Here is a 144,179-nt window from a genome sequence, read left to right as displayed (position 1 = left end):
GTACATAAGACTTCAGACTTTTAAAAATGTAGTTGGAAATCAGCAAAGTCTCCATAGTCATTTGAGGGGTCTTTTACCAAGGCGCACGCTGAAAATAGGTTCATGCTAAATAAGTACATAAGTAATGCCACACTGGGAAAAGACCAAAGGCCCATCAAGCCCAGCATCCTGTCCATGACAGCGGCCAATCCAGGCCAAGGGCACCTGACCAGCTTCTCAAATGTACAAACATTCTATACATGTTATTCCTGGAATTGTGGATTTTTCCCAAGTCCATTTAGTAGCGGTTTATGGACTTGTTCTTTAGGAAACCGTCTAACCTCTTTTTAAACTCTGCTAAGCTAACCGCCTTCACCACGTTCTCCGGCAACAAATTCCAGAGTTTAATTACATGTTGGGCAAAGAAAAATTTCTCCGATTTGTTTTAAATTTACTACACTGTAGTTTCATCGCATGCCCCCTAGTCCTAGTATTTTTGGAAAGCGTGAACAGACGCTTCCCATCCACCTGTTCCACTCCACTCATTATTTTATATAACTCTATCATGTCTCCCCTCAGCCGTCTCTTCTCCAAGCTGAAAAGCCCTAGCCTCCTTAGTCTTTCTTCATAGGGAAGTCGTCCCATCCCTGCTATCATTTTAGTCGCCCTTTGCTGCCCATAGGAATACATTTTGTTTCAGTATAAGGATGAGAGAGGAGACGTAAGAGAGAACCTCCGCCCTGAAGACGTTTCGAAACCTGGCCAATTCGGCTGAGGTTCCTAGTGGGTGAAAGTTGCGGTTGCGTTCAGTGTTCTGCTGCCAGTTAAGTAATGAAGAAGTTACATACATATATACATTATATTGGGTTAAGATGGACATTTGATAAGAAAATGAGAAAAAGAAGACTGAAGTTAATGGGAAATTAAAACAAAAAAAAATTGTTCAAAAAGAATGCTTTATATAAAAAATACACAGAATTAGCGATTAGATCAATGAGGATCAATGAGGATGTGCATCTGACTGCATAAAATATCACAGATATAGCAGCCTAGATGCAATAGGTCTGAAGATCTTCTATAGCATACCTGATATGATAATTTGTTGAAGATTAAGAATTGTTGTATGCTTGGGAACTACTTAAACATAGGACATAGGAATACATTGGCATCTCTAGCATTTAGTGCAGACCTATTTTTAGCTAGTGCGTCTTAATAAAAGTGGACCCACATGGATTAAATTATCTGCAAAAGCAATCATTTTGAATATGTGGGTTCCCATTTGTGCACTTTCATTTTCCGGGCTGGCCTGAATTTCCCAGAGAAGTCTAGAGTCAAGATAAAAAGGAGCAGAGATACCAGGGACATTCCTGTCTCATGCCCCTATAAAGAGAAAAAAATATTAGAAAGCATTCCATTCACCCATATTTTAGCTCTTGGTCGATGTTACAGTGTACAAAACTCATATGCCAAATGGCTCAGAAACCCATATTTGGATAAGACTGCATACATGAAGTCCTATCATACACAATCAGAAGCCTTCTTTGCATCAAAACTTCTAACAAAGCCAGAATTTGATGAATATTTGTATTCCCACCTGGGATTCGAGTATTAATGTGGGAAGAACTCAGGCCAATCAGTTGGCCATAACTTTAGCAGGGAGATTGGTCTGTGTGATCCCAGGAGCATGGAATCCTTCCCTGGTTTCAGATGCACAATTATTGGCGCTAAGCCCAAGTTCCCTGGAAATTGTTTTAGATCTAAAAGTGATTAAGCATAGCTGTGTGCTTTTTTCTTTTTTTTTTAGATTCTTGCCAAGAAATTAGTTTCCTGTAAATTCATTCTTTATAGGGAGCCCTGGTGACGTCACAGGAAAACCACAACAGCTAAGCATGACATCAGTCTTGTGATACTTGCATATTGCAATTTTTGGGAGCTCCCAATACGTCCCTTTCTGATGGAACATGTGTTTCCTTCTTTGTGTGAAGCAATATGTAGAAGAAGATTAAAGCACCACGTGGTAACAACAGAGTGAATCAGTGAGGCAATAAGATAGATGGAACTAAACCAAGAAAGCAGTGAAGCCTTTATCGTTCAATTCATCAACCAGCATTCGTGGCACAGATAAAAGGAATCAAAGACATGCCAAGGTCATGTTTCGGCACATGATGCCTGTGGCATAAGTCATACAGCTCTATGGACAAAAGTACATTGATTAATAAATGTGCTTATTTGAAAAAAACTTATACATGGAAAAAGTGGTGTGCTGGAGCAGGCTCTCACAGGCTCACAAGAGCCGGTTGTTAAGTGTTTAAGAATTTTGGAAGCCGGTTGTTAAAGTAGGGCCCTCCATAGCTACTTTAACAAGTGGCTCCCAAAATGTGGGCTTGGGCCCCCTGCTGAATTATCTTTTACTTTGCTGGTGGGGATGCTGAGCCCTGCCAGCCAAGTCAATAGACTACTGCTGCTCCCCGCTCCTTGTTTCCAGCTCTGGGCAGCAGGCTGGGACTTCTCGAGCATGTGAGAGAAGTTCCAGCATGCTGCTCAAAGCAAGACCTTGGGAGTGGTGGCAGTCCATTTATTGGCTGCCAGCAAAGGTATGCCTAGCGTGCCTGCACGAAGGGAGGGAGGAGAGAGAGAGGCAAGTGTTGCTCCCCCCGCCCCCCCCCCCAGCCACCCCCGGCCCTTCCAACTGCAGCGCTGGCTATGTCCGGAGAAAGAGCCTGTTGTTAAAAAATTACCAGCACACCCCTGCATGGAACTTAAAACTTAGAAAAACAGCATAAAAACTGATAAACAAACCATTAAGGGCTCCTTTTACAAAGTGGTGCTTCTGATTAGTGTGTGTCTTGTGTGCTGAATGCAGAGAAGCTCATGGGAATTGAATGGGCTTCTTCGCATTGAGCAGTAGCGCTGTTTTGTAAAAGGAGCCCTAAATGAAATCAATAAATTCAATAAACACAGATAATCAAAACATGTAATAAAAAAATATATGTAGTAAAAAATGTGTAATAAAAAATGTAGGGTCCTGTTTACTAAGGTGTGCTAGCGTTTTTAGTGCATGCTAAAAATTAATGTACGCTAACCGTGTAGATGCCCATAAGAATATTATGGGCATCTACATAGCTCGCGCTAATGCTTAGCATGCACTAAAAATGCTAACGCGCCTCTAGCGTGGCTTAGTAAACAGGGCCCATACTGTAATAAATTGGCAGCCAAAAACAATTTAATGGAAAATAATACCTAGGAAAGGCTACTTAATATTAAAAGATATAAACTCTATAGAATAAAAACAAACGATATTGTTTCTTTTCCCCTTCTCTCTTTTTCTCCTCCTCCCCTTCCTCCCCTCTTCCCCTCCTTTCTTTTCCCTCTTCTCTCTCTTACCCTTCCCTCTTCCCCCCTCTTTTCCCTCTCCCACTCTTTCTCTCTCTTCTTTTTTTTTCCTTTCCTCTCCTTTTTCTCTCCTCTCCTTAGTGTTTCTGGTTTTTCATTTTTTCTTCTTTTTATATCTCAAAGTTATTGCTTCTTTTCTTTCTTTTATCTTTCCTTTTCTTCACTTCCAAAAATTTTGACACTGTTCTCCCTCACATCACCTTTTTGGACAATAAGAAATACCTTTTTTCCCTTTCAGTTGGATTCCCTTGTGGCATTTTGCAGCCAAGTTTGGATGCTCACGATTGATCACCACAAAATATTGTTTGTGTCATATCATAGGTATGTCTTTTCAATATAAGTTTAATGTTGTTGTTTGCATATATATTGGGTTTTTTTTCCATGGAGTTTATATCTTTTAATATTAAGTCACCTTTTCTTTGTATTATTTTCCATCAAATTGTTTTTGGCTGCTAAATTATTATAGTACATTTTTATTACCCATTTATACTATATATAGGGGTCCTTTTACCAAAAGGTGTCCCACAGTGGCATCGGCACTTGGACGAACCTGGCAGTAGGGCTGATTTGGCCGGGCACAAACCCGGCAGTAGTCTTACTTCCGGGTGATAAAAGAGCCTCATAGCTTTTATTACATGTTCTGATTATCTAACTTTATTGTTTTTATTGGTTTCATTTAATGATTTTTTGATTATTTATTAGTTTTTACACTGTTTGATGATTCAATAGTTTTTATGTTGTTTGTCTTTTAAGTTCCATGTATAATGTTTTTCAAATAAGCATATTTATTTATCAATGTACTTTTGTCCATAGAGCTGTATGACTCCTGATGCAAGCATCGTTTGCTGAAACATGCTGTGCCAAGTCTTTGAGTCCTTATATCTGTGCCACAAATGCTGGCTGATGAATTCAACAATAAAAGCTTTACTGATTTCTTGGTTTGTTTACTTTATGTGATAAATATTTGTAAATGAAAATTACTTTTAAATATTTCACACTCCTTCTTCAGTGAAGACCATTTAGAAATCTAGGTTAAATAAGAACAAAGCACCATTGGAAGGTAACAGAAGTCTAACACGGTTATGAAATAGGATTGTCTGTAGACTAGAACTGCACCTAAAGCATATTTTACTCTTCGGCTGAATACGTATAATGAAAAACATGATTTGGTCAAATACAAATACCGAATATGAATAATGGGCACTGAATTTTAACATAAAAAAATAATAAAAGAAGCAACGTGAAATCAGAGATCAAGTTTTTATTTCAGAAGGATTTAGCACAGTAGAATGCTGAATTATTCATATTCGAATTTAAATCACTATTCAGCTGAATACAAATAATGTATTTGAGGTACTATTAGGGGCTGAATCAAATTGAATATAAATATTTGGTAGAGCCCTACTATAGACTGGTGTGTGTGTGTGTATATATATATATGTACCAGAGCCGGTAGGGGAGGCGGGGCTAGTGGTTGGAAGGCGGGGCTAGTGCTGGGCAAGACTTCTACAGTCTGTGCCTTGAAAATGGCAGATACAAATCAAGGTAAGATATACACAAAAAGTAGCATATTGTTTATATGAGTTTATATTGTTGGGCAGACTGGATGGACCGTGCAGGTCTTTTTCTGCCGTCATCTACTATGTCATGTTACTGTTTACTAGTAATGGGTCTGCAATTTTGTATTTGATTTCTTTCAGAACACCATTCAGTTCTGGTGAGTTGCTACTCTTTAGTCTTGTCAGTTTGCTCTAATACATCTTCCAATTTCACAATAATTTGCTTCGTTTTTTCTGAATCATCACCATCTTCAGTGAAGACCAATGCAAAGAACTAATTTCATTTTTCTGCTTTATCCTCCCTGAGCATCCTTGTACCTCTTGCTCATCAAGTGGTTCTTCCCTCAGGGGTTTCTTGCTTTGAATGTACAATAGTTTTTAGCTATGTTTCACCCAAGCAATAGCGTCTATTGGAGAAGTGCAACACCATTACTGAGAGGGACCAAAGATGCATCAAGCCCAGTATCCTGTTTCCAGCAGGGCTAATCCAGGTCACAAATACCTGGCAAGATCCCAAAACAGTAAAACAGATTGTATGCTGCTTATCCTAGAAATAAGCAGTGGATTTTCCCAAGTCCATCTTAATAATGGCTTATGGACTTTTCTTTTAGGAAATGATCCAAACCTTTTTTAAACCCTGCTAAGGTAACTGATTTTACCATATTCTCTGACAACAAATTCCAAAGTTTAATCACACATTAAAAGAAGAAATATTTTCTCTGGTTTGTTTAAAATTTACTACTTTGTAACTTTATTGCATGCCCCCCAGTCCTAGTATTTTTGGAAAGAGTAAACAAGCAATTCATGTCTACCCATTTCACTCCCACTCAGTATTTTATAGACAATATCCCTTCAGCTGTCTCTTCTCCAAGTTGAAGCCTTTCCTCATAGGGATGTCATCCCATCTCCTTTATCATTTTTGTTGCCATTCTCTATACCTTTTTGAGATGCGGTGACCAGAACCGCACAAAGTATTTGAGGTGTGGTCGCACCATGGAGCGATATGAAGACATTATAATATTCTCATTTTTGTTTTCTATTCCTTTCCTAATAATTTCTAACATTCTATTTGCTTTCTTAGCCGCCACTGCACACTGAGCAGAGGGTTTCAACGTATCATCGGTGATGACACCTAGATCTTTTTCCTGAGTGGTGACTCCTAATGTGGAACCCTACATCACGTAACTATAATTTGGGTTCCTCTTTCCCACATGCATCACTTTGCACTTGCTCACTTTGCTGCCGTTTGGATGCCCAGTATCGTAAGGTCCTCTTAACAATCCTCTTGTTGTTTAACAACTTTGAATAACTTTGTGTCATCAGCAAATTTAGTTACCCCAGTAGTTATTCCCATCTCTAGATCATTTATAAATATGTTAAAAAGCAGCGGTCCCAGCACAGACCCCTGAGGAACCCCACCATCTCCTCTTCTCCATTGAGAATACTGACCATTTAAACCTACTCTCTGTTTTCTATCTTTTACCATTTTTAGTCCACAATAGGACATTACCTCCCATCCCATGACTTTCTAATTTCCTTAGGAGTCTTTCATGAGGCACTTTGTCAAATACCTTTTGAAAAATGTTCACCGATTGATTTTTGCATGTTTTCAGCAAAACATCCAAAATCAGATTAAGACATCATATCAAAAATGTCCCTTCACATCTCTCCCTATGGCCTTGTCTTCCCTGAGTGCCCCTTTTACTCAGTCATCTAGCAGTCCAACTGATTCTTTTACCAGCTTCTTGCTTCTAATATACCTAAAAAAGTTTTTTACTATGAGTTTTTGACTCCAACACAATCTTCTTTTCAAAGTTTCTCTTTGCCTTCCTTTATTGACGCTCTGCATTTGACTTGACATTCTTTATGCTGTTTCTTATTATTTTCAGTTGGATCCTTCTTCCATTTTCTTAAGGATTTTCTTTGAGCTCTAATAGCTTCCTTCACCTCACTTTTTAACCATGCCGGCTGTTGTTTGGTCTTCCTTCTTCCTTTTCTAATACAGAAATATATCTGGTCTGGGCTTCCAGGATGGTATTTTTGAACAGCATCCACGCCTGATGTAAATTTTTGTCTTTTGCAGCTGCTCATCTAAGGGATTTTTTTAAACCATTCTTCTCATTTTATCATAGTCTCCTTTTTTGAAAGTTAAATGCTAATATATTGGATTATATCAAATCTGATCATGTTATGATCACTGTTATCAAGTGGCCCCAGCACCATTACCTCCTGCACCAGATCATGTGCTCCACTAAGGACTAGGTCTAGAATTGTTTCCCCTCTTGTTGGTTCCTGAACCAGATTCACAGGACAGGGTTGATCCAGTCCTGGGTTTACCCCAGTGCATCTGGGACTTGTAGTCTTGCTTTTCTTAGGGAATCCAACAGGGAAATCAGAACTACAAGTCCTTGCATACAATGAGATAAACCCAGGATTAAGTCAATCCTGTCCTGCGAATCTGGATCCAGTTGGCAGCCTTACGGTAAGGGCTCCCGCCTTAACCCTGTGCTAACCAGTTAGTGTGCAGTAATGTAGATCAAGTTAGTGTGCAGTAACGCAGATGCACTAAATAGTTAACACAGGAATACCTACTCTTCGGCCCTGATACGCCTCCTGATACACCTCCCCAATGAATATGCAGCTTTCTTTCTTAATGAGTAAATTAATTTCACTTTAGTTACATAAATTAATACTTCCCTCAAAAAATAACTACATAAACTATTTTCTTATTCAACTTTATTTACTCCAGCGTTCGAAGAGCAGAGCGCCATTGTTCCTGGTATCGGTTTGCAGCCCGCTTTGTTTATGAAAGATTGCTAGGCTGTATAGAGAGAGGTGTGACCAGCAGAAGAAAAGAGGTTTTAATACCCCGTATAAGACGTTGGTGAGGCCCCACCTGGAGTATTGTGTTCAATTTTGGAGGCCGTACCTTGCGAAGGATGTTAAAAAAATGGAAGCGGTGCAAAGAAAAGCTACGAGAATGGTATGGGATTTGCGTTCCAAGACGTATGAGGAGAGACTTGCTGACCTGAACATGTATACCCTGGAGGAAAGGAGAAACAGGGGTGATATGATACAGACGTTCAAATATTTGAAAGGTATTAATCCGCAAATGAATCTTTTCCGTAGATGGGAAGGCGGTAGAACTAGAGGACATGAAATGAGATTGAAGGGGGGCAGACTCAAGAAAAATGTCAGGAAGTATTTTTTCACGGAGAGTGGTGGATGCTTGGAATGCCCTCCCGCGGGAGGTGGTGGAGAGGAAAACGGTAATGGAATTCAAACATGCGTGGAATAAATAGGTGGGAAAATGTGGGATACAAATGCAATAAATAAATAAATAAATAAACATAAAGGAATCCTGCTCAGAAGGAAGGGATCCCCAGAAGCTTAGCCGGTGGTGGGAGGCAGGGCTGGAGGTTGGGAGGTGGGGATAGTGCTGGGCAGACTTATACGGTCTGTGCCAGAGCCGGTGGTGGGAGGCGGGGTGGGTGGTTGGGGGGGGCGGGGATAGTGCTGGGCAGACTTATACGGTCTGTGCCCTGAAAAAGACAGGTACAAATCAAGGTAAGGTATACAGAAAAAATGGCACATGTGAGTTTATCTTGTTGGGCAGACTGGATGGACCGTGCAGGTCTTTTTCTGCCATCATCTACTATGTTACTATGAAGCCAAAATAATGTTAGAGTCTTCAATACGTTAAACCCCCGATGATGCACTTGGTGAAATGCAGCAACTGCGTTGGGTTTGACACCAGCTTTAATCGATGATAGACTCAAAACGGAAGCCAAAAAGAGTGCTTTAACGTCGTATTATGACAGCAATGGACACAAGGTTATGGATATAAGTTTATCACTTGACTATTGAAGGAACTGACGATTAGTGGATTCTTATATGGACAAGCACATTATCAAGAGCTGAGTATTTGGACAAGCCAGTCACCATCGACGTTTGCTGCTACAGCTAGTAATTTATGTTTATGCCAGTTGTGGATGGTTTATAAATGGTGTTCAAATATGAAAAGTAGGTGTGAAGTTACAGAAGAAAATCTTTCAGTGGTATACGGAGTGCAGATTGCATTTGTGTACACATCTTCACTTCAGTAGAACAAGTGACATAGCATTTTAGTATCAGTATGGTGTATGAGTGTATATGGTATAATTAGCAAGAGGAAGTATAACTTGATCTATCACTTAGAGGATTTTTCAAAAATGTTTTGTAACTAAATAAAGTTGAATAAGAAAATAGCTTATGTAGTTACTTTTGGGGGGGGAACATTGAATATGCAGGATATCTATTTCCATACATGCATTTTTATTGGGAAAACCTGAAAACCTGACCGGGTTGTGGCCCTCAAGGACCGAGGTTGCCCACCCCTGATCTAGATACATTATGGACTGCCTCAGCACTATCCAGTTAGCTTAGCGGGGTTTAAAAAAAGGTTTGGATAGCTTCCTAAAAGCAAAGTCCATAAGCCATTATTAAAATGGACTTGGAAAAATCCACTGCTTCTTCCTGGGATAAGCAGCATAAAATGTATTGTACTGTTTTGGGATCTTGCCAGGTATTTGTGACCTGGATTGGCCACTGTTGGAAACAGGATACTGGGCTTGATGGACCTTTGGTCTGTCTCAGTACAGCAACACTTATGTACTTATACATGTTCTGGGATGGAGCATGGTCCGAGCCAGGTCAGTCTCAGAACATATCCAGATATTGCCGGGATGGAGCATGGGCGGAGCCAGAGCAGTCTGAGAACATATGCAGATAGTGCTGGGGTGGAGCATGGGCGGAGCTAGGGCAGTCATAGCATATATGCAGATAGTGGTGATATTCACCTGCTATCCATTTCTACCTTAGAAGCTCCCTCACTGAAAGCCACTGTCAGCTCTCCTCCTGTTCTCTTTTCAATTGTTAGCAGCAGCAGGTTTCCACCCTGATTAAGGTAGAATGCATCCTGCCAGAATAAGCCCCCTCTTTCCCAATTCCTACAAAATCTAAAGCCCTCTTCCCTATACCAGCATCTTATCTATGCAGGCAGACTCCAGAATTCAGCCTGCCTCTGGAATCCTCTTTGTGGAACTGAGAACATTTCTGAAGGGTCTGGATTTCACTTTATTTGCAGAAATCACCTTTAATAAATTGTCTGGGGTACTCATGCATACATGCCTTCTATAGACCCATTTGTCCAACTTGGTTCTAAGTGTTCCTGGAGGATGAGGTTTCAGCAGGGTTTGCACTTGTACACACAAGTGTGTAAAATGTAGGCACCATGATCATGGAGTGCCAATGGGGAAGCAGGATTTGAACCCTGCTTTCCCTGATCTCTACCCATTACTCTAATGAACAGAGCTGGCAGGGGAGTGGGGTAGGATTTGAGCCCCAGTTTCCTTGGGTTTCCACTCATTTCTCTAGGGACTAAGGCTTGCAGTGGAGGAAATATGATTTGAACCATAGGAGCCAACTTTTCAGAACGACTGGGGGTGCTAAACTAATCTCAAATTGCCCCTCCTTGGACAAAGTGAAAACATTTGCTCAGTAAGTACCCACAGAACTCATATCTATGATTTAAACCATTATGTTTCCCTGGGTCTCTACTTTTTGTGCTAATGATTAGGGCTGGATGTCTCTCACTTTATCTCCGTTTACCGCCAAAAAATTCTGTTTCCTTCCAGCTGAGTCTTCTGCCAAGGTTCTTCTACCACCTAGCACCCCCTGCATTCCTGAGATCACACCCTTCCACCTAATCTACAGAACACATTTCAAATCTATTTAAATTCTTCTTGATTTTTAATAACAGGGCTGAGGGCACCTATTTTTTGAAAAGCAGCTATTTCACAAAGGCATCATAAGCAATGATGTGTATTTATGCTCTGAAGGTACAAGTGTGTGCATATTTTATAAAATAATAGAGGCGAACCCAAATCTGCAACCAAAACCTGTCACCCAGTTTGGCTGAAAATGGGTGTGACAGTCCCTAATCCGGGCTCTGCCCCCTTCCTCACTCTGAGCAGGAATAGACCCCTCCTAGACCCCCCCCCCAGTGCTTCCTCCCATTCTGGGCCTACCTTACCATGGTGGTCAAGTGGTGTACTTGAGGCAGGAGTGATCCCTAGTCGCTTCTGCCCCTACACGCTTCACTGTCAAAATGGCTGCTGTGACCTCTAGTAGCTGTCTCACACAAGTCAGATCCAAACAGCAGCGGCATAATCTTTCACTGCACAAACATTTTACACTTGTATATCCTTGCATAAATTTAGTCAAATTCCATCTATAAAGCGTGCTTTACATTTGGAAGAAGCATTATAAAGCTACCCAAGTCCATGTTTTACATGTGGATCCTTGCACTGGCAATGTTTGATTTAACTCTAAAGGAGATTGGCGGGTGCAAAGTTTCTCCCAATCAATGCTTTCTAGTCCCCCAAATCATTTTTAGCATCTTCAATTCTTCTCTTCTATTTCAGTTAAACATTTTCTGGATTTTGATTACTTGCCTTCTGTGATCCAGCTATCAATACATTTATTCCAGTTTCATTCCTTCAGCAAATATTTATATAGTCTCTGTATTCTTTGTTGATTAAATTCTTTGGTGCTCCAGCTCATTCCTTACAGGTTAATTATAACTAGGATTACCGTATGGCTCCAGTAAAAGGACAGATTGAGCCAATGCTGAAATCAGTTGAAAGCAATGGAAGTAAAACCTGGACTGTTCACTATTTCTCACATCCTTCTCCACTCTGCAGACTTTGAATCTACTATAGTGTAACACATGCTATGGCTGCGGGTCTGTTTTTCAGGCTTTCTAGGACAGTTCACTGCCTCCCTTTACATGTTTAGCTGGCAACACTCAAACTGTGGGTGCAGCAGCTGAGATGAAACAGAAAGGCTAGAGCCAGGCAGTAGAAAGCAAATCTTCAATTGTCCCTACCAGAACAGAGACACTCCACATCTCTGTCCACAAAGTGACATCCACAGAGCAGGGGCCCCATCTGCTGGCCATGAGAGGTTAAACAGTATCTCAACACCAGCTTCTCTTGAGGATGACTTTTAAATCTGTCCACTTACTACGATGATTGAGGAAATGACCTAAGATTACTCAGGATTTTTTTTTTTTAAATGTGTGCTACACTTACGTGATTAAACTGTAAGGGGCAATTCTATAACCAGGCACCTTGATTTAAGCACCAGTTCTATAATGGCATCTGGGATCAACTAAGCCAGTATTGAATACTACCATAAAGCTGCTTTGATGCAACAAACCTTAGGCACAGCCACTTACACCAGGTCAATGGTTGGCATAAGTCGGCCATGCGACGTCACTGATAGCATTCTATAAGTTGTGTACTAATTTGACGACACACCCATACCCTGCCCATGCTCCACCCACAAGTACACTCCCTTGCAGTTACACATTACCTTAATAAAACAGTGCATAATACAGTTGAGCACTGTGCCAATTAAGGCACCATTTACACTCACAAGATGTATGCAACTGCACGTGCCCAGTTACTTACCTGTAATTGCCCTGTACATGTCAAGAGGACATAAAACTCCTTTAGAAGCTTGTGATTACCTTTAACATTGCTGAAACAGGGAATATTAAAAACCTGTTATGTGTTTTACATAAATAGAAGACAGTCTCTGTGAAATAAGTGAACCTCAAGTGTCTTCAGACATTAGAAGTTACAGGGGTCTGTATGTTTTTTGACTTTCCTTTTACTACTGTATAGATTCCTTTAGATTCATATAAACCTGTTATATAAAAAGGTAGGAAATCTTACCTGTAAAACTTATATATATATATATATATATATATAAATCAGAATTTTAGATTCATGCGAATGCCTAATTATATCAAATTCAGTGATTAAGGAAACATTTTCAAGTATCTTTGAAGCAAGAAGCCAGTGCAGGAGTCAGATGGATCACTAATGTGGTCTATTACAAAGGTGCATTAACCATGTACATGCCCATAATATTCCTATGGGCATCTACACAATTATGTTTCTTATATGCCTACTACTATATTGTGTATTTGTATTTTACTGAACCGGAGCCTGCCTCTACTGTATTGTGTAATCCACACTGAGCCTGCAACTAAGCGGGAAAATGTGGGATATAAATGTGTTAAATAAATAAATAAAAATACTAGTGCACCTTTGTAAAAGGAGCTCTAGATGAGCAAGAAGTAAAAGGCACTCAGGAAGGACAAGACCACAGCAGAAACACTAAATCAATTCTTTGCTTTGGTCTTTGCTGAAGAGGATGTCAGTGAGATGCTCATGTCTATGCCATACCAGAAAAATCAAAAACCAGGAAAAAGGTACAATGTGTAAAGCTCACTGGATCACTATATAAACAATTATACTAAAGTGAGAGGTGCTCCCTTAGACCATGGCCGCTGAGGGGGGGGGGGGGGCTAAATTCCCCAGGGCCCGGCATCCAAGAGGGGCCCACCCGGTGCTAGCATTAGTTTCCTGTTCCTGTGTGCGGCAGTGCCGCAGAGTACTTCCTTCCTGCCGCGTCCAAACAGCTTCTTTGGACACGGCAGGAAGGACTCTGCTCTGTGGTGCTGCTGCGCACAGGAACAGGAGAGCAGTGCTAGTGCCAGGCCCTGGGGAAGTTTGCTGTGCACACGAGGACAAGTAAGCGGGGTGGCAGCAGGGCAGGCCCGGGGTGCAGGCAGGCCTGGAGAGGGGTACAGGCCCGCACAGAGAGGGGGCAGGCCCGGGGGGTGTTCATGTAGGTTGTGGGTCTCTCTGCTCAGTTATGTCAATTTTAAAGTCTTACAAATATAATTACTAAAAAATTATGAAGTATAGGTTGTTGAACAAGACTGATGGCGATGCTGGTAAGCCATAAGACTTAGGAACCAGTGCCAAGAGAGGCCATGAAAGTTGTTATATCAAAATGGGTATTTAAGTTAAAGATGAGGTGGAGCAATACGAAGCAGGCTGAGCAGCAGTACGTTCAATAGGATTAGTGATATAAAAAGATGATGAGCAGATATTCACCCAGAGGAAAATGACAATTAATGTATGATTGGTTTTAGCAAAAAAAAAAAAAAAAAATCTTGTGACAGTCTGATGTAAGAACAACTTATCTTCACAAAAGAACAAGGAAGAATCGACATGGAGCAACCCCCAGGCACTGATGAACAAACAAAAAAAAGATAACAGGAGTTTCCAAGATCAAAAAGTCAATCTATGGATTAAAGCACTCACTTGTGCACAATGGATTGACACATGACCAAAAATACTGGGGTCCTTTTACTAAAAAGGGCCCTGCGGAAGTGGTGGGAGCCGTTTTTTCCTTGGGCCAGGGCACTTTTACCACAGCAGGTAAAAAAAAAAAACCCCGAGAGGAAGTGACGTCACGCTAGCAAATGGAGCGGTGAAAACAGAGCTCCCGTCTATCAGCATTAAAATAGCGATTTTATAGCGGTCCTACCCCTGTGGGACAAGCGAAATTCGCCGCGTTCGGTAGTGGAAAGTACAATGAGCCGAGAGATGTCGCAATCCAAAGTCAAAACGCTGGATTTAGCGGCCTTTTCCTACCAGCAAAAAGCTAAAGCGGATGGAATAGCGGCGGAAGAAAATGGCGCCCGTGCGTCGACGATGGCAGAGCAAGGTCTGGAATCTCCACGAGGCGAGCTATCGATCGACAGAGCGGCGGCAGAGCCTGAAGTATGGGAGAAATTGTGCACGTGGTTCCAAGAAATAAAAACGGAGCTGAAGGAAATGCGCAAAGACTTTGCCCAACTGAGTACTGAACTAAGAGGGGAAATATCAGAACTGGGCAGCCGAGTAATGGAGATCGAAAATGGCCAGGAAGAGCAAATAGAAGTGAACAAAGCAGTGGAACAACAGCTCGGGGAGCAAAAATCAGAAGCTCAATACCTTATGGATAAAATTGAGGATTTGGAGAACCGGAGCAGGCGCTCTAATATTCGAATACGGGGGGTGCCCGAACTGCCGGAATTCAATGACTGTGAGGAAATAGTGCAGTCTATAGCAGTGCAAGTTCTATCCACTGAAGACCAGCCTTATGATAAAGCAAGCATTCACCTTGAGCGCGCGCACCGTGCATTGGGGGCCAGGAGACCAAACCAGCCAAAAGATATAGTGGCCTGCTTCACGGACTTTAAAATAAAAGAAGCAGTGATGAAGAAGGCGCGATTAGAGAGCCCCGTGCACTGGGAAAGCTACCCGATTGAGCTGTATCAAGATATATCAGCCATAACCTTAAAACGTCGGGGGGAGCTGCGCCCGCTAACAGCACAACTTCGAGAGGAAGGAATACCTTATAAGTGGCAATACCCCTTTGCATTAACCTTTTTCTGTGAAGGGAAACAGAGGAAAGTGATGTCACTGGAGGAAGCACAAGAATATATGAAGCAAAAGGAGGCAACGACTGACCCTCGACCAAGTGCGCAAGGAGAAGCAGCATGCGATAAGAAACCCAGGTGGCAAAGAGTATCGCAAGGACGAGGTCGCCTAAGGAGACAGATGTCTGGGAAGCAACTCAGCTCGTCACAAGGAAAATGAAAGGAGCGACAGGGCAACGTGATAGCAGACTGAGCGGCTTAATGGACAAATGGTGAGCAAGCCAATCCACGGGGGTGGAATTTTGGAATAAGCTGAGGGACAAAAGGGAGACGTGACTCCTCTCAGCAATAGACATGACTCAAGGGAGATGTGGGCCATGTCTTTTTTGGCAAGGGGGGGGAGGGGAAGGGGTTATTATCTAAGTATCTGGTGGTTGCTGATTAAGATAGCGCATAGGGGAGGCCAAAATAGTGAATGTTTAATTGTGTAACTTGGAATATTAAGGGCCTTAATTCCCCAATAAAGCGCAAACGAGTGTTTACCGAAGTGTTAAGAATGAAGAGTGATGTACTTATGCTGCAGGAAACACATTTAAAGCATTGTTATAAGAAATTGCTGGTCCATAGGAGGTATCCCATAATAATACACTCTGTAAGTAGTCAAAATCATAAAAAGGGAGGTGTGCTTATGGCATTTATGGACACGCTCCCCTGGGAGATTATCAAAACAATAACAGATAGGGACGGCAGGTTTCTGTTGGTGGTGGCCTCATTGTATAATACACTGTATACATTTGTTACACTATATGCACCTAATGAAGGACAGGGTGAGTTTCTGGAGGGAACTGAACAAAACCTTCAACAGCATGTCCAGGGACAACTGCTGATGGGAGAGGATTTTAATTTGACAATAGACCCTCTGGTGGACAACTCCTCTGGACAAGCGACATATGCCAGGAAAGACAGAGAGATTATGGGCAGCTTTATGAGAAGATGGGGTTTGATAGACCTATGGAGAACAACACATATGCAGGATAAAGATTTCACATATTACTCAGCAACACACAACTCCTACTCTAGGATAGATATGTGGCTGGGGGATGGGGTAGTGGCTAAAACCATGCAACAGACACAGATAGGAATACGTACGTGGTCCGATCATGCCCCAGTCCTCCTAAGGTTACAGACAGAGAGAGTAGTAGGGGGACAAAGATATTGGTGACTAGATGAGGCACTGCTAAATGACCCAGAGAATGTGGGGAACATTGAACAATATATAAAAGAATATTTAGAATTTAATGATGTAGATGATATCAGCCCAGTGAGCCTATGGGAGGGTATGAAGGTAGTGGTGAGAGGGCAGCTTATTGCTCTTAAAGCGCATCTGAGGAAAACCAAAGAGGCCAAAGAGTGCGAGCTGAGGGAGCAGATTCAACAGGCAGAGAGAAAGCATAAAGCTGACCCAGGAGATAGGGCAATAATGACAGAGCTCCATAAAACCAGATTACAGCTAAATGAGCTACAGATGGCAGAGGTGGCCCAACAATTGCAACTGGTGCAACAAGAATATTATGAGATGGGTGATAAAGCGAGTAGATTATTAGCAAACAAGTTGAAAAAGCAGATGTCTCATAATCAGATTCATAGTTTAACAACCAACCAAGGCCAGATTGTAACACAAACAAGTGACATTCAAGCTACTCTGCATGAATTCTACACGAGTTTATACAAGTCAGAAATGAAGGTGCCCCCTAACAATATTGAAGAGTTCTTGCAGGGGATAGAGATACCTCAGTTGTCACCAGGGGAAAGGGACACACTGTCGGCGCCTATAGGGTTAGAGGAGATTAAAGAAGCGATCAAAGCCCTACCACAGGCTAAGGCCCCTGGGCCAGATGGGTTCCCCGCTAAGATTTATAAAATGTATGCTAATATTTTGGCACCCCTTTTGTTGAGGCTCTTTCAAACCTTTGATCAAGCGACAGAATTGCCATACTCATGGAGACTGGCTGCGGTAACCCTCCTGCTTAAGCCCGGGAAAGGATCCGCAGCAGTGCGGGTCTTACAGACCTATATCCCTTCTAAATGTAGACTATAAAATATTCACAAAAATTCTAGCCACTAGGATGCAAAAAGTACTCCCTAAACTCATTCATTCGGACCAAGTAGGTTTTATAATGGGGCGCCAGACCTTTGATAACACTAGATGTTTGTTACACTTAATCCAACAAATGAGAGATGAGCGTGAGCCAGCTGTAGTGTTGTCAGTCGATGCGGAAAAAGCGTTTGACCGTGTAGAATGGCCATTTTTATTTGCAATGCTAGACAGAGTTGGGATAGGGGGTTGTTACCTGAAGTGGCTGCAATTGCTGTACCAGGCTCCATTGGCGGTATTAAAAGTCAATGGTTCCTATTCAAAGCTAATTGAACTTCAGAGAGGCACAAGGCAGGGCTGTGCAATCTCGCCATTATTGTTTGCCCTAACAATTGAACCACTAGCCTGTATTATAAGAGCGGATATAGGAGTAAAGGGAGTAGTCCGCGGAAGGAGGGAGCACAAGCTAATGCTGTTTGCGGATGATGTGCTGATGACATTGACTAACCCGGAGTCATCGGTGCAGCGGGCTATAGAACTAATTGCACAATATGGGGAAAGGTCGGGCTTTAAGGTGAATATTACTAAGACAGAGCTACTTAATATCACAGTACCTGACCAAGAGATGGGGCGGATGAAGGAGGCATTCCAGTTTGTGTGGGCCACAAAATCTATTAAATATCTGGGGATACAGATTACTCCTAAAGTAGAGGATCTCTATGAGGCAAATTTCCCGATGAAAATAACAGAGTTAGTAGCTGAACTGGATAGGTGGGAAGGCCTAAACATTTCATGGAAGGGTCGTATTAGCGCTGTTAAAATGATGATGCTGCCTAAACTGTTATATTTGTTTATGGTGCTCCCTATTCCTATCCCTCGCAGTTTCTTTGCAAGCCTCAATAGAAAGTTGTTTGCTTTTATCTGGAGGAAGCGGCCCCCACGGGTGAGGCGTGCTATACTATTTCAACCATTAGAGAGAGGGGGGATGGGAGTCCCCAATTTCTTGTCCCCAATTTCTTTATTATCAGGCGACACAATTAAGAATCCTGGCCGATTGGCATCCAGCAGTTAATAAAAAATGGCTACATTGGGAAAGGGCATGGCTGGGGATGAGGGAGGTGGGGGATCTCCTGTGGATATCAAGTAAAGAATTGGGGACTATAGGGCGCAGTATGCCCATTGGACTTAGCCACATTTTATCCACTTGGTGCCAAATTAGGAAACAGTGGTTCCCGGAACGTACATATTTTCATCAGACAGGGATATGCAGGGCACCAGGCTTTCCTTTAGGGATCACTGAGATAGCCTTTAAACACTGGGCACGGGCGGGTCTTCACAAGCTGGGCCAACTGTGGGATGAGGATAAGATAATAAGCTTTGCAGAGCTACAGGAGGAATATGGATTGCAGGCTAGAGATCAGGTGTTTTACTGTTGCATACGTAATTACCTCCAAACCAAGGCCCGAGAAGAACTGGAGTTGGGGGAAACATCTTTGGAATTAGCGATGGGGAAGGGGAAGCATCTCACGCATATACCTAGCATTACTCCACAGACCCCCAAGGAACATATATCAATAGATGGGAGGGAGTATTGCAGGGTACATTCTCAAAGGAGTGTTGGAAAAGGGGTTATCGCTATCTTTTTAAACCCTCTATGGCCCAAAATGCAATTGAAAATGGATTTAAAATTTTTTACTGGTGGTACTATACGCCAGATAGATTACAGCAAATATATCCAGAGACATCAGGAGACTGCTGGCGACAGTGTGGGGCTAGAGGCACGTTTATACATATATGGTGGGAATGCCCCAAGATAATAGACTATTGGAAGAGTGTGATAGCAATGATAACGACAGTACTTCAGAGCCCCATCCCCTGCAAGCCGGAGTACTGCCTCCTTCACTTCAAGCCAGCTTCAACGACAGGGCCCCAGCACAAACTAGCCATACAATACCTGGTGGCAGCTAAATTGGTCATAGCCAGAGAATGGAAAAATCCACAGCAGCCTGAAATGAGGATGGTTCTACAAAGAGTGGACTTCCTATACCAGATGGCAAAGCTGACAGCTATGAGAAGAGGGTGAATAGGAGCCTTTAGTAAAGTATGGCAACCATATGAACATTTACATGAACAGACAATAGCACCACCATGATACGGGGAGGGGGGGGGGGAAGGGAGGGATGGGAATACTAGCAATAATTGGCATAAAATTGTAGCGTATTGTTATGAGCGATAAGATGTAAAAATGGGAAATGTTTTGTATAACTGAAAACCAATAAAAACAGTTTAAAAAAAAAAAAAAACCTTAAAATGGCCAAATAGTAAAATTACTCTTACCACGTGACCATGCCGGGGGGGGGGGGGGGGGGAAAGCACTTACTGCCACCCACTGACGTGGCGGTAAGGGCTCCCATAGTAACCCAGTGGTTAGCACTGCACTATAAAATGGCGCACGCTTGAGGTGGAACTACCACCGGCAGCCGCATTGGGTTTACCGACACTTTGTAAAAGGGCCCCACTATGACACAGGGCTAGCCATCATCAATATGCTAGTAGTAACTAGAGAATGACATGGGGGCAAAGTTTGTCCCTATCACCTCCCTGTGGGTTCTATCTCTGTCTCCACCCCATCCCCGCAGGTTCTCTCTCAGTCCCCATCCAATCCCCACGGGCCCTGTCTCCATCCCCGTCCCCGTCCTGTCCCCATGTCCGCCCCATCCCCATGGACCCTGTCCTCATCTGCAGAAGCCTTCAACACTTATCATTTTATATTTAAATCTTTTTATTAAAGTATAAAAAGGAACAACATGCTGTGCAATTGTTGCTTATAAATCACAAACAGAAAACAATAACAACAAGCAACTATAATAACCCCCTCACCACCACCACCTTCTACCCTTCCAATCCCAACACTAGCTAACTTCTACTACCCCAAGGAATCCTAATTCACCCTGTTAAAATGTCCAGGGGTTCAAAATACAACTTGTTCGGTATGCTCCATGAAGCACTGTTATGATTTTTTAATCTGTGGACGAATAAGAGGTCATCGACAATCTCAGGATTCAGTCTAGCTCTCCTGTCTTCCACAGTCCCTCCTGCAATAGAAGATGTCTTCTTAGAAGATGTGCTGGTAGCAGGATGTACAGAATCCCCCATGCAAAATTTGCCAGCTGGGGCCAGCATGTTTGCTTGTTTTTCCAAAAAAATCAAAATATCGTCTGTAGCACTCAAACATAAATAACAGTCCAGTTCATTAACAGGCTTCAAAGTAGAAAATGACATTGAGACAAAGTTTGTCCCTGCCCCCACAGGCTCTGTCCCCATCCCAGTGTCATTCTCTAGTAGTAACAAGCAATACGCTTCTATAAAAAGTAAATATATTTTAGAGACCAAAATTGAACAATCTGGGAGACAAATCAAACCTGAGGCAATGAAGAAATCCTAAAATTATTTGGAATAAATGACTATAAATCAGTTTTAATATCCACTGAAGACAAATATTTTTCTCTGTTCTGTGTTCACAGATAAAGGGCTATGAGTAGAAGTGTGGTAGACCTTGAATGATTTTGAAAGGGCCGTGTTCATGAGGAGCTAGCTAAAGGTGGACAAAGCAACAATACTGGATGGGATACTGAAGGAACTTAGGAAGTTCTGATGGCTCCGCTGTCTGATCTTTTTAATAGTTCTCTAGAGTCGGGTGTGGTTCCGGAGGACTGGAGAAGAGTGGCAAGGCATCCAAGAGACAAAGCTGGGCCTGGTGCAGAACAAGACCACAGCGCCCATGCCTACTGCACAAGCCAGCATGTTTGAAAAGGTAAGTGGAATCAAATAAAAATGCTACCGAGCAATAAAGAACCACAACGTGGATGCAGCAGCTCATAGGTTTGTTTGTTTTGTTGTAGGATGACTGCTGTGCAGGGAAGGCAAAAGAGACTAACTAATTGGCTTCAATTTTTTTATGTCATCCCATCTCCTGTTTTCATCCAACCTCTTTGGTCTGTCCTTTCCTGCTTGTGCAGGGAGTCAGGACCTGGATTATTGCATCAACACGAGCTCACATTAATGCAACCATCCGGGTCCTAGGCAGCACTCATGCTTTTTTTACTTTTTTTGTAAGAAATATTGTGGTAGCGCTGTCTGCTATTAATGGAAAGAATCAGGGACTACAACTAGGATGTTAAGTTAAAACCAGGTCTGCCCAAAAAGTCTCCCTCCTGGAACTAGGTAACTTGGAAGCTCTAGGTTAGGCTACTTTTGCTGTAGGTTTGCCTCTCTGCAGGTGATAGCAAAATTGGGTAGACACTCCTGATGGTGTGGATAACAAAACACAGCTTGAAGAATGGTCCACAAATTGGCGGCTAGGATTTAATGCAAAAAAAAATACAGGGTCATGCATTTGAGCTACAAAACCCAAGGGAGTGGTACACTTAGGAGGTGAAGTACTCCTGTGCAAGAAAGAGGAGCAGGTCTTGGGTGGGATTATATTTGATGATCTCAAGGTGGCCACACACATAAAAAAAAGTGATAGCAAAAAGCCAGAAGGTTGCTTGGATGGAAAGGGAGAGGAATGGCTAGTAGGAAGAAGGAAGTGATAACGCCTCTTAAGAAGTCTCTCTCAAGACCTCATGTAGAGTACTGCATACAATTCTGGAGACTACACCTTCAAAAAGATATAAACAGGATGGAGTTGTGCAGTCAGTGGTCATCACAAAGAATATGGGGACAGGCTTAAAGATCTCAATATGTATACTTTGAAAGAAAGGCAAGAGAGGATATTGCAGAGGGGTTTAAATTCCGCTGTGGTGTAAATGCACAGGAGGTGAGTCTCTCTCAACTGAATTGAAGCTCTGGGATAAGGGGGCATAGGATGATGGTGAAAGGGACAGACTTGGGAGTAAACTAAAGAAATCCTGCTTCATGCAAAGGGTGGTGAATACATGAAACAGGCTCCTGGTGGAGGTGGTGGAGACAAAGACCGTATCTGAATTCAAGCAAGAGGAAGGGATAGAAGATGGTATGAATGGGAAGACTGGATAGGCCACATGGTCTTTATGTAGCTTCATTTTTTTTTTCTCTCTCTCTCTCTATAAATCCAACAGAAAAAAAAGATAGTTGCATTGACCAAGCTGTAAGAATCAATTCTGTACAAAAGGATTTGGACTCACTGGAGGAAATGACAATTTTAGAAATGTAGTGGTTGGGCTTCCATACTGCTGAACGTGATCTATGCTCATCTCCCGTTTGTATGTGGGCTAAGCTGCTTACTGCTATTACCTTGTTAATAAAAGGCAGTGCTGTTTTCCTGCTCCTATAAAAAGAAAACTCTTGGCTTGTTTTTCCCCCAGACTGTTAGACACCAAATCTCTTTCTATTCTTTATCATCACTGCTGCAGTGAACAGATGGTAAATCAACAAAGTATAAAAACATTTATATAAGTTCAGTGCTTGATATCTAACCTGGAGGTATTTGGGCAACATTTATAATATAGAAACTGCTCCAGAGGACCTACTGATAGATGACGACCAGAAGAGCACCAGACTCAACCCAAGCTTTCCAGTCTGATCATAAGAAGAGTAACACAGTGACCCGGCTACTGAGAACCCAAATATGGTTGACTGTTTGCATACAGCACTGTATCAAAAAGTGATCAAGGCCATCAGCCGGAGGCCAGGCAATAGTGAAGACGGGAGTCCTGCTCCAGGAAACCCCTCAGCAAGAAGGAAGTTCCACCTGTCGCTCAACAGTGGCTGCTACTGGCTGGCCACCATTTTGGCCCAAGGTCTTATGATATATATCAAATTCTTTATTTTCCACAATTGCTTGAAAAATTACTTAATTACTATGTATAAGGACTGTTGGCCTTATACAAATTAATTAAGTTGACTTCACAACGCAAGCTTAGCGAAAAAATCATTTTATATATACAATTTTTCAAGCAGTTGTGGAAAATAAAAAAATGTGTTATAAATCATAACATGCTGGGCCAATTGTTTTCATTACTGTTTTTTTGAAAACAGATGAAGGTAATCTATGCAACTATCAAGTTGAAAAATTGTGATTCTGGTTTTGTTGTAAAATAACAGTATTCTGCTTGTATAGAGTGAGTCCTACGTTTCCTCACATTTATAAGCAAGGCTGAACAGACACTGTCATCCTTTCCCCATCAGCACAACCAATGCATGGTGCAGCCAGTGCCGCTTCACACTTCCATCTGGGAAAAAAACACAGTAATGCAAAAACAAGCAAGATAACAGCATGACAGACTTTGTGCTGAACAACAGACAACCCAAAGAAAACCAGAAAAAGCATTTTATTTCGAATCTTCTTTTATACTGAAATATACTTTTTCAAATGTACTAAACTCTATCCCACCAAATAAGAATTTACAGAAGAAACATGCTTATTTTCTGCACAGTATCCAGGCCCCAAAACTGATGGTATAATTCAGCTTGAGTGGGCTATGTGGATTTGAGCGATGCAGACATGTGGACTTACAGGAAAAGGCACACCCAGGGGTTGCAGCTGACACAGTGCTGAAGTGCCCTGGGGAAAACCAAGCCAAAAACCAAAGGCATGAAGATACATCTGCCCCAGAAAGAAAATCACGGGAACCCATCGTCATCATCCTCTGCCATCTCCTTGGCGAATTCGAGGTCCTGTTGCTCCCGCTCCCGGCGCTCCTAGAGCAGAGAAGCACATTTGGTTACCCTGCTGCCACAAGACATTCTCCGCTGTATCCTCAGAAAAGGGCTCCTGCTACATGAATTGAGTGATGAGTGGGCAAGGAGACAGACACTGCAATGTGGGGCATTATAGCATGGTATTAGGCCACTCTCTCCTTTCCATGTGACCGAATCTTACCTCAGCCGACTCCAGATCCTTGTTGTAAGATTTGGGAGGGAATCGCATAGCCTGACAATACAAAGGAGGGGAAAGAATTAGATGATGCAACCATGAGTTCCACTACACCCAGTTCTGCTGTCTGTTACCTCATTCGGGAAGGGATTATAGTTTAAATGGGCCCTGTCCTCAAGTGACCCTCACCTACTCATTCTGTGAATGGATTAAGACAGCAGAGATATAGGTATTAAACTAGATTGAAATGCTGAAGAGTCTAGGCTTTATTTTCAGGTTTCCAGAGCAGCCTTGGGGTACACCCAGCCAAGTCAGGTTTTCAGGATATCCACAATGAATATTCAAAAGAGATTTGCATACTGAAGAGGCAGTGCATGCAAACCTCTCTCATGCATATTCATCATGGATATCCTGAAAACCTGACTGGCTGTGTTTGCCCCAAGGACTAGGCAGAGAAGCAGTGGTCCAGAGTACAGTTTTACTCAAAATCAAGCAGAAGAACTTAGCATCTTACCCACTCCCTTGGATCCCTGCACACACACTCATTCCTTGCATCGCCAGTCTAATCTAATCTAGTGCTTACTAACTGCCCAATTCCTAAAAAGTCCAAGGCAGTGTTCAAGACTGAAAAATACAAAATCATATAGGTCATACAGCTAGCAAAGTAAGGTAAAGCTGTCTCATCTTCAATTAATCCCATCTATTTTCCACTTGCTTTAGATCTTCCAAGTCATGGCATTGGTTTAACCCAAAGCCTCATATATCTTTGACTAGACTGTAAGCTCCACAAAGAAAGGACTCTCTCTATTTGCCTATACCCTTTAACACTTTAGTAGTACTATAGAAGTGTTACATTCTCCTGCAGATTAAAACCAAATGCCATCTCCTCAATAAAAACCCAAAAGTGTACTCTGGGATTTCTGGCCCATCTCAGGACAGATGCATTGACTACGCTTTGATACCTTGACAGACATGTTGTGGATGTCAAGACAGAAGGAGATCCTCTGATGGAATGCTAACTGCGGCTCCCGAGTGGAATAAATGTCGCTCATCTCTTTAGACTGGACATAACCCTTCTCGTGGTTGATGCTGGCTTCAATTACACCATCACGAATGGCCTTAAAGCAAAACAAACTCCAGTCAGATGGACTCCAGGATTACTCAACACTCTTTGCCAATGGACAGGGGAAAACCAATTCTAACACCACACACACCTCCCCCCCCCCCCCCCCCCCCCCACTTTTCCTCCAAGTTGTGCAATGTAGCTCTTGGTGTCCAACATCCCCATACCATGACTTGCAGAGGCACTGATCAGTGCAACTCTCTGCCTCTTATGTTTGAGGTGAAAGACAGCGAGAGACCTGAGAGCACAGACAGGTCAGGCTACTTTTTTATTGGACTTAATTATTTTAGCAGCTGTGAGAGATGTGTTTAAGCTACCTATCTTCAAAGGTTCTCCCACTAACTTTCTGGAATTCTAATTGTCTGTCAACAGAGTTTCCTGCTGCCAGGTCTTTACAGAGGAGCTGATGCAGAAAGGCTCCCGGTAGAACTGTATGCGGATGTCTGAGCAGCTGGCTTCTATCGTGAGCGTAATATTGAGCCATGCAGAAAGTGAAATGTATTCTAACTTGCAGCTAATGGGGGGAAGGGGAGGGGGGTTGTGCTGGATGCATGTGCAGAAGTGCCAGCACACATTGGCACCTGTTCTTCTATGTCTAAATATTAAGTCTCGCAGAAATTCATATACAAGCATTGAACAGGTGCCGATGTAAATTTAATTTTTGATTTTGTTCAGACGGGTGCATATGTCTATAACCTCCTGTCTGCCTTTGAACCTTTGCAGGGGTTTCCTTCAGGTTACAAAAGGAGACAAAGCTGGCAGTTAAATCTCAAAAACCAGCATAAAACTCTCCCTGCAAACTCAAATTCTCATGGTAACTGCACGTCAAAAGCCCCCATTTACCCCTCTGCATTGCTGCAAAATACTCTGGCCTCATTAGCATTCATTTTAATGCAATTTGCAGCCATGCATTCTGCACAGATTAGTACCTGAGCTCAATCCCTCTCTGCACAACCCACATTCAGCTCCTAGTAACTGCATGGTTTCTGCGTCGATCTCAGAGAGTAAGAGAGTGAAGCAGACAGAGCTGAGGGCAAAGAGGAGTAGACTAAGGGTTAAAGCAGCAGGCTGGGAACCAGGGAAGCCAGGCTTCAGTTACCACTGATGCTGCCTGTGCAAGTCAATCACTTAACCATTCATTGCCTGTGGTAGAAACTTAGGTGTAATCGTTCTGGGGACAGGGAAAATATCTACTGTACCCGAGTGTTAATTCACCTTGATCTATTACTGAAAAGATGCGAGCTAAGTCGAAATAAATAAATCAGACACTGAGAAGAGAACTCTGGATGCTCTCTCAGACATACGTGGCTTTTTCTCTTAAACCCTAATTTGCCACTTGCTCACTATGCAGAGGTGGCTAAGAAAACAAAATAGAATGTTAGGAATTATTAGGAAAGGAATGGGAAACAAAAATGAGAATGTTATAATGCCTTTGTATCGCTGCATGGTGAGACCCCACTTGAATTGTGTGTGTAATTCTGGTCACCGCATCTCAGAAAAAATATAGCAGAATTAGAAAAGGAACACAGAAGGGGGGGGGGGGGGGGGAGGGAAATGGAACTTGATATACCGCCTTTCTGAGGTTTTTGCAACTACATTCAAAGTGGTTTACATATATTCAGGTACTTATTTTGTACCAGGGGTAATGGAGGGTTAAGTGACTTGCCCAGAGTCACACGGAGCTGCTGTGGGAATCGAACTCAGTTCCCCAGGATCAAAATCCACTGCACTAACCACTAGGCTACTCCTCCACTCAAGGAAACGATAATGATAAACAGGATGAGACAACTTCCCTATGAGGGAAAACTAAAGTGGCTAGGGCTCTTCAGTTTGGAGAAGAGCTGGCTGAGGGGAGATATGACAAGCGGTCTATAAAATGCTGAGTGGAGTGTAACGGGTAGATATGAATCGCATGTTTACGTTTGCCAAAAATACTAGGATTAGGGGGTATGCAATGAAGCTAAGTAGTAGTAAATTTAAAAAAAAAACAGAGAAAATATTTCTTCACTTGTGTAATTAAACTCTGGAATTCGTTGCCAGAGAATGTGGTAAAAGCAGTTAGCTTAGCAGGGTTTAAAAAAGGTTTGGATAGTTTCCTAAAAGAAAAGTCCATAAGCCATTATTAAGATGGAAAATCCACTGCTTATTTCTAGGATAAGCAAGATAAAATCTGTTTTACTCTTCTGGAACCTGGATTGGCTACTGCTGGAAACAGGATACTGGGGCTTGATGGACCTTCGGTTTGTCCCAGTAAAGCATCACTTATGTTCTAATGGAATCCAGTTTAGAAGGAATGGATCTACAGAAGCTTAGCGGAGATTGGGCAACACTGGTGATTGAGAAGAAAAGTCAGTGCTGAGCAAACTTCTACGGTCTGTGTCCTGGAAATGGCAAGGACAAATCAAGGTCAGGTATACATATGAAGTATCACATACCATGTGTAATGAGTTTATCTTGTTGGGCAGACTGGATGGACCATACAGGTCTCCATCTGTTGTCAACTACTATGTTACCAAAGAGGGGAAGAGGTTCTCTTATGTTGTAATTTCTAATAATGAGCAGACACAAGGAAATTGCTGTTAACACAAGATGTACCACATCTGCTCCTCTAACCAAAGTAGGGAAAAGCCCAGTGTTGAAAGGCTTACATCATGGGCTCACCTTTGCCACAATGAACTCAGCATCCTCTGAACTGTCCAGCTGTAGCTTCTGTGCAATGTCAGCCAGGGAGATGCGGGAGTAGGACAAGCTGATCATACGCACTCCTACAAAGAGAAAACCCATTAAGTAAGGACACCCTACAGAGGCAGTAGTACACTTGGGGTCCAGTGTCTCCAACAACAAACTGGCCTCAGTAAAAAAAAAAAAAAAAATACCAAAGATGACCAAGCTCCAGCAGAACCTGTCCCAAGAATCTGTGCATGAAGGACATGATCGCTACACTACATGCACAATGTTATCTTTCTTAATATTACTTTTATATTAAGGACAAGATGTTGCATACCATTATTGCTCCTTAATGACCTGTATTTTATCACCTCTCCTGCAGGGCTGAGATGGGTCAGGGGGAGGGGGTGGCAAAACCTCTATCTTCAAGAGCTTCCCACCTGTCTTTATAACGTTGTGTCTAAGTCTTATGATTAGTGTGTAGGTTCCATCTGTCTGGAATTTCTCCCCAAACTGATCCAGGGCCTGATTAAACTTGGCCAAGTTTCCTGTACGCACAGCTGCAGAGAAAGGACAGAAGTTTCAAAATGATGAACAGAGAAGGCAGGGAGCGATTCCCCTCAGCACTGGGTTAACGGTATGATCATAACAGTGCCTCCTTACCCTGTGTCAGCAGGAAATATGGCATGAGTGACCTCTTCAGGAATGGCTGGCGGAACTGAAGGCGGTCTGGGATCTCTCCCAGTAATAACTCCACCACAATCAGCAGCTTATGAACCTGGGCAGATGAAGGAAGGACTTGGGTTAGTACTGTTCTCTAGTCACTGCACTGCCCCTGCACACACACTGCAAGACAGCCCCTGTGGTAGAACAGCAAGACCGATGTATCACAGCTACACTGGCATGGCTCATGTCACACAGTAAGCCAGTGGCAGAGCTAGGATTAGAACTCGGCCACAGGAATATAAAGTGGTCTGGATAGAATTGGATGAGAGTTGGCATTGCCAATCAGAATTCTATGATCTGTTGTTCCATGTCTTATCACTCCCCATCCCTTCTAGCAGAGGAGTAATGGGTTCCTCAAAGTGACTGGACAAGCTCATCAGGGCTGGTGTGAGGGGGTAGCAAACAAGGCAATTGTCCTTCAACCCCAACCTTACCATAAGCAAAAGGAAGACTGGGGGGGGGGGGGGGGGGGAGGGGGCCTGAGCCCCTGCACATATAACATCAGCCCAGGTTCTCTTTGACTATTTTTATTACCCAGCATCAAAGGGTGGTGGCTGTAAAGTGATGGAAGAGCATGACACTCACAGTCTGTTTGAAGCCTACGGCAGTATGCTGAGGGGCCTTCCTCAAGGCATTGGTCAGAGTCCGCCTCGCCTCTGAATATTCCAGCTGGATAGCCTTTATACGCCCTGGGAGGAAAGAGCAGACACTCCTCAAAGTCAGAAGCATATCCCACTTTCTGTCCCCTGCTATTTCCTTAACTCCAGCTCTTTTATGTTGCTCTGCACTGGAGATGTGTATGTTAGCTCTGACCGCCTCTGATTAACTACATGAAAAAAAAAAAAAAAAAAAGAAATTCAACTGTGCCTACACAAGGTACGACAAATCCTCATTTCTGGATTACTGTGGGTGTCCGTGAATTCCTCTGCCCACAAAGACTAAGCTCTGATCATCAGCCTAGTGCTTTCATAACAGAAGGCTTGTGGTCTTCTCTATGGGTCCCTACAGCAGTGCTATGATACAGAAAAGGAAGCTTGGGATGTGTTCTCATCTCATAGCACCCAAGCTTAGTGATTCTTCTTACACTAGTTTAAAGGCTAATGAAAGTGCCGTTCCTTTGGCCCTGTATTCTTTCAGAAGCTGGCTCTTACCTGTGTAATAGAGGTACCTGGCCCATTCATTGTTGTTGGCCTGCTCTGGGAACACAGACTTGGAGACCAGCTTTTCTGCCTGGTCGTAAAGGCTGTAATGCAGGTAGTTTCTCAGCAGCAGATTCAGAAGTGTTGCCTGTCCATCAGCATCATGGCGCAGTGTCGCTGTCCGCAAACGAGCATGCAAGAAACTTCAAGGAAAAACACAAAGATATGAGGGGGCAAGCAAACATGAGATCAGTGTTTCAGCAGCACCAGGATGTTCCAAGCTAGGAAAATCTGAAGAGCGACAATGGTGAGAAAAGCTTGTTACAAGTAAGAGGAGATCTGGAAGCCCTAATTCCAACTCTGCCACTAACATTTTGTGCCCCTGGCCAAGTCACTGTAGCTTTCCGAGTCATCTCTATATGGTCAAGTCTTCAAAACCAAGTAATATATCTAAGAATATCTAATCATAGCCACATCAAGAAATAAAGTTAATTTATTTTTTGTTCAGGTCAAAACTTTGTTCAGTTCCTAAAGTCTCTCATTACACTTTAGGACTTTCAGAGCTAAACAAATGGAATTCTAAATTTAACTCTGAGCTTCCCATGTAAGAATCCATTATCAGTGGTAATAAACTGCTTTTGTACCAACTGTTCAGACACAGAATTGAAATTTGTTCCTACCTCCTGACTACATCCAGCTTATTTAAGAATTCATAAATCCTAGAATGATAATAGTAACATTTGGCCACCACCAGGTCCAGAGCCCGGCGATTCTGGGGGCTGATTTTCTGCATTAGATCATCTGAAACTTTCTGTGCCTAAAAAAGAAGGAACGAACATTGGAAACAAATTTACACAAAGTCACAAGACAGACCCCCCCAAAATGGATTTATTATCTATTTTATTTATTAGGATTAGCCGCCTTTATGAAGAGATTCACCCAAGGTGGTGTGCAGCAGGTACAGTTTAACATAAAACTTACAATTTTGTTAACAGCATAACAATAGTAAAATAAGCAAGAATAAACAAAAGAGGTAAATTTGAAAACAGTAAACAAACCTAATAATATAACTACTGTGAAGCAGTTTTGAAAATACACACATTTAACAGCACTGATACACCTAATAAGCATGTATTAGAACATTCAACTAACATAAAGATAATGCCAACGATTTTCTACAATACAGCTTACCATACAGCTGAGGGACTAAGAGCAGATATATGATGGGAACAAAAAACCTACAGGCCACTGGCCTTCATGGTTTATCTCAACCTCACCATATAGTAATCCCACACTGCAATTCCCTCTCTAGTAAAGCTGCCACAATGACTTGACTTACCTCAGCATATCGTTTAGTATTCATCAGGTAAATGACTAGGAGCAGCTGCAGGTACGCTTCCACTTCCGGCAGGAGAGGGATTGATGCAGCCTTCCCTGTGCGAGGACGGAACTGCAGTTCCGCTTCTGTGTCCATAGGCTGCAGAAAAAGAGACTGAGAATGCCGTGAACAGGTAGGGTGTGCAGACAAGAATAAGCCTATGGCCAGAACTAGAAAAGGATTAAATGCAGCTTATATCTGCAAAACAGTGTGGCTGAAAACGGCTGAGGGTCAGGTGGTTTAAAGAGGGCTGAGGACGGCTGAGGGACAGGTGGTGTAAATGGGGCTGAGGATGGCAGTAGCTTTATACCTTTATTTTTAAATTAATGGTAAAATACAAGAGTAGGAGGTAATGCTCACTGCTATCCTAGCCCCCTTTCATACTCACCTACAGATTGACACGTGGACAGGGACCTGCAGTAACCGTGGGATGGGGACAGAGCCTGCAGGGACGGGGACAAACTTTGTCCCCATGTCACTTTCTACTTTGAAGCCTGTTGATGAACTGGACTGTTATTTATGTTTGATTGATGCAGACATTTTAATTTTTTGGAAAAACAAGCAAGCATGCTGGCCACAGCTAGCAAAATTTGCAAGGGGGATCCTGTACATCCTGCTACCAGCACATGCTCTAAGAAGACATCTATTGCAGGAGGGATTGTGGAAGACATGAGAGCTGAGTGGAAGACTGAATCCTGAGATTGTTGATGACTTCTTATTCATCCACAGATTAAAAAGTAACAGTGATTCATAGGGCATATTTCTCCCCTCTAGGGCATACAGAATGGGTTGTATTTTGTACCCCTGGACAACTGAACAGGGTGGATTAGGATTCCTTCGGGTAGCAGAAGTTAGCTATTGTTGTGGTAGCAAGGGTAGAGGGTGGTAGTGGTGGGAACGTTATTATAGCTGCTAATTGTTATTGTTTTCTATTTTTAATTTATACACAATAGTTGACAGCATATTGTTCCTTTTTATACTTTAATAAAAAATTTAAATATAAAATCATGTGTTTGAGGCTTCTACTGATGAGCCCATGGGGATGGGGGGGACAGAACCGACAGACGGGGCCTGCGGGGACGGAGACAGAACCCATGGAGATGGGGCCAAATTTTGCCCCCGTGTCATTGTCTATACTCACCTCCTCCAGGAAGCCAAGCAGGAAATCTCGGGCAGTGCTATTAGAAGTAAAGAATCCATGGATTGCTTTATGAAGCACGTTGGAGTTCAGCCTGCGAGAAGTGGAGGGCAAGGCCCGTAGAGCACGAAGGACAAAACGTGGCTCCTTTCCTGACAGCGCCTTCTCGATCTGCTTTACATGCTCCTTAATGTCTGTAAGAGAGAAGATTTGAAGCTAGAATCAAAAGTAGGGAGCAACAGCCTTATGGTTAGAGAAGCAGGCTGAAAATCAGAGAAGCCACTGATGCGCCCTGTGACTTTCAGCAAATCGCTTAACCCTCTATTACCTCATGTACAAAATTAGATTGTAAGTTCTTCTCCAAAGGAAAATATTTGGTGTTCTTTAATATAACTCATCTTGAGCTACTCCTGAAAAGCATAAACTAAATCCAATAAATAAGTCAGGCACCTGGGAAAGACTTGCAACAAAAATCACAGGAGCCAAAGCTGCATCAAAATGTAGTTGTGCATAGGACAAACAGAGTGTCTCTGGTGGCCAGGGCCACATTTGACAGAGTAGCACCCATGACGGCAGGGTAATCATCAGGTATAAAATGGAGGGTCAGGGTGAGGTAGGGGTAGTAATTGATCCTAATCTATCAGTCTCTTTTATCTCAGGTGATATCGGCCTGTAAGAGGGGAGGGGTGGAAGTGAATCTGCTGTGTCACACTATGTGAACTTTCCTGGGATACTCCGGGGCTTGGGGGCCTCTACCCCCCCCCCCCCCAAGAGGATGGCATTGCCTCCCAACCGGAAGGGGGTGACTATCTGGCTCTGCCAATCTGCCCCGGGGAGGGGGTGATGGTGTCTGAACTCTCTCTTTCTTCTCTCCGCCTCCCGGGGGCCCCTGCGCTCACCCTCCAGGGTGATGGCGTCCACCTCCCGCTGTGGCTTGTCCCCGGTGCCACTCCGGCTCTCGTTGTCAGCGGGCACCGCCTGCGGCTCCTCCTCCTTCATCTCCACGTCTTGCGGCTCGGGCTGACGCCCCTTGTCTGTCCTCCGCCGGGCGGCTCCGTCTTTCATCCTGCCGCTCACGATGACTGGCAACAACCCCGAAGGCGAAGCTGAGACCGGCCGCCGCCGCGCTGAGGATTGTGGGAAAACCAGACCCGACTAGCGGAGCCGGGGAGGGAAGTACAGCCGAGCGCCGAGCCAACGCTGCCACCTGAACTCGGCTGCGCATGCGTGCTGGTGTCCGCACTAATCCGTGGACGTCCGCTTCAGATAGACATTAATTGCATACAACACTATCCAGATCCAGCTGTCCTGAAAATCTGATAGCAGTAATTGCTTATCTCTTGAAATGAACTAGGAAAAATTTGATCTGCTTTTTGAGATCTGCCGGGCGTGTTGTGACTCGCATACAGAGCCCCTTCCCCAGGCCCTGATAATGATAACCTAACAAATAACCAGAGATGAAGCTTAGCTGGACGACTGGCCCCACCCCCAAGGAGGTTTAATACACGAGTGGAAGTTAGCCTGTCTATCTAGTCCACTGTACAAGGAAGCCAATTTGGTTAATCTCTGTTTCCACTGTCCCGCGCAGCCGTCATCTCTAGTACACTCAAATCAAAGCGAGCAAATATGGGCTGCTGCATCCAGGTTGTCGTCCTTTATTGTTGGTCCATCTGTAGCAAGTCTAAAGCTGTTTCAGATGGATAGGCAGGTGGATAAAAGTTTTTTTTAACTTATTGGACAGCTTTTAAATTTATTTGAAAGCTTCCCATTTGTAAATATAAATATCATGAAATAACAATTGAATATCACTAAAGAGCTTAACAATTATTATAGCTGGTAGAAACAACAATTTTAAACTCTGTATTTTGTGCTCATTTTTCTACACTAAAAACTAAATAAATAAATACACTGTATACAATACAGATGGCCAAATTTCAGTGAGGATATCCTGTTTCCTGATGGGGAACTTAACTGTTATAATCTGCCTTGGAAAGCCTGGTGTTATAAAGATGATGGAATATATTGAAATTAAATGGAAGTAGAATTAAACTCTCTTTTCATTGGGGTACATGGAATCACATCTTCATCTGTTTTGTAGAAGTTTGCCTTTGAGATACACAAATGGATTATTCTATTTTGAACATGTTTCAGGGGCAAGTGGTTTATAAGTCAAAATAAAAATAAATATTTTGTTTCCTGCAGATCTCTTTTGTTTAAACATAAATGGGCTAGAAGCCCCTAATGCAGCCCATTGGTTTTCTTATATTTTGTTCTTGTGGTAACTTATACTGTGCCAAAACTGAAAACTCATATCTGTAGCTGGTCAATAATAAAAAGAGTTCATTGTGAACACTTTCCACCCTAAAAGGTTGTTTTATGGCTGTGCATGTAGAATTGTGATATTGAATAAATAAGTGTATGTTTGTGTCCCTAGTCATGCAGCCTAAGTCTATATAATCCTTTCAAGAAATCCAGTTAATCTTTTAACTTATTAGTGGAGCATAACCACAGAGGCATGGTATGGTCGCATTTTTAAATCTAGGGCGCAGCAAAGTAACAGGTTATTTTGAGTTAGTCTTCACGGGACCAATGCCATCTCTGTCTAGCAGGTAGGCAGTGTCTTAAAAGGTGGAGGATAAATGGTTTTATTTTGTTTACATTTATACATAAAGCAAAGTCAGGTTCATTGTGGCTTACATTTGAAAATACAGTGAGACAGAATAATATAATTCAGTTATATCATGGATATGTCTGAAACATTTAACAAAGTTGAGATTAGCATATGTACCCAACCAGGGCATTTAAATGTTTGTCCTTTAATGATACCACATGTTCAGAAATCCATAGCCATTAGTATAGGCAATTATTCAAAGATGATCACATCCACACACCAGAACAGGCATCCATCACATTGCAAAAGTAAAATTTTCTACAGAGTACATCCAAAATTTAATTTTTATTTCCTTATTTCTATGGTCCAGAATTCCAGACAGCAGATGTACAGTTCTGTATATTGCACAAGCCGGCATGTTTGAAAATATAATATGATTAATAAAAAATGCTACCAGCAATAAAGAACGACAACTTGGTTGCAGCAGCTCATAGGTTTGCTTGCTTTGTTTTGAGTATATGGGAATGATGATTGCATGGGGAAGGGGAAACTTAGACTGACCTAATTGGTTTCAACGTTTTGATGTCACTTGGTCTATTAAACCTCCTTGCCATATCCAGATGTGATCTAGGCACCCACAAGCCCCCACTGAGTTAATCTAAAAGGCAGGACTTAAAAAAAACCCCCACAACCTACCCAGTTTACACAGTTATTTGAATAAATGACCACTGGGCATCTTGAAAGATTAATTTCCAACATAAATGCATCATGGTTAGTCAGAGTGGACTCTTAATTATACTTAGATATCCATGGTTGTTCAGCATTGGAATATTAAGACAGTTCTCACAGAATCAATTAAGAACTGGGATTATACCCCAGGTGCCCCAAAGTCATTTTTTTCATGTTATTTATTATGATTTATATTTCTTCTATACACAAAAAAGTCTTAAACAGATTAAAGTGTACACAACATAATTGTTATATTAGGTAAGACTGAAGGTCCATTTAGTTCAGTATCCTGCTTCCAGGCTGAGGTCAATCCAGGTCTCAAGTACCTGGCAAAAATCACAAAAAAGTAGCAAGATTTCATGCTAGGTTGGATTAGCAGTGGCTTAATAGTATATACCTTAATAGCAGTTTATGGGTTTTTTTTTTTTGTTCTCCAGGAACTTGGCCAAACCTTTTTAAAAAACAAATAGACTATGGTCATATCCTCTCCATTGCTACTCTTTGGGATCAGTACCACATTCCTCCCTCTGACCATCTCATTACATCTCTACTTTACTTGGGAAGCACTCACTGATGATATGACAGAAAAGGTAGAAAAACTTTTCTTATTATGTAGTAAACAAACTTGTCGTGTTTCCTTTTAAGATTTTAAACTCCAATTTACCAGCTTTGAGTTATGAGAGATAGGTGTGCTCATTCCAGAGGACATTTTGAGACAGTTAATCTGTAAACCACTGATAAAATTTACTTTTATGACTTATCATGAACAGTATAAGTTTATTCATAGTTCTATATTTCCTCAAAAAGAACATGCCTAATGGAAATCATGCCCTTGGATTGTTGCCTGAAATGTGGTACACAGGCTGCGACTCTTGGTCATATGTTTTCGTCATATACATTTATACAGTGCTTTTGGAAGAAGATTCAACAATTCCTCAGCTAGGGTAACTGCATAAATGGGACCACGTAAAACACAGTCCTATCTTTATGCAGCAACCCCATGGCTACTTAAATTCTGAATATCGATTTGACCGGCCATCTATTAGCCAGTGCCGCATAAACCAGATATTCAGTGCCGTAGCTCGGACATGTCCCGGGCATTGAATATCCGGAAATAAAGCCAGCAGTGGACAGCAAAATTCTCACCGCTGCCAACTGAATATTGACCCCAAAATGACCAGAAAACAAAGGTGGAAAAATAATTTTATTTTTTTTATTTATAGATTAGAATATGCCAGTTTTTGGAATATATAACTACCAGAGCTGGCATTAGACATGGGTGGAGCTCAGTGCAGAAATTTGGGAGGGCACTGCAATGCCCACTACCAACCTGTGCCTTCTTCAGATTCACTAAACAATACAAATACCCGCAAGGGAGAAATAAATCAGTACAAAGACATGAAATGACTCAATCTCGCTGAAAATAGCCTCCCAGAGACCACATTAATTCAAATGAAAAATTTGTTATCAATGAAGTTTTTATTTATGTAGGGGTCCTTTTACTAAGGCACGGGAGGGCTAATGTATGTGTAGAGTGCGCAAAATCGGCACTACTAGCCCGGCGATAATTCTGAGTTTGGTGTTTGCGGAGTCCTGCGGTAGAAAGCAGTATCCAGGCAGAAATGTTGAGTGAAGATGTGAACTGATGTCCATGTTGCTGCCCTGCGAATATCATTAATGATGAATGATGCAGGTGCTGCAAATGCCACCATAGCTCTTGTGAGTGGAGACATGAGGAATATTGTTTGATGGATGATGTATAATCTAGTTTGTCCTGTTTGTCCTAATTAGATTGTAAGCTCTGTCAAGCAGGGACTGTCTCTTCATGTTCAGGTGTACAGTGCTGCGTACGTCTAGTAGCGCTATAGAAATGATGAGTAGTAGTAGTAGTAATTTTCTATTTTATACCGCAGGGGCGTTCCCAGCAGTAATCAGCAGTTGGCGTGCGTTGCATGATTACTGCATGAGTAGCATTTCAGCCCTCACCGCTAAGTCAATGGGTGGGGGTAAGGCCCAGGTCATAAATAGGCACGTGCTAGTTTTAATTTCAGTGCATTCCCATTTCCCGGCCCATTAAAAAAGCCCTTTTTCCCAGCCGCGGTAAAAAAAAAAGGCCAGTGCAGGCCCAAAACACGCACCCACACTACCACAAGCCACTTTTTACTACGGCTTAGTAAAAGAACTCCATAATTTTGAGGAGGAGCAGGAGAATTCAGTACCACAGAACCACAGCTGAGCTTATTTTCAGTGAGTAATGCCGCAAATTACAGCTCACTTAGGGGCCTATTTACTAAACTATGCTAAGAAAACTAGTGCATATGTGCACAGCGTGGTGTTTGATGTGCATTATTGCTGATGATGCGTACTGGCAATAGCGCGTGGGGGGCGCTACTACAGTTGAGGCATGTTATGGGTGGTGTCACTAACTGCTACATTAAGCAGTGCGTGTGTGTGTCAGTAACGCATGGCAAATATGTCAATTAACGCCCGCCAATGTGTCAATGCAGGAACATATTCCTGTAGAGAGGAACTGGTATAATGGGAATGCTGTGTGATGCGAGTGAATGCCCTGTGGGTGGCATCCTGTCACCAAATTTGGAGAAAGAGGTGTTCTGCAATAGCCTGGGTGTATGGGATTGGCACACAGCTACGGCAGGTTTCCCCTTTGGCGTTCAAAATGTGAAAGTAATGGTGCTGTCAGCAATGCCTGTGCACAACTATGTGGCTTGTTTGGTCCTCTGTCCTTCCACACAATCACTAGATGGTAAAGGGTCAGGTCCCACTGTGGTGGCCATCGGGCATTGTGTGATGATGGGCACATGCTGGCTGATGAGCACTAGCTATGCCCTCCTCCCTCAGACTACAAAATAGTTTTGTGTAGTATGGTAAATGACATGCGGCAACAGCAGGCGTACCGCACGGCGTACATCTGCACCTGTCAGTACTGTAGCTTTGGCGGTGCCTCCCCATCCAAAGGCCCTGTCGCCCTTTCCTAATATGTCTCCCTCGAGTGGGTAAAACGCAGCGGACACCACAGAAAAACAGCTGCAGGGCTCATGTCAGCCACAGAAAAGAGGGTGACTAGAAATGATGTGCCAGTGGAGAAGGTAGCTCACATTAGGGCCTGAGTGTACTGTACAAAGTTTGTACATAGTGGAAGGTTGGAACGCTTTCATGTGGTATCCCCATACTGGGAGCAGAACGTGTGTACCTTTGTGTTCTCTGATATCTGAAACGTGCAACGACCTAACCTAGGCTGCCCCCAGTCAGGTAGGCCCATCAGATAAGTACATACAGTAAGCCACAATGCCTCTCAGCTCACGGCCATGAATTGTATCGAAATGCTAGCAAGTCATTCTCACACCATTCCCTTTGTGCACACAACATGGCCATTTGAGCCGTAACCACTGTCACGGCACATCACTATTGTGAGTGTGTAGAATTGAAGGGCCACTTTGGAGTAATGTGTGTTTCTTTATACATAACAGCTCTCACACTTGTTGCTCCTGTACACGGCCCACAGGCTTCTGCACAGTCCATCTGGTTGGTAAGTCACGCCCTTGGGAGTAGGTGTAGTAAAATGTAATACAAACCCATATTATGATTACAAGACAATCCCTGCGTGATACTTCTAGGACTAAATTCAGTAGTCTTGAACCCACAACCACAAGCAGCTTGCACTTAAGTGACAGACCTAATCTAGGCTCAGAATTGAAAGACTAATGTAGGCCACCTTGTAGCAAATGTTTGTATCTCCTCAGATGCCCCTACCTCAGGTCCAAAAATATAGGTTTAAAATGTTTCTGTGAGCCGTGGCCTACCTCACATGTATATTTTGCAGTAGCCTAACAGTCATGGCATCTGTGTTATCATTTCTACTTCATGGTTTTGAATCTCGAGGTAAGTTGTGCTGTGTTTTCACTGTCCTTTCTGTTGTAAGGACAGAAAATCAGATGTAACATAGAGGGGAATACTCGAACGGCGCCGGCCAAATAGATGGCCGGCCATCTATTTAGCTGGCGCTGCAAAGAGCTGTCTGGAACCGCTTAATCAAAAAGGATGGCCGCCCATCTTTACTTTTGATAATACGGTTGCGGCCAGCCAAATGCATTGGATTTGGCCAGGTTTGAGATGGGCGGCATCAGTTTTCAGCGATAATGGAAACTGAGAGCGGCCATCTCAAATCCGGCCAAATCCAAGGCATTTGATCGTGGGAGGGGCCAGCATTTGTATTGTACTGGTCCCCCTGACATGCCAGGACACCAACCGGGCACCCTAGGGGGCACTTCTAAAAAATTTTTTAAAAATATAAAGATTGCTCCCAGGTACATAGCTCCCTTCCCTTGGGTGCTGAGCCCCCCAAATCCCCCCAACCCACTCCCCACAACTCTACACCATTACCATAGCCCTTATGGGTGAAGGAGAGCACCTAGATGTGGGTACAGTGGGTTTTGTGGGGGGTTTGGAGGGCTCCCATTTACCACCACAAGTGTAACAGGTAGGGGGGGTGGGCCTGGGTCCACCTGCCTGAAGTGCACTGCACCCATTAAAAAGTGCTCCAGGGACTTGCATACTGCTGTCAGGGAGCTGGGTAAGACATTTCAGGCTAGCATAGAGGCTGGCAAAAAAAGATTTTTGTTTTTTTGGGTGGGAGGGGGTTGGTGACCACTGGGGGAGTACGGGGAGGTCATCCTCCACTCCCTCCAGTGGTCATCTGGTCAGTTTGGGCACCTTTTTGAGGCTTGGTCGGGAAAATAAATGGACCATGTAAAATCGGCTAATTGCTCGTGATCACCGGTTTTCTTTTCTATTATGCGCTGAAGCCGCCCATCTGTTAACCCTGCCCATGCCCGCCCATGTCCCGCCTTCGCTACGCCGCCGACACGCCCCCTTGTAGTTTGGCCGCCTCCGTGACGGAATGCCGGCAAGTGTGTCAAAAAATCGGCTTTCGATTATACCGATTTGGCTGGCTTTCAGAGATGGGCGGCCATCTCCCGATTTGTGTCGGAAGATGGCCGGCCTTCTCTTTCGAAAATGAGCTGGATAGTAACATAGTAGATGACGGCAGAAAAAGACCTGCACGGTCCATCCAGTCTGCCCAACAATATAAACTCATATGTGCTACTTTTTGTGTATACCTTACCTTGATTTGTATCTGCCATTTTCAGGGCACAGACCGTAGAAGTCTGCCCAGCACTAGCCTCGCCTCCCAACCACCAGCCCCGCCTCCCCCCACTGGCTCTGCCACCCAATCTCGGCTAAGCTCCTGAGGATCCATTCCTTCTGAACAGGATTCCTTTATGTTTATCCCACGCATGCTTGAATTCCGTTACTGTTTTCATCTCCACCACCTCCCGTGGGAGGGCATTCCAAGCATCCACCACTCTCTCTGTGAAAAAATACTTCCTGACATTTTTCTTGAGTCTGTCCCCCTTCAATCTCATTTCATGTCCTTTCGTTCTACCGCCTTCCCATCTACGGAAAAGGTTCGTTTGCAGATTAATACCTTTCAAATATTTGAACGTCTGTATCATATTACCCCCCTGTTTCTCCTTTCCTCCAGGGTATACGTGTTCAGGTCAAGAAGTCTCTCTCATACGTCTTGTAACGCAAATCCCATACCATTCTTGTAGCTTTTCTTTGTACCACTTCAATTCTTTTTACATCCTTAGCAAGATACGGCCTCCAAAACTGAACACTGTAGAGAAATCTTACTTGGAATGAATCATCTCTCGTGTACAGCAGCTTTATACAAAGCACAGTTTTATTCCCTTTGTCAAATAGGTTGTATGTGGTTGACAGAGAGGGGCATAATCGAACGCGAACGCCCATCTCCATGGGCGTCTATCTCCGAGGACGGATACGTGAAGGGGCGGGATAGACCGTATTTTTGAAAAAGATGGGCATCCATCTTTTGCTTCGATAACACAGTTGGTGCTGGGCAAATGCATTGGATTTGGGCGGATTTGAGCTGGGCAGAATTGTTTTTCAGCGATAATGGATACCGAAGGCGCCCAGCTGAAAAACGAATAACTCCAAAGCATTTGGTCGTGGGAGGGGCCAGGATTCGTAGTGCACTGGTCCCACTAACTGAATGGAAAAAGCCCTTCCCTTACTAATCTGGAAAGGAACGGGCATGCATGAAGGAAATTGAATACAAATGAGCTGCTCGCTGTTAGCTCATTTACACACGATTTCCTTCCTAAGGAGGGTGCCCGAACTGCCCAGATGACCACCGGAGGGAATTGGGGATGACCTCCCCTGACTTCCCCAGTGGTGATTAACCACCTCCCACCCCCCAAAAAACAATGTTTCAAACTTTTTTTTTAGAGTATGTCCTTTGCTATGCCTCCGTCCCTGCGACCGCAGTTGAGAATGTCTAAAATGCTTCCAACACCCTCTTTATTTATTTGGATTGTGGATCATAAGTGGCAGCAGTGGTATTTGAAGCAGTCACCTCTGGATTGCCAGACCAGTGCTGTAACCACTCCTCTTCCTTGAAATTTGGCTGTCCCTGTAGGGGGGCAGTTCAGGATGTCCAAAATGTTTGAAAGCAGGACCTCCATGCCTTCGTTATGCCTCTGCTGACACACACATACCTCCCCCGCCCAGGGACCTACATACTGCCCCCCCCCCCCACAGTGATGGCCAAATTTCAAGGAAGTGGAATAGCACAGAGGAGTGACAGACTAGCCTAGTGGTTAGCACACTGGTCTGGTAAGCCAGTGGTGGCTGGTTCAAATCCCACTGCTCCTAGCCAGGTTCTCCTCTGCTGACCTGTGCCTGCTGTCAAAATTGATTGCCAACCATGAGGCATCCCTCTTCCCTGGCATGTCCAGTGGATTTGATGTTGAGCAGTACTGCCAAAGGTGGTGGAGGGTACACATCTATTTTAATCGGATGGCTTCCCTGCGGCGTGAGGTAGGTTGTGCCTGTTCTGTCCTCTACAGCCTCGCACTAGTTTATAATGTGATCCTAAAATGTGTTTAATGCCTTTACTGTTATTCTCATTTCTAAGGACTTTCATTGCTGCAGTTCTCACTGCAAATATACGTGAGCAATGCATTGTGTGTAATGTAGTTCACAGGCGATGCAGCCACACTTGCCTATCTGTATAAGAACTGTACTATTGGTTGTGCTGCTGCCTAGACTTCCTCTCTTTCTCAGCCAAACTTGGCTCCTTTGTCTACCTGCTATCATTTCCCGGTCATTCTTACTATCTCTGTCCTGAGAGGTCAGCCAGGTACAACCTTTCCCTCCAAACGAGAGCTCTCCTCTAGGACCACCGCTTGCTACCCGATGGCAGGCTCTGTCCCAATTGGTCCTCCTCCTCCCCCCTGGGCCTGTGTGAGCCTTCTTGACCTCCTTGTTCCTCTCGCCAAAAGGCATTCCCCATCTTGCTTCAGGCAGCACTGTCCTGCTCTCAGGACAGAGATAGTAAGAATGACCAGGAAATGATAGCAGGTAAGTGGCATTGTGGCTCCATTGTATAACTGCACTACATTCAAGGGTGCATTCACCAGTGAGGGACATAGTGATTGGACTGAGTGTCACTTTTGTCTATGGTGTTTGTGCATATTTTTTAGGTGGGGGAGAGATTATTGATGCCCCTCCCCCTTAGAGATTCACACAGGTCGGCAGCAGACACATCTAAACATCCAATGTACAATCCTGTTCACAGTTTAAAAATGAACAAGTAGAGACATAAATACAATGAAAGAGTAAAGCTTTAAAAGGGCAAAGTGAAACCTAAGAATAGGATTACCATGAGACTCGATCCTATGTAAACACATTTAACAGCAGGGGAAGTCAAATAACAGAGATTCAAATACAATGTAAGCATAATAGTGATGGAATGTCTAATACGCACTAAATTAGAACGCACCATGAATGAGGTAAAGGACGAATCTCTGGTGTCCTAAAAGTCACATCAGGGATAGATTCTCAAGGCCCGATGATCAAACGCCCCGTACTGTTACAAAATAGCACTGGAACAGCGCAGGGGCTATAATGCCTCTATGATCAAAAGTAATAGCATGCAAATTTACGCACTCTCAGTTTGGATCATAGTGTAGACGTGCAGGAGGATTGTGCCTGAGCTGCATTTGTTTTATAGGTCCAGCCTGGTGGGCTACTGCCCAGCCTCCGAGCACCAACAAATACATATCTGAATGTGGGAATGCCATGCGCTGCGGGGAAAGGTACTGTAGGATGTAACAGTGTCTCCTGAACTCTGGCCTTTTTAACACACGGTAGCCTCATATTGTGCAGAACGTGACTCAGGGAAGAGACTGCTAAGTGTCACACACTGTGTGGGATAGTTGGTATCCTGTGGCCCTATGTGCACCTCAGGGACACACAATGTCTAGTGTGGCATCAGCCAACTGTGTACAATGCCATTCTGATCTCATACAGCTGTTTTATATATGCAGTGCTAGACCTGTTGAGGTTACCCGCAACGGGGTCAGTGTGAGTCCAGATGTTAGCCTATACTCAGAATATCAATGCTACTGTGCTGTAGTTCCCCCAACAACACTCTTACCTATCTATGGGGCCCTTTTACCAAGCTGTAGGAAAAAGGGGCCTGCGCTGGTGGTGGAGGCTGTTTTTCCCGCACGCCAGGGCCCTTTTTACTGCAGCGGGTGAAAAAGTCCCCAGCACATATGGCCATTCAGTAAGAGAACTCTTACCACATGGCCATGCGATGGGGAGCCCTTACCGCCACCCATTGAGGTGGCAGTAACGGCTCCCGCGCTAACCCAGCGGTAACTGGGCATCATGCGCAAGCCATTTCTGGGGGATTTCTTGTTCCCCTGGAAAGAGTGCATGGTCGGGGCAGGACTACCGCTGGCGGCCGCATTGGGCCGGTGGCATTCCCAAAAGAGCAAGCGGTAAGCCCGCGTTGGGCCGGTGGCGTTCCCAAAAGAGCAAGCAGTAAGCCCGCGTTGGGCTTACTGCCGCTCTGCAAAACGACCCCTATATGTTCTGTCTTTGCTTATACCCTACACTGTCAATTAAAATGTTATATTACATATTGTGTTGGCATTGTAAGTCGTATACTATGCCATACTTTGTATTGTTATTTGAATGTTTTATTGCTGTAATTGTCTATTTCTCATGTTTGATTTATTCTTACTGTACACCGCCTTGAGTGAATTCCTTCAAAAAAGCGGTAAATAAATCCTAATAAATAGGTAAATAGTACTTTGAGCAACACTGATACATGGAGCAAGATATGGAAGGAAGTTCCCCTTATGGCCCTACTCAGGCAATCCTATACTGTCCCCAGGTACATTTTCACCAGAGTCACAGATGTGTGGAGAGAAAGGATTGAGGTTCCTGGGCAGATCAGGAATGGGGCTGAAATTAAATCTTTTACAGAGCTGCAAGAGAAGTTTGATATCTTCACTCATACACAGTAATTATTTCTTCAGATAAAGGAAGGGGTGGGGGGAATGGGCTGGAGAGAATCAGGACATCATCACCACCACCACCTAGGAAGAAATTAATCTCTCAGATATTAGCCTGGCTCTTGTGAACAGATTGAACAATGACCTCTAGAGGCGGATTGACTGGGGATCTGCCTATGAGGGGTTTCTGCAGGTATGAAATACTTTTTGTGATTTGGCGGTGCTAGTCCCCTGTGCTGGAGGGCAGGTGGCATTCGGGTCATTTTTTTAAAACATGTGCTGGACGTAGTTTCGTGAGTGGATTCTGATTGGAGGTCCCTGCTATTAGAGGCCATAATGGGACTTTCTTCTGAATTTACACCACAGCTGCATCTTCTTGGTGGGTGGAAGACTTTTGCAGATGTCTAGTTTCAAGTTTCAAATTTATTTATGCACTGTCTTTCTGTGGTACAATCAAAGTGGTTTATATATCGCATTCAGGTTTCTTCTCTGTCCCTAGTAGGCTCACAATCAGAAGAATTGAAGTCTAAACTTGAAAAGAAATCTAAGGTTGTTAAAGAAAATGACAAACAATAAGATAGCATTATTTATTTATTTATTGTACATTTATACCCCACGTTTTCCACCCAGTTTTGCAGGCTCAAAGTGGCTTACAATGCACTGATAGGCTATCGCCAGATCAGAGGTGGCACCAGGGGCGTAGCCACAGGTGGGCCTGGATGGGCCCAGGCCCAGCCACTTTCCCTCCAGGCCCGCCCAGCCAACATCCTGGTGTCAGCAGGTGGGGTGGTGCTCCGCTGGCGCCGCAGTCCCCACCTGCCTACCAGCTACCCCAACGGACACGACCCTCTTCTTCCCCTGCCACCTGGCACCTGACCAGACCCAGCCTTAAAAAAAAAGTCTGTGAAGCGCCGAGCATCTGCTCTGCTCGGCACTGCTGCTGTAAAGCAAGCAAATCGCCTCCCTCATCACGTTCGCGTCGGCCCTTCCTTCACTGTGTCCCGCCCTCTGATGTAACTTCCTATTTCCGTGAGGGCAGGACACAGTGAAGGAAGGGCCAACACGAATGCGATGAGGGAGGTGATTTGCTTGCTTTACAGCAGCAGTGCCGAGCAGAGCAGACGCTTGGCGCTTCACAGACTTTTTTTTTTAAGGCTGGGTCTGGTCAGGTGCCGGGTGGCAGGGGAAGAAGAAGGTTGTCTGTTCGTCGGAGGGTCTAGTAGGTGGGGACTAGGTCGGGGAGGGGGGCTCAGATGGGAGAAGGGGTCTGGGTGGGGTGGGCTCAGATGGGAGAAGGGGGCAGGAGGGAGAATGGGTCTGGGGCTGAAAGGGGGGGCCCTAATGCATGTGGATGAAGGGAACTGGGGGCTGAAAAGGAGGGTAGGTCAGATAAGGGGGCTGAAAAGGGGCAGGGGCTGAAACTGTGGGGACTAGGGGCTAAAAAGGGGACAGGGAGAAGTGGCTGGGGGCTGAAGCTCCGGACTGGTGGGAGAAAAGGGGCTGGGGCTGAAACTGGGGGCTGAAAAGGAGGGGCAGGTGGGAGATGTGGGCTGGGGCTAGAACTAGGGGCAGGTGGGATATGGGGCTGGAACTGAGGGCTGAAAAGAAGGGGCAGCAAGAGGGAGGGCAGACCCTGGATGGATGGGAGAGGGAGGGCAAATGGTGGCTTGAAGGGACGGCAGAGAGGGCAGACACTGGATGGCAGAGAGAGAGCGAAGACAGATGCTGGATGGAAGGAAGACGGTGAAAAGAAGATGAGGAAAGCAGAAACCAGAGACGACAAACTGTAAATAAAATATATATTTTTATTTTTTTGCTTTAGGATAAAGTAGTATTGTAGATGTCAGGCATTTACCTGTTTTATGAATACAGCTTAATCAGGCATTGCATTTGTTACAAAGCAAAGTTTGAAGGACATGTGCCATTGACATGTTTGCCTTATAGCAGTCATATTTGGTCAAGTTTAAGATATGGGATAAAAACACTATATTTTAAAATGTCAGTGTTCCATGAACCAGGTATGTGGTTTGTGTTAATGCAGGAGAGCTGTTGCACAGACTATTTACTTAGAAATCCATCATCAAGTGCACTCTAAGGCATTATTAAGGAGTATCCCAAGAAACACTACTCCCACACCTAGTGCCTACCCATATTAGCTCTGGGCCCACCCAAAATGTCAGATCTGACTACGCCACTGGGTGGCACAATTACAATTAGATTAGTTAGAATAAAAGGAACGGGGAAGGAGAAAAAAGGGAAGGACATGGACTCTTTTTGCACCCATCTAGTCTAACTGCTTTTACCACATCCTCCAGCAACAAATTCCATACTGGTGCAAATAAAGGTTTTTTCCTGGACAGTTACCTGTGTGGGATTTTTTTTGCATATACTCCCAGGACTGTTACTCTTACTGTCTACTTTGTTTTATTGCTGAAAGTAAAAACAAGCCAAAGCTCAATTATGAGAACATCTGGAAGGATTTCCTTTTACACAGAACTTAGCTTTGGTTTAGTGGAAAGGGTCGGTGAGCTCAGCCTGTGTAACAGACATAGTGCAGCATAGAGAGCTATGTAATATGACTGCACCATCAGGTTCCAGGATTCAGATGCCCCTCCACTTGCTTCCAGGATTGGCCTGAAATTAGACTCTCTAGTGCTTATCTGGCAATCATCAAATTCTTCAGTGGAAATGAAGTTCTCTGCCAAGAGTGTCTCCACCTTCATAAAACAAGAATGAGCAGTCAGGGAGAGGGCTCTGAGCAAGGCTGTAGCATACAGTGTAGTGTCTCTAGAACCTTCTCCTTCTCTGATTCCCCCCTCCCCCCTTTTACAGCTGCCTAAGGTCTTTCCACTTGCACTGATCACCCGCTTCAGACTGGAAAACAGCGAGAGCAACAGTACTCAATCTCTTACCTATCACAAAGTGTTATTGGGAATGGAGTGAGCTGGCTGGCTGACAATCCCAGTTTTGAATGCAAAGGCAACATAATGAACTGATTTTTACCAAACAAATTGTAGCTGGTAAATGTCATACACAGAGCATTTTGCTGCTGGAGGCATTGGCTCTATCTTCCAACAGTGGGGTGTGTAATATTATCCTACAATTACACCCAGAAGTCACCCAGTTTCAATCTTCACAACATATTTGAAACATAACTGTAGGAACAGAAGATTCATCTCCACCCATCAATAAAACAGTGCACCTCACCCTTCACTTATGGCTCTAATATTCTTTACAGGGTAAAAAAAGAATTATGTTGGGTGGGTATTAAACCCCAGGACATATCTAAGCTGCCCCACATACCCTGGGATTCCTAGGTGTACAACTCACCTGGGTCAGCTGATGCTCTGTATTCTGCTTCTCCACAGACTCCATCAGCATAAATACCCCGTCTTCATCCAGCTCTGGAAAAATCAAACAAACCTTCTGAAAAATACCCCTCATTTTTAGTTCATCCGTCTTCCTCCTCCCCCACCCCCACCCCCAATGCACACAGTTACAAAAACTGAAAAAGTATAATATTAGATGTGTTGTGGTGATCCTTTCTCCACTTTAGGCCACCAGAAAGCACCCAGCAGATTCCAGAAACCCATTCCTTGTTCTCTCTTCCAGGGACCTGCAATGGCTTTCCCAAAGCCTACTTGGCTAATTATGGACCTTTCCTCCTGAAACTTGTCCAAACTCTTTTTGCACCCATCTAGTCTAACTGCTTTTACCACATCCTCCAGCAACAAATTCCACCTCTTGATTGTTTATTGTCTCAAGAAATACTGTCTTTGATTTGTTTTAACTCTGCTTCCTGGAGTGTTCCTTAATCTTAGTGCTAAATAATCATCCCCTATTTACCTGTTCCACTGCACTCATGGTTTTAGAGACTTTTGTCATATCTCTTCTCAGCCATGTCTTTTTCATCTTGGTCATCCTTCTCTGGATATTTTTGAGTTCTGCTATATCTTTGTTGAGATATGGTGACCAGAATTGTATCATGGACAATGACTTGGAGATTTGGTCCTGTGTCCAGCTTGTGCATGCTGCCAGATGGGATCTCTCTGAACTCGCTTCATTATTACTTAAGGTAGTCCAACATAATCCATTGTTGGCGATACATGGACCTGAAGATGTGGGGGTGGGGAAGGAAGGCATATAGACAACTGGGAGTGTGGACCTGTGAGTTGGGAGGATCACACATAAGGCATGATAGGGTAGACCCCAAATGCAATGATGTATTGGAAGGATGGGGTACATTTGTCAGAAATAGGAAATGACCTTTTAACAGCGATCTGCAGGAAGCATTGGCGAGAGTGTTCTGAGGCAGCAACGATATGTCAGTCACATGCTGCAGCTAGTTGCGGGGGAGCCCAGGACAAGTTTGCAGAACTACCCAGGGCTGGTGGTGGATGTATCTGAGCCAGAGGGTGAACTGGATGAACTAGAGATGGATTGACTGCAAGATGGGTGCCCTCAGCACACTGGCACTGCTTAGTAGAGCTCGGGTACCTCATGAACAAAGCACACCTCGTGCTGGTGCTGCTTTGATTCACAGTGGGTGCCACTCCCCGCTGTACTTCTTGGAGTAGATGACGGTCTTGCTGGGTCATAGGGTAGGGCCTTATGGTTTGAGTGGACGAATAGCCTAATGGATAGTGCACTGGCCTCAGAATCAGGGAAACTGGGTTCAATTCCCTCTGTAGCTCCTTGTGACTCTGGGTAATTCACTTAGTTCTCCACTGCAACAATTACAAAATTAGTACCTGTATATAATATGTAAACTACTTTGATTGTAACCACAGAAAGGTGGTATATCAAATCCTATCCTCCTTTGTTGATGTAAACGTATTAGCTGGTTAAGGTACTAAGTTTGTTTTCTTACATGTTTATGTATTAATAAAGCTGTGGCCTAATGCCATTCCCAGTAAAACGCTGTGTGTCTTGTTGCTCATTTGGGTGAAGTCATGCCTTCTCTTAAGAAGGTAGGGATGGGGCATGAGTACATAGGTGGCATGGCAGGGGAGGGTTACGGCTGCCTTTATTATCTAACCACAAAAGTGCCAGCTTCCAGGTAGTTTCTAAAATCAAAAACCCTGAAGCGGTCTTGTGACAAACAGAGAAGTCATTCAGGAGCAACAGGAGCCCACTTCTCACATTCTTAGACTTGCCAGTTACTCTCGGCCACTGTCTTAGCTTAGCTCTCAGGGTCGGTGGCACTGCTGAAGGAGCACCACACCTCCTCCAGAGCCTTAACCCAGTGCATCTTGCCAGTCAGTGCAAAATATAAAATGAAAAAGGAAATGCCCACAAGAATTGAATTTTTTTCTTACACAAGGATGTCCAGCCCTGGTTTCATAGCCTTGTGATTTGCAGTGAAACATCTAGGAAAACTTGAATCAGAGCCTCATTATGAAGCAGTTGCAGGGTCCAGCAAGCTTGGCACAATCAGTGTGTCTTGTCCACAGAATAGCTGACAAACTTCACTATAAAGTCCTGTGGGTTTATTATTATTATTATTTATTTTTTTTTTGGGGGGGGGGGGTCACAAATGCTCTCTTTTTACTGCAATCTGTGCTTGGGCTGGTTTATTCCCATGCAAAGGCAGAAAAAGTGCTGTACAATTGCTATTACTTCCTCTTGATTGTCTCCTTCTGTTCCCCCCTGCCCCTGAAACACAAGTTATTTTGCCTGCCCAAGTTTTCGATTAATAGACAGAAACTTTATTATCCAATTGATGGGTATGAGCCTGACTCTTAAAAATATTTTGTGCATGCTCCTCTGTCCTGGTTTCCAGGTTTTCTGATTGGACTCCCAACTCATGCAATTCACTGCGCACCATTTCAGTTCTGACAAGAATCACCTTCCGCATTCCTTTTAATTCTCGGTTGCAGCTCCCCTAGGTATTTCTTAACAAGAGATAAATCACAGCTCATGCCACCTCCACCATTTCAATTGCTGATGTGTCTGACTCAACATCCAAGAGCGATTTGGGGACCAGGGAACTATGGTGCAAAGAGTCTTACAGCCAAATTGCATGGCTGGCTTGCTAGAGTCCTTCATATTGGCTTTTCTGAGCTTATAATCTATCACTCAGACTCAGATGATGTGTTACAGGGATTAATTGAAGGTCAATGTCCAGGGATTAACTGATTATTCAACGGTGAGAAAGGAGCAAAAGAATCAAGCCTCCATACAGGATGGCATCAGTACTTCTCCCCAGAGGCTCTGATGCTTTTACCTGTTGGTTGCATTGCTCAGAGGCCCAGATGATCAAACACAAATGCGGGGCACTACAGGCCAACAGCGCTGGACTAGTGCCTGCGTTTGCCAGCACACGATGATGATCAGAGCCAGCAAGCGTTTGAAACAACAAGCTCATCAGCTCTGAATGCTAATTGCATGCAAATACATGCTAAACAGGGTCATCAGTATTCTTCCCCAATGCTCAGCGGGCTGTGTGCCAAACAAGGGTGCTGCTCCCGCAACAAGCCCTATACCAGCTCGGAGCTGGCATTAGGGTTTGCCAGGGCATTGGGAAGGAATGGGAAGACCCTGTTTAGCATGCATTTGCATGTTCTGCAGGTCTTCCAGGCCCCTCATCCCCCCAAACACATAAGGGCCTCCCTTATATGGTAGTTAAGACCCACCCAGCACATCCCAGGATGCACAGGGCAGGGTGCCACCATTTTGAGGTGGCGCCCGCAGGAGGAGGGAGAGAGTGCTAGTTCTTCTTCCTGCTTTAAGCTATGAGGAGGTTTGAGGGGGCAGGCCCATTGCTAGGCCACCAAGCTAGCCCTTGGGTGGGTGGGAGGTCATGTGTGGCCTGACCTGGTAAAAGTCCCACTGGACCACCGGACTTTTATGTATTTTTGGTGGGGGGTGTTTATGTGTTTGGGGGGATGAGGGGTCTGGGGGTCCACCGGATCCCCAGACCCTTGTGGTTGGAGAGATGGGGGGTCTGGAGGTCCTCCAAACCTCCAGGTCCTTATGTGTTTGGAGGGGTGGGGGCCTGGGGTCCACTGGACCACCAGGGCTATGATTTGACAGATCTGGGCTTTTCTCCTGTGGGAGAAAAGCCCAGACCTGTCAAACCTATTCTCTAGGAGGACTGTGCCTGGGATCTAGAGCTCATGCCCAGGCACAATTCTCCAGCAAAAATGGAAACAGCTCCCTAATGTTCAGCACTGACATTGCACCTAAATTTGCATGCCATTAGCACTGAACATTAGGGAGCTGTTTTGCAGCGCTGATTGAGCGGCATTTCTCCAGCGCTGTTCGGAACAGCGCTGGAGTTTTGAGCATCTGCTCCAGAGTTTCTAGAGCTCATCCTTACCATTCAAAGCATCCAGGAAGAAGCGAATCAATTCGATCAAATCTCTGTAAAGTTCCGTTGGTATTTTGGAGATGCCTAAATATTCCAGCAGCTTTGACATGGCAGTCAGATATTGTTCACCACTACAACGGACCTGTTCCACCTACAGGAGCAGGAGGGTAGAAACAGATTTAAAACATTTTGAGACACTCTGTGCTGCTTCTAAGTCATTCTAATTACAAGGAGTTGCCTGGGAAATGAATAACGGCATGCTGAATAACCCAATTAGCTATGAGTAGGCAGAGTCATCCTTACAGGATCCGCATCTGAATGACCACCCTTGACCTGCATCCTACCCAGGATTATTCTTGTGAGGCGATGAGTGAGAACTTTTGACAAGAATCCAGAAAATGAACAAAGAGCAGCTTAATCCCAAGCAACCTCATCAGGCTTCATAACTCATCACCTGCAGAATGCTGGGCTTGTTGAGGGGTATTTATTACAGCTCAATATGTGTGAAGGCAACACCGGCACCTAGTTTTAGCCAAGTCTATGAAGTCACGTGGAGAGGTATAATCGAACGCGAACGCCATCTCCATGGGCGTCTGTCTCCGAGAATGGGTATGTGAAGGGGCGGGACAAACCGTATTTTCGAAAAAAAATGAGCGTCCATCTTTTTTCCGATAATACGGTTTGTGCCAGCCAAATGCATCGGATTTGTGCGGATTTGAGCTGGGCGGTTTCGTTTTTCAGCGATAATGGAAACCAAAGGCACCCAGCTCAAAAGCGACCAAATCCAAGGCATTGGGTTGTGGGAGGGGCCAGGATTCGTAGTGCACTGGTCCCCCTGACATGCCAGGACACCAACCGGGCACCCTAGGGGGCACTTGTAACAATTAAAAAAAACAAAGCAAACTACCTCTGAAGTCCATAGCTCCCTTCCCTTGGGTGCTGAGCCCCCCCAAATCCGCCCCAAAACCCACTCCCCACAACTCTACACCATTACCATAGCACTTATGGCTGAAGGGAGGCACCTAGATGTGGGTACAGTGGGTTTTGGGGGCGGTTTGGAGCGCTCCCATTTACCACCACAAGTGTAACAGGTAGGGGGGATGGGCCTGGGTCCACCTGCCTGAAGTCCACTGCACCCACTAACAACTGCTCCAGGGACCTGCATACTGCTATGATGGAGCTGGGTATGGACATTTGAGGTTGGCATACAGGCTGGAAAAAAAAGTTTTTAAAGTTGTTTTTTGGGGTGGGAGGGGGTTAGTGACCACTGGGGGAGTCAGGAGTGGTCATCCCCGATTCCCTCTGGTGGTCATCTGGTCATTTAGGGCACTTTTTTGGGACTTGTTCGTGAAAAAAAAGGGTCCTAAAAAAGTGACCCAAATTTGTGCTAAAAACGCCTTTCTTTTTTCGATAATCGGCCGAGGACGCTCATCTCTCCTCAGCCGATAAATACGCCCCAGTCCCGCCTTCACCATGCCTCCGACAAGCCCCCATCAACTTTGGCCATTTCCGCGACAGATTGCAGTTGAAGACGCCCAAAATCGGCTTTCGATTATACCGATTTGGACGCCCACGGGAGAAAGACGCCCATCTCCCGATTTGGGTCGAAATATGGGCGTCTTTCTCTTTCGAAAATAAGCTGGATAGGCATCTGTGTGTCCTTATAAAATACTAGCACCAATCCTACAGAAATGGCTGCTAAACTGAAGACACAGAAGCTTACACCAGTTTGGGAGTATGCATAGACAGTTTACCTACCTCATTTTGGGGGTGGAGAGGGGGGGAAAGGGATAGAGTATTCGAATTAGTGGCAGGGAGAGAATCTCTCCTCCTGTCAGATGGGCATTCATTTGCTGACTCTCCCCTTCATTTTTTTGTTTTCACCTTTCTTTATGTCTCTTTTTATACCCCTACACTCTTCCATTCACCGCTGTCTCTTCTGCTCACATCCCTTGCTCCTTGTCTCTCTATAGTTCCCTCATCCCTTCCATTACCCTTTCCTACTTGCTTCTCTCCACATCTGCCCTTTCCACTCATCTGTTCTCCCTCACACTCCCATCTCTCTCTTTCCCCCATCCTCTCTTCTTGCTTTTTTCTATCTCCTTCCTCCACCTTCTCTCGTATTGTTCCTTCTCACTCCTCATACCCTCCAGCATATATGCCTTCTTTTTCCTTTTCCGTCCTCCTCCTGGCACACTTTCCCATCTATCCTTCCTGGCACTCTCTCTCTCTCTCTCTCTTAACCTCCAACTGTTTCTGGCACACCCTCTCCCCTACTTTTCTCTCCATCTCTCACTTTTCCTCCCCCTCCTGGCATTTTTCCTTAGGGGCAAACGTAACATTAAATGGAAACCCCAGACTCTTAAAACAGTGGAACACTGAAGAAAGAGAAACAGAAAAGCATTTCCTCCTGTACAAAGTATGTTATGTACTGTTTCATTCTCTAAAAATTGAAAAAATATTTTATACCTTATCTGATCATTTTATGTTTCCTATTGGGTTGATCCTGGTCTATTTTTAGTATGTCCTTTCACAACCATATTCTCTTTCTTCACTCTCCTGTCTTCTTCTGTTTCAGTATTTTTTCTCCATTTCTCTAATCTGCCTTTTAACCTTTTAACTAGATTTTAATTCTCCTTTTCCCCCTCTAGTGCTGCATCCCTCCACTTCTCTAGTCCTCCCATTTCTACCTGTCTCTCATTCCCATCTTTCAGGCACTTTCTACTTCCCCCATTTCCACTCTATACTCAAACCCTACCCAGCCTCTCATCCCCACTCCACCTCCAGACCCTTTCTTATATCTTACCACCTTATCCAAGCTCCCATTCCACTTTCTACTTCCATATTCACTCTCTCTTTCTTCCTTCAAAGACCTGTTTCCTTCCTTTGTCTCTCATCCTCTTCACGGCCCTTCCTCTTTCTCCCTTTCCCCCAGCATCCATTACCTCACCTTTCCCCCATGCCTAGCATTCATTCTCCCCAGGAGTAGCCTAGTGGTTAGTGCAGCGGACTTTGATCCTGGGGAACTGGGTTAAATTCCCACTGCAGCTCCTGGATTTTGGTCTGGTTTTAGGCTGAATCTGAAACTGAAACCACAATTCGGTCGGCCTCTAGGAAGAACACTACTACTACTACTACTTAGCATTTCTATAGCGCTGCCAGGGTTACGCAGCGCTGTACAAGTTTAGACAAGGGAAGGACAGTCCCTGCTCAAGCGAGCTTACAATCTAAAGGACGGTCCTGCAGTTGTGAAGGGGAGATCCAATAAGGCAAGCTTTCAGTGTCCTTATACTTGGGAGCTCTGAGCCAGTGTGTCTCACTGATTGGCCCAGGTCTTCCTATTCCCTTCTCTCTGATGTCCAACATCTCCCCTCTCAGACCCCAAAATGGTCCTGCATCTCTCTTCTCCCTTCCCTTCATCACTTGTTCAGCATCTCCCCCTCTTTCCCCATCCAGCACTGAACCTTCTTGTCTCCTGCCCTCCACCTACTCCAGTGGCATACCAAGGGGGGGCGGTCCGCCCCGGGTGCACGCCGCTGGGGGGTGCTGCGGCACGCGCCTGTCGGCTCCGAGTTCGCTAAACTAAATTCTCTTGTTCGCTGCAGCTCCCTCCCTCTGCCCCGGAACATAGTAACATAGTAAATGACGGCAGAAAAAGACCTGCATGGTCCATCCAGTCTGCCCTACAAGATAAACTCATATGTGCTACTTTTTGTGTATACCTTACCTTGATTTGTACCTGTCCTTTTCAGGGCACAGACCGTGCAAGTCTGCCCAGCACTATCCCCACCTCCCGCCACCGGCTCTGCCACTCAATCTCGGCTAAGCTCCTTAGGATCCATTCCTTCTGAACAGGATTCCTTTATGTTTATCCCACGCGTGTTTGAATTCTGTTACCGTTTTCATTTCCACAGTTTACTTCCTGTTCCGGGGCAGAGGGAGGGAGCTGCAGTGAACGAGAGAATTTAGTGTAGCAAACTCGGAGCCGACAGGCGCGCCACGGCACCCCCCCCCCCCAGCGGCGTGCACCCGGGGGGTGTCATTTTGCCCGGGGGGGAGGTGTCATTTCGCGGGGGGGGGGGGGGTGCATCGGCGATCCGCCCCGGGTGTCGTCGAGGCTAGGAATGCCACTGACCTACTCAAACCTGCCGTGCTCTCATGGCTCCTTCCCACTGCAACGGTAGTGAGCTCTAAACAAAAACCAAAGAGTGTCCAGTACAGAGCCTCATTCTGCAGCACTTCCAGCCAGGCTCTGCTGGAACTGCTCCCACCCACAGCAACTGGAAGTGAGCATCAAAGGGGGCAGTTGTGGCAGAGCCTCTGCTGGGAGCATGGCAGGATTGAGGGGAGGGGAAGAAAGGAGAGGCGTGAGAGGGGCAGTTGGTCCAACAGTGTTCTGTGGGAAAGCAATGCCTCCCTCGCCCCCCTAAACTACACCTATGGGAGAATGCATAAATGTTAGTGTGTAAAATACCTATATAAATTGTGACTCCCTTCACATTCAACACAAATTCCTCTCCTGAACATACCTACTTGTACCATACTTACTTTTTCACCCAAGGTAAGTTTACAAGTGACACATACACACACTAACTCCTTTATCAAATGACTTTCTCCAAATAAATACAGCAAAGATTCTGGAGTCCTCAGTTGTACTCTGAGCTGATCCCCCCCCCCCCCCCCCCCTCCTTCAATCTCTCAATGACCTGCACATTTCATTACTAGAAAAGATGAACCTACCCTGGTTTCCACTTCTGTTATAGTTTTAGGATCTTTCATAATAAAGACAAAGGCTTTTAATAAGACATCCTCTGCTACTTCTTGACAGAGAAACTTCAAACTAGAACATTCACCCTGAATCTCTGCCTTCGCACGTGGAAAACCTGAAAAGTAAGGAATGTGGAAAAAACACACTGGATTATTTCTTAACTTCTGACTCCCTGCCTTTTGGCACTGTTACCTCATTCCCAGACTTCCAGCACTGTTGTCTTATTTGAAGTCCTCCTTCCCTGTCCCTCAGCTCTGTTACCTCATTCCCAGCCTCTCAGTGATGCTACCACAATCCCAGCCCCTTACCTCCTTCCCTGCCCATTCACTCACAAGCATCAGCACTGTTATCTCATTCCTGGCCCCACAGTCCTGTTACCTCATTCTTACCTTTCCAAGCTATTATTTATTTGAATTTGGGGAATCACCCATCCTGCCTCCCACAAGTTCAAGGCGATGTACAGAAATAGATTAATCAAACATATCCACTATAAATCCTATAACAAACTCAGGTATTACAATCACAGCTTTAAAATCAGTACACGCAATTGAGAACTAAAATATTAGGCATTATTTCCATGCTTACATTATAAATCTAATACATGTAAAACTGCGTATAAAAGTCCCAGAAATGCCAGGAGCTCGCCCTAAGCCCTACATCTCTTAACCAATAACCTCCAAGCTTGAGTTAAAGGGTTTCCCCAACAGAAAGGGCTTCACCAGCTCCATAAAGCTTAGATCCATTTCTTCCTGAACCAGAAGCTTTCTCTGGCATGTTAAAAAGTTTTCCTTGAGGAGGGTATTGCAGAGGGCAGGAGCTGCATGTGAGAAAGCCATATTTATATATGGGTTAACCTGCCCACCTTCATTTATAGAATGCAAAGCAAAAATTCTGTACCAGATCTTAAATTGCACTCTGGAGTTTAATTGTTAAGATTTCCGGCTAAGCAATAAGGTCATAACCCTGGTAAGACCTCAACAATACACAGTATCATTCGTGCTCCCAAACACATAATTACTGCATTTTGGAAGGGGGCTCATCCCTCACACTTTGGTACTCTCGTGTCATAGAAATTGCTTTAATTGAAACACTGTCCTACACTTTTAAGGAGAAAAAGTGTTTATAATAAAGTTTGGAATAAAGTACTGGAAGTTTTGAGATCATTGTGTTTATAAATCAGATCCCTGTGACATCTTAGTTACGGTTATGGGTGGGGAAAAGAGTGATATAGGTGGTCCTACTGATTACCTTTTAGAGACTCAAACACTGATATGGTGTCACTCTTAGTATGATATATCAAATCTGCAAATGAAATAAAAAAATACACAGAAGATCATAACGTGAGACCAAAAAGAAGGTAAGCAGTGAAGATTCAATAGGACAGGGAAGATCAGTTCTCTTATGCCAAACCCATGATCATTCTGGCAGCTGCCTCCTGTAACATTTCAGTGTTTTAAAGGCAGAACAGCAAATGAGTTTCATTAATTAGTGGGTGTCATTCCTTGTCCTTTAGTCTCAGCCTAATTTCTTGTCTTATGGTGCTGCTTCCCTCCTTGACGGGTCGATGCTCAGAAGCAAATGCAGGTGCTTGAGACCATTAGCGGAGTGCATTATCAATGCTCTCTGCCACGTATTATTCCCCTCTTGCAGTGTTGGGTAGTAATATATTACTAAGTAATGTATTACTGATAATATCTCACATTTAAAACATAATGAGTAGTTGTAACGATTTCATTTGTGCAAATGCAATGAAATAACTGTAATATATTACTTTTTCAGTAATGAGTAATATTGGACTCAATTTTGTAAATGGCACCCCAATTTGGGCACCAAAACAAAAAAAGTGTACGCTAAATGCTATTCTTTAAACAGTGCTCAAAGTTGGACGCCATTTATAGAACAGCTCAGCACCACGATCTGTGCCACAAGGATTTACACCAGCTGAACCCTGGTGCCCAAATTAGTTGCAGATTCCCCAAATTCTATAACACTGCACACAAATTCTAGAACTGTCCCTGACCTGCCCATGTCCCTCCCATCACCACAGCCCATTTTCAGATCTACGTGGAAAACTTAAGTGCAGATTTTTATAGAATAGCGAGTAAAGATGCTTGTGTAAATTCCAATTATCACTAATTAGTGCCAATAGTTGATTATCACTGCTAATTGACTGGTTAAGCAATTAAATTGTGCACATAATTTGGGTACATGCCTAAATTTGCATGTGCAGTTTTGAGCACTATATAGAGAGTTAGGGGGATAATGTCTAGTTATTTTATATAATAAAGTTACTTTGTAGTGACACCCATCCGATTTTCTTTGTATCACTAGGCCCATAATTGGGCTGCTTCCAGTTTCCGGCAAACTTCCTTTTGAGTGAAATTGTTCTAGTGTGCACTGTGCAGCATCAGGTAATAACAAAGATGGCTGGGTCTTCGACATTTAAGCAATCTGTCAAATTTTTTGATTTAGTAAGCAAAAAAGATAACAATATCTATGTTAAGTGCAAGTTGTGTCCAGTAAGCCACAAACCTGAGAGTCAATGCTAGCAAAGAAATAAACTCATGTTCAATTAACTGTTGAATTTAAACGTGGCATCAAGTTTCGTAGACTCCAGTTGATAACCTCATCATGAACTGTGTAGAAGATATGGGGAAATTACTTCTTACCTAATAATTTTCTTTCCTTTAGTCCCAAAGGTTAAGCCCAGACTAATGAGTTATGCCCATCTGCTAGCAGGTGGAGATAGAGAGCACTAATCAGCTGTGCTTTATAGAGTACTGTGCAGACTAACTCAACCAATATTCGATAGCTAAGCTCTGAAAATGTGACTTGTAAGCTAAAGCTCCTGCCTCCTATATAAATATAGAAATGTGAACCACAGTATAGCCAAAAGTTTGCAAAACATTTTTGCCTAAGAACCACAAAAACCCATAAAGTATATACTTTAAGAAGGAACTGAGTATCTCTGAAACTGTTCTTGCAGAGGATAAAGTGACTAGAAAAAACTATTTCAAAGTAAAATCTTTGATAGTGGTTTTAGCAAGAGTTGTTTTTTTTTTTTTTTTTTTAAAGGAGTCAGAAGAAAACAATTGGGGAAGAGAAACAGAGGCAGAGTAGTGGTAGTAGGGGAGAAGGGAGAGACCTGACTCCACTAGGTTTACACCCTAAGCTTTCCAGCACCTCAGCCTCAAACTCAACTGAACCTTTCCAGGAAATGACAGGATACCACCAGAGGGATAGACACAGAGCTGCACAGGAACTGCTATCCACCTGCTGGACATAGAGAATACTGGCTGAGTTAGGCTGCACATTATGCTATAAAGCACAGCTCATTAGTGCTCTCTATCTCCACTTGCTGGCAGATGGGCATAACCCCTTAGTCTGGACCAGTGGTTCTCAACCTTTCTTCTGTTGTGGCACACCTAACAGATAATGTTCATGTGCATGACACACTGAACACTACAACTTACAGCTGAACAAAGAAAAACTCTATGTATCATTTCACTGCTTCTGACAATGATGAAAGAGAAATGCAGATGCAATGGTGGTGACAGCTGAGAGGGGTGCATCATAAGTCTGCAACATTTCCAGTTGGGGGCTGATGACAGGAGTAGGGCCTAGTTATGGAGATAAAAGAGCCCTTTTATGAAGGCGTGCTAAACGGTGGCTGGTGGTAGCAGTAGCTCATGATTTTCCTGCACGCTCCGGCCACCTCTTAGCAGGGCTGCAAAAAAAGCTTATTTTCCATTTATGGTAATAATGGCCAGGCGCTAAGTTCAAAATTAGTGCCTGGCCATTTATCGCATGAGGCCTTACCGCCTCCTATTTAGAATGTGGTAAGGGCTCACACGCTAACCTGGCAGTAATCGGACAGCATGTGCCAATGTGGTTGTGCTGCCGATTACCACCAGGAACGTCTCACGCAGTAGAAAATAGAAAACTGTTTTCTACTGCAGGAAACGGTGAACGCCAAAATCAGAACTAATTCCAGGTGCCTGGAAGCGCCTGGCAATGGTGCTGTTTTGGTGCAGGCTACCTGCGCAGTAGCCCTACCGCGCCTTCGTAAAAGAGCCACTAAGTATTTGACTTCCTGTTTCTCAACTCTCCCCAACTCACCACACACACTTTATGAAAAGCACAAGGGTGTTGTCTTCAAATTTTTGGTGACACACCTCCCAGACCTTGGTCACACACCAGTGTGTCTCAACACACTGGTTGAGAACCACTGGTCTGGACCAGGGCCGCCGAGAAACGGAGCCGGGCCCCAGACAGGGCCGGCACCACTAGGCTCCCCACTCAGGATGCAGCTGCTGGGCCCTCCCACCCATACTCGGTATGCAGCTGCTGGGTCCAACCCGGAAAGCAGTCGCTACTGCTGCCCCCCCACTCACTCTCGGGCTGCCACCAGATCCCAGCGCAGGGCCCCCTTGGAGGCTGGAGAGGAGCAAACACACTGATGTGAGGGGCCCAAGCCCCCTACATCAGTGCATCTGCTCCTCGCCTCCAAGGGGTCCCAGTGCCGCAGTCTGTTTCTCACCTGCTCCAGTGTGCCAGGACCAGTTCACGATAGGAGCAGGAGAGAGACAGATCCCAGGGCCCGGTGCTGGGCCCCCCTTGGAGGCTGGGCCCAGGGAATTTTGCCCCCCCCCCCCCCGCCCCACCTTCAGCATCCCTGGTCTGGACTGATCCTTTGGTGACTAAATGGAAGCACACATTCTGCTAGCTATATTCATGGGTGTTTTTTTTTTCCTTATTTGATTTAAATATCTCTCTAATTGATTTAAATATCTCTAATTGTATTGGATCTCATTATATTTGAGGATTTGAACATGTTCTGTTTAGATGTTTTCTTTGATAATGGATGGATTTCCAATTGCTAGAATTTATTTTATGCAATGTTGAAACAACATTTAAAAGTAGCTAAAAGTAACAGATTGCTTTCATTAAAAACTATGTAGCAGCTGTAATATATTACTTTTTCCTTGCAGAAACTAGTAACTTTAATATATTATTTTACAAAGTAACTTGTCCAACACTGCCCTCTTGGGAGTTTTCAGGCATTGTTAAATCTGAAAAACAGACATAGGGTAATATCAGTCTCTGACGTTGTGAAATGTTTTGGGAGCAGAATTCTAACCTTATTGTAGAGGGATAACAGGATGTCGGGGGGGGGGGGGGGGGGGGGGTCAAATGAACCTGTAGAAGTCCTGAACGCATGGAGGAATGAGAAAGGTGCCTTACAGCCTCACAGACATTCACAAGAACCCATTAAGGTACTTGCAATACAGAACAGACAAAAATTGTTCTGTTTTTAACCTGAAAAGTGGAAAGTTGCTCTAGCCCACAGAACTGCATACTGTGTTAGGAAAAGCAAAGAAAGAAAGAAAGAAAAAAATGAGTGAAATTCACACATTGCACTTACTGTCGAATGTTTTTTCATTTGTGCTTGGTGAACAGGAAACAGCTGGAAAGGTACAAAGAAAAAGGTGTGAGCACAGAAAGGCCAAGGACTTTAGCATAACACAGGCCCTTCCTTTTCCTGTTCCATAAATGTCTACTTCATGCAAGTGCTGTATGTGACGGACCCTCCCCCACCCCTAGTCACAGTGGTCTCCAGGAGCAAGACAGCTCCTACTACTCTCAGCTGACATTGCCTGGCCATCCTCTTACCCCATTTCCCATTCCGAATCTTCAGAAGCTGCGCTCTGAACCCCAAGACGCTGCCTTTAGGGATATGTATGATGCTCTTCTTGTGTCCTTTGCCCTGAAATACACATACATCTATACTGTAAAACAGAAGATTTGGAATCCTAGAACACCATAAGAAAAGCAATCAACCCTCTTTCAAACAATGTGGTATAACATTTACAACTCAGACTCCATTACTGGCAACTGCAATGGAGCAGCCCCAGGTCCAGATGGCTTTGTGCAGTGATCAGGTGTTAGAGGCTTCTTATTGGCCATATAAATATACCCTGTATGCCTGAGAACAACAAGAAACCAGGGAGGCATGTTCTTGGGGTTTGTTGATGATAGACGAACCTTTATTCCCACTTTAAAGAAGTTCAAGCTGCTCTCAATGCTGCCAGAAGTGTGAATGTCGGTATCCTGCTCTATTTCCATTATCTCTGTTATCACGTATATATCCTTATCTTTGTACTGCCACTCTTCCATCGGTGTCCGACTCATATCAATTCTTCTAATAGATGAGAAATTAAAAGAAAAACATAAACCAGTAAAGACTTGCTGAGATAGAGGCTGGTGACTGGAGACTAGTGAAGAGATTGTTTTGGGATGGGCACAGGGATATGGAGCCTACCGCCTCTAGGACTGGAGGGTATAGAAGAATGGGCACAAGACCTTTCACCTCTACAACTGCAGAGACCATGGGATGGGCACAGGGATACAAAGCTTGGTTTTAAGTCATAAGCACAGGTTGTGATTTCCTAGTGTGTATATGCTGGTGATTTTTAGACAGTTCCCTGGGGTTTAGGGGTTTGGACCTTTTTTAACTGTCCCCCATTTTTCATTTTCATCTTTTCATTCTCCGTAAAATGTATGCTTACAGTTTATGTCCTCTGTTTAGTGGGATAGTATTGTACAGCTTGAGTGGACCGCTAAGACCATCTCTGTGATCTCTGATCCTCTTCCAGGGCAGGGCTGGGATTTAACACCTCTCAGTCTCACCTTTTGTCCTTCAATGATTCCAGGGCAGGCTGAGTTACATATTTCTTATTCACAAGGATGGATCTGCTGTGTGAAATCTCAGCACCAGCTTTGATCGCCATATCTATGGGCATGTCTGGAACATCCACACTTGCAGCCAACATCCCACCAACTTCCTCCGTGACTTTGTATGATTTGGACTGCAGGATTTCTGCACAGGAGAGGGATCCAGATTAGAGTTATGAACACAGGATGGAAAGTGTAGCATGACCTTGCTGGAATTCCAAGGAACCTATATAGATGGCAGGAAACATTTTAGAGCTCCCACCACCACCACCACAATTTACCAAGTTCATTAATAGATTTATAAGTGGACCCAATAGGAAATTTTCATGGTTAAACCTCAAACCACAGAAGATGGCAGATAAAGAGCAGATGGCCTATCCAGTCTGCCCATCCATACCATCTACTATCCCTTAGAAATCCTCTGTGCTTGTCCAACGATTTCTTGAGTTCAGATAAAGTGCTCATCTCCTGCTAGAAGGCTGTTCCACATCTCCACCTCCCTTCCCATGGAAAAGTATTTCTTCAGGTTACTTTTGAGTCAACTACATTTCACCTTCATCCTATGCCCTCTCATTCCAAAATTTCCTTTCATTTTAAAGAGACTCACCTCCTCTGCATTTATTCCACGGAAATATTTAAATGTCTATGATATCAATCTTCTCCTGCCTTTCTTTCAAAGTATACATATTTGAGATCTTTAAGTCTGTCCACACATGTACCATAAACACCACTGACCGTTTTTAGTAACCAGCTTCTGTGTCAACTCCAGTAGCGTAGCCAGACAGCCAATGTAGGGCGGGCTCGAGATCGAAGTGGATGAGCCAAAAATGTCATGTCTGCTGCCCCCTTCCAACTAAAGCAAAACTCAAATTTAACTTCTGCCTCCCCCCCCCCCCCCCCCATTAAATGAAATTCATGTGCTGGTGGGGATTCCCAACACCCGCCACCTAAAAAGACCTTCCCACCAAACTAGCATACTTCTTGGACGGCCACTGACACAGTCCTTGAACCGCTGCTACCAGATGCCGGCCTCCATGTATGCTCAATTTTGTGCATGTCTGAAAATTGAGCATCTGCATGGTGGAGGACTTGCGGCTGGCAGCAGCGGCTCAGGGGCAGTGTCAGTGCTCAAGAAGTAAGGTGGTTTGGCGAGAAGGAGATATTCAGCTGGTGGGGCTTGGGGATCTTCACCAGCCACACTGAGGGAGATTAAATTCTGGGTGGGCCTGAGCCCAAATTTGGTGGGCCCCAGCCCATCCAGGCCCACCTGTTGCTATGCTGCTGATCCCTCTCAGCCTCACACCCCACAAACAGACAAAATCTACCAGAAGAAGGTCCTCATTTCTTAGTACCAGCTGGGAAAATAAGTAAATATTAGTGTGTCTACCCCGCAGTCATCAGTTGAATGATCAGTTTTAATCGTATCCTCCCACCCCAAGCTCAGTTAGGGCTATGAGAAAGTGAAAGTGAAGTAGGTAGAAGTGTAGACAGGAATAGGTGCCAAATTACCTATCTCATCTCCAGGATCTCCGGCCTCCATCATATCAGTCAGTTTAAAGCCAGTATTCACGTACTTGCTTTTTTTCCTGAGAGGATACAAAACCAAATTCTCCTTCACCATCAGGCAGAGGTGTTTGTACCTTTCAGAATCAATTAGGTTGGAAACAGGAATCAGGTCTCCATCTGGATCCAATTCGCTGATTATCGATTTGGCCGCTCTAGTAAATGTGGAGTCCATTTTCTCAGTACCTTGGGATGAAATGAGGAAAATGAGAGATTGACGTCAAGGGGAGAAAGGAGGTAGTGGTAGTGAAAGAGAATTCCAAATTTTATAGCACAAAAGGTAGTGATATTTATTAGCATCCACAGTGCATCTTAACCATTTCCTTCACGAATCATGCTGGAGGAATAGCCTAACAGTTAGAACTTCCTCCCAGTCCCCCTCTACCTGCACACATCTCTTGACCTTAAGACCCATCTGTTGAAAAATGCAAACTATTAGTGCCTTTATGCATATGTTTCTAACGAGCCTCCAGGGAGAGTCCTCAAGATAGTTGTAGCACCCCTTCTGCTCTCCCCCCCCCCCCCCCCCCCCCCCCCCCCCCCCCCACTGCCCAGTCCTATCTAATATTGTAGTTCAACCCTATACCTTTGTAGGTCATGGTCTGTCCCTCTTTACTTGATTTTCTGTCTTTTGCCTTTTGTTTAGATTGTAAGCCGCCCTGAAGGTCTCCCATAGGGCGGGATAGCAAAACTGTAATAAACTTGGAAACAGTGGACTAAGAGCTAGGGAAGCCAGGTTCAAATCCCACTGGGCAAGTCATTTAATTCTCCAGTGCCTCAATACAAACTTAGATTGTAAGCCCTTTGGGAACAGAGAAAAATACCTACTGTACCTGAATTGAAAACAGTGTGAACTAATTCCAAAAATCAGTTCCCTTCCCTTCATTGCCAATGGGAATAAATGCTCCATCTCTACACAACAAAAAAAGGAAAACCTGAGACAGCCCAGTGACTGGATCAGGACCCCTGTTGCAGTGGCATATTTATTCAAGGTGCATGTGTAAGTCCTGCACTCCCCCCCCCCCAGGCCATGCTTTAAAATAATCTCTGCTCTAGTCTTTGCCTGGGCAGCGGCACTCATATGGTAACATAGTAAATGACGGCAGATAAAGACCTGTACGGTCCATCCAGTCTGCCCAACAAGATAAACTCATTTTACATGGCCTGCACTAGGACTTTCTCTGTGAACTGTCCTGCCCCTTCTGATGCAATTTCCTGTTTTGTGAAGGGCAGTGGCATAGCTACGTGGGGCCACGGGGGCCTGGTCCCCCGTAGATTTGGCCCTGGACACCCCTGCCGACAACCCTCTCGACCCACCCTCCCGCCGCCAACCCACCATTGCCGTCGCCTACTTTTGCTGGCGGGGGACCCCAGCCCTCACCAGCCGAGGTCCTCTTCTTCTGGTGCAAGGCTTTGTTCTGTTTCTGAGTCTGACGTCAGACTCAGAAACAGAACGAAGCCTTGTGCCGGACAAAGAGGACCTCGGCTGGCGGGGGTTGGGGTCCCCCACCAGCAAAGGTAGGCGGCAGCAGGGGAGGGTTGGCAGCGGGGGGGTCGTCAGTGGGGGGGGGTCAAAGTTGGTGGTGGCAGCGGCAGCGGGGAGGGTTGGCAATGGTGGGGGGGTCAACAATGGCGGGGGGGGGGGGGGTCGGCGGCATTGGGGGGAGCTAAAATGTGCCCCCTCACCTCAGGCTCTGGACCCCCCTCCCGCCGAAGTCTGGCTACACCCCTGGTGAAGGGTGGGACGGTTCACAGAGAAAGTCCTGGTGCAGGCCATAAACAGCCTATGAGTGCAGCGAAGACTGGAGCAGAGATGATTTTTAGATACAGAGGGCATGGGAGATACACCCCTTCTTAAAAATTCCTGGCTATGCCACTGTCCTGTTGAATTGCTGTTGTCGACATTCTTCTCCTGGATGGGCTGGGTATGCTGCAGAAGCACTGGTCACAACCCTGAACAAATGGTGTGGGAAGTCATTCCTCAACAGTGACACCTAGTAGCTGAATTCAGGGTCTATGAATACTAGATTCTGGAGGGTGATCTGATGGCATGACCTCTGGTTGAAGGACTGTGGTTTCGACCAGCGGCGTCTCTAGACAGAAATATTTGGGGTGGCAAACTAGGTATGTAGGGGAGCAACTCAAAGTGACCGCAAATCATAACTCCCTTTCCCCCTACTTTTAAATTAGCAATAAAACACCACAGTCTTCTATGCATAAAAGAAACCCTCCCTCCTCCAGCTGGATTCAACTACCTAGTAAAACTGCCATTATAATTCATAACAATATTCAATAAAGTCATCTATGTGGCCATGGAGTTTGTATCCTCTACAGGATTGGTAAGAATTTCAATATAAATCCTGAAGCTCCAGTTCTGTATCACAAACTCCATATTCCCCAACAATGGAGCTATTCCCCCCGCCCTACAACTTACCACACAAAAAATATTCAAATTGTGATTATCACCTCAGAAAAAGTAAACTTCCACTGCCAGACACTTTGTTTAAAGCAGACAGGTTTTTCTTTTGTGGTGACTCTACTGCATGGAGTCCAAGAGGCCTGAGTATTTTACACTTTCAAACAGGCCAGACATTTTGCAAAATAATACAAAACCTTACAAAAACAGTCAAAACCTATATACAAAACTTAGCAAACCATATTAGCCCTAGCCCACCTGTGAAGACAGTGCTATATATATTACACTGGGACCTAGAGCACCAGTATACCTGCTACTTGGAAACTGGAACAAGCTGAACTGTTACAGATTCCTACAGACACAGAATCCGTCATCTTAGTCACAAATGCAGGACATGAATCTTACATGATGCACAACAGGGGACTACAAAAAATGCAGACAAACTGAAATGGAGACAAAGACTGAAACCAGAGATACCAGACTCTGCATTTCGTGCAACACCACAGAAATAGAAAGAAATGCATGGCCTCCTGTACAGTGCAAAATAAAGCTGACAGATGTAAATTCTTAACACTGATATAATTCAATCACTAAACCGAAAATAAAATCAATTTTCTTACCTTTGTTGTTTGGTGATTTTATTATTCTAATCATCTTGTTCATGGGCGTAGTTTAACTGTTTCATTTGGGGGGGGGGGCAAAGGATGGGGCGGGGCATATTAGCATATTCATTTGCATATATATATATATATCCTACTATATAAATGAAGAGTGACCGACGTGACGCGCATGCGCAGAACAGCGCAGCACATCACAGGTCTCTTTGTACGTGCCATTGAAATCAGCCAGGAGCCGTTGCTTGCCAAACACGGGCCGCCCGCCTGCTTCCAGAGGTGGAGGAGGAGCCCGTAGTACCAGGGGGAGAGCACAGACCCTACGGCCGCCCTTCCCTCTCTGAATACAAGGCTGCCCCATCAGCCCTCTGATGGACATCACCAAATGCAAGACTACCCCAGCCAACCACCGTACGCTTCACAGCAGAGGAAGAGGGGTTAAATAGAGGAGGTGCGGAGCCGACTCTGAAAGGTGGCAGCCATTGGAAAATGCCGCCCGGGTGGAGAGGGTGCTCCTTCAGCTGTCTGCGTTTGCTCCTGTCAGCCCTCCGATTTTTGCCTTTAGCTCTGCAGCTATGAAGGCATGCTGTTCCTTTCAGCTACTCGAAGCCTTTCTAGCGTCCTGCCTCTTCTGACAGAACTTCCTGTTTCCGGCCAGGATGCTACACCGGTTTTGGGCGACTGAAAGGAGAAGCATGCCTGCAGCACTAAAGATGAAGTCGGAGGGTTGAGAGGAGCAGGTATAAGAAGAGAGAGAACGTGGACTGGGGGGGGGGGAGTGAGGGTTCAGGAGTGAACAGAGAGAGAGAGAAAGGGGACCACGGGGAGGGGTAGGGGTAGGGATTCAGGAGAGCAGGAAAAATTGTTGGTAGAAGGAGGACAGAGAGAGAGAGAGATGTTTGAGAGGGACAGATGCTGGAAATAGGGGATGAAAACAACAAGGGAGACTGTGGTCATGGAGTGGAAGGGAGAAATGGTGATCATGGAGGGCAGGGGAGAGCTGATGGCTATGGAGGGGAAGTAAAGAGAAAAGAGGAGAAAACAGGAGGAGACTGTGATCGGGAAGGGGAGAAATGGTGCCCATGGAGGGGAAGGGACCTGGAGAGAACAGAACCAGGAGGAGATGGTCATACACACTCACACTCTCTTTCTCTCTCTCTCTGAACTCACTCTCACACTCTCTCTTTCAGACAGGTGCACACACCAGTGGCGTAGCCACAGGTGGGCCTGGGTGGGCCGTGGCCCACCCACTTAGGGCTCAGGGCCATCCAACAGTAGCACATGATAATGAAAATGCTGCTCTCCACAATACTGGCACCTTTGCATGCTCAGTTTTCAGCAATTGCCTGCTGCAGACTACCAAGGTGGAGACTGGAGAGAAGCATTTTCCCACCAGCTGAGATATTTTTTTGATGTGGGGGTAGGGGAGAGAACATTTGGTGCCCACCCATTTCTTGCCTAGGCCCACCCAAAATCTGCTGTCTGGCTACGCCCCTGGCACACACACACACAGTGGCTTAGCTAGGGTAGTTGACACCCGGGGCCGGTCATTTTTTTACCCCCCCCCCCCCCCAAATCCAGTACTAGGCATACCGAGAATACAAAACACTCAGGACCTATAGAGCAATTCTACCATACCATAAGCAGTAATTTGTACGAGTCACACAAGGAAAAGGAAAGCATCTTAAACACTACAGTGAGCACTAGAACATCAATTACTACTACTACTATTATTTAGCATTTCTATAGCGCTACAAGGCGTATGCAGCGCTGAACATCAATTCTCCTATTGTAAAACGAAAACAGACAGAATAGTACAGATCGTCGATCCTGCACAGTCAATGCCAACCGAAAGTCATGTCTTTTTCACAAACACGGATACACCCTAATCCACTATAGAATAAATAATCATAAACTTTCTATTTAGACAAAAATTAAACTGAACCCCCGATGCCAGACTCTGCATACAATGCAACACCACAGAAACAGAAAATGTCCCCTAGTACTGTGCAAAATATAAAGACAGCAGATGTAAATTTGAAAAAACTAACAAATACCAATCACCACTTTACAAATTAACAAATAGAAATAAAACAAATACAGAAAATAAAATAATACTATTTTAATGGACTAATACATTTAGCTTCCAGAGGCCAAAATCTCCTTCCTCAGGTCAATACAGTATAGTGCTGTTACAGTATCCTATCCTGACCTGAGGAAGGGGGTTTTGTTCTCTGAAAGTTAAGTCAAAATGTATTAAAATTAGTCCAATAAAAAGATTACCTTATTTACATGTTCTATTTATAAACATTTATTAACAATACTATATCCTAAAGCAAAAAAATAAAAATATATATTTTATTTACAGTTTGTTGTCTCTGGTTTCTGCTTTCCTCATCTTCTTTTCACTGTCTTCCTTCCATCCAGCATCTGTCTTCGCTCTCTCTCTCTGCCCTCTCTAATGTCCCTTCCATCCACTGTCTGCCCTCTCTCTTCCTTCCATCCACATCTGCCCTCTATTTCCTCCCCTTCCATCCACCATCTGCCCCAGTCTGCCATCTCTCTCTCCCCCTTCCATCAACATCTGCCCTCTCTCTCTTCCTTCCATCCACATCTGCCCTCTATCTCTGCCCCTTCCATCCACCATTTGCCCCAGTCTGCCCTCTTTCTCTCTCCCCCTTCCACCCACCATCTGCCCTTTCTCTCTGCCCCTTCAATCCGTCTGCCCTCTCTCTCCCATCCATCCAGGGTCTGCCCTCCCTCTCCCATCCATCCAAGGTCTGCCCTCCCTCACATTCCCCCTTCCATCCAGAGTCTGTCCCCCCTCTCTCTGCCCCCTCTTTTCAGCCCCCAGTTCCAGCCCCCTTATTCCACCTGCCCCTAGTTCCAGCCCCAGCCCACATCTCCCACCTGCCCCCCTTTTTAGCCCCACTATCCCACCAGTCCCCAGCCCTTTTCTCCCATCAGTCCCGAGCTTTAGCCCCAGCCACTTCTCCCTGTCCCCTTTTCAGCCCCTAGTTTCAACCCCAGCCCTTTTCTCTCACCAGTCCCGAGCTTCAGCCCCAGCCAGTTCTCCCTGTCCCCTTTAAAGCCCTCAGTCCCCACAGTTTCAGCCCCTGCCCCTTTTCAGTCCCCAGTTCCAGTACTAGCCCCCTTATCCCAACTACCCTCCTTTTCAGCCCCCAGTTCCAGCCCCCTTCATCTACCACATGCCTTGCATCCATCCTTTTCAGCCCCAGACCCATTCTCCCACCTGCCCCAGGCATGGACCCATTTTCCCTCCTGCCCCCTTATCAGACCCCAGTTCCAGCTTCAGACCCCTTCTCCCCTCTGAGCACCCCTCTGAGCTCCCCCACCCCTCCCCAATCCCCTTCTCCCCTCCCCAATCCCCTTCTCCTCTCTGAGCAACCCTCTGAAGAGGGTGGGACACAGCGAGGGAAGGCCTGACGCTAGCAAGGCAATCTTCCCTTTCACAGCACACGCAGGGCAGACGCAAGGCGCTGCCTGCGTCACTGCAAGGATTTTTAAAAAAAGGCAGGGTGGTGGCAGAAGACGAGAGCTGTCGGCTCTCGACGGAGCACCCCCCACCCGCTGGCACCCAGGGCGCCCTTGCTACGCCACTGCAAACACACAACACACACTTTCTCTCTCTCTCTCTCTCTCACACACACACACAAAATATTACCTCCTGTACTTTTACAAGACAAACAGAAGCAGGGAGAAATTTATCTCCTCCTTCCTTGACTCTCTCTCTCTCTCTTTCAGACACACGCGCACACACACACACACACACTTTCTCTGTCTCTCTCTCTCACACTCTCTCTCTCTCACACACACACACACACACTTTCACTTTCACTGTCTCTCTCTCTCACACACTCTCTCTCTCTGAACTCACTCTCACACTCTCTCAGACAGGTGCGCACACACACACTTTCTCTCTCTCTCTCTCTCTCTCTCTCTCTCTCACACACACACAAAATATTACCTCCTGTACTTTTACAAGACAAACAGAAGCAAACTCTTTCCTGTACTTTTACAAGACAAACTCTCTCTCTCTCTCTTTCAGACAGACGCATACACACACACTTTCTCTGTCTCTCTCTCTCTCTCACACACACACTTTCTCTGTCTCTCTCTCTCAACTCACTCTAACACTCTCTCTCTCTTTCAGACAGGCGCGCACACACTTTCTCTCACACACACTCACACACACACACACAAATATTACCTCCTGTACTTTTACAAGACAAACAGAAGCAGGGAGAAATGTATCTTCTCCTTCCTTGACTCTCTCTTTCAGACAGACAGACACACACACACACACACACACTTTCTCTGTCTCTCACTCACACACACACACATACACACACTCTCTCTCTCTCTCTGAACTCACTCTCGCACTCTTTCAGACAGGCGCACACACACACACTTTCTCTCTCTCTCTCACACATTCACTGTCTCTCTCTCTCTCTCACACACACACACAAAATATTACAACAATAAGGGAATTACATTTCACAAATAAAAAATGTTGCCCGTTTTAATGGACTTAATTGCTTGCATTAACATATAAGAATCGATGTAACTCATCTTGAAGATTAGCAAAAAATCTTGCCCGTTTTAATGGGCTTAACGGCTTATATATATATATATATATATATATACAGTGCACTCCATTTAAGTGCACGTTGGATAAGTGCTTACTATGTTTAACTGCATGCCGTACTTCGGTCCCGTTTTTGGCACAATCAATTTCTATGGGGACAAACTTCGTTTTAGCGCACCACTGATAAGTGCAAGATTCGCTTATATGCATGGTTCAAGACCGCTCCTCTGCAGGAAAGACTCCGCGTAAGCGTGTGCATGGAATATGGACTGCCTCTTTAACTGCCCCAGGCAGATAAGGGGACAGAATGTTGTTGGAGCATGCACCAGGGTTGTCGTCGCTGTCTTTGCGGCGGCGGCGGAACTGTAAGACTTTAACATTGGCTGAACGAATAGAAGTTCTTAAAAAATTAGAAAACAAAGAAAGTCAAGCATCTATTGCTAAAGAATATGGTGTCAATCCCAGTGAAATTTCACGTGTCTTGAAGCAGAAAGACCAGCTTCTGGAAGACTGGCAAAACAATACAAATCCACAACAGAAACAAAAATGTGCAGGAAAAGCTAAGGAGGTAGAAGATGCTCTTCTTCGGTGGTTTTCTCGAGTCAGGAGCAGATAGTTTCCTGTCAGTGGTCCACTCCTTATGGAGAAAGCTAACCAGGTAACAGAAAGTCTTGGACTGACTGAATTCAAAGCCACTGTTGGATGGTTGGAAAGATGGAAGGAGAGGAACAGCATAAAATTCAAGAAACAGCATGGTGAGAAACAAGACGCTGATGACTTTGGTGCTGAAAATTGGGTTGTTTCAGTTCTTCCTACCATCTTGAACGAGTTTGCACCTCGTGACATTTTCAATGCTGACGAAAATGGTCTCTACTGGCAAGTGATTCCTGATGGAACACTTGCATTCAAACATTCCGAAACTACTGGAGGTAAAACATCGAAGGACCTATTGACAATCCTCCTTTGCTGCAATATGGATGGGAGTGAGAACTTGTAACCCCTCGTCATTGGAAAGAGCAAACAGCCCCGTTGCTTCAAGAAAGTTAAGTGACTTCCTGTGTCATACGAGGCTAACGCAAATTCGTGGATGACTGGGGAAATTTGGAAGCAGTGGCTAAAGAAGTTAGACACTAGAATGCGGGCACAAAAGCATCACATTTTGCTGCTTTGTGATAACTGTGCTGCACACAGGGATGATGTCAGGCTGTCTAATGTCAAGGTGGTCTTCCTGCCACCAAACACTACCTCTCTGATCCAACCTCTGGATCAGAGCATAATAGCCAATTTCAAACAACATTATCGGGTTCTTGTGCTACGTCATCTGATGAGCGTTATGGATGATCAGACTGGGAAGGATAAACGTGCTGTTGAACTGGCTCGTAATCTATCACTGTTGGATTCCCTACATATGCAGGAAGAAGCCTGGAATTATGTTACACAAGCAACCATTGTGAACTGCTACAAGCGGGCAAGCTTTGTTAAGGATGTGGAGAGGGACGAAACAGGTGCAGCTGTTGCAAACATGTCAGATGAAGAGGTTATTGATATCTCAGCCGGTTTTACTGAAGAGGAGTTCCATCGCTACGTAGCTGTTGATTACGATCTACAAACACCTGAAGACAGCACTGATGCTGAAATATGCTCCTACATGCAACAATGGCTGATGATGGAACAGATGAAGAAATGAGCAACGAGGCACATGCTGATGAAATTCAACAACCTCCTCCTGTCACTTTTGCAAGAGCGCTGGAGAGTCTCAACACCATGCGGGCCTATCTGGAGGCCACTGGATGTCAGTGCTATGACAGTTTTTACTGTCTGGCAGACGTAGTCTATGGAACTCACAGACCCAAGAGTGTACAGAGGACTAACTGATTACTTCAAGCCAGCCTAATGTCAGTTAACTGAGACTGTATACTGTACGTATAATAATAAACAGTACTGTACATATGTTTATCAGATGTCAAGCTTCTTTGGGTCACAATGGTTAAGTACACGCTCTGGTTAACTGCATGCATTTCTTTGGTCCCAGACCCTTGCACTTAAGCGGATTGCACTGTGTATATATATATATATATATATATATATGCAAATGAATATGCTAATATGGAGGAAGGAAGGAAGGAAGGAAGGAAGAAAGAGCTGGCTTTTTTGGGAATAACCATAAAGAATATGTATCATACATATACATTATGGTTATTCCCAAAAAAGCCAGCTCTTTCTCCCTTCCTTCCTTCCTTCTTTCCTCATTACCCAGCACTCCTTCTTCCTCTCCAGTAGTATTTCCCCACCCCTTTCCCATACCATGCCAGTGTAGACCTTAGAAATACATAAGCTCTATATGTAGATCCTTCAAAAGGTAGTGTGTCATGATTTAGGCTCTAAAACCCTTTCTGATGTTTTGGTGCCACCTCAGTAAGGCCAACACACAATCTCTCCACTGCAAAACACTATACACAAACTTGTGCAAAAACACACTCATAACCTTACTAAACCATAACAGCACTAATTCCAGGGACAGGACGAGCTACAACCTTATGCATGGAAAGGCAGCACTGCAATTACATCGGGCTCTAAAACACCAGTACACTACCTAATGAAAAAAACAAAACAAAAAGGGCTGCAAATACTACACACTAGCAGAATACTGCACCTTGATCACACATGAAAAACACATGGCAACAGATATGACACAAGGAACTAGAAATAAAAAAATATGAAGGCAAAATACTGAACTGGAAAGTTACCTCAAGAAGTTTGACTCGGCATGCAGCAATACTAGAAAAATTGAAACTTACATGCAAAATATCACAGATGCACATTTCCAAAAGCTGCCGTATTCCAATTAATAAATTCTGAATAAAATACTTTTTTCCACCTTTGTTGTCTGATCATTTAGTTTTTCTATTCGCTTTGGACCCAGTGTCTTCTTTCCATTTGATATTTTTTCATGCACCATGTCCACCATCCTCCTGTGTCCTTATGCATCCTGTCTACCATCTGTAGCCTTGTCCCTATCCTTCCTCGAGTTTCAGTATCTGCCACGCCTGTGGGGCAGCACTTTACAGAACCAGAACACTGTACCAGTGATTTCATAGTAAGAATCCTGAAAGGTAACTTTAAAACAATACAGGAACGTAAGAACTTTGAAGTCAGAATTATTAAATATTTTGACACCTACCAGACAGGACTAAACAAAGATCTGGGTTTTCTAGCCCATTATAAACCATAAAGTTATACTGCTCTGTTTGTCACCCTCCTGTCTCCATGCATATCTCACTGTCTCTCACCTATCCACCCCCATCCTGTTAGACTGTCACTGAAATGCTTTGATGTTTCACTTATATATACTGTCATCTACTAACATTTGCTTATTTCCGATCTGACGAAGAAGGGCAACTTTCGAAAGCTAATCAAGAAATGTATTAAGTTATGTCCAATAAAAAAGGTATCATCTTATTTTCTTTTCCATGTTTTATTTTATTTCTATTGATTATCTTTAAAAGTGGACTAACACGTCTACCACACCTCTCTACTCAGTATTTAAGAACATAAGCACTGCCATACTGGGAAAAGACCAAGGGTCCATCAAGCCCAGCATCCTGTCTCCAACAGTGGCCAATCCAGGCTTCAAGAATAAAAAAAATAAATAATTTTTAATAATGTTCAATGGACTTTTGCCTCAGGAATCTGTCCAAACCCCCTTTAAACTCCGTAAGGCCAGCTGCTGTCACTACATTTTCCGGCAACGAGTTCCAGAGTCCAACTACACGCTGAGTAAAGAAAAACTTTCTCCTGTTTGTTTTAAATCTGCCATATTCTAGCTTCATCTTGTGTCCCCTGGTTCTATTGTTGTTTGAAAGTGTAAACAAATGCTTCACATCTGTCTGCTCTACTCTGCTCATTATCTTGTAGACTTCTATCATATCACCCCTCAGCCGCCTTTTCTCCAAGCTGAAGAGCCCTAACCTTCTCAGTCTTTCCTCATAAGGAAGTTGTTCCATCCCTTTTATCATTTTCGTCGCCCTTCTCTGCACCTTCTCCAATTCCTTTATATCTTTTTTGAGATGCAGCGACCAGAATTGGACACAATATTTGAGGTGCGGTCGCACCCTGGAGCGATACAACGGCATTATAACGTCTTTGTGTTTGTTTTCCATCCCTTTCCTAATAATACCCAACATTCTGTGCGCTTTCTTAGCCGCCGCAGCACACTGAGCAGAAATTTTTAACGTCTTATCAATGATGACTCCCAGATATCTTTCTAGGTCTGTGACTCGTAACGCAGAACCTTACATGACATAGCTGTAATTCGGGTTCCTTTTACCCACATGCATCACTTTGCACTTGTCAACATTGAACTTCATCTGCCACTTGCACGCCCAATCCCCCAGTCTCGCGAGGTCCTCCTGTAATCTTTCACACTCCTCCTGCGACTTGACGACCCTGAATAATTTAGTGTCATCTGCAAATTTAATTACCTCACTAGTTACTCCCATCACTAGGTCATTTATAAATATGTTAAAAAGCAGCGGTCCCAACACAGACCCCTGTGGGACCCCACTAACTACCCTTATCCATTCAGAATACTGACCAATCCTACTCAAGCCGCAATGAGCCTGCCATGAGTGGGAAAGCACGAGGTAGAAATGTAATAAAAAAATACTCTCTGCTTCCTATCTGCCCTCAAAGTATTCTGATCTAGCCCTTAAATTCAGCAGTTTCCCTCCATCCATATCCAGCATTTCTCCTCATTCCCCTCCCATACATCTGTGTGCATCTCCTTCCTTTGTCTTTCCTTCCCTCCATCCTTGTCCAACATTTCTCCTCTCTTAACTGCCCTCCCCTCCATCCATGTCCAGCAACTCTCCATTCTCCCCTGCCCTCTCCTCCATCCACACATATCCAGCAAATTTCCTCTCCCCTCCCCCTCCATTCATCCATCTATGTCCAGCAATTCTCCTCTCTCCCCTGCCCTCTCCTCCATCCACCCATATCCAGCAAAATTCTTCTCTCCCCTGCCTCCATTCATCCATCCATGTCCAGCAATTCTCCTCTCCCCTGCCCTCCCCTCCATCCATCCATGTCCAGCAACCCTCCATTCTCCCCTGCCCTCTCCTCCATCCATCCATAACCAGCAAATTTCCTCTATCCCCTGCCCCCTCCATCTATCCATGTCCAGCAATTCTCCTCTATCCCTTGCCCCCTCCACCCATCCATGTCCAGCAATTCTCCTCTCTCCCATGCCCTCCATCCATCCATGTCCAGCAACTCTCCATTCTCCCATGCCCTCTCCTCCATCCACCTATATCCAGCAAAATTCTTCTCCCCTGCCCTCCCCTCCATCCATCTATGTCCAGCAATTCTCCTCTCTCCCCCTGCCCTCCCCTCCTTTCCATGTCCAGCGATCTCTTCTCTTCCCCTGCTGCCCCCTCCATGTCCAGCAATCTCTTATCTCCCCCTGCCCTTCCCTCCTCTCCATGTCCAGCAATCTCTTCTCTCTCCAGCCCTCCCCTCCCATCCATGTCCAGCGATTTTCCCTGCCCTCCCTCAGCTCCCTGACAGCCCTCCTCTCCGTTCCTTCCTGCCCCCCCCCCCAAGCATTTAACCCTTTTATTTTCAATGGCAGTGACAGCAGTGAAGAAGAAAGCACTGCGGGCTTGCCTCCAGCTTCTCCCTTCCCTCACATAGTGTCCTGCCTTCTGTGATGATGTATTTCCTGTTTCCATGAGGGCTGGACACTGTGTGAGGGAAGGGAGAAGCTGGAGGCGAGCCCGTAGTGCTTTTTTCTTCAATGCCGTCACCACTGAAAATAACATAGTAGATGACGGCAGAAAAAGACCTGCACGGTCCATCCAGTCTGCCCAACAAGATAAACTCATATGTGCTACTTTTTGTGTATACCCTACTTTGATTTGTACCTGTCCTCTTCAGGGCACAGACCGTATAAGTCTGCCCAGCACTATCCCCGCCTCCCAACCACCAGTCCCGCCTCCCACCACCAGCTCTGGCACAGACCGTATAAGTCTGCCCAGCACTATCCCCGCCTCCCAACCACCAGCCCAGCCTCCCACCACCGGTTCTGGCACAGACCGTATAAGTCTGCCCAGCACTATCCCCGCCTCCCAGCTACCAGTCCCGCCTCCCACCACCGGCTCTGGCACAGACCGTATAAGTCTGCCCAGCACTATCCCCGCCTCCCAACCACCAGTCCCGCCTCCCACCACCAGCTCTGGCACAGACCGTATAAGTCTGCCCAGCACTATCCCCGCCTCCCAACCACCAGCCCAGCCTCCCACCACCGGTTCTGGCACAGACCGTATAAGTCTGCCCAGCACTATCCCCGCCTCCCAACCACCAGCCCCCCTCCCACCACCGGCTCTGCCACCCGATCTCGACTAACCTCCTGAGGATCCATTCCTTCTGCACAGGATTCCTTTATGTTTATCCCATGCATGTTTGAATTCCGTTACCGTTTTCATTTCCACCACCTCCCGCGGGAGGGCATTCCAAGCATCCACCACTCTCTACGTGAAAAAATACTTCCTGACATTTTTCTTGAGTCTGCCCCCCCCCCCCCCCCCTTCAATCTCATTTCATGTCCTCTCATTCTACCACCTTCCCATCTCCGGAAAAGGTTCGTTTGCGGATTAATACCTTTCAAATATTTGAACATCTGTATCATATCACCCCTGTTTCTCCTTTCCTCCAGAGTATGCATGTTTAGTTCAGCAAGTCTCTCCTCATACGTCATAAAAGGGTTAAACGCGCTGGGGGGGGGGAAGGGAGGAAGGAACAGAGAGGAGGGCTGTCGGTCAGGAAGCGGGGAGCTGAGGGCAGAACGGAGGGATAGCTGCCTGCAGCATTGCATCAGCCCTGCGTTTGGGGGGGACAATGCCCCCTCGCCCCCCAAAACTACACCCATGATCTGGTTCCTAGCCTTTGGTTCTGCTTCCCTCTGTCTGTGCTCTTAACTGTTTCCAGGGCCTCTTGTCTGTTTGCTATTTCTTTTCTCACCTCCTGCCCTACATCTATGTTTCATGTTCAATTTTCTTCTATTTTTTCTGTCGCAAAGCTAGCTAGTTTTCCATATCCCTTCCCTTCTATCTATGTGCAGGATTTCCCCTCTCTTCCCTTCCATTTATGTGCAGCATCCTCCTCCTCCCTGTCCTCCTTGTCCCTTCATATGCAGCATTTCTTCCTCTTTTCTTTCCTCCTTCACTTCCCTTCATGTGCAGCATCTCTCCCCCTTTCCTTTCCTTTCCTTTCCTTTCCTTCTCTTCCCTTCGTATGAGGCATTTCTCCCCTCTTTCCTTCTCTTCCCTTCATGGGCATCAGTTCTCCCATCTTTCCTTCCCTTCATGGGCAGCATTTCTCCCCGATTCCCTTTCCTTCCCTTCTTGTGCAACTTCTCTCCCTCTCTGGTACTGTCTCTCCTCCCCACCCCTATTTTCTCCTGTGGGTCCAATATCTTTCTCTACCACCTTCCTCCTCCCCCCACCCTCCGTCTCTGCTCTCCAGTCTTCATCCTTTCCCGTGAGTTTACAAACTTCTTGTGGTTCCTTGTAGCAAATAGATTAGGCTTTCCACTGGCCGCCCCAAGGTTTTCCCTCTGCCGCACATGCCCTTGCAGCAAAAGAAAGTTGTGACAGAGGAAAGGACCCCAGGGCTGGCCAGAGGAAAGCCTGATCTAACCACTGCTGGGAACTGCACCAAGTTTGTAAACTTGTGGTGGAGGGGAGAGAAACTGGACCCGATGGATAAGGGAGGAGGAGGAAAGCAGGGATGCAATGCCAGAGTAAGCACTTGCCACCCCATTGCATCCCATAGTGATGCCTATGGTTTCAACCAATGGGTTGGAGGAGTGATAAGGTGGAGAAAGGTCCCAAGGTAGTTGTAGATAAAGACTCATGGCATCAGGTATCCCAATCCGGTTCTGGCTAAGCTGGAAGTACAAAGTGCAAGAGGAAACTACTGGGTCTAGATCAGGGGTAGGCAACCACAGTCCTTGAGGGCCATATCCCAGTCAGGTTTTCAAGATATATTTGCATACAATGGACGCAGTAAATGCCAATCAACCTCTTGTATATTCATTGTGGAAATCTTGAAAACCCAACTGGGATGTTGCCCTCAAGGACTGTGATGGCCCACCCTTGGTCTAAGAAAATATAAAAACTAATCCTAATACATTGGTTAGGAACCAAATCCCAAACAATGAGTTCCCCTGCCTTAGCTGATCCTTCACAGGGAGCCCAGTCAGTACTGCAGCATTTTTAGCTTGTCAAATGCCCAAACACAACTGAGAACTGGCAGAAATAAAAGTAAAGAGCAGCTTGGGGTCTTGGGGCCTGTGTGCGGACTCTGAGTGGGGGAATAAGATTAGAAGAAGCTGAGCATACATATAGGCTCCAAGGCCCATTGTTGTATAGTAATTAAGTAAATGTAACTAGTTTTTGTACTTAACTAAAAGTTTTGTGACTTTTGCTTGGAGACGAGGAGTAGCCTAGTGGTTAGGGTGGTGGACTTTGGTCCTGAGGAACTGAGTTCAATTCCCATTTTAGGCACAGGCAGCTCCTTGTGACTCTGGGCAAGTCACTTAACCCTCCATTGCCCCATGTAAGCCACATTGAGCCTGCCATGAGTGGGAAAGCGCAGGGTACAAATGTAACAAAAAAAAAAAGAAGTACAGGAAAAATTTGTTACTTTTACTGAAGTAATAATTGTACTAATTTTTACTACTTTTACCTAGTTACTTCTGATGCTTGCAGTTAAAAGGAAAAAAGTAAAAGTGGAAGAGAGACCTAAATGATGATTCCTCAGTAAACCAAATGAAACAGCAAAACCTGGAATAGGATTTTGCTATTGCAAACCTCATCACACACACAGTGGATCATCTCATCTTAAATGTTGGTGTTCAGGGAACATAGCCTATGACAGAGCTGCCAAGTTACCCATTCCAAGAGGGAGATTATTGGCCAGTCCTGGATTTCTGTCAACCTCATCATGGGGCATTATGGGACCTGCAGCCCTTATTTCAATGGATAGAATCATGGACTACAAATACTACACTGCTTTGGGATGTAAGTTTAAAACCAGGACTGGCCAAAAAGTCTCCCTGCTGGAATGGGTAACTTGGCAGCTCTGCTATGAGAACAGTAGCGTTGCCTGTGTGGGTTACCATATGGCTCCAGAAAAAGGAGGACGAAGAAAGCAATGGAAGTAAAACCCGGCTGGCTCAATCCGTCCTCCTTTTTCTGGAGCCATATGGTATTGCTGAACTGATTAATAGTCTCCAGCCAAGCAGAAGAACAGTGCTGAGTTTGAAGCAGGCATGAAGCTAAAGCTAGTTGCAATTCTTGGTGAATAGTACCACTACTACTTATCATTTCTACAGCGCTACTAGACAGATGCAGCGCTCTACACTAAACATGTAAGAGACAGACAGTCCCTGCTCAACAGAGCTTACAATCTAATCAAGACAGACAAGCAGGAAATTAAGGGATAAGGGAATTTTTTAAGGTGGGAATGATAAAACAGACATGGGTACTGAACAAGTGAATAGGTGTTAGAAATTAAAAGCAGCCTCAAAAAGGTGGGCTTTTAGCCTAGGTTTGAATACAGCCAGAGATGGAGCTTGATATACTGGCTCAGGAAGTCTATTCCAGGCATACCATGCAGCAAGATAAAAGGAGCAGAGTCTGGAGTTAGCGGTGGAGGAGAAGGGCTCAGATAAGAGAGATTTACCTATGAACAAAGTTCCCAGGGAGGAGTGTAGGAAGAGATAAGAGTGGAGAGGTACTGAGGAGCTACAGAGTGAATGCACTTGTAAGTCAAGAAGAGGAGTTTGAACTGTATGAGGAAACAGATAGACGTCTATTCCCACCTAATGCTGGCAACTGCATGATATATATATCCTGTGCGTACAAGACTGCCCCTTGCTAGAATGGTCTTTAGACCCAGATTAGAAATGGTTAAGCACAAAGGTCAAGCAAACAGTAGAACTAAAACAGATTGTGAAACTAGCTAAACCCAATGGAAGCCAATGAAGTGAGTTGAGGAGAGGGCTAATATGAGCGAAGCAACACTGGCAGAATATAAGACGTGCAGCAGAATTTTGAACAGATGGAAAGGGAGAGAGATGGTTTAGTGGAAGAACCGTGAGAAGCAAGTTGCAGCAGTCTAAGCAATAGGTGATAAGCGTGTGGATAATGGTTTTGGTAGTGTGCTCAGAAAGGAAGGGATGAAATTTGGTGATATTATAGAGAAAGAAATAACAGGTTTTAGCAGTCTGTTGGATATGTGCAGAGAACAAGAGAGACGAGTCAAAGATGACCCCAAGGTTACAAACTGATGAGACAGAGAGGATGATAGTGTTATCCACAGAGATAGAGAATGGGGGAAGAGGAGAAGTAGGTTTAGGGGAAAAGATAAGAAACTCAGTCTTGGCCATGTTTAGTTTCAGATGGCGGTGAGACATCCAGGCAGCAATGTCAGACAGGCAAGCTGATACTTTGGCCTTAATTCCTACTGAAATTTCTGGTATGGAGAGGTAGATTTGGAAGTCATCAGCATAAAGGTGATACTAACAACAAGGGGAGGAAATCAGAGCACCAAGAAAAGAAGTATAGATGGGGAAAAGAAGAGGTCTCAAGACAGAGCCCTGAGATACACCAACTGATACTGGGATAGAAGTGGAGGAGCATACACTAAAAATGCGATGAGAGAGTTAAAAAGAAAACCAAGAAAGAACAGAGCCCCCAAATCCAAGTGAGGGCAGTGTATCAAGGAGTAGGTGGTGATCAACAGTGTCAAAAGCAGCAGATAGATCGAGAAGTATAAGAATAGAATAGAGACCTTTGGATCTGACTAGGAACAGGTCATTGGAGATTTAGCAACAGCTGTTTCAGTTAAATGTAGAGGTCAAAAGCCAGATTGAAGTGGATTAAGAATAGTTTGAGATGGATGAAAGTCAAGACAACAGTGGTGAACGTTCAAGTAGTTGGGGCACTAGTTGGAAGGGCAGGTAGGGTCTAATGAAGGTTTTTTGAGGAGTGTTGTAACTATGGCATGTTTAAAGGTATCAGGAACAGTTGCAGTGGAAAGTGAAAGATTGAGGATATGACTGATATAAGGGATGACAGTAGGAGAGATAGTGCTGAGTAGATGAGTGGGAATAGGATCAGAGAAACAGGTAGTCAGTTTGGAGGAGGAAAGAAAATGTGCAGTTTCCTCTTCAGTGATTTTAGAAAAAGAGGCAGGGATTGAAGGAGGGTTGACAAAATGGACTGGGGGAAAGGAGAGGTGGAGGTGACTTGGTTGAGAACTCAAGGTTAATCTTGTGAACCTTATCATGAAAAGTACTCAGCCATAGCCTGGGGAAAAAGTGAAGGGGGAATTGGAGGTGAAGGCACTTTGAGGAGAGAGTTCAGTATTGCAAAGAGATGTCAAGGGTTTGAGCCAAGAGAGTTTGTCAAGTGGATGTAGTAGTCCTGTTTGACAAGTGAAAGAGCAGACTGAAAGGAGGTCAGCAAGAATTTGAAATGTATGAAGTCAGCATGGGCACAGGATTTCAGCCAAAGGTGTTCAGCAAATCGGGCACAGGAATGTAGGTAGCGGATTCTAGAGGTCAGCCAAGGCTGGGGTTTGGTACGCCTTACAGAATGGGGAATGGGAGGAGTGAGAGTATCCAGAGCAGAGGAGAGAATAATTAAACTCTGGAATTCGTTGCCGGAAAACGTGGTGAAGGCGGTTAGCTTGGCAGAGTTTAAAAAGGGGTTAGACAGTTTCCTAAAGGACAAGTCCATAAACCACTGCTAAATGGACGGGAAAAATCCACAATTCCAGAAATAACATGTATAGAATATTTGTACGTTTGGGAAGCTTGCCAGGTGCCCTTGGCCTGGATTGGCCGCTGTCGAGGACAGGATGCTGGGCTCGATGGAGTGTGGCATTACTTATGTACTTATGTAACAGTATTATAAGAACAAACTTGGATAACATAGTGGTTGAGAAGAGGGATGAAACACTGATAGAGACAGTGCAAGAATCAATAGCCTGAAGATTCCTAAATGTACTGGTGGAGATTGGACAGGACTAGGGGGGGTGAGGGTGGTTTTTTTTTTTTTTTTTATTTCTTTATTTATACATTTCACATATACAGTACCAAGAACACCTCTTGTACAACTTAGGAGAACTGTAGGTACATCTTTACACAGGAAATCTCTACCCCCAACGCACTCTCCCACCTCCCCTGTTAGTCCACAACAGAAGCGAGTGACCAAGCCACTATTCTGGGAAAAATTTAAACTATAACAATCCAACACAAAAAGAGACACTGAAGGGAGATGTGGAAGGCAATTATAACTGAGGTGGAGATGCATTCTCCGCACCAGGTGCCAGAGAAGGAGCTCCCCCGCCCCCCCGGGAGTCCAGGAATGCTTTCAGCTGCACAGGTTCAAAAAACACATACTTTACAGCATTCAACTTCACCACACATTTACAGGGATAATTGAGCCAAAAAAGGCCCCCCAACTGAAACACAGTGGGGCGCAGCTTAAGAAAAGCTTGTCGCCTCCTCTGCGTTACCTTGGTCACATCAGGATACATCCGTACTTGTACATTCAAAAATTTTTCTTTCCGAAATGTAAAGAATAACTTCAGAATCCTATCTCTATCTAACTGTGAAACAAATGTCACTATAAGAGTAGCTCGCTCCCGCCGCTCCTCTTCACCCTCCAACTCCCGAATAAAGTCCAAGGTGTCAAACCGCCCAGCAGACTCCTCACTATCAGCCTGCTCGCCCTGAGCCACTCACTTAAAAGGTTGCAAATAATAAATCTGCGAGATAGGCGGGCACGCCGGTTCAGACACCTTTAACACTTCAAAGAGATATTTTTTAAAAGTCAGTATCGGTGCAGTCAGCTGTTGTTTAGGAAAATTTATCACTCGCAGAGTATTTGCCCTCTGCCGATTTTCAAGAGCCTCAATCTTCCTATGCAACCATTTATTTTCATTAATCATGGTTGTTTGTACCGCTTGAACCGACTTAATGGCCAAGTCATGGGCCTCAGATCTTTCTCCCACTGTCTTTAATTGCAGTCCCAATTGGGTAACAGTCTCAGTTGGAAGCTGAGAGGCCTGCGACAGTAATAACATTTTCTTGGACAATGAAGTTTCCAAAGTAAGCAAAGCATCCCAGATAGTTTCCAAGGTAAAATTCGGAGGTTTAGGCAAAAGTGAAGACTTACTCAAAACTTCAGCACTCCTCTCGGACCCCAAAGAGAAACCGGCCCCCTCCTCCAGATGGCGTCCCCCTGGAGCACTGCCGCCCTGCACGCTGATAATCCCCCCTTCCGGGGTATGCTGCGCGCTCCTGCCCGAAGCAGGTCCTGGCACAGGGCCGTCCGCCCCCTCCTCGGAAGCCAGGAAGCCCTGTCCGCTCACAGCTCGCACCGACGCAGGCATGGGAGGCGGTTCCCTCACCTCCGGGCTGAGTTCCGTCTCAGGCAGCAGGGACGCTTCACCTCTCTCCGCCCCTCCCGACAGCAAGACTCCCGAACTCAGCTGGCTGCCTCCCACCACAACAAAGCGGTCCATCGTGCCCGAAGCGGGTCCCGCGAGTGCCCCAGGACCAGGCACCCGCTTACCCTTCCGCTTCGGCATTCCGCAGGTAAACGGGACTCAGGAAAACAAGCACCGCCGAGCAACCTCGCCGTCCTCCCTTCAGGCCGCCATCTTGGTCTCGGGGGGTGAGGGTGTTTAAGTGTGAAAGTTATCAGATGATAGTCAGAGAAGGGAAGAACAGGTGCAGAAACTGGAGAGTGAGTGGTTAGAGAAGAAGAAAAGATCAAGACAGTGGCTATTCTGGTGAGTAGTGGTAGTGGAGCACAGCTGAAGATTGAAAGAGGATGTTAAAGCGAGAAACTGAGAGGCATAAAAGAGTCAGAGGGATCATTAGCATGAATGTTAATATCCCCAAGAATGAGGGAAGGAGATGAAGGTTCAAGAAAGAAGGAAAGCCAGGAGTCAAAGTCAGTGAGAAAGGAAGAAAGGGACTTATCAGGGGGTCAATAAATGACTGCTACTCTGAAAGGTAGAGGAGTGAATAGACGGATGGAGTGGACTTTGAAGGAAGAAAAGCAGTGAGACTAAGGTAGAAGAAGAGGTTGAAATCTATAAGAGGGTGAAAGGAGTAGCCTGACACCACTTTCATGGCCAACCGGGCAAGGTGTATAGGAGAAAAGGTAACCTCCATGACACAGGGCAGCAACTGAAGCAGAGTCTTCAGGGCAAAGTCAAGTCTTAATTAGTGCGAGAGATGAAGAGGTCTTGGATGTAGGAAAGCTTGTTGAAGACAGAGTGAGCATTCCACAGGACACATGAGAAAAGCAGAGAAGGGAAGAACAGAAATTAGTTTGGAAACATTGTGGTGTGATCTGCACAAGTAGGGTGAGAACTGATTTGGAGGACCAGGATTGGGATTGGTATTCCCAGCAGAGTAGGAGAAGGAGCAAGAGAGTACAGAGAAGAGTAGGAGAGGCATGATGACAGCAGCGAAGATGAGATGCACTCAGACGGGATGGAGATGGTTGATTGAAAGGAAGAAAAGGAAAGAGGGTCGATAAATGACTGCTACTCTGAGAGGTAGAGGAGTGAATAGACGGATGGAGTGGACTTCGAAGGAAGAAAATCAGTGAGACTGAGGTGGAAGAAGAGGTTGAAATCCTGGACCTGGATTGACCACTGTTGGAAACAGGATGCTGGGCATGATTGACCTCTGGTCTTTCCCAGTATGGCAATACTTATGTACTAAATCTAGAAGAGGGTGAGAGGAGTAGCTTGACACCACCTCCATGTCCAACCGGGCAAGATGTATGGGAGCAGTGGCGTAGCCACAGGTGGGCCTGCGTGGGCCGTGGCCCACCCTCTTAGGGCTCAGGCCCACCCAACAGTAGCACACGTTTAGCGGTAGCTGGTGGGTATCCCAAGCTCCACCAGCTGAAGGGCTTCCCCTGATGTTAATGAAAATGCTACTTTTCACAAAACTAGCACCTGCACATGCTCAGTTTTCAGCGCATGCCTGCTGTAGACTGCCAAGGTGGAAAGAAGCGTTTTCCCACTAGCTGAGATATTTTTTTGGTGGTGGGGGGGGGGGGGGGGAGGGAGAACACTTGGTGCCCACCCACTTCTTCCCTAGGCCCACCCAAAATCTGTTGTCTGGCTATGCCCCTGTATGGGAGAAAAGGTAATCTCCAAGACACAGGGCAGCAACTGAAGCAGAGTCTTCAGGGCAAAGCCAAGTCTCAATTAGCGTGAGAGATAAAGAGGTTGTGAATGTAGGAAAGCTTGTTGGACACCACAACAGACCGCTGAACATCCCCTGTAAAATTTGGTGTGACTTTCCACTGGATTGATAGTCTGCTTGTCTGGCCTTAAGACTGAAGAGTTTCCACACATTTGACATTCTTGCATTAGTTCTTGAAGATTGTGATAAACACAGTGACTGCCCTACCCTGAGGTGACCGCCAGGGGGCGATCTCCTACAAGAGATCTGGTAAATGCCCATTCTGGTCACTAGAGGGAGCTCCAAGGGGATAGCTGAATATTTACCTGAAGGGCCAGTAGAGGGAGCTCCAGGGAGATAGCTGGGTAGGGAGAGAATTCTAGACCCAGATCTTTCTGGAACCAGAGGGGCGAGGTCTAAGGAGGTGGGGAGGTTTATTGGCCACCTCATAAAGAGCACCCTCCAAGATGAGAGGGGGTGACAAGAGGAGAGCCTGGAAAGCCTGCTGGAGGAGGAGTACCGGGAAGCTGGAAGGGAGAGAGAGAGAGAGAAGGAGACTCTAAAAGTCTAGGAAGGTACTTACCAGACTATGTTGTTGATGGACTTGCGAATTGTTTAAAATGAACTAACAGCCGTGGGGTGGAGGATAGGACCATAAGGTTAATGAGAGTGAAGAAGGTCCTATCCAGGGGTGGTGGCTGTTTTACACTGAGACCCCTATCTCTCAAAGTAAAGGGGCTCAGTGTATTTGCAAGCGAATGATAACGGGAAAGAAGTTGTTCCCCACAAGACTGAATCCAGGTACCAATAAATAATTTGCATATGTTGACTGCCTAATTTGCATATTTGTGGTCTGGAGAATCTGTGTGAGAGTCCCAGGGAAAGTACCATGGGTCACTGGCCGTGAACCAGAGGAGTGACTGAGGCACACGGGACATACCGAGGAAGGATTGCCAGCAGGAGGAAGGCATGGCAGAGCAGTCACCCTGAGTAAGGAAGGCGCCCCGGATATAGAGGTTGGTGCTTGCAAGTGATTGGGAGAGGACTAGCTGGAGTCCTGCTCGGGAGCCCTGGGGCCAGTATGGCTAGGTGGAGAGCAGGAAGTGCATGTGTCTGTATAAGCTGCTCAGTAGTCAGGACAGGAGCCACTAGAGGGCTTAGCACACCAAGCACCCCTGGGGGCTTTACAAGAAATTCAGAGTTTGTAAATAGTCGGGACAACAATAGACAATGATTTCAACTTTGTGAAAGCCTTCTCTGTAATTAGACAGCATAACAATAACAAAGATGAAGATCCAAGTGATGAATTAGCACTACTACTAATGCAGATGATAACAACAATGATGATGTAAAGCATTCTTTGCTATAAGGAAGTCAAGTGTTTCAGACAGAGATTCATTTGATCAATAGCAGCAGACCCAGTTAAAAGGCATCAGTAATACTGTGGCCTGGCCTGATTTGAGGGAACTTTTTAATCAGACTGAACAATCCACTTCTTACTAGTGCAGCTCTTGAATACCTTTTCAGCTGTGCTGGATTAATGACTCACAAGCGCACTCACATGAGAGAACTGTAGAGCAATAAAATTGTTAGGATAAAAAATGTTAACAATAGTTCATTCATTGTAGTTACGGTACTTTTTACTCAAAAAGTATTACACAGTGACTTTTTTAGGTACATTTTTTAGTGTGTTCTTCATTGTACTTTTACTTAAGTATTAAAATAAACATTTATTTTTTACATTTTCTTAAGTACTTTGATCAACACTGCCAAGACCTGACACCACTGCTCTTTGCTTTTACTTCTGCCAAAGATCTGGGAGGACAGCAGCAGCAGAATTAGGTATGGGAAAAGGAAGTGAGGGGGAACTTGGACCGAGGGGAAAGGGAATAGAGGGAGATGTGAAGGGGGAAATGAGCTGGAGCTGTTGGATGGGGCAAGGGAAGAGAGACTGGGAGATTCTGGACATGGAGGGAGAGGTGAAACAGGAGGAGATGTTGGACAGTGAGGAGAGGAAAGGGGTGGGAAGCAAAGAGAGAGGGGAATTACTGGAAACAGAGGAAGGAAAGATGCCTGTAGTGGAGGTAGGAAGGGGAGAGAGATGCTGGACATTGGTGGGAGGGGGGAGAGGAGAAGTGCTGGAAACAGATAGGGGAAGAAAGAGGTGGAGATGTTGGACAGGGAGGGGAGAGGTAAAAGAGGAAAAGATTCTGATGGGCAGGGGGTGGGAAGGGAAGAGAGAGAGGAACAGGTAGAGATGTTGGACTAGGGGCGTAGACATGGGTGTGCCTCTTCCCTCCTGCCATACCCCCCCCCCCCCCAAGGTCCAGCATTTCTCCCTCTCTCTCTTCTCTTACTCCCATCTATTCCTGGGTCCAACATTTCCCTCTATCCTCTTCATCTCCTGTGCATTTCTCCCTGCCTCTCATCTAACCCCATGTCCTAAATCTCTCCCTCTCTCCACCATTTCTCTTTCTCCATCTCTTGTACCCCAGATTCAACATCTCTCATTCCCTTCCCCACCATGCAGCATTCTCTCCCTTCCTGCGCCATGTCCAACATTTCTGCCTCTCTCCTACTGTCCACCATCTCTCTCTCCCTCCCTTTTGCCCAGGGTCCAACATTTCTCCCTCTCCCCCCCCCCCCATGCAGCATATCTCCCTTCCTTCCCTCCACCATCATGTGCAACATTTCTCCCTCTCTCCCTATGCACCATCAATCCCTCCCCTTCATCCCTATGTCCAACATTTATCCCTCTCACACCCCTCATCCCCTCCATGCACCATCTCTCTCTTCCCTCCACCCCATATACAAGATTTTTCTTGCCCTTCTCTACAGCATCCTTGAGCCACCAACAACTAAGCATGCGTGGGGTGCCGGCACCGGTGGCTTAGAGACATTGCTGATGCCTGCCAAGCTTGTTAAAAGAGTTTTAGCCACAGAGGAAATATTCAGCTGACAGAGCTTGAGGATCCTCATTAGCTAAAGTACTTATATTTTGAGGGGGGGGGGGCAGAGAAAATGTTGTGACCACCCAGTTTGGGCTTAGGTCTCCCCCAAAAATTGCCTTCTGGTTATGCCACTGTGTTGGACAGGGAGGGGAGAAGGTAAAACTTTTACCTTCAGAATCTCTTCCTTTTGTACAGTAAAGAGGAAGAGATTCTGCCGGGGGGGAGGAGATGGAAGGAATGGAAAACAGAGGGGGATGCTGCACATGGATTGGGCTTCTTGGGGGTTTCAGTTCAGTTTTCTCTATATACATGTCTTATTTCTAACTTGTGGTCACTTACCTTGTATTCGGTGACGTTCTCCTCAAGTTCTGCAGATATATGACCAAGGTGATTCTACTGGCATGCAATTTTTCTGTAGCTGTGCAAATCCTGCTTTGCCGATTAGAGGGTGTTCCTTCAGTGCAGTCTTTTGTGTGCTCTGTGAGATTGCAGAGGTGGGGTGGAGCCACTGAACTCACCTACAACTGACCTGTGTATGAATACTTTGATTTTCTCTAGAAAAGTGTGACACATCAGCCCATCAAAGGAAGTTACCTGCTTTTATAAGTGCTATATAAACCGCTGCTCCCTACAGTTGACCTGTGTATCAATACTTTGATTTTCTCTAGAAAAATGTGACTCATCAACCCATCAAAGGAAGTTACCTGCTTTCATAAGTGCCATATAAACCGCAGCCAACCCCCCCCCCCCCCAACACACACACACACACAAGTTCTCCCACCTTCCACCCATCTTAAAATCAGTTTCAAAATAACCCCCTAATATTTGCTCCTACTTTCTCTTTTCTCACCACAGCCTTTACTGGAAGCAAGGAGGTTTAAACTTCCTTGAATGGAAGAGCTGTTTGTTCATCACTTCCTCCTTCTTCCCCTTACTTAATCTTTACACATCACTAATTCTATCTGATATCCTGGAATGACAGCATCATAACCAAACTATGTAAGCCACATTGAGCCTGCAAATAGTTGGGAAAATGTGGGATACAAATGCAATAAATAAATAAATAAATAAATAAATAAATAAATCAGTTGCCACCTGCCATTCCCAAACATTGCAACTACAAACTCTAAACTGGAGAAAGACAGGAGAATCCCTGTTCTGTCCTCCGACAGCCTTACACTAGCTTATAGTGTGGCCCTAAGATGTGTTTAATGCTTTTACTGTTATTCTCACTTCTAAGGATTTGTACTGCTGCAGCCCTCACTGCAAATCCAGGAATAACATGTATAGAATGTTTGTACGTTTGGGAAGCTTGCCAGGTGCCCTTGGCCTGGATTGGCCGCTGTCGTGGACAGGATACTGGACTCGATGGACCCTTGGTCTTTTCCCAGTGTGGCATTACTCATGTACTTATGAGCAATGCATTGTGTGTAATGCAGTCACACCTGCCTGTCTGTATAAGGACTATTGGTCTATTGTGCTTCAAAGACCTCTTCTCTTTTTCAGCCAAGCTTGGCTCTTTTATCTATCTCATTTCCTGGTCATTCTTATTATCCCTGTCCTGAGAGGTCAGCCAGGTATGACCTCTCCCTCCAATAGAGGGCTGCCCTCTAGGACCATCCCTGCTACCTGATGGCAGGCTCTGTCCCTGTTGGTCCCTTTACCTCCTCCTCCCTGGGCCTGTGTGAGCCCCTTCTTGGCCTCTCCTGTTCCATGAGGCATTCTCCATCTTGCTTCAGACATTACTTGTCCTGCTAAACCTTTGTAATGAACTCGACTTTTACCTTGTTAATCTCCCTCTAATGAGATAATGCACCTTCCGGCCACCCAGCTCTGAACAACTTGTATCTGTCCAACTATTTTCCCTCCTCTGCAATAAAGCTGCCTTTCTACAGGCTTCAACCACTGATACAGCTCTCAGAATTATGGAGAGTCTCTGTTTCCTTGGGGCAATACTTCTGAACATCTAGATTTATTCAATAAAGGAAATCTCAGAAAATAAAGAAGCTTCAGGTGTGTGCTGGTATGCCAAGGTTATACTCCAGGATATTAAGCCTTTAGAGATATTAAGCCTTAAGAGGCCTGACAATCCCAGGGCAAAATGAACAGGGAAGAATCATGTAATCAAAGCATTCCTCCTCTTCATGCTTGATAAACTATACATGACCCCACACTGCTCTTTGCTTTTACTTCTGCCAGAGATCTGAGAGAACAGCAGCCGCAGTAGGTGTGGGAAAGGGAAGTGAAGGGGAACTTGCCCTGACAGGGAAGGGAACAGAGGGGGGGGGGAATGAGCTGAAGCTACTGGATGGGGCAAGGGAACAGACTGGTGGCCGGGTCCAATGCACAATGCTTACCATGCTAGCAACATCTGATTTAGGCTGGTTCTAGCCAGTTTAGCATTCATGTTATTCAGCGAGTAATACATGAAGGGGTTCTGCGTGGCTTTTAGCATTCACGGTTGCAGCCAACGATAATCAGATGCAAATGAATTACAACAAACTGATTAGTATTAAAATGAGCATTTTGAGTGATGCACAGAAAAGAGTGCCTACCTTTAATGTGCAAAATTTTATGGGAGGTCAGGAACAGTAGTTGTATGATGGCAACTTCTCAGAGGAGCAGTCTGCAGTCATATTTTAATACGATTTGTACATGTATGTTAAATATGTCATATGCATGTGTCCTGCATGTAACAGCACTGTGAACAAATTGTCTTGGAACAAAAAAGAGCTTCCATGGCATTCATAGCTGGAAAAAAAGCTACACACTGCTTTCATACGTGCACATATAAACAATAACACCCCCCCCCCCCCCGGGGTGCGAATGTTGTCGTGAAACCCTACAAAAAGAAACTGCAAAACAGTTGTCATGAAACTAAAAAACAAAACAAAAAAAAAGGCTGAAAAGTACATTGTAGAGGTGCGTCCACAAGCCTAGGACATGCGCCTATGATGCGGCTGTAGATTTGTTTTTTCTTAGGCTTGCGTATAGCATTGATGCTTAGTGAATGACTGTTCTATGCATGTGCTTGATGCTTTCCCTGCATATAGCATTAACGCTTACCGAGTGACTGTTCTTTGTTTTTTTTAAATAACTTTATTAAGCCAAAGATGAGGTCCAATACAAAAATGAATAGCCAATAATACAGCAAGTGAAACATTGTGGGGGAAAAAGAATAGTCAGCAAACGTTGCGTGCATAAGGCACAGAGCATCTCAGACATTAACACAATAGCAACCTCCCCTTGACCTTGTTTCATTTGTAATAAGAGAAAGTAAAAGCCCTCCAGCCCCCCACCACAATGAGCTCAGTCGAACAGACCTACCCAACTGTGTCCCCTGCTGCATGTAAGGTAGTATATCTGCTCCACAAGTCAAGATATTGATGAAGCCCCAGGGAAGTGGAAAGTCTGAGGTGTGTAAGCAATCAGCCTGCTATTTCGCGCACAAGGTTATGCCACACCATAAGTATAGGTGCATTAGCATCTGTCCAAGATTACACTTCTTAACTAGGAAAGTGGCCAACAAAATAAACTTACTTTGGGCATCAATAAATCCCTCCCTGTGCAACAAGACTGTGCTGCCCAACAGAAGGACTGAATAAGACCACTCAATATGACACTGCAGTGTGGGATCAACAGAGCAGGGCACTCAAAAAAGGACTGAAGAAAAGAACCAGGGAAAGCTTTGCATTTCACACAACTATATCATCCCACAAACCTATAGCTTTCCCTCTCTGCTTAGTAATGTGAACCCGATGGAGTACTCCATATTGAATGTCTTGCAAGATGGCATTAGATGTCACTCTGTAGAGCTCCTCAATTGCCATCCTCAACTGATCGCCCGAAAAATCCTCTGTCAGGTCCAAGCTCCATACCTGAGTAAGCTGACCCAAATATGGAACCTGTCTAGTGTCTCTTGCTATCTGATACCACTGAGAGAGTCTATTCAGAGTGGGAGGAAGGTGTATAAAATCTGGTCTATTTGGGTGAAAGCCACCTGAGCCCCCCCCCCCTCCCTGTTTTATTTCTAAGTCAAGTATGTAATCTCTCACCTGAAGATACGAAAACAAATACGTGTTAGGGACATTCTATGCACGTCTGATTTGATCAAAAGAAGGGAAGCTATCAGCCCCAAGAGTCGTAGATGCCACAAATAGCAGCACCTCCATCATCTCCACAACATAAAGACCACTGAATCCAAACCGGCTGGGAAGTCCAGATTACCCACTAAAGCTAGGAATGGACTTGCTCCTTCAGCTGCCCCCACATGACTCCTCCACCAAACCCAAGCTTTCCCCAAAGCAGTCAGAAACCTATTCTCATACACATTTCGCAACCCCCGAAGGGGCCAGGATTGATCATGCGGGGTACACCAACTTGTCCAAAGCTCAGCAGAGACATAGACACAGGTGCCCGAATGGATCTCATGGACCCATCTGAGAAGCACGGCCACATTGTACACCTGCAGATCCAGCAAAAGCACTCCTCTCTGATCCATGTTAAAAGTCAACTTGGTAAAAGAGATTCTAGGTCTCTTATGAAGGAACCAACTATACTCTGATACAAACTGCCCTCCCACCTAGCCACCCAGAGTGGAAGCATCTGTAAGGAATAAAGCAACTTGGGCAGAATGACCATCTTGATCAGTGTCACATGCCCCACAAAATTTATCGGGAGATCAGCCCAATGAGCACACAGCTGCTTCACAGCATCCAGCTTCTCCATAATATCCAGCTTCTCTGTTATGATCTTCCTATAAACCTAGTTGAGATCCATGCTAAGATGGACCCCTAAGTATTTAATGCCAGTATTAGCTCAGGACATAGGAAAATTGCTCATATGAAAACAGGTGCAAGAGTGTGTTGTAGGCAAAGCCTTGGATTTCCCAAAATTAATGTGCAGAGCTGGAAAGGACCCAAAATCTTGAATAATAGTCATTACCCATGTAAGTGTAGCTGAGGCATTATCAAACAGAGCATGTCATCCGCACAGAGATTGATGTGGTATTCTCACCCCCCCCCCCCAACCATTAGACCTATTAACGAAGGATCTTAGTGAATTTTAGCAGCTAAAGCCTCAAAAGTGTGAATGAACAAAAGAGGGGGGGGGGGGGAAGAGGGGACAGCCCTGCCATGTCCCCCTGCCCAAAGAGAGAGAATCTGAGGGCATTATTTATAATGATCTGCACTGTAGGATTACTGTAGAGAACCTTAACCCAGTCCAAAAAGGGTCTCTGAATGCCAAAGAGGTGCAGAACCCAAAACAGATACTCCCAAATTACCTTATCGAATGCTTTCTCCATGTCCAGGCTGGCCAGGATTGCAGCCCCCAAACGCCCTTCCTGGAGGATATGATTAAGTTTGAGGATATCAGCGGAAGCAAACCTACCCGACATGAATCCCACCTGATCCGGATGGATCAGCTGAGAAAGGAACCTACCCAAACGAGCTGCCAGAACAGCCGCAATGATCTTAACGTCCTGATTTAAAAGTGAGATCGAATGATAGGAACCCACTAGTTCTACATCCTTACCCGGCTTCATGATAACTGTTAATGTACACATGATTCAGCAAGGAACCCACGATTTGTGTTTCCCAGCAGGTCCTGTAAGATCTTATAAAACTAAATGCCCAGACCATCTGGTCCAGGGGCTTTAGCTAGTTTCAACTTTTTAATAACCCCCTGCACCTCCACTCCTTGCAAAGGGGCATTAAGCTTTGTTAACTGCTCCTGCAACGGGGAAGGTAAATCTAAGTTAGCAAAGAAAGCCCTACAATGATCTACAGAAGAAGAGCCTGTACCATAGAGGGAAGAATGAATTCCCGCTTAATCTCTGCCCAGTGGGTACACAAAACCCCCATGCTATTCTTGGTTCTGCAATATAGCTCTTAGCCCATCTCTGTTTCACCAATGAGGCGAGCAGCTTGCCCGTCTGATTGCCCCACTGATGCAAGCGGTATTTATAGAGTTAGACATTGTAAAGGGCACAGGAGTCCAACAGGGTCTGTTAGTCACTATGCATTCTACTATCTTCATTGTAACTCTCGATTCACACTTCTTCTGCTACCATCTGATCGATGACCGATCTTTAGTGTCCTAGGCTTTCTACCTTAACTTTCTGAATTCTCTCCTATGATCTCATTGTAAGCCACATTGAAACCAAACATGTTGGGAAAATGTGGGCTATAAGTGTCAAATAAATAAGTTAAAAAGGTGTTGAACAACCGCACTGGCAGGAAGTGTTGTTCAGTCTTGTGGCAAAACAGGGGACTTATGTCTGTGATGTCTTATGTGGATGTGTGACATATTTGTTCCTCAGTGCATTTCCCTTGCTTGGCCAGCAGTTGGTGTCTGTACTTTGTTTGTAAAGCTGTTGCAGAAATGGCCATTTCTTTTGTAGTAGCTAAAGATCGAAAACAATGTGGGAAAAACTTGAGAAATCTGTGTAATACGTTATTGAGTTGCTTGCTGATAATAAAAAGAATACCTGCAACTACTCACTGAAAGTCAAAGATAGAAATACATATGAATTGGTCTGGTCCAATATAGTGTACTGGCATGGTATAAAAGATAGATTGATATGGAAAAGAGAGAGCACCTGAGGGAGAAAACATCAGGTGAGGACAAAGCAGAACCTTGTCCAATAATATTTTGTAAAATAATTGATAGTAAATCAGTGGCTGAACCTCCGCAATACAGGAAGCTGAGGTGATGGTAATTAGAAAAACTGTTATCTAGCTTAGAAAGCTAGGTTGTGCCAATTGGAGACATTCAGACAGAAGAGTAATGAAGACTGATTGGGTCTGCAGGTATTGATTAGGGGAATCTCTGAAAATATTTGACTTCCTTATAGCAAAGAATGCTTTTATCATCGTCATTATCATGTGCATTAGAAGTAATGCTATCTAATTCATCTCTTGCCTCTTCATCTTCATTATCATTGTCATGCTGTCCAATTATACAGAAGGCTTTCACAAAGTTGGAATTATTGTCTGTTGTTCTAACAAATTTTCATCTGATGGCAGACTCTGAATACCTTCAAGAAATGATGCAAGAATATCAAATGTGTGGGAACCCTCAAGTCCAGATAGGGAGATTTCCTCTCTAAAGTCAATCCAGTGGAGAGTCACTCCAATGTAGAATTTTCCGTGGGACATCCAGCAGTCTGTTGTGATAGAGACATATCTGTTCAACAAGAATTGCAACCAGCTTCAGCTTCATCTCTGCTTCAGAGTGACCCAACTCATCACTGTTCTGTTTGGCTGGAGACCAGTTCAGCAAACACAGGCAACTCTGCTGAACAGCAAAATTTAAAATGAGATGATACACTGTTTGCATACCGAAGTTTGCACTAACAAAATCCTGTTCAAGGCTTTGCTGTTTTATTTGGTTTACTGAAGAATTGTCCTTTACATCTTCCTTCCACTCTTACTTTTTACTTTTAACTGCAAGCATCAGATGTAACTGAATAAAAGTAGCAAAAACTGTAGAAATGTTTACTTCAGTGAAAGTAACAAAAGTTATCCTGTACTTCGTTACAGAAGCTTCTTTAGTTGGGGTACCAGATTTAGTGCTTTATGTACATATTGAATCAACAAATTTAGCATGTGCTTTAGCCAAGCCTATCAACCTCACCTCTTGAGCAAAACTTGAAATCCTTTAGAAATGTATCCTTGAGCATTCAACACATTAGTTAGCCAATCAGTAAGGTTACATGACCTTACTGATTGGCTCACTAGCTGGTTACCAAATATCAGATGGCTCTGTACAATGATTGCAACCATGTTTGGATTAATTATGGCCCTAGTCTTGGGTTGGTGTTGAATACAATGTTGTTGCTCTATATATAGGTAACTGACTTGGGACTTACTGTCCAAGCCTACTGTTAAAATACTGGTACAACACACCATGATAGAAAAATCATGCACTCAGTGAGGAAAGCCAGAAGGGAGTATTAGGAATTAAATGTTAGAATGGAAAGCAAAATGAAAACGTGAACAAATGCTTTTCCTGCTGAATTGACAAGCCTGAATGTCCTGTCCAGATGCCAGATGTTATCTAGCCCATCTTGTAAATAAGGAAAAGAACAGGGATTTGAGATTGGAGTGGAGGAGTGGCCTAGTGGTTAGGGTGGTGGACTCTGGTCCTGGGGAACTGAGTTCAATTCCCACTTCAGGCACAGGCAGCTCCTTGTGACTCTGGGCAAGTCACTTAACCCTCTATTGCCCCAGGTACAAATAAGTACCTGTATATGTAAGCCACATTGAGCCTCCCATGAGTGGGAAAGCGCAGAGTACAAATGTAACAAATAAAATATACACCTTAGCTTTCATACCCTAAGATCCCTGATCATGCAGAAACAATGTTGAACTTGCTCTGATTCTCCAATGACCTGCTGATGATAGCAGAATATTATCCATAGTTTGTGTCTTTATGATCTATGATGTAAAACTGTTAACCTATGACTTAATGCTTTTCTAATAAAAGGGCGAAAGTGCTCAGCAAGCTGAGCCCGTCAGGTGTCATTTCATTGAGGTTACGCGATGGCTGTGACTCTGCTTCCAAAAGCTTTTGCCATTTTCTAGTAATTTTATATGTGAATTATTCTCTCTCTTGGCCTCATTTAGGGATAAGAAGTAAGAGCCGGGTGGGGTTAAGCAAACAAACATTTGTTGCTTTACTTTTACCAAAGTAATAATTTCACCAACTTTTACTCATTTTTCTCAGTTACATCTGATGTTTGCAGAAAAAGTGAAATCAGAAGCAAGATGTAAATGATGACTCCTCACTAAACCAAATGAAAAAGAAAAACCTGAAACAGGATTTTGCTATTGCAAACTTTACAAAAACAAATGCTGACCCTCTTTGCAAAAACCAACCAAGGAGAAATAACAGAACAAAAAGGGAAATGATCAGAGAAGTACCAATCAAGGGATATTTATTAAAAAAAGAATATACAGTCCAGCCGGAGGAAGTGACATCACTGTTAGAGAGAGCAGCCTAGGAGTGGAGCTCCGAAGCATGCTAACACTTTCTATATAAAACTCTCTTTCCAGCTTTTCTGCGAAAGTAGTAGCAGTCTGACCAGAAGCTTAACAGTTGGAGCTTTGGGTCGATGGCGGCTAAAACCTAGCAAATGAACATTAAAGCATTTTCTCACACTGCGACTCTGCAGTCAGCGCGGCCACAATCTAAGATGGTAGTCAAGAATATCAGGATTGGACTGAGGCATTACAGTGGAAATGGGTCCGTTATCAATTGCTGGACCCAGTTGGGTTAGCTTTTACTGAGGCAGGGTAGGTAGCATTACCAAGCCCAGACTGTGAAGCGCCTTTCTAAGCAGTTTGAGGAGGCTGGGATGTCAACAGCCTCTTCTCCTAGTAGATCTCAAGAGGGTCAGGCCCGTCACACAACCTTGGATGGAATGTTGGAACCTCCTCGCTAGAGGTGGGAAACTCACGAGGCCACGAATATGATGTTAAGGGGCACTACTGCAGGACCCAGTACTTCTTGATCTACCATGTCAGTTTGTTTGTGCTGATTTTGTTAATCTGTTGTGACTCAGGGGTATTTGGGAACCCCTATTTTTGAAGGGGAGTCTCCAAAGCTTTTCCTATACCATTTGCTTAGGGGGAATGTTGGTTGCTTCCTCATTGATTCCTACTACATAGTGGTGAGAGTATGTATGATTAGGGTGGGTGGGCAAGGGTGGGGGTAGGAGGGAGTTGGTGGTTGGAGGTGGGATGCCTAGGATATGGGTCATGGAGGGGTAGGTGGGTTTGGATTACATAGAGTGTATGGAGGGATCAACAGCAGCACAGTATACTTGTTACTTATGGGGGTAGTTTGGGATTATGGTGGTTTTCCGAGATGGGAGGGGGTGTTTGTTTTGCAAGGCGTGGAGGGGCATTTTTGAAAGGAACGTCCAAGTTCCAATTTGGATGTCCTTGCAAAATGGTGAAATCCAGGGGCGGGGAAACCCATATTTTCGAAACAAGATGGACGTCCATCTTTCATTTCAAAAATGCCGTCAGGGACGTCCAAATCCTTAAATTTGGACGTCCCTAGACATGGACATTTCAGACTTTCGGCGATTTTGGAAACCAAAGAGGTCCATGCCAAAAACATCCTAATGCAAGCCATTTGGGTGTGGGAGGAGCCAGCATTTGTAGTGCCCTGGTCCCCTTGACATTCCAGGACACCAACCGGGCACCATAGGGGGCACTGCAGTGGAATTCATAAAATGCTCCCAGGCACATAGTTCCCTTACCTTGTGTGCTGAGCCCCCCCCCAAACCCCACAACTGTACACTACTACCATAGCCCTTACAGGTGAAGGGGGGCACCTATATATGGGTACAGTGGGTTTGTGGTGGGTTTTTCAGAGCTCGCTGTTTCCTCCACAAATGTAACAGGTAGGGGGGTATGGGCCTGGGTCCGCCTTTCTGAAGTGCACTGCAGTACCCATTAAAACTGCTCCAGGGACCTGCATACTGCTGTTATGGACCTGAGTATGACATCTGAGGCTGGCATGACATATTTTTAAAGATGTTTTTTGAGGGTGGGAGGGGTTTAATGACCACTGGGGGAGTAACGGGAGGTCATCCCTGATTCTCTTCGGTGGTCATCTGGTCATTTTGGGAACCTTTTTGTGCCTTATTCATAAAATAAACACGTCCGGGTAAAAATGTCTAATTTTACTTTAGGATGTCCCTGCTTTTTTCAATTATGGCTCAAATATGTCCAAGTGTTAGGCACGCTCAAGTCCCGCCTTCACCAAGCCTCCAGCATGCCTCCTTGAAATTTGGAAGTCCTTGCAACAGACTTCAGTTAGAGACGTCCAAAATCGGGTTTCGATTATACCGATTTGGACATCTCTGGGTGATGGACGTCCATGTTCATCCATCTCTTTTGAAAATGAGCCTGTTAGTGACTTTCACTTTGGATTGTGATAGAGATTTCGTTTGAAATTGTATTTCTGTCACCTTAATGCTCAATTTTTAGGTTCTAATATACATATATTTCCTGGTTTGTCGCAAATGGTACAGAAGCTTAGGAAAGAATTCTTAGCTCTTAGGCTTGGAGTTCTGGATTTAGATACTACTTTTATGTTGAAATTTCCTGTTAGATGGTGCATTACATATCAGTTAAAAATTGTTCTCTTTTTTTGAACCTAAACAATTGATTGATCTTCTTAAAGCCAGGGAAGGTGTTGGTGTATTAGTGAGTCCTAACATTCAACCATTAGAGTAGTGCAAACCGGCTGTAGATTTCTGTTTAGTTTGCTCTGCTTTTTGATATATTGTATTTTCTTTATTAGATTTCCCTTTGACCCCTTAAAATATTGTGGACTAAATATGGATGTAATTTTTCCTTTTGTTTAGCTGGATACTTGATTGCTTTTCCGATCTTCAAGTTTATGATATATGTATAATTGATATTTATGGATTAAATAAATAAATAAATTTAAAAGAATCAGGACATCGTTGCCACCACCTAGAAAGAAATTAATCTTTCAGATATATAAATTACTACTTGATAAAGATCAGGATTGGTTACTAGCCTGGCTCTTGTGCACAGATTGAACTCTGACCTGTCTTTAACATTAGAAAAGGCAGATTGGCTGAGACTTGGGATCTGCCTATGAGGGGTTTCTACAGGTATGAAATACTTTGTGTGATTTGGCGGTGCTAGTCCCCTGTGCTGGAGGGCAGGTGGCATTCAGGTCATTTTTTTAAAACATGTGCTGGACATGTAGTATTGTGAGTGGATTCTGATTGGAGGTCCCTGCTATTAGAGGCCATAATGGGACTTTCTTCTGAATTTAAACCACAGCTGCATCTTCTTGGTAGGTGGAAGACTTTACAAATGACTAGTTTCAAGTTTCAAATTTATTTATGCATTGTCTTTCTGTAGTATAATCAAAGTGGTTTACATATTGCATTCAGGTACTTTCTCTGTCCCTAGTGGGCTCACAATCACAAGTTTTGTACCTAGGGCAATGGAGGGTTAAGTGATTCACCCAGGATCACAAGGAGCCACAGTAGGAACTGAATCCTATTCCCCTGGAGCCCACTCCATTAACCATTAGGCTACTCCTCCCCTTATTTGATATACTGCCTTTCAGACAGCCATCACGCATCTTCCACATTTTTGTCAAGACTAGTTACCTGCACTGGAAGGTAGTGATGACTGATGTGGCAGTGGAGTAGCTCACCATGTCCTTAAAAAAAACATTTGGAGATCTGGAGCCCCTACTGGGACTAGTGCCAGGAGCACGCAATGGAATCTGATTGAGATTGTTTTATTTGGGGAGGGAGAACTTGGAATACAATGCAAAGTGTTGCAGTCCAATGTGCTTTGTAGTGTTTGTCTTATGGTTAAAGTAAAAACAAGCCAAACCTCAATTATGAGAACACCTGGAAGGATTTCCTTTTATGCAGAACTTAGCTTTGGTTTAGTGGAAAGGGAACGTAAGCTCAGCCTGTGTAACAGACATAGTGCAGCATAGAGAGCTATGGCATATGACTGCACCATCAAGTTCCAGGATTCAGATGCCCCTCCATTTGCTTCCAGGATTGGTCTGGGTCTGGACTCTCCAATGGTTATCTGGCAATCATCATGTTCTTCACTGGAAATGAAGTTCTCTGCCAAGAGTGTCTCCACCTTCATAAAACAAGAATGAGCAGTCAGGGAGAGGGCTCTGAGCAAGGTTGCAACATACACGTAATGTCTCTAGAACCTTCTGCTTCTCTGATCCCTCCCCCCCCCCTTTACAGCTGCCTAAGGTCTTTCACCTGCACTGATCACCAGCCCCAGACTGGAAAACAGCAGCAAGAGCCAAGAGTAATAAACTGCTTTTTACAGAAAAACAAATGTAGCTGGTAAATGTCATACACAGAGCATTTTGCTGATAGGAGGCATTGGCTCTATCTTCCAAAAGTAGGGTGCATAATATTATCCTACAGTTACACCTCCTAAAGACCAGGTGTCACCCAGTTTTAATCTTCCCAACATATTTGAAACATAACTGTAGGAACGGAAGATTCATCTCCACCCATCAGTAAAACAGTGCACCTCATCCTTCACTTATGGCTCTAATATTCTTGACAGGGTAAAAAATAGGATCCCAGAATTATGTTGGGTGGGTATTAAACCCCAGGACATATCTAAGTTGCCCCACATACCCTGGGATTCCTAGGTGTACAACTCACCTGGGTCAGCTGATGCTCTGTATTCTGCTTCTCCACAGACTCCACCAGCATAGATACCCCGTCTTCATCTAGCCCTGGAAAAATCAAACAAACCTTCTGAAAAATACCCCTCATTTTTAGTTCATCCATCTCTTCCCTTCCCTCTCCCCCCCCCCCCCCCTCCCCAGTTACAAAAACTGAAAAAAGTATAATGTTAGATGTGTTGTGCTGGCTTAGAATGAGGATCCACCAAGGTAATGAACCTTTCTCCACTTTTGGCCCCCAGAAAGCACTCAGCAGATTCCAGACCCATTCCTTATTCTCTTTGCCAGGGACCAGCAATGGCTTTCCCAAAGCTTACCTGGCTAATTATGGACCGTTCCTCCTGAAACTTGTCTAAACCCTTTTTACACCCATCTAGGCAAATCCTTTTACCACATCCTTCGGCAACAAATTCCACTGCTTGATTGTTTATTGTCTCAAGAAATACTCTCTCTCTGATTTGTTTAACTCTGGTACCTGTTGGCTTCCTGGAGTGTCCCTTAGTCTTAGTGATAAATAACCATCCCCTATTTACCTGTTCCACCTCACTCATGACTTTAGAGATTTCTCAGCCATCTTTTTTTCAATCAGGTTAGTTTTCCTCCATAGGGAAACTGTTCTGTGCTCTTTTATTTATTTATTTATTTATTGCAATTGTATCCCACATTTTCCCACCTATTTGCGGGTTCAGTGTGGCTTACAATACATTGTATTGATGGAAATACAATTTGTTACAACTCGATTATGGGTTACATTGTGAGGAGTTAGGTTAGGACAAAGTCAAAGTATCATTAAGGGAATAAACAAGGAAAAGAACGGTGGAACAGTGGAAGAACAACGGATGCTGATAAGGCAACAGGACAATAGTAAGAGAACATTCGGGTATAACATTCTATCTGTAAATTGAGGTTTAAATGTGATAAAATTACTGGGGATGAGAATATAGAAGAGAGTGTATTGATGCATTGCTAACTGTGTGTGTGTAATTCATTTGTTTTGATCCTTTCAATAGATTTTTTCAAAGAGATGAGTCTTTAATAGTTTGCGGAAGTCGGTTAGTTCATAGATCGTTTTCAGGTTGCGTGGTAGTTTATTCCAGAATTGCGTGCTCATGTAGGAAAAGGTTGATGCGTGCAGCACTTTGTATTTTATGCCTTTGCAGTTTGGGAAGTGGAGGTTGAGGAAGGTTCGGGATGATCTTTTGGCGTTTCTGGGTGGTAGGTCTATTAAGTCAGACATGTAGGCTAGGGCTTCACCATGGATGATTTTGTGGACTAGTGTGCATACTTTGAAGGTGATGCGTTCCTTGAGTGGCAGCCAGTGTAGCTTCTCTTGTAAGGGTTTCGCACTTTCATATTTTGGTTTCCCGAAGATGAGTCTGGCTGCTGTGTTTTGGGCTGTTTGAAGTTTTCTCAGTATTTGTTCTTTACATCCTGCGTATAGTGAGTTGCAGTAATCCAGATGGCTGAGTACGAGTGATTGCACTAGGCTGCGGAAGACGGATCTTGGGAAGAATGGTCTTATTTTTTTCAGTTTCCACATGCAGTAGAACATCTTTTTGGTTGTGTTGTTTGCGTGAGTTTCAAGTGTAAGGTGGCGGTCGATAGTGACTCCAAGGATTTTTAAAGTTTCTGAGATTGGAAGATTTAGTGTTGGTGTGTTTAGAGTGGTAAATTCATTCGTGTTGTATTGGGAGGTAATTGGGAGGTAAGTATCAGGCATTGAGTTTTTTCTGCATTCAGTTTCAATCGAAATGCATCTGCCCAGGTGTTCATGATGTGTAAACTTTGGTTGGTTTCATTGTAGATTTCTTTGATGTCTTGTTTGAAAGGGATATATATTGTCAAATCGTCGGTGTATATATGTGGGTTAAGGTTATGGTTTGCTAGTAGTTTTGCCAAGGGTATCATCATTAGGTTGAAAATAGTTGGGGAGAGGGGTGATCCTTGCGGTACTCCACATTCTGGTGTCCATGAGGCAGACGTAGTTGAATTTGATGTGACCTGATATGATCGCAAGGTTAGGAACCCCTTGAACCAGTTTAGGACATTGCCTCCGATGCCAAAATATCAAGTATGTGTAATAGGATTCCGTGGTCAACCATATCGAAGGCACTTGACATGTCAAATTGTAGGAGGAGTATATTGTTGCTGGTTGCAATCAGTTGTTTAAATTTAGTCATTAGGGTAATTAATACTGTTTCTGTGCTGCGATTCGATCGGAATCCTGATTGGGCATCATGCAGTATTGAGAACTTGTTTAGATAGTTTGTGAGTTGTTTTGTTACCATCCCTTCGGTTATTTTGGTTATTAGTGGTATAGATGCTACTGGTCTGTAATTGGTTATTTCACTTGCGCTTTTCTTTGTGTCTTTGGGTATTGGGGTAAGTAAAATATTTCCTTTTTCCTTTGATCATCCTTCTCTGGACCTTTTTGAGTTCTGCTATATCTTTGTTGAGATATGGTGACCAGAATTGTATCATGGGCAATGACTTAGGGACTTGGTCCTGTGTCTAGCTTGTGCATGCTGCCAGATGGGATCTCTCTGAACTCGCTTCATTATTTGAAGGTACACACTTAATGTAGTCCGACATCATACCTTGTTGGCGATACATGGACCTGAAGACGTGGGGGTGGGGAAGGAAGGCATATAGACAGCTGGGAGTGTGGACCTATGAGTTGGGAGGATCACACATAAGGCATAATTGGGTAGATCCTGAATACAATGATGTATTGGAAGGATGGGGTACATTTGTCAGAAATAGGAAAAGACCTTTTAAACAGCAATCTGCAGGAAGCATTGGCGAGAGTGTTCTGAGGCAGCTACAATATGTCAGGCACAGGCTGCAGCTAATTGTGGGAGAGCCCAGGACAAGTCTGGAGGACTACCCCAGGCTGGCAGTGGATGTACCCGAGCCAGAAGGTGAACTAGATAAACTAGAGGACAGATTGACTGTGAGAGGAATGCCCTCAGTGGACTGGCGCCTCATAGTACAGCCAGTGTACCCCATAAACAAACCACACCTCACACTGGGACCTGTTTGGGTGCAGGATGGGGCCGCTTTGATTACAGTGGGTGCCACTCCCCACTGCACTTCTGGGCGGAGAAGACGGCCCTGCTGGGTCACATGGCAGGCCCTTATGGTTCTGTTGATGTAAACATATTAGCTGGTTAAGGTACTTGGTTTGTTTTCTTACATGTTTATGTATTAATAAAGCTGTGGCCGAATGCTATTCTCAATAAAAAGCTGAGTGTCATGTCAATCATTTGGGTGAAGTTATGCCTTCTCCTGTTAAGAAGTTAGGGATGAGGCATTTGTACATAGGTGGCAGGGCAGGGGAGGGTTATGGCTGCCTATATTATTTAAAAAAATAAAATGCTGACTGCCAGGTAGTATCTAAAATCAAAAACCCTGAAGCAGCCTCACAACCAGGAACGTAGCCAGACCTCGGTGGGAGAGAGGTCCAGAGCCCGAGGTGAGGGGGTACATTTTAGCCCCCCTGTGCCACCGACCCCCCCCCCCCCCCACTATCAACTACCTCTGCCGCCGCCCCTCCTCCGCCACCACTGCCGCCAGGTACCTTTGGTGGCGGGGGTCCCCAACCCCATTCAGCGCCGGTCTCCGGCGCGTTCGCTGATCTGTTTCTGTGTCTTGACTCCTGATGTCCTGCACGTCCGGCGCTGAAGAGGGCTTTGGCTGGTGGGGGGCTGGGGACCCCCACCAGCAAAGGTATCTGGTGGCAGCGATGGCAAAGGAGGGTCAGCGGCGGTGGCGGGAGGGGGGGGTCAAAAGTGGCGGGGAAGAGTCAGCGATGGGGAGTTGAAAGTAGGGGGGCCAGGATTAAATCTGTGGGGGCCCATGCCCCCCCCCCTAGCTATGCCCCTGCTCACAACTAGAACAGAGAAGTTATTCAGAAGCAGCAGAAACACTGCTCCTCGCTTTCTTAGTCTTCCCAGTCTGCCATTGTCTCAACTTAGCTTTCACTGCTGGTGCCACTGTTGAAGGAATGCCACAACGCATCCAGAGGATAAACCCAGTGCTTCTTGTCAGTCAGTGCAAAACTTAAAACAAAAAGGAAATGCCCACAAGTATTGAACTTTTTCTTTAACAAGGATGTCCAGTCCTGGTTTCATAACCTTACAATTTGCAGTATAAATACACAGACATCTTGGAAAACTTCAATCGGAGCCTCATTATAAAGCAATTGCAAGGTCTTGCAAGCTTGGCACAATCAGTGCTTCTTGTCCACAGAATAGCTGATAAACCTCACTATAATGTCCTGTGGGTTTATTGTTTGGGGGGAGGGGGTCACCAACGCTCTTATGCACTTTTTCTATTGCCACCTCTGATTCTTTCCCAAGCATGGAGCGGGGCAAAGATGCCGTATAATCACTTCTACGTTCTCTTGATTACCTCCTTCTGGTACCCCTGGAAATGGAAGTTCTTCCACCTGCCCTGATTTTCAAGATTGTTTATTGTATATATGGTCAACAACTTTATTATCCAATTGATCCGTACAAGCCTAGGTCTCCAAAATACCTTCTGCATGTTCCTCTGCCCTGGTTTCCAAGTCTTCCAACTCATGCAAATCACTGCACACCATTTTAGTTCTGACAAGAATCACCCCCCCCCCCCCCCCCCTCCACATGCCTTTAATTCTTCCTGCTGTTCTCTTAGGTATTCTTTAAGCTTGTGAGATAGACCTCTGTTCCTGTCCACCTTCACCATTTCAACCACTGATGTGTCCAACTCAGCATCTGAGGTCGCTTCAAGGATCGGGAAAGTATGGCACAAGAGTCTTACAGCCAAATCGCATGGCTGGCTTGCCAGAGTCCTTCATAGTGGCTATTCTGAGCTTATGAGCTATCGCTCAAACTGTGCACCTGGGGTGTAGCCAGACCTCGAGGTGAGAGGGGGCCAGAGCCCAAGGTGGGGGGGCACATTTTGGTCCCCGCCACCTCCCCCTCTGCTGCCCACTGTACATCTTGGCTGGCGGGGGTCCTCAACCCCCACCAGCTGACGAGTTCATCCAGCGCTGGTCTCTGGCGCCGATGCATTGCCTGCCCTGCTCTCTCTTCCCCTCACATCCAGCACGCCCCTTTTACTGGAACTGAATTTCACTAAAAATAATGTGCCCAATGTGAGGGGAAGAGAGAGCAGGACAGGCCGCCGCAGACAAATGCTGGACGAAGTCTTCAGCTGCTGGGGGTTGGGGACCCCCGCCAGCCAACCAGGGGCCCAGAGCATATTTGGGGGGGGGGCCCAGGCCCCTGTGGCCCCACCTAGCTACGCCACTGCTGTGCACCCACAGATGATGTGTTACAGGGATAAGTTGAAGGTCAGTGTCCAAGGATTAACTGATTATTCAACAGGGTAAGGAAGGAGCAAAAGGATAAAGCCTCCATACAGGATGATGTCATCACTTCCTCCCCAATGCTATGCTGAAACACTGTAGTTTGTTTAGACATGCTTTTGGCTAGTTTACAACACATATTTATCCAAGCTTAGAAGGTAAAAGTACAAGAATGTACTAATTGTATGGGTCATGAAATTAATCTAAAAGGAGGTTACTGGGAAAATGAAAAGTAATGATGCAGGTGCAGGATGAGGTAAGACATGGAGAAATGTAGATGGGAAACTGAGCAGATAGACCATATAAGGGAATAGATAATTAGACAAACAGCTTAGGAATTGATCTAATGGTGAAAGAAGGTATAAAATAACAGGGGAACTTGTATAGAGACAACAAGCTCCTGCTTGTGTGCAGTGGCATAGCGAGGGCGGCTGCCACCCGGGGCAGTTCACCGCTGCACATCTCCCCCTGGGTGCAGCATGACCCGCCCCCTCGGTGCATCATCCAAGCCCCCCTCCCCCGAGTGCATTCTTGCCTGCCGTGTGCTACGCCACTGCTTGTGTGTTTGATTTTTTTTTCCTGTGTGCTGGATTAATCTCCTGGATGTTGTCTCCTTGCAAGTAATAAAGCTGCTTTAAGCCTGACTTGGTCTCGTGGTGTTCGTGAGTATTGGTAAATTCTTTTAACAGTTGTACTGCCATCTCCATGTTGTGATAAAGTCACCTCCAGGATAGTTGGGTTAAGGCAGTTTCAGTCTGAACTACAAGTCCCAGAAGGCATTGCAGGCAAGGAGCCAGGGGGTGAGATGGAAAACCCGGACTGGACTCCTAGCTGCAATGGGGGAGGACATGGGTGTAGGCTAACAGGAGGTGTAGGTTGGCTGCCACTAGGGGGAAAGAGATAGGAAACCCTGTGTGCAGGAGCTCCTCATTAGGCTCATGCTCAACTCAGCTGGTATGGGTGTGTAGAGAAGCTAATGAGTGGAGAATGATTGGTTGTGAAGGCAGAAGCCAGGGATTGAGTAGGCAGGTGGGAAGGAGTCCCAGGGGTCAGTTCAGTTCAGGAGAGAGGAGCTGAAGGAGAGAAGCATTTGCAGGCTGAGAATCCTTGGGCAGGGTGGTCCCTAAAGTACTGAAGCAGGCTGAGTTCCTTGGGTGAGAGGAAGTCCCAAAAGTATTGAATTCACTGTGAAGATGATGCAGGGGAAAACCCTTGGGTAGAAGGAGTCCCTAAAATATTGAACTCTCCTGAAGGTAAAGAGGATAGAAGGTAGAAAATGCTGCTTGGTGACTGAACTGTGATGATGAACTGAAAGAACTGTTTGTCTTGGGAATTGAATTACTGTTTATTGTGCACTGGATAAAGAGCCCAAGACTGGAGCCTGTAAGCCTGTATTGAATCCTGGTTTGTGCTATGCTGCTGTTGGAACTGTGTACTAGAAACCTGCATGGAATAAAAGTCCTTAAGATTTAAGTTACTGGTGGACATCTGTTTCTTCACTGTACCGGGAGCCTGTGGCTGGAGGAGATTGTTCTATCCTTGGCTGCACAAGAGAGGTACCTGGTTACAATGTCCAGAACTTCCAGATCCCATTCTTACCATTCAAAGCATTCAGGAAGAAGAAAGTCAAATCAATCAACACTTTATAAGATGTTTTTGGTGCTTTGGAGATGCCTAATTCTTCCAGCAGCTCTAAAAGAATAGAGGACTCATTGTGTGCACTGCTATAGAGAACCTGTTCCACCTACAGGAGCATGAAGACAGAAATAGATTAAAAATGTAACGAGACACTTTGTGCTGCTTCTAAGTCAATCTAAAATCACAAAGAACTGCCTGGAGAATGGATAAGGAGATGCTGGATAATCCGATTTGCTATGAGGAGGCAGGGTCAGCCTTACAAGAGCCGAATCTGAATGACCACCCTTGGCCTGCATTCTACCCAGGGTTTGCCTCTGAGCACGGCCGGTCTTAGGCAGAGGCGACCAAGGCGGCCGCATAGGGCCCCGCGCCTAAGGGGGCCCCGCGCAGCCCGCCTCAACTCTGCCTCCGCTCCAACTGCCACTCACCTCGGACGACGACCGCATCATTCATGATGATCCCGCGGCTCAGCCGCTCCGCTCCCGCCACCACCAGCGCGGTGCCCACCCCCGGCTTGGGCCCGCTGAGCCTGCCATCAGCTCCCGAGTCCCCAGCGACAGTAACTTTGTAGCGAGCCAGGCAGCGACGGCCCCATGCCCGATGGTGACAGACAAGTTGCAGCGCAACGGCTCACCTCCAGGCTCCAGCTTTTCACTTCCCGCTCAATGTCCTGCCTTCTGATGAGGTATTTCCTGTTTCTGCGAGGGCGGGAGTCACTGAGCAGGAAAAGCTGGAGCCTGGTCCGAGGTGGTGAGCCATCGTCGTTGACTGTGGTGCGAGTGAGAGTGCATGCAGACTCGGTGGAGCCGAGCGAGCAAAGCAACAGACAGGGTAGCCTACAACAGTTGTGCCAATCCATTAAGGCAGGCAGCAAGCCAGGTATGATGATAGCTTTTTTTCAATAGGAAGAACCTTTTTGAATTAAAGTACTGTCTGTCTCTATGATGGTGGTTTGAAATGTTTCAGCTGTATGTCCACCATTTTGTCAAAGGTTTTGCCTGCCTGGGACCCTTGCTTCCAGTGAGCAGAGCCACAGTAGTCCCCTTCTTCCCCTCTTCAGTCCCTGCCCACCTTTACCCATAGATATCCTTTTAATAATCTTTTACTTTCCTTCTTCAATGCACCTTAATTTTATTAATTCTTCCTTCTGAGCCTTACTCATCCTCCCCTAAGTGGTCCCATATGCCTCATCCTTCCCCAGGGTTCACCCCAAGTCTCACCTGTACTCCACTACACCTCAGTCACCCTCCACCCTCCCAGTATCATTCATTGTCTCACTAGTGCTGCCACACATCCCCATCTATCTTCCTCCCTTAGTGCTCTCCCACTCCAGATCCTGTTATCCTTTCCCAATATTTATGTCCAAGCCTCTCATCTCCCCACTAGCCTGTATTACAGCCTTAGTCATCCTTGCTGCAGTGCTCCCCTAACTTCATTCATCCTTCCACTCTCACTCATCCTGCTTCCCCAGTGTTTCCCCTATTGTTAGTCACTTAATTTCTCCACTGCTTCCCCAGGTATCTCCCTTCTACTCTCCACATCCAGTGACTCTCCCCTCTTCACCTCCCTCCAGCATCTCTCCCTATCCCTCTACGTTCAGTATCACCCATCTCTCTTTTCCTCTCCATGTCCACTGTTTCCCGGCGTTTCTGTCCTATTCCCTTGCACCCCTGGTGGTCTAGTATCTTCTCTATGGTCCCTATTTCATCCCATGGCCTCAGCATGCCCCTCACACCATCTCCCCTCCAAATGGGGCCAGCCCTATCACTTAGGCGATTGCCTCGGACAGCAGCAGTACAATTACCATGGCTACCTTCACCTGTCTCTCAGGTTCCAGTACAATAATCTTATCAATGGGGTGGAGCTAGGGTGGGGGCGGGGCTAGGGTAGGGTGGGGTGGGGCTAGGATGGGGCCCCACCAAATTGGTCTGCACAGGGCCCCGCACTTGCTAAGACCGGCCCTGCCTCTGAGAAGATGGGTGACAGCTTTACATGAGAATCCAGCACATGAGCAAAGAGCAGCTTAGGCCCAAACAACCTGATCAGGCTTCATAACTCATCAGCTGCAGAGTGCTGGGCTTGTGGAGGGGAATTTATTACAGCTCGTTATGTGTGAAGGCAACACCTGCACCTAGTTTTAGCCAACTCTATAAAGTCACATAGGCATCTGTGTGTCTTTATAAAATATCAATCCTACAGAAACAGCAGCTAAACCGAAGACACAGACGCTTACACCAGCTTGGGAGTATGCATAAATGTTAGCATGTAAATTGAGACTCCTCCCACATTCCATCCAATAAAGTCACACAGAACATGCCTCATTGTACCATGCATGCTTTTTACACCCAATGTAAGTTTATAAAAAATATATACACATTAAAATATTCTTCATAAATGGCCTTCTCTAAGTCCAGCGGAGATTCTGCACTTATTACTTAGCCATACGCAGATCTCCCCCACCCTCATCTCCCAATGACCTGCACATTTCATTAACAGAAAAGATGAACCTACTTTGGCTTCCACTTCTGATATAGTTTTAGGATTTTTCATAATGAAGAGAAAGGCCTTTAAGACGTCTTCTACTTCTTCTGGAGGGAGAATATCCAAAGGAGAACATTGAGTCAGAATCTCTGCCTTCACCCGGGGGAAACCTGAAAAGTAAAGGGTGAAGTAAAAACACACAAGATCATTTCTTAGCTTCTGACACTCTCTCTTTCAGCACTGTTTCCTCATTCCCAGCCTTCAGTGCTGCTACCTCATTCTGAGCCATCATTCCCTTCTTCCGTGCCTGGCCATCAACTCTGGTTACCTCATTCCCAGTCCCTCAGTGAAGTTACCAGGTAAAAACACACAAGATCATTTCTTAGCTTTCTGACACTTTCAGCACTGTTACCTCATTCCCAGCTTTCAATGCTGCATCTTCATTCTAAGCCATTGTTCCCTTCTTCCATGCCTGGCCATCAACTCATTCCCAATCCCTTAGTGAAGTTACCAGAGTCCAAGCCCCTTAAATTCTCACCTCTTCCCCTACCCCTTCCATTCCTGGCCCACAGTCCAGTTCTCAGTGCTGTTACCTCATTAAAAAAACATAGTAACATAACATAGTAGATGATGGCAGAAAAAGACCTGCACGGTCCATCCAGTCTGCCCAACAAGATAAACTCATATGTGTATACCTTACCTTGATTTGTACCTGTCTTTTTCAGGGCACAGACTGTATAAGTCTGCCCAGCACTATCCCCTCCTCCCAACCACCAGCCCCGCCTCCCACCACCGGCTCTGGCACAGTCCGTATAAGTCTGCCCAGCACTATTCCCCGCCTCCCCACCACCAGTCCCACCTTCCACCACTGGCTCTGGCACAGACCGTATAAGTCTGCCCACCACTATCCTCGCCTCCCAACCACCAACCCCTCTTCCCCCCACCGGCTCCGCCCATTAAGAATAACCCATTAAGTCCAAAATCTGAAAGAGAAAACCAAAGGCTTCCACAAAGCAGTCTGGAAGAAACAGCCACAGGAGTGGAAGAAAATGAAGTATCAAGAGAACTGAAGTCAGGAAAAAATATATATTTAATAAAACAAGCCCCAGTCACGTTAACTCTACATAGACTGTGTTTCGGCTCCAAAAGCCTTCATAAGGAGTTAACTGCTGAGTCCTCTCTGAATATATGTGTCAAAGTCATAAAAGCAAAAACTGCATGTCACACTTGCTGTCTTCTAGAAGAGACATATATGTGGATGCTACCACCGGCGTTCCTGCCAACAGTATACAATTAAATACAATTTTATATCATACATTTTCTGGACTAGGAAACTGCAACAATAATGGTAGCCTATCAGAACAAGCCCTCTTTCAATGGGCAAGATAAACCAAATTAGACAAATACTGTGGAGACAATCCATGTAAAATAAGAAAAGGCAATGTACATAACTTAAAAATGATCCTGGCTTTAACTGAAAGCCAATGGAGATTTCTTAACAATGGAGAAGCTGGTTCAAAACTAGACCAAGGAGAAAGCTATCCACCGGGGTGGATGAACATGAACTCCCACGAACATAAACTATCAAAATAGGAAGTGGGAAGTGGACCAATGACTCCAGGGAAACGGGACTACGGTGATAAAAGGAAACAGCTTTATTCACAGACTCGACACAGTACTGTGTTTCGGCCACAGGCCTGCCTCAGGAGTCTTGAATGATTCAAGTTTTATGCATGAATGGATATAATTCATATAGTCTTGATAAAGACTTCTAGAACGAAATGTTGCAAGCAATGCAGCGTCTCTGTGTCGTCTGTGAAAGACAAAACTAGACCAGCAATAAATCAGGCAGGCTGCTGTATTTTGTAAGATCTATAGCTGCTTTATCAAACCTTCAGATAACCCCACTAAAACAGAATTGCAATAGTCTATATGAGCTAATATTAAAGACTGAGCAATAACTTCCAAGCTTGAGTTAAAGGTTTTCCCCAACAGAAAGGCCTTCACCAGCTCCATAAAACTTGGCTTCTTGTTGGGGAAGATCTGAATCTTTCTCTGGCTTATTTGAAAGTTTTCCTAAATAAACTTTCACACTCCACCTACATTTCAAAATGTTTCTGTTCATGGCAGAGAGCCTTGGGGACGGAAAGAGCTGCATGTGAGAAAGCCAGGCTCACATACGGGTCAACCTGTACACTTTGACCTATAGAACACAAAGCAAAAATTCTGTACCAGATCTTAAATGGCACACTGGAGTATAATTCTTAAGTTTTCTATCCAAGCAATCGGGTCCTAAGCCTGGTAAGGCCTTAAAAATACACAGTACCACTCATGCTGCCTGATACACTATTGCTAAGTTTACAAAGAGAGAACCAGTGTGTGAGGGAGGGGGCACCCAAGTAATGGAAATTGTTTTCGTTGAAGCACTGTCCTACACTTATAAGGGGAAACCCGGTGATTATAATAAAGTTTGGAATAAGTACTGGAAGTTTTGAAAGTAGCATAATCATAGATCAGGTACCTTGTAACTTCTTAGTTATGGTAACAGGTTGGAAAAGAGCAATATATGAGGTCCTAATAATTACCTGTCAGGGTGTCTGTTTCTGAAACGTAGGATGCCAAAATGAGCTCCTTCTTCTCTGTAAAATTAGGCAAACATTTTTTTTAAAATAACACACACAGAGAAACAAAAAACAAACAAACCATACAGTAGTTCATAAAAAGTGAGCCCAAAACCAAGGTAACCAGTGAAGATTCAATAGGACAGGGAAGATCAGTTCTCTCATGCCAAACTCATGGTCATGCTGGCAGCCACCTCCTGTAGCATTTCAGTGCTTTAAAGGCAGACCTTCACATGAGATTCACCAATTAGTGGGTGTCATTCCCTGTCCCTTAGTCTCCATCCAAATCCTTGTCCTATAGTGCTGCTTCAGTGCTTCCCTCCTTGAGTGTGTTACTAACGCCCCCTGCCACATATTATTACCCTCTTGGGAGTTTTCAGGTATTGGTAGATCTGAACAACAGTCAGGGTAATTATCAGACTCTGATCTTGTGAAGTCTTTTGGGAGCAGAATTGTAGGGAAATAACTAGCTGTCCAGGGGTCAAATGATTTTAAAGGTGTCCGTGCTTGGTGGGATGAGGAAGCACAAGAACCCATTAATGTACTTGCAGTACAAAACAGAAAAAAATTGGTCAGTTTTTAACCTCTAAAGGTGGAGAGTTGCTTCAGATGCAGGGCAGTTTGCTGTACTAGGAAAAGCAAAGAAAACAAATGAGTGAAACCCATAAGTTACACTTACCCTCAAATGTGTTTCCATATGCATTTGGGTCATGGGAAACAGCTGGAGAGGTATAAAGAAAACAAAAAAAATGTTGAGGAGCTTGGCATACACAGAGGCTCTTCCTTTCCCTGCCCCTGTGAGTGCTGAATGTGACAGACCCTCCTCACCCTTACAGTAACATAGTAAGATAGTAAATGACGGCAGATAAAGACCTGAATGGTCCATCCAGTCTGCCCAACAAGATAAACTCATTTTACATGGTATGTGATACTTTATAGCCGAGTTCGATTTGTCTCTGCCTTTCTCAGGGCACAGACCATAAATGTCTGCAACACTGTTCCTGTACTAAAAGTTCACAGCTGTCTCTTCCCTCCTTCTCCAGTTTTAGGCCTCCAAGAGTGACAGAGCCCTTAATACTCTCAGCCAACATTGCCTGGTCATCCTCTTACCCCATTTCCCATTCTGAATCGTCAGAAGCTGTGCTCTGAACCCAAAGACGCTGCCTTTGGGGATACTTATGGTCTTCGTCTTTTTTCCTTTGCTCTGAAATATACACATATCAATACTGTAAAGAAGATATGGAAGCCCAGAACAATGATATGAAAAGCAATCAACCCTCTTTCAAATAAAGTGGTATAACATTTATGACCCCTCAGACTCTATTACTGGCAGCTGTAATGGAGCAGTCCCAGGTGCAGATGGTTCTATGCAGTGATCAGGTGTCAGAGACCTCTGATTGGCCACATAAGCATACTCTGTATACCTGAAAAGAACAGGGGAAGGTGTGTTCTTGGGTTTGATGGTGATGGACAAACCTTTATTCCCACTTTAGAGAAGAAGGAGAAACCGGCCTGAAAGGAGTCAGAAGTGTTGATGGTGGCCTCCTGCTCTGTTTCAATTGACTCTGTTATCACGTACACATTCTGATTACGCTGCTCCAGATCTTTTATCAGTGTTTGGCTCATATCAATTGTTCTAATGAATGAGAATGAGAATTAAAAAACATAAAAACAACAATAAAGACTTACAGAGATAGAGGCTGGTGACTGTAAAGACTTGTGAAGAGATGTTCTCTTAGGCTTTTTCAGCTGGTGTCATGATTGTTGCAGTTGTCTGAGTCTTGCTGTGTCTGAATAAGTGGAACCGATGTTTCAGTCATTATGCTGTGAGGTCTGCTGTTTGTCTTGTCAGAAGGGCTACTTTTCAAGTCCTAAAACATCTGGACAACCCAACCCATGAAATCAACAACCACCAACAACCATCAGATGACAACCCTGTGACAGAACAAAAACTTGTAGTGATTTCTTATGTACGAATGACAGATCACATAGGAAAACTGCTAAGAAGAACAGCATCAAAACAGCCTACAGTGCACCACAGAAGCAGGTATCCATACTCACACAGGTGAAAGACCAGTTACCTCTGCTCCAAACTCCTGGAATGTAAAAAATCCCATGCAGTTGCAGCCATCATACATTGATGAAACCAGATGCATTGTAGAGGAAAGGCTGCAAGAGCATAAGAGATACCACAAGCTCTGCAACATAGAAAATAAGCAGTAGACCATCATGCTAAAGCAACTGGTCATACGATTTGAGGACACAGAAACCTTGGAGAAAGAAGATTATTGGTGGCAGAGAAGAATCAAGGAGGTAATAGAGATAGAAATACTCACTAATAACTTCAATGGAGACAAAGGGCTCATCCTAAACAAAGCATGGCAATTGCTCATCCAACAGAAATTTAGTGCAAAAAGAACTGGGGCTGAGGACAAACATCTTCCCCCCACCCCCTCACTGTAAGTTTTAGAATATGATCGACAGAAATTCCTCTCCCCTCCAGAGTGAGAACTGTCCCAATGAATTTCCAGCTTCATTCCCACCAGAATTTAAAATCGTGACCAACGGATCCTCCCGTCAAAATTCAAAATTTGTGACCAATGTACTTTCCTGCCTTAATTTCCTGCCAAAATCACCTCAAACCCCAGTCAATCAGGTTTGAGGACCCACTATATATAAAGAAACTGCAGACCTCACAGCATACCACTTATTCAGACACGGCAAGACCCGGACAACTGCAACAATCATGGTGAAGAGATGGCTTGAGATGGATGCAGGGATAACGAACCTATCACTGCTAGGATTAGAGGGCATGGGGATACAGAGCCTGTCGCCTCTAGGATTAATGGGTACGGAGGGATGGGCATGGGGGGAAAAGGACCTTTTTCATTCTAGGACTGGAGGGTATGGAGGGATGAACACAGAGATACAAGACCTTTCACATCTAGGATTGGAGGGCTCAGGGGATAGGCATGAGGATACAGAGCCTGTCACCTCTAGGACTGAAGCGTATGTAGAGATGGGCACAGGGAAACAGTTCTTTTCATTTCTAGGACAGGAGGGCTCAGGGGATGAGCACAGGGATACTGAGCCTGGTCCTAAGTCATAAGCACAGGTAGTGATTTCCTGGTCAGTAAGCTGATGGTTTCCAGGAAGTTCCTTGAGGGTGGGGCTTTGGACCTTTGCTGGCTGAGATGAATGTTACCAGTTTGTGAGGTGAGGTAACATTGTGGAGCTGGGTACTAATCCCTGTGTTACACAGGTCCTGGCACAGCTCAGACCATCTCTGATCTCTGGTTCCCTTCCAGGGCAGGGCTGGGATTTAACACTTCTCAATCTCACCTTTTGTTCTTCAGTGATTCAAGGTCAGTCTGAGTCACATATGTCTTAGTCACAGTGAGGGATCTGCTGCGTGAGATGTTAGCACCACCTTCAATCTCCATATTTACGGGCTGGCCTGAAACAGCCACATTGGAAGCCAACATCCCTTCAACTGTGTCTGTGATCTTGTATGGTTCTGAATGCAAGATTTCTGCATAGGAGAAGGATCCAGATTACAGTTATAAACACAAGAGACAGGATAACAACAGAACTCAGTCAGGATGGGAAGTGTAGTGTGAGAAGATTCACAGAGCCCCCCCCCCCCTTTTAATTTACCAGTTCAGTACTGGATTTATAAGTGGATGTATTAGGAAATGTTCATGGTTAAATTTCAAACCACAAAAAATATGGTGGCAGATAAAGACCATATGGCCTCTCCAGTTTACCCATCCATACTATCTAATATCCTTTCCTCTCCCTTAGAAATCCTATGTACTTGTCCCAAGCTTTCTTGAATTCAGATACAGTCCTTACCTCCACCAGGAGGCTGTTCCACACATCTACCATCCTTTTCTTAAAGGAATATTTCCTTAGATTATGCCTGAGTCTGCCCCCTTTCACCTTCATCGTATGCCCCCTCATTTCTGAGCTTCCTTTCAATTGAAAGAGACTTGAAGAGCACTGACCATTTTAGCAGCCACCCTTTGGACCCTCTCTGTCCCATACCTCATATACAGGCAAAATCTACCAGATGGACAAATCGTTGTTGGTAAGTTATTTGCTGGGAAATTACTTTTAAACTTGGGAAAGGTAGATTTAGAGTTAAATAGGTTATCTCAGTGTCTTTATTTTAAAGTTACTTATTTAGGAAAGGCAGTTTAAGGAATTTAGGGTTTTCTTTGTTTAGCATTTAGTTTCTATCACAGTTTCATAGGCTAGAAGTTAAGGGACTGTTCTAGAGTTTGCCATAGCTTCAGTGTAGAGCAGAAATGACAGTCACAGGAAACCACTGTATAGAGTTTTAACGTTAGTTTTGCAGCACAGGTTAGCCAGTTCAAATAAAGAATAAAGAGCTGATAGTCACAGGAAATCCTAGTTTAGAGTTTTAAATTTTGTTTGCAGCACAACTTGGCCATTTAAAACAAAAATAAAAAAGGAATACCAATCAGGAAGTGAGGTAGAGTCATACTTGTGTGTCTTTATTTTAAAATTATTTGTTAAAATACATTAACCTTTACAGAGAATTTTTTACAAAGGGTCTTCTGTTAGGAACTAAGAAACACTGTGCTAATGTTCAGTGGCGTACCAAGGGGGGGGGCGGTGGGGGCGGTCCACCCTGGGTGCACGCTGCTGGGGGGCGGGTGCCGCAGCGCGCGCCTGTCTGCTCCCAGTTCGCTACGCTCGCTAAATTCTCTCGTTCGCTGCAGCAGCTCCCTCCTTCTGCCCCGGAACAGGTTACCTCCTGTTCCGGGGCAGAGGGAGGGTGGGAGGGAGCAAACTGGGAGCAGACAGGCGTGCACTGCGGCACCCCCCCCCCCCCAGCAGCGTGCACCTGGGGGGGGCGCATTGGCAATCCGCCCCGGGTGCCGTCGAGGCTAGGAACGCCACTGCTAGTGTTCAGTTATCTGTCAATCAACTCACAGGAACTGATTACAGAAGGAAGTTGAAAAGGGCCCTATTGTTACACTGTTTGCATAAGAAGCCACACTTTCAGTTCTTCTCCGTCCAGGACTTCCAGAGCAGGACAAATCTTCATTGGTAAGTTATTTGCTGGGTAATTGCTTTTAAAGTTGGGAAAGGTAGATTTAGAGTTAAATAGGTTGTCTCAATGTCTTTATTTTTAAGTTACTCTACTTATTTAGCAAAGGCAGTTTACGGAATTTGGGGTTTTCTTTGTTTAGCATTTAAAGTCTCTATTACAGTTTCATAGGCTAGCAGTTAAGGAACTGTCAAGGCCTTTTAAAGCTTAATGCCTAGAAGCATAACCTTGGCATACCAGCACACACCTGAAGCCCCTTTATTTTCTGAAATTTACTTTATTGAATAAATATAGATAGTTTACTCACACTCAGATGTTCAGAAGTATTGCCCAAAAGGCAAGAGACTCCGTAATTCTGAGAGCTATATCAGTGGTTGGAGACAGAAATCTGAAGAAAGGCAGCTTTATTGCAGAGGTGGGAGAACAGTTAAGCAGATGCAAGCCAATATCTTATGAGAAAGAATGAATGAGGTAAAAAAAACCAGGTTCATTAAAAGGAAGATTAGCAGGACAAGTGCTGTCTGAAGCACATAAAGAAGGAGAGGTCAAGAAGGGGCTTCACACAAGCCGAGGGTGGAGGAGGAAAGGGACTAATAGGAGCAGAGCCTACCATCAGATAGCAGGGGTGGTCCCAGGGGGCAGCGGATGATTCCCGTACTGCACTGGACGGGTGAAACGGAGACTGCGAAGGACCAACTTGCTGCAGAGGCTAAAACTCACGGTAACAACTTTTTCAGGTACATCAGAAGCAGACAGCCTGCGATGGAATCCGTGGGACCGTTAGACCACAAAAGAGCAAAAGGGGCACTCAGGGAGGGCAAGACCATAGCGGAGAAACTGAATGAATTCATTGCTTTGTTTTTTACGGAAGAAGATGTAAGAGAGCTACCTGTACACCAGAAATGTTTTTCAAGAGTAATGATGCGGAAGAACTGAAAGAAATCTTGGTGAACCTGGAAGACGTACTGAGCCAAATTGACAAATTAAAGAGTCGATTTGGCCCAGTATGTTTGGCTGGACCAGATGGCAAATATCCAAGGGTACTCAAAGAAATCAAGCATGAAATTGCAAGATCTGCTGTTAGTAATACGTAACCTGCTGTTAAAATTGTCCGTAGTACCTGAAGATTGGAAGGTGGCCAATGTAACACTGATTTTTGAAAAGGGTTCTGATGTGATCCGGGAAATTACAGACTAGTAAGCCTGACGTCAGAGCCGGGTAAAATAGTGGAAACTATTATAAAGAATAAACTTATGGAACACATAAATAAACATGGTTTAATGGGACAGTCAGCATGGGTTCAGCCAAGGAAAGTCTTGCCTCACCAATTTGCTTTTATTTCTTTGAAGGCTTGAATAAGCATGTGGATAAAGGTGAGCTGGTTGATGTAGTTTATCTTGATTTTCAGAAAGCTTTTGATAAAGTTCCTCATGAGAAACCCCTGAGAAAATTAGATAGTCATGGGATAAGAGGCAATGTTCTGGTGTGGATTAGGAATTGGTTATAGGGCAGAAAACAGAGAGCAGGGTTAAATGGTCATTTCTTTCAATGGAGGAGGGTGAATAGTGGAGTACCACAGGGATCAGTACTGGGACCAGTGCAATTTAACTTATTTATAAATGATATATAAATTAGAATGATGAGTGAGGTGATTAAATTCACAGATGACACAAAACTATTCAAGGTTGTTAAAACACATGTGGACTGTGATAACTTTCAGGAAGACCTTAGGAAATTGGAAGACTGGGCATTCCAAATGGCAGATTAAATTTAATGTGGACAAATGCAAAGTGATGCACATTGGAAAGAATAATCTGAATCGTAGTTACGTGATGCTAGGGTCCAACTTGGGTGTCAGTACCCAAGAAAAAGATCTAGGTGCCGTTGTAGGTAATACGCTGAAATCTTCTGCTCAGTATGCGGCAGTGGCCAAAAAAAACAAACAGGATGCTAGATATTATTAGCAAAGGAATGGTGAATAAGACCAAAAATACTATAATGCCTCTTTATCATTCCATGGTGCAACCTCACCTTCAGTATTGCATTCAGTTCTGGTTGCCATATCTCAAAAAAGATATAGCGAAATTAGAAAATGTTAAAAGAAGAACAACCGAAATGATAAAGGTGATGGAACTCCTCTCATTTGAAGAAAGGCTAAAGAGGATAGGGCTGTTCAGCTTGGAAAAGAGGCAGATGAGGGGAGATATGATTGAGGTCTACAAAATCTTGAGTGGTATAGAACGAGTAGAAGTTAATCGATTTTTTTACTTGTTCCAAAAGTACAAACACTAGGGGACACGCAAGGAAGTTATATGGAAATACTTTTAAAACAGTAGTAAATATATTTTCACTCAACGAATAGTTAAGCTCTGGAACTCTTTGCTGAAGGGTGTAGTAACAGCAGTTAGCATATCTGGGTTTAAAAAAAGCTTGGACAAGTTTCTGCAGAAAACAATCTGCAGTTTGCTATTGAGATAGACATGGGAAAGCTACTGTTTGCCCTGGGATTGGTAGCATGGAATGCTGCCACTATTTGGGTTTCTAAAGAAATGTCAAAGGGAACAACTGTCACTCAAGTTTGGACAAGTTTCTGGAGAAAGAAATCTGGTCTGCTGTTTGCCCTGGGATTGGTAGCATGGAATGTTGCCACTATTCGGGTTTCTAAAGAAATGTCAAAGGGAACAACTCAATAGTAAACTGAGGACAGGAAAGGGAGTAAACAAACCTGAACAAGCTTAACAAAGATTATAACATTTAAAGTGGTGAAAAACAAATGATTAGGTTACCAGAAAACCCAAAATAGCTTGACTAGAAAAAGCCAGAAAGGAGGCATTATAAAGCAAATCAAACAGGCCACGTGATCTTCTATAGCGCTAAGCTATTCCAGATCTGCAGCATATCATGTGTATTAATCATTTGCCTCCTATACTGGACCAAAATTTTATCAAAATTAATTGTTTATTTTTTTTTAATTTTAAAGACTTATTATATATGATTGTATAATAAAATTCAAAAATCGGTGACCCAATACTTAGCTAATACTGAAATGGCACAGCGCTGAAGGACAAGAGCTCCCGACACCCACTAAAAGGAGAACATGGCGTTTCAGTTCAGAAGAACCATGTTTCCGGGGAACTTTAGACTGGTCACTGGGCAAATTGCAAACCGCTACACTTAGGCGGCAGCAGGCAAAAAGATGCAAAAGTCTAAAAGTTTCTGCCAGGTACCTGTGACCTGGCTTGGTCACTGTTGCAAACAGGATACTGGGTCTGACTCAGAATAGCTATTCTTGTGTTCTTATGAGACTTGGTCCTGATTTCTTAGTATCAGCCTGGAAAATCAATACTTGTGTGTCTATTACACATTCATGAGTTGAACGGTCACCTTTAATTGTACCCTCTCACCCCAAGCTCATTTAAGTCTAGAGGAAAGTGAAAGTGGGGTTGAGGGAGTAAGAACGTATACAGGATGAGGTGCCACATTACCTATCTCACCCCCAGGATCTCCAGCCTTCATCACATCAGTCAGTTTGAAGCCAGTATTCACGTACTTGTATCTTTCCCAGACAGGCTTCCAAGCCAAATTCATCTTCACCACCAGGCAGAGGGGTTTGTACTTTTCAGAATCAATTATACTGGAAACTGGAATCAGTACTCCATCTGGATCCAATTCTTTGAGGACGGATTTGGCCATTACACTGACTGTGGAACCCATTCTCTCAGCACCTTGGTTTGAATTGAGAAAAACTAGAGCTTGAAATCAAGGGAAGAGAAGAGCAAAGCAATTTCTTAACAAGCACAGAAAGGAAGAGGTGGCTGCACAGAGCAAAGAGCGCTGCGGAAGAGAAATCCAAGCTTTATAGCACGGACATAGAATGCTTTTTAGCATTCCACAGTGCACCCTGAAGATTTCTTTACTGACTTATGCTGGAGGAATAGCCTAATGGTTAGAGCAGCAGGGCTAAGAAGTAGAGAAACCCAGTTCAAATCCCACTTCTGTTCCTTGTGATCTTGAGCAAGTTGCTTAATCCTCTACTACCATACAAACTTAGATTTTAAGGCTCCCTTTTACCAAGTTGCGGCAAAAAGGGGCCTGCATCGGAGCATGTTTTACACGCGTGCCGAGGCCCCCTTTTACCGCATGTGGTAAAAGGGTCAGTCTCACTTTCCTTCGGGAAATGGCTGGGCGGCAAGTAAAGCACTTGCCGCGTGGCCATTTCAGGAGGGAGCCCTTACCGCCACCCATTGAGGTGGTGGTAAGGGCTCCCGCGCTAACCTGGCAGTAACCGGGCAGCTTGCAGCAGGGGCATAGCTAGACTTCGGTGGGAGGGGGGTCCAGAGCCCAAGGTGAGGGGGCACATTTTAGCCCCCCCGGCGCCGCCGACCCTCCCGCCATTGCTGACCCCGCCCCGCCGCCACCACTAACAACTTTGCCCCCCCCCTGCCGACAACCTTCTCGACCCCCCTCCTGCTGCCAACCCTCCGTCGCCGTCGCCTACCTTTGCTGGCGGGGGACCCCAAGCCCTGCCAGCCGAGGTCCTCTTCTTCTTTCGTTCTGTTTCTGAGTCTGACGTCCTGCACGTTGTATGTGCAGGACGTCAGACTCAGAAACAGAACGAAGGAAGAAGAGGACCTCGGCTGGCGGGGGTTGGGGTCCCCCGCCAGCAAAGGTAGCAGACGGCAACGGCGGGTTGGCGGCGGGGGGGGGGGTCGAGAGGGTCGTCGGCAGGGGGGGTCCAGGTCCAAATCTACGGGGGCCCAGGCCCTGTGGCCCCACATAGCTATGCCCCTGGCGTGAGGCACTGCCCTATTACCGCCAGATAGTATCTGGTGCTAAAAATATTCATAGCACCAGAAATGACAGCGCAGTAGGGGTGGGAAGTACCGCCGGGCTTCGGCGGTACTTCCTAAATATCGAGCGGTAAGCCCGCGTTGGGCTTACTGCCACTTAGTAAGAGGAGCCCTAAGCCCTCTGGGGACACAGAAGTATCTGAAAGTAACTCACTCTAAGCTACTTCTGAAAAAGGTGTGAACAAAATCCATTTCCTTCCTCTCCATTAGCTCAGGGAATTTAACATTTATTGACACTTATATCCTACATTAGCCATTAAAGTTCAATGTGGCTCACAATCAATATCAAAAGAACATACAATGACATGAGATTGTCACAGATTTGTGCTCTATCTCAAATCATCAGGATTCAGGAGCTGTGAGAACAATATATCAAATTATGTTCTACTTGTTGACCAAAACTTGAAAAACAAGAAAGTTTTAAACATTTTACAGTAACAAATTCCACCATTTAGTCTCTTGATATGAAAACCCAGCAGAATGTATAGTTTTATAAACAATTTTCCCACATTTAGGATAGTGAAGAATTAAGATTCTCTTGAGTGCGCTCTGGCGTTCTGTTCAGATAAATCTACAAGATCCTGCACCTAACTAGGAGCAGTTCCAACTAGCATCAGGTAAGTTAATGCACATAATTTAAACACAGAACATGCCTCTACCTGCAGCCAATGTAACGTCAACAACAGAGGAGTTACCCTCTCATATTCTGGCACCCTATAATCAAACGTGCTGTGGTATTTTGCGCTGTCTGCAGTTTTCTTAATACGGCCTTCATACTTACATCCTGCATATACAATGTTATAATAATCTATATTAGCTAGAACCAGCATTTGAACTAACAGATGAAAGGTTTCAGTAGAATAATAGACCCTAATCCTTCTAAGTTTCTATAATGTTCTAAAAATCTTAGTAGTTGTGGCCAATGCTTGTTGTTGAAATATTAAATGATTGTCAATAATCATTCCCAGTTGCTTTAAGCTAGTTTCTAATGCTCCATCTCCGTACAGCTCAAGAAGTGAACAGTGAGGCAGCCCAATGACTTGATCAAGACTTTGCTGGATTGCTGCCGCAGACATTCTTTGCAGAGGCAGAGGTGGTGTTTACAGCCATAGTAACATAACGTAGTAGATGACGGCAGAAAAAGACCTGCCCGGTCCATCCAGTCCGCCCAACAAGATAAACTCATATGTGCTACTTTTTGTGTATATCCTACTTTGATTTGTACCTGTCCTCTTCAGGGCACAGACCGTATAAGTCTGCCCAGCACCATCCCCGCCTCCCAACCACCAGCCTCGCCTCCCACCACCGGCTCTGGCACAGACTGTATAAGTCTGCCCAACACTATCCCCGCCTCCCAACATGAAAAAGTGTATGTGTGTGTGTGTGTGTGTATGGGGTGAGGGTGGGGGGGTCATTCCTCAACAGTGACCAGGGCCACCGAGAGACTGAGCCGGGCCCGGGGCAGAATCATTATCGCTGCCCGCCTGAAGTACCTTGGCTGGCCCCGCCAGCTGCAGGCAGCACGGCTCCTTTCTCTGCCCAGCATTGCCTGCCCCTGTGGCTGCTTTCCTCAGGTCACACATGCTCAGTCTCAAAACTGAGCATGCGAGGCCTGAGGGCCCAGCAGTTGCTAGGCAGACAGTGCAAGGGGGGGCCCGGCGCCTGAGTTTTCTCTCTCCTGCTCTTGTCGGGACGCCATCACCCGGGTCCCATCAGGAACAGGAGAGAGAGAGACCCCTGCGCTGGACCCCCCCCCCCCTCCCGGAGGCCCGGGCCCGTGGAATTTGGCCTCCCCTGCCCCCCCCCTCTTGGCAACTATGACAGTGACACCTATGCCCCGATGCTCAGAACTGCTGCGGTAAGCCAACAGAGCAGATGAAACTGCCAGAACAGCGCAGAAAATTAGCTCACCACTGCTCAGAGGAAATGGTATGCAAATTATATGCATGCTGTTAAAGTGAAATGAAGGACAGCATGCACAGAAGAGTTTCACAGTAAACCCAGCTCCTGTGCACGTGCGCCTGGCAAAACCTGAAAGTGAACCACACACTGTTTTCTGCACCTTTAAATATAAGAGTTTCAATTTTTTTTTTTTTTATACTTGGAAGGCTTATATTTAAACACAGGAAACAGAAGCCAATACAAGCTTTTACTTTTGGATTTCCTCTGACTCGCACACATTCTTTTCTCACTACCAGAGCTTAGGGATTTGCAAAGGCTTCCTTCTGCTTCTAAATTACTACTACTACTACTATTTAGCATTTCTATAGCGCTACAAAGCGTACGCAGCGCTTCACAAACATAGAAGAAAGACAGTCCCTGCTCAAAGAGCTTACAATCTAATAGACAAAAATAAAGCAAGCAAATCAATTAACGTGGGGGAGTGGTTACAAGTCAAAAGCAATGTTAAAGAGGTGGGCTTTCAATCTAGATTTAAAGATGGTCAAGGATGGGGCAGTAATATTCCAGTAAGATGTGTAAATAAAAAAACTTAAAGCAAGACGGTCAATATATTGTATATGGATTTTCAGAAGGCACTTGGCAACATGAAAGACTCCTTATGATGAAGCCACAACTTAAGTACTGCAAGCAGTTCTGGGTAGTTATATAATAACTGGTAGATTTTTAAAGGAAGAATCATGAGAAATCCTCTCTTTAAACACCCAAATGAGCTGGCGTTACTTTTTTCAGCAGGAAGGGCGGCCTTTTTTGTTTTCAGTTCTCTGAGCGTTGGGAGGAAATAGGAAATGACCTCATTAACATCTATAGGACTACATTAGCACGCTATTTGCGCTTGATCTCTGGTGCGCTTGTTGTTTCCTGCACCAGAGCATCTGAGCATTCTGCACTCACTAATGTGGGCACTAGTTCGGCAGTAATGGCCTCTAGCGCTCATATTTGCTTCTGAGCATCGTGGCACTAGTGGCTTGATTCAGGGTCTATGACTCAGTGGCGTAGCTATGTGGGGCCAGGGAGGCCTGGGCCCCCGTAGATTTGGCCCTGGACCCCCCACCGACAACCCTCTCGACCCCCCCTCCCGCCATCGCCTACCTTTGCTTGTGGGGGACCCGAACCCCCGCCAGCCGAGTTCCTCTTCCGGCGCAAGGCTTCGTTCTGTTTCTGTGATTCTGACGTCCTGTACGTTGTACGTGCAGGATGTCAGACTCACAGAAACAGAACGAAGCCTTGCACCAGAAGAAGAGGACCTCGGCTGGCGGGGCCCCCGCCAGCAAAGGTAGGCAACAGCGGGTTGGCAGTGGGAGGGGGGTCGAGAGGGTCGTCGGCAGGGAGGGGGTCAAAGTTGTTGTTGTTGGTGGTGGTGGTGGTGGCGGCAGGGAGCTAAAATGTGCCCCCTCACCTTGTAGCATGATATAAGTTTGATTGTGAGAGTTATTAATTTTGCTGGATCAGATCTAAATCATATAAAATATACAGCATCAAAGACTCTACCCCCCCCCCCCCCCCTTTTCCTCTGGAAAACTACTAGCTGGGTGGTTACCTAAGCCCATCAACACCTATCCAAAGAATCAATCACAGAACAATAGACAGTGAAACTCCACCTATTACTCAGATTCAGAAGCCCATCTATCAGACAAAAGAAGCTCAATCACCCTCAGACAATGGACCAGCAGATGTTCCTTTCATAGACAGCTATCTCAGAGACTGCAGTAACAAAAGACTACACCTCCACCTATTTTCAGACAAAGACTAAGCCCATCTAAGCTCAATCACTCTCAGACAATGGACTAGCAGATGTCCAGGCAGGAAGTCTTGTGATGTCATTGAGCATGTGACCTGTTGCCATGCTCCATCTCAAAGCCAGATGCCTAGGATTCAGCTATCCAGGAGCTTTCCAATTGGACCAAGGGCGACCACCTGACGTGAGTCTGATGCCCAGTTCAGACACTTTAAAAGCAGGGGCTCTTTCTTTAGAAAGAGAGTTCTTCCTGGCTGTTCCTGAGTTCCTGATGCTCCTGTCCTAGTCGCTGCTGCCCTGAATTGATTAAAACCAGGGCCGTGCTAACCCGGTAAGCGAGGTAAGCATGGCAGGGGGGCGCCGCCGCACCATGCTCACCTCGCTCGCCCTCCCTTTTCTTTTTAAATTTACCTCCGTGGTGGCGGTTCTGGCAGCGCAGCGTCAGGGAAGGAGGCAGCGCTCCCGACGTCTCTAGCCTTCCCTTCGCTGTGTTCCGCCTTCTTCTGCCGAGATTGGGTGGCAGAGCCGGGGGGGGGGGAGGGGAGGTGGGGCTGGTGGTTGGGAGGTGCGGCTAGTGCTGGGCAGACTTCTACGGTCTGTGCCCTGAAAATGGCAGATACAAATCAAGATCAGGTATACACAAAAAGTAGCACATATGAGTTTATCTTGTTGGGCAGACTGGATGGACTGTGCAGATCTTTTTCTGCCGTCATCTACTATTTTACTATCTATGTATCTGATCTTAGAAAGCATGAGTGACCGAGGCTTTTATTACAAGTGGTATGTGCTGGTACACAGTACCAGCACCTAGTTAGCTTGTCAAAAATGGAAAAATGGAAAGTATGGTAACCAAACAACTCACCGATTAACTAAACAAATTCACAATATTACATGAATCGCAGTCAGGATTTAGATCCAACCATAGTACTGAAACAGTGCTGACCACTCTCATAACCAAATTTAACCACCTAATTGCAACTGGAAATAATGTGCTTCTCCTACAATTTGATATGTCCAGCGTGTTCGACATGGTCAGCCACCAAATACTCCCGAACATCCTAGACTACTTCAGGATTGGAGGAAACGTACTAGGATGGTTTAAAGGCTTCTTAACAGCTAGATCTTACCAAGTGATCTCAAATTCAAAAACATCAACACCATGGAAACCTGAATGTGGTGTACCACAAGGATCACCGCTCTCACCAACCCTTTTCAACCTAATGATGACACCTTTAGCCAAATCATTGTCCAACCAAGGACTTAACCCATACATCTATACCGACGATGTTACGATATATATATCCCATTCAAACAAGACATAACCGAAATCACAAATGAAATCACATATAGCCTCCAAGTAATGAACTCATGGGCGGACACATTCCAATTTAAGCTAAACGCAGAAAAAACACAGTGTCTCATCCTGTCCTCACAATACAACACAAACAAACCCAAGACCATAAAAACCCCAGACTACACTATCCCAGTCTCAGACAGCTTGAAAATTCTGGGAGTCACTATTGACCGAAATCTAACACTTGAAGATCATGCGAAAAACACAGCAAAGAAGATGTTCTACTCAATGTGGAAACTTAAAAGAATCAAACCTTTCTTCCCAAGGGAAGTATTCCGCAACCTAGTACAATCAATGGTGCTAAGTCATCTAGACTATTGTAATGCCATCTATGCCGGATGCAAAGAACAAATCATTAAGAAGCTTCAAACTGCTCAAAATACAGCAGCCAGACTCATATTCGGGAAAATGAAATATGAAAGCACCAAACCCCTAAGAGAAAAACTACACTGGCTCCCACTAAAAGAACGAATTGCGTTCAAAGTCTGTACCCTGGTCCACAAAATCATCTATGGAGAAGCCCCAACCTACATGTCAGACCTTATAGACTTGCCTATTAGGATTGCAAAAAGATCATCATGCCCATTCCTCAATCTCCACTACCCTAACTGTAAAGGGATGAAATATAAATCCATATATGCGTCCAACTTCTCATACATCTGCACACAGCTATGGAACGCACTACTGAAGGCCGTAACAACAACGTAAGACCTAACCATCTTCCGAAGACTACTGAAAACAGACCTTTTCAAGAAGGCCTACTAAATATTAACATTATACATGATCTATACAAATGCGAACTTCTATCGCCTGACTGTTCAACCTCTTTGCGATTAATGATCAAACACTACCTCTATATCCTTATGCTGAACAGAACTTCTCAATAGTCGATGAACTAACGTCTGTTACAATCTAACCTATTACTCAGGAACCTTCTTGCACTACCATAATTTATTCTTTACCATGTATGTATCACATGGTATATATATATATATATATATATCATGATCTGTTCCATATACACTAGGTCCCATATATGTTACCATGTATGTATACACCATGAATGTCACCATGTATGTATGCTCCTTAATGCAATACCAATTGTAATTCTGTTACCCGGAAATGGCAACCGCCATTACGGCAAATGTAAGCCACATTGAGCCTGCAAATAGGTGGGAAAATGTGGGATACAAATGCTACAAATAAATAAAAATGTCCAAACACAACTGAGAATCAGCAAAAATAAAAGTAAAGAGCAGCCTGGAGCCCCAGGCAGCTCTTTGCTTTCTCTTTCTGTCTGAGACCTGGGAGAACAGCAGCAGCAGGCAGCAACAACAACAACAGGTGTGGAAAAAGGAAATGAAGGAGAAAACTGGACCAAAGGAGAAAGGAATGGAGGGAGAAGTGGGTGGAGGGAGGCAGGGGGGAATAAGCTGGAGGTAATAGATGGGAAGGGACCAGGAGACTCTCGACACAGGGGAAGGGGTGAAAAGGGAGGGGAAAAATTGTATGTAGACTCTCTGCCCCTAGTGGGCTCACTGTTTTGTACCTGGAGCAATGGAGGGTTAAGTGACTTGCCCAGGATCACAAGGAGCCACAATGGAAATCAAACCCAGTTCTCCGCTTCTCAGCCCACTGCATTAGGATACTTCACTCCAAGGAGTGGTGCCTGACATGGGGGTAGAAGGAAAGAGAGAGAAGGCAGTGTTGCCAGGTGGCGAGAATTTTTCCAGCCCAAAACTAGTCCAAATATAGCCCGATCTTAATATAAATATTAATAAGGTAAATGTGAATATTAATGAGGTCAATATGAATATTAATAAGGTAAATATGAATATTAATGAGGTCAACATGAATATTAATAAAGTAACCACAATCATCATAAACAGAATTGGCAGCAGCAAAATCATCAGAATCATAATCAGCAGCAGCATAATTAGCACAATCAGCACCATAATCTGCAGAACCATTATAATTAGCACAAATTCATAATCCATCCATCCACAAAACAAAAGGTGTAAGTTCCCGCCACAAACCATCTCTTTTGATCTAAGCACAGGAAAGAAAAAGATTTTACTTCTCCCGCAGGTTTCAACCTAAATCATGTTTAATGTGGGATAGAAATGTAAATAAATAGATAGAAACTCTGAATGTTGAGGACCGGATTCTCATAACATGTGTTTTAGTGGCCCTTTACCAGGAGAAAAAAAAATCTCTTCAGGATACAACACGTGCTAGGGTGTCCCTATGACCAGCCCCTTCAAATGCCACACTGATAACGATTTATAACAAATTATTACTCTACTACTATACGTCCTCTGTGTACATCCGTGTGCTGCACACAGCGGCAGCAGTACAAAATGGCGGCTGGACTAGTGCTGCTGAGGGCTTATGGCACTGCTGATTCAGAGCTGCGTCAAGAGACGACCATTGCTGAAGCTGGCCAGCTGCAATGTCCCCCTGGACTTGCCCAAGAACCTTGATGGTCAGACTTGCAAATCCCTCTCATGAACGGGACCACCGCACATAGTACTGGAGTCTCCCGCTCCTTTCTAAAATAAAGAACCTGGAAGTCTCAGTTCTCAATTATACTCACCACGGAGGGTTCCTCACCCGGAGACAAGGCTCCAGAGAAAAAGAATATGCTCCAGCACACTCAAAGCCCTCAACCTCCCAGGGCTGTTTCTCCAGATCCCCCAAAAGTGGACCCCCTGCATGTCTACACACCCTGTCCAAGGAAGCTTGGAAACCTAGGAAGCCCCCCCCCCCCAATCCACCTCTGACAGGGCCGGATGCCGGGGTAAATGAGATCCATCCCACAGTGATGCAGTACAGGAATTTAAAAGAAGCCCTGGAGCCTGCCTTTGCAGGGCTTCTGAAGCCTGCAGTCCACTGTGACTGCGGTGGTAAAAACTGCCCAATATCCCGCAACCCGCGGCCTTAAAAAAAACCCACGGTGGGTCACTGAAACCTGCCCAATTCTGCAGGAAAACCACAGAATTGGCACCTCTAAGGCAGGTACTGAACATCAGAGGGGTGGGGAGGGGGGAGACAGAGGATTAATACTGGAAATGGATCAGAGAGAGAACAGGTGAAAGTGTTGGGCAGGAGGAAGAAAGTAAGAGAAGAAAAGATTCTGATGGGCTGTGGGTGGAAAGGGAAAAGAAGGGAGATCCCAAACATGGATTTTGCTTCTTGGGAGTTTCAGTTCAGTTTTTCTCTCTATATATGACTATTTCTAATTTGTGATGACTTACCTGTATTTGGTTTAGCTCTATCCAAGTCCTACATATATTTGACCAAGGTAAGGTATTTTGCTGGCCTCCAGTTTCTGTGCAGTGAATCCTGTTTTCCCAATTTGAGGTGTGTTGCTGTTCCTAGTAGGGCTGCCTTTTAATATTCTGCAGAGGTTGCAGGGGTGTGGCTACTATTGGAGCATAGTCACTGAAGTCATCCAAAAGTTGGCCATGTTGCCACTGCTATATTTTTAGGACATTTACTGGTTTTTGGTTCTATGCTTCTACCTATTTTGATAGGGAATCTACTGGTTTTCCTTAACTGTTGTGTTTTTCCTACTTTTTGGGGGGAGGGAATTGTTTCAGTGCTAAGCAGGAAACAGATGGTTCATGCAAGTGCACAGCACCACACCCATCACCCCTCCCACCACAGAAACAACCAAAGCTTTCTGTCACCACCCAAAAGGTTACTGGCATGGCTGAGGTGCATTCTTTAAAAAAAAAAAAAAAAACACTGGAGATGACATACATGATAGTGTGGCAAAGGCTGAAATGATACTATCTGTGTTTGTAGCAGAGTCTAATACTCCATTTGCACACATAGACCATTGGTGGAATTCACGAAAGCTGTGTTCCCTGATAAGGCCATACAATGGCATCAAAGTGCATTAAAACTTCATGTCATACAAAAAGGGATTACCCTTTGTCAGTGATGTGACTTGAAATCAGTTTGGAAACAGCAAAGCACCACCCAGGTATTGGGCATTGCTGTGAGGTACTTTGATGAGAAACATTGCCAAGTAGTTGATTCACTGCTAGATCTAATTGAAGAAGTTTTGAGAGAAAACGACATCTCTGTGGGTAAGTGATATTTTTTTTATTCTGTGCTTGGTCACTTAAAGATTAGGGTTTAAAAGAGTAATTGTAAGATATGGATAAACACAGAATTTTAAAGTTAAAAAAAAAAGCAAGCAAACTTTATTAGCCAGTATCCATACCCTTTTCCCCATAGTTTTAAAACTTGAAGTTTCTGCCACAGCATTAACAGATAGCCTCTAGAACAGTGATGGCGAACCTTTCAGAGACCGAGTGCCCAAACAGCAACTCAAAATCTAATTATTTATCGCAAAGTGCCAACAGGGCAATTTAACCTGAATAACAGCAACATGGGTTTTAAACTGGTTCTAGCCAGTTTAGAACGCAAGTAATAAAGCGGGGACATGCACAAAAGGGCATTTTCCTGTCACAGTAGCAGCCAACGAAAATGGTATGCAAATGAGCAAATTAGTATTAAAATACTAATCCGATGCGATGCACTACCATTTTCCGAGGAAGTCACCGTGGAAAACCTAACAGGAGGTCTGCACCTCCCGTTAGGTTTTTCTCGTTGGGGCTGCTGCCCGCCCTCCCAGCACCAGGCATCCCTCCCTCCCTCCCAGCACCAAGCATCCCTCCCAGCACCAGGCCTCCCTCCCTCCCAGCACCAGGCAGGCTGCAGGCCCTCCGAGCACCAGGCAGGCCGGCCGCAGGCGCTCCAAGCACCAGGCAGGCAGGCAGGCCGGCTGGCCGCCCTCCCTCCCTCCCTCCGAGCACCAGGGCCCCCCTGCAAAATTTAAAAGTCATACCTGGTCGGGGTTAAGGTGGCATCAGCAGCAGCAGCAGCAGTGAAAAGCGTGCTGGCTCGGCGCGCTTTCAGTCTTCCCTTCTGTCTCTCAAGCTCTGGTCCTGCCCTTGCGGAAACAGGAAATGAGGGCGGGACCAGAGCTTGGGAGACAGAAGGGAAGGCTGAAGGCGCGTCAAGCCAGCACTTTTCACTGCCGATGCCACCTTAACCCCGAGCAGGTATGACTTTTATTTGGAGGGGGGCTGGAACTGGCTGAGGTGACGGCGTGCATGCCCTCTCTGGCACGCATGCCATAGGTTCGCTATCACTGCTCTAGAAGGTACAGAAGGGCCCAGTTCAGTCCTCATTCCCACCCACCCCTAGCTCAACTCTTCATTTATAGTCAATTATTCTAATTAAGACAAGAGGGGAATTTTCAATTTTCGTTAGTTTTAATTATATTTAATTAGTTTCTAAGAAGCAAACCCTAAATAAATTACAAATTACATCAGTCTTAAGGTTCATTATATTCATCTGATATCCCTAGTAACTTAAGAAGTTTTAATTAAAAAAACTCTATAATGCTAAGATGAAGACAGTAGTCCAGCAGTGAGAGGGGTGCTATCCAGTCTTTTGCATTGAATGTCACATGTATGATTATCTCCCATTTGGAGAAATGTCATATGTGTGTGCTTGATGCAAAGAGCTCCTAGCTCTCAGAGAACGAGTCTGTTCTCTTGAGGCTAGAGTAGCACACTTGGAGGAGCTGAGGGAGACAGAGAGGTACCTAGAAGAGGTCTATAGGGACATTGTAGAGAAGTCCCACCTCCAATCTGGCAGCCCCTGTGCTGCCTTGGAGGAGGGAGGCCTTCTAAAAGGAGAACATCACCCTGGTGCAGCTGGAAGTAATCCTGTAGACAGGACCAGCACACCAGGGAATGCAAAATCCTCTCACACCGAGGATGTGTCTCTAGGAGCTACTGTGCAGGTGGGAAGGGTTAGGATGGCTGTTGTAGTTGGTGATTCAAATATTAGGCATGTAGATAGCTGGGTGGCTGGTGGACATAAGAATCGCCTGGTCAGTTGCCTGCCTGGTGTGAAGGTGGCAGACCTCACGCTTCACCTAGATAGGATTTTAGGAAGTGCTGGGGAGGAGCTGGCTGTCTTTAAAAAAAAAATGTTTTTATTAACAGGAGAGAAGCATGACATAACATAAACATGCATTAAAATAACCACATCTCTCTTCAACCCATACAGATACAATGGTAAATCATGAAACAGTGAGATGCTAAACATCTATAACATGTACCAAACTATGTCCCACAGACATCCAGAGATGATATACCATACATGTCAGGCTCTCCCCCTCTTTTCATTTTACATGCCCCCCACCCTTGCATCCTCCCTCCCTCCCTCCCCCCTCTTCCCTCCCCTGAGGCTGAACCCGACCCCTAACAATGAAGCTGTATCTTATTAGTTAACTCGTTGCGACAAGCAATCCTGACATCTCCACCGAATGTTGATATAGGCTTGGGTGCGTATACGAGCAGGATCCAGATTCCCCGCCCTCACCCACCTCCCCATTTGCACCATACTAGCATGCCATTTAGCAATGGGGGGGGGGGGGGATTACATTCTAACCAGTGCTTCAAGATATCTTTCTTAGCCAACAACAGAGCTAGTAGCATGAACCGACCCTGCATGTCAGAGAAGCCCTGCGCCACAAAGTCTGAATCTGATCCCATAAGCATAATCCCATAGGACCACTTCACAGTTTTGCCCAGAACCTCCTCCACAAGGGCCTGGACTCCCCGCCAAAATTCCTGCAGAAGATGGCACTCTAAAAAGTGGTGTACCAATGTACTCCTCCCCGAGCTTACATTTGTCACAATCCTCAGAGTCCCATAGCCCCATAGCTTGGCCTCTACTTCTAGTGAGATATGCATTGTGTAGGATTTTAATTTGGATCGCATGAAGACCTACAATTAGAGTGATTTTGGACGCTACTAAAAAACGTTGTGCCAGTTCCTCTTTTGTTACCTCCGTCCCCACCATTGCACCCCCATTGCCTCGCGAGCCACTCAAAGAAAGGGGAGGGGCGCCATGCTCTTCAAATGTGATACCAATTCGAGAGCTTGTTATGCTCACTGGACATCTGGGTGAATGCCTTATCCAACGCCGTGAAAGTTGGGAGCTTCCGGTCTGGTCCCTTCGGCTAGGAAAGCAAATAGAATGTTGGGTATCATTAGAAAAGGGATGGAAAACAAAAATAAGGATATTATTCTGCCGTTGTATCGCTCCATGGTGCGACCGCACCTCGAGAATTGTGTTCAATTCTGGTTGCCGCACCTCAAAAAAGACATAGAGGAACTGGAAAAGGTGCAGAGAAGGACAACAAAGATGATACAGGGGATGGGACGGCTTCCCTATCAGGATATAGTAACATAGTAACATAGTAGATGACGGCAGAAAAAGACCTGCACGGTCCATCCAGTCTGCCCAACAAGATAACTCATATTTGCTGCTTTTTATGTATACCCTACTTTGATTTGTACCTGTGCTCTTCAGGGCACAGACCGTATAAGTCTGCCCAGCACTATCCCCGCCTCCCAACCACCAGCCCCTCCTCCCAACCACCGGCTCTGGCACAGACCGTATAAGTCTGCCCAGCACTATCCTCATCTCCCAACCACTGGCTCTGGCACAGACCGTACAAGTCTGTCCAGCACTATCCCTGCCTCCCAACCACCAGTCCCGCTGCCCACCACCGGCTCTGGCACAGACCGTATAAGTCTGCCAAGCCCTATCCCCGCCTCCCAACCACCAGGCTGGGGCTCTTCAGCTTGGAGAAAAGGCGGCTGAGGGGAGATATGATAGAGGTCTATAAGATAATGAGTGGAATGGAACGGGTTGATGTGGAGAGTCTGTTTACGCTTTCTAAAAATACTAGGACAAGGGGGCATGCGATGAAGCTGCAGTGTGGTAAATTTAAAATGAATCGGAGGAAATTTTTCTTCACTCAACGCGTAGAGTTAAACTCTGGAATTCGCTGCCGGAAAAGGTGGTTAAGGCGGTTAATTTAGCGGACTTCAAAAAAGGGTTGGACGGCTTCCTGGAGGAAAAAGCCATAGAATGTTATTGAATGGACGAGGGAATACAGTATTTCTAGAATGGGCGTGACAAATTGCTTGCTCTTTTGGCTGCTGTCAGTGACAGGGTGCTGGGCTCGATGGACCCTTGGTCTGTCCCAGCATGGCGGTGCTTTTGTACTTATGAATGTAGTAAGTTGCAGATATGAGAAGGATGAATTCTGGGGAAGATGCCAAAATTCCCGGCACTGTGTGTATGTTGGACATTGGCCACCTCCCACCTCTGACAGCTGCCCAATATAATGGCATCCCTGACGTGACCATTCTGTAAACTGTGAGCTACCCTGCCCTGCAGGAAAATTCGTATTATTTCGAATTTCCAAGAAAGGAGAAGGTCTTATCGCTCCCCCCAAGCGGCCTCTCTACCACTCCCAGGCTAGCTTAAGGGGACACAGAAGTGGGGACAGTTTGGTTCGTGCCCCTTTAGACTGGATTGCATTGAACACTGACAGAGGGGAGGCAACCGCCTCCCAGACACCCGTTGGGGCAAATGTAAATTGCCTGGTGTGAATTTCATGGAAACAGCGTAATGCCGCTGCTACATTATATAGTCTGAGGTCCGGCAAGTTGACTTCCCCTCTCCCTGGCCAATTTATGTTGACCAATACGTGCCCGTTTCGCTCCCCATATAAATGAGGATATTATTCCCCTGTAAAGTTTTTCATCTTTGCTTGTGACCCATAACGGCATCATTTGGAGGGGGTACAAAATTTTAGGCAGCAAAACCATTTTAACTAACGCCACCCGTCCTAAGAACGAAATAGGGAAGTCCTTCCACCGATGGCACAGTCCCTGAATGGCCTCTAGTTTTTCCCAGACGTTCTTCCTATAAATGACAGATTGATCCAAGTGCAGAAATACGCCTAGATACTTCATAGGACCTGAAGTCGAAGCCAAGGGGAAATCGGGTAGTCACTTACATGCACAATTAGTAGAGATCGCCATTGTTTCTGATTTTTAAAAATTAATCTTGAGCCCTGAAAAAGCCCCGAACTTCTGAGTGAGATATGAGATCAATGAGGGCCAGGATCCCCCCCCCCCCCCCCCGTCGCCTGGCTCAAAAATATTAGCATGTCATCTGCAAACAGATTGATTTTATATTCCTGGGCCCCCACCGTAATACCCATAAGTGTGCTAGATTGTTTGATTTTACTCGCCAATGGCTCAAGGGAGAGAACAAGCAGCATAGGGGAAAGGGGGCACCCCTGCCTCGTCCCCCGCTCCAGCGCAAAAGTCTCAGTCAGTTCACCGTTAATAAGAATTTGCGCTGTGGGTTTACTGTACAAGGCTCTCACCCCTGTTAGGAACTCCCCAAAAATACCAAATTGCGGCAAAATCCAAAACACGTGATTCCATAGGATTTTATCAAAAGCTTTTTCTGCTTCTAAGCTCACAATTATGTCATCTCCCGGTTTGCCCCCCTTGGCCTGAAGCGCATTTAAAGCTTGGAGGATGTTCGTAGAGGCATATCTTCCTGGCACAAAACCGGTCTGGTCATCTTGTATCAGATTTGGGAGAACCTTCCCAAGCCTAGCAGCCATAACTCCTGCAAAGAGCTTAATATCTTGATTTAACAGTGAAATAGGGCAGTAGGAACCCAAATTCTCAGGATCCCATCCGGGCTTGGGCAATACTATTATGGAGGCATGAGTCAAAGACCTTGTGGGTTGGCCAGGAGTGCATAATGCGTGACACAGGTCACAAAATGGGCCAATGACCTGAACTCCCAGCACCTTGTAAAATTCAGGGCCTAACCCCTCTGGACCCGGCGCCTTGGCCAATTTAACTTTTTTAATAGCTGTATGAATTTCTTCCCCCCTAAAAGGAGCATTTAGGGAATCCAGTTGTTCCTGTGTCAAAGACAGGAGGTGGAGTCCCCTGAAAAAGGCCTCCCACTTGGCAATGTCGCAATTACCCGAGTCGTATAAAGATTTATAAAAGTCTACGAATGCCTCTTGAATCTCTTTCTCTAGCATGGATCACTGTCCCGACATTGACTTAATACAGGAAATCACCTGTCTTGCCTGCCGGTTGCGGACTAATGTTGCCAATAATCTGCCCGCTTTATTTCCCCACCTATGCAAATTATACTTATATAGCTGGATGTCCCTCAGGGCACGTTAGTTTAAAATCTCATTTATGCGGCCTTTCATATTAGTATAGGTGTCTCTATTGCCCAGACCCCCGCTGGTTGCATTCCCCCTAGAGGCTTGGAGTTGATTAAGCAGAGATAATAGTTCCGCATCTTTTTTTTTTTTGCGTGTTCAAGCAGTGTATTCTATAATTTTCCCTCTCTTGACCGCCTTTCCAGCTTCCCAGAAGTTGATTGGGGATGTGTCACTAGGCTTATTGTCCTGCAAATAATGTTGCCACTCCTCCATGAGAAAGGCCCTGAACTCGGCGTCCAGATACGTCGGACTCATACGCCACCCTGACGAGGTCTTCCTTCCCATTAGTCCCAAGTCTACTATGGTCTGACACTGCTCCCACCTCAGTGTCAGCAGAACGGGCCGCTGAGAAAAGGGATGGGGCTATTAAAATATAATCAAGCCTAGCGTGCACTTTGTGGACATGCGAGTAGAAAGTATATTCTGAAAGGATGGACTCCACCTTAACCAGGGTGGGACCAGGCTGCTGGCATCGACATTTAAAAAGGAGGTAGAGTAGCTTTTAAACTAGAAACCGGGGAAAGGCCGACAGTCGCTCAAAAGTGCATGGTTCGGAATAAGGTATCTTTCAAAGATATCACCAAAGGGTGATCCACCTAAGTGGATGAACACTTACTCCCAGGAAATAACAAACTGTCAGAGGGAAGTGGGAAGTGGACCAATGACTCCAGAGAAACGGGATACCAATGTAAAATAAAGTACTTTATTCACAGACTCAACACAGCCGTGTTTCGGCGCCTTAGCACCTTCCTCAGGAGTCTTAAGAGATCCTTGATATTCAAAAGCGATCTCAATGTCGGATGGTCTTAAAAAATACCTTTGTAGTGTATAACAGATGCTGGAACGTATCAATGCAATACAATTGAGGCAAAAAAAAGGCGGGAAGCAACGCGAGAGGAGACAAACCTGCCTTCGTGCCTGCCTCAGTGAGCACTGCTGCGCTGCCTTCACTTCCAGTTCGCCGCGACTTGGAGAGGGGAGGGCAGGGGAGGGAGGCGACATGCTGGACATGGAGGGGAGAGAGAATTGCTGGACATGGAGGGGAGGGCAGGGGAGAGAGGAGAATCGCGACTTCGGGTAACAGTTTTTGGAGCGCGGGAGCGGGCAAGTGAGCCGGACCTCAGGAAAAAGGTGCCGGTACGCTGTACCGGCGCGTACCAGCACAAAAAAAGCACTGTATAAGACGCATAGTGCTGCCTTATGACGGTTGCCTCTGACATTTGGATAAGAAATATGCCTTTTGACACATTAGTTTATAGGTGTTGGCATTTGTATTTCTGCTGAGTCATTAATGCAAATTATACATGTCAGTATTATGAGTTCTAATTGATTTTCATTTTATATGTCAGCATTATGAGTTATAATTGTTTTTAATCAGATATATAGTGATGTCTTATGAATAATATGTATGTAAATATCCATGGAAAGTCTTTGGTTTCTGGATAAGAAATATGCTCTGATACATTAATTCATGTGCATTGGTACTTGTACTTCTGCTGAGTCTCTGAGACATTTTAACAGCAGGATTATTTCTATGTTCATTAATCTTTGATTGTGTCATTTTGCATTTATTTATTAGGATTTATTTATCGCCTTTTTGAAGGAATTCACTCAAGGCGGTGTACAGTAAGAATAGATCAAATATGAGCAATAGGTAATTATAGTAGTAAAAATATTTTAAAAAAACAATACAAAGTATGGCATAGTATATTACTTACAATGTCAACACAATACGTAATAGAACATTTTAATTGATAGTGAAGGGTAAAGCAAAGATGTAACAGATAGATAGGTAAGAAAGTAAAAAGAGTTAGAAAGTAAGGTGACTAAAGAAAGTTGCACATGAGGTCAGAGAGATGGTTAAATATTATCTCAGCTAGCATAGGAGTGGATAAACGTGTCCCGCTGCAGTATGTGGAGCCCCAGTCACTCCTTGTGTGTGTGACTAACACGTCAGTTACTTCTTCCATTAAAGGCCTGGTTGAGGAGCCAAGCTTTCACTTGCTTCCTGAAGTAGAGATAGTCTTGTGTTAAGCAGAGCCTTTCAGGCAGTGCATTCCAGAGTGTGGGGCTACTCAGAGGCGTAGCCAGGTTTTGACATCAGGGGGAGCAGACTTTCATAAAATAGGCGCCAATTGGTGTCAGCTAGACAGCAGTGCCTGTGTTGTTCTCAGGTGCAGTGGCTGTGGCAGGCAGTGATTAACACAGGCTGTCTCTTTTGCGTCCTGCCTACAAGGAAACAGGAAGTTACATCAGGAGACAGGGCGCAGAAGAGATCCCTGGACTGGCCAGAGCAGGCAACCTGTCTTCTTAACTACAAGTAAAAATA

The 144,179-nt window shown here is 44.9% G+C and overlaps 3 protein-coding genes across 6 annotated transcripts; all 3 read right to left on the bottom strand.

Moving 5' to 3' along the window:
• Window positions 1-23,647: 23,647 nt before the first annotated feature.
• PSMD3 (proteasome 26S subunit, non-ATPase 3) lies at window positions 23,648-33,524 on the bottom strand. Its single transcript, XM_030221420.1, has 12 exons — window positions 33,280-33,524; window positions 32,384-32,574; window positions 31,204-31,341; window positions 30,545-30,681; window positions 29,877-30,067; window positions 29,311-29,414; window positions 28,663-28,777; window positions 28,440-28,559; window positions 27,994-28,097; window positions 25,172-25,327; window positions 24,216-24,266; window positions 23,648-24,034 (listed from the first exon to the last, which is right to left on the bottom strand). The coding sequence occupies exons 1-12, from the start codon at window positions 33,443-33,445 to the stop codon at window positions 23,957-23,959; spliced, it is 1,551 nt and encodes a 516-aa protein (XP_030077280.1). The 5' UTR covers window positions 33,446-33,524; the 3' UTR covers window positions 23,648-23,956.
• Window positions 33,525-47,552: 14,028 nt separating this feature from the next.
• On the bottom strand, window positions 47,553-91,822 carry LOC115481864 (gasdermin-A3-like). Its single transcript, XM_030221299.1, has 11 exons — window positions 91,721-91,822; window positions 65,455-65,694; window positions 63,901-64,090; window positions 63,256-63,412; window positions 62,884-62,977; window positions 62,636-62,677; window positions 58,459-58,512; window positions 57,183-57,325; window positions 52,452-52,593; window positions 48,461-48,534; window positions 47,553-47,847 (listed from the first exon to the last, which is right to left on the bottom strand). The coding sequence occupies exons 2-11, from the start codon at window positions 65,681-65,683 to the stop codon at window positions 47,617-47,619; spliced, it is 1,356 nt and encodes a 451-aa protein (XP_030077159.1). The 5' UTR covers window positions 65,684-65,694; window positions 91,721-91,822; the 3' UTR covers window positions 47,553-47,616.
• An 11,854-nt stretch (window positions 91,823-103,676) lies between these two features.
• Window positions 103,677-135,225, bottom strand: GSDMA (gasdermin A). 4 transcript variants are annotated; one of them, XM_030222002.1, is made up of 11 exons: window positions 134,952-135,225; window positions 125,279-125,545; window positions 120,056-120,245; window positions 118,190-118,349; window positions 117,824-117,917; window positions 117,393-117,434; window positions 116,678-116,731; window positions 114,123-114,262; window positions 111,573-111,717; window positions 104,598-104,671; window positions 103,677-104,049 (listed from the first exon to the last, which is right to left on the bottom strand). In XM_030222002.1, exons 2-11 carry the CDS (start codon window positions 125,505-125,507, stop codon window positions 103,819-103,821), a joined length of 1,359 nt encoding a protein of 452 aa, XP_030077862.1. In that variant the 5' UTR covers window positions 125,508-125,545; window positions 134,952-135,225; the 3' UTR covers window positions 103,677-103,818. The 4 variants fall into 4 exon arrangements, with proteins under 4 accessions (XP_030077862.1, XP_030077861.1, XP_030077860.1 ...); XM_030222001.1 differs by having other exon boundaries at window positions 125,279-125,529; XM_030222000.1 differs by having other exon boundaries at window positions 125,279-125,518; window positions 134,952-135,224.
• Between the last annotated feature and the right edge of the window lie 8,954 nt (window positions 135,226-144,179).

The sequence above is a fragment of the Microcaecilia unicolor genome, chromosome 12, assembly GCF_901765095.1.
Source record: "Microcaecilia unicolor chromosome 12, aMicUni1.1, whole genome shotgun sequence".
Lineage (NCBI taxonomy): Eukaryota > Metazoa > Chordata > Amphibia > Gymnophiona > Siphonopidae > Microcaecilia > Microcaecilia unicolor.
This window is presented reverse-complemented; position numbering and strand designations above follow the sequence as displayed.

Coding starts and splice junctions, on each gene's coding strand:
- PSMD3 (XM_030221420.1), bottom strand. CDS start 33,445: ATGAAAGACGGAGCCGCCCGGCGGAGGACAGACAAGGGGCGTCAGCCC. Junction 28,098..28,439: donor ACACAACGTTATAAAGACAG/GTGGGAAGCTCT, acceptor TTCTCTTTGTAG/GAGTGCGTATGATCAGCTTG. Junction 25,328..27,993: donor CTGAGTTCATTGTGGCAAAG/GTGAGCCCATGA, acceptor TTTTGCTTTAAG/GCCATTCGTGATGGTGTAAT.
- GSDMA (XM_030222002.1), bottom strand. CDS start 125,507: ATGGGTTCCACAGTCAGTGTAATGGCCAAATCCGTCCTCAAAGAATTG. Junction 117,918..118,189: donor TCTCTAAAGTGGGAATAAAG/GTTTGTCCATCA, acceptor TGTATATTTCAG/AGCAAAGGAAAAAAGACGAA. Junction 104,050..104,597: donor CAGAGCATCAGCTGACCCAG/GTGAGTTGTACA, acceptor TGTTTTATGAAG/GTGGAGACACTCTTGGCAGA.
- LOC115481864 (XM_030221299.1), bottom strand. CDS start 65,683: ATGGACTCCACATTTACTAGAGCGGCCAAATCGATAATCAGCGAATTG. Junction 57,326..58,458: donor AGTGTTTGAGTCTCTAAAAG/GTAATCAGTAGG, acceptor CTTACTTTTCAG/GTTTTCCACGTGCGAAGGCA. Junction 48,535..52,451: donor CTTCCTGGATGCTTTGAATG/GTAAGGATGAGC, acceptor TGATTTTTCCAG/AGCTGGATGAAGACGGGGTA.